Raw genomic sequence first — 144,179 nt, 5'->3', positions numbered from 1 at the left:
GTGTCTCAGCCTGACTCTGAGTATGGCTCTTACTGCGGTGCCACTCTGATGTTACTGAGGAGGATGTGGGCGGTACCACTGCACTACTGGGGACAGGGCTAGAAATGCCTCCCTCTTCTTCACCTTCCACCGCAATAATATCGCTCCCTGATTCTTCCTGACCAAGTTCAATGGGTTGAGTTTTTCTACTTTCTTTTAACTGAAGTAGGTGATTCTCCCAGACGATAGTGTGGTGTATTCTGAGATGACTTGCTTGTCCTCCGGTACCATAGTTTGTACCAAGCTTACCAAGCCGAACACCTTGACGACAAATTGAGCATATAGCAACGTTCTCCTCCTTGGTGCTAACAGAAAAGAAGTCCTAAACTGGGGAGGAGAACTTTCTGGCACTGCTGGATGTGCCACTTTCAATACCAGATGAACTGGAGACTGTGCTTGAAATGTGACCCTGTGCACTTAGACTGTGACTTTTACTACCACTACCTACTGAGATGGTTGAGCTGGATGTAGGCCCCTGCCGGCCCTTGGAAAATATGGCAGCTGGAGGTAGTGGTGGTGTAACCTGTGTTGGTGATATCCGTGCTACATCCCACTCAGTAGCAGCCTTTCTGGATAGGGTGAGAATGTTGGTCTCCAATCCCTTTGGGGCGGGAGTAATGTGCGTGATGACTGGCTCTTCTTCATCAACATCATCACCCCCTCTTCTACATCTACCTCCATAACTCTAAGTTTTTCTGGGACCTTCCTTTTCAGAAGCATTGTCTTGTGGCGTATATCACTCTCAGACTGAGCTGGTGGGAGCCAAGTGGCATCACGATCATCAGAAGCGGGGCTTGAAGAAGAAGATGATGGACTAAGCCTGCTTTTCCTTGCTGGTGGTCTGGAAGACAATAGATCTTCTGAAACAGTGGTTTGACTTTGCTCCACTTTGTCTGCAGGAAGCTCGATTTCCTGAAATGCCCCTACGTCAGGAGCAACAACTACTATGGTGGGCTGTTGCGGCCGCTGCTTATCTTGTTGCGGCCGCTGCTGTTCTTGTTGCGGCCGCTGCTGTTCTTGTTGCGGCTGCTGCTGTTCTCATTGCGGCTGCTGCTGTTCTTGTTGCGGCTGCTGCTGTTCATGTTGCGGCTGCACACTTATCTCCTGAGTTTGCGCCTGCGTTGAACTTAATTGTATACTACTTTGCGGTAATGACATTTCTTCAACATTGCTGCTAGTTACTAGACTGGCTACCTCTGCGACACTAAAGCCCTTGGGCCTAGGTTGGTGGGGTTGGACCGCTGTGCTGCTCCCAGCTTGGTTCCCGGACAACGCTGCTGCAGGCGTAACTTTTTTGGTGCCAAAATAAACATTGGCCGGCACACCACCAGTCGTGGTTAATTGCACTTCCTTTTTCTGTTCCTTCTTCTCACCGGCAACTTTCTTGGTACTGGACCTGGTACGTTTCTTTGGGGCCATCTTCTTCAGATGTCTGGCAGGATGCAGATGCACAACAAGTTCTGGTCACACGTGGGCGTGATGCGCAGCAGGACTTCTGTCTGGCTGGCAGTACAACGGGTAGCCGGGTGATGCTGATGACACCTCCTCCTCTGTCTTTTGTGCACCTAAAAGCATATAAGCCAGGAGAAGAACATCAGTGAAATGTTGCATTTGTTGTTGTGGTTGTTACTTGGTACTGGACTAGTGCAAACAAAAGATATAGTCTAGTCATTTATGACTTTTTTTTTAACAAGGGCTATGTTATACTACTGTGTACAGTCACACACTACACTCTCAGGAAGGATAGGAAAGTTAATAATAACCACCAAAATAAAATTGTAATGGAAGTGGGGTGGACCCTATGTGCCATTAAATTATTTGAGCATCTCAGCATCCATGGAGCTGCTGCTGGCAAAGGGGGTGGATGGATGGAAGCAGTAAGCCAAATAGCCAATAGGAAAACCATGCAGGCCTATGGCAAAAGCAGGACACTAATAAATCCCAGTCCAAACACAAAATCAATAAGGCCACCAGCCACATGGACACTCACAAATCACAAACAAGCAGGGGGCCTGGGAACACCAGGAGCTGACAAAAGGCCTATAAAAGCCAGGTAAAGGATGCATACTAAAGCACACTGCTCTGCCTTTTTAATGCAAAAAAAATGGAAATACGAACATTCACAGGCCCCAAAAAGGTCTGCAGGGTGCATGCATTGCACACCAACACAGTGCACACCAGACACATACAACAAAAGCATGTCTTTAAGACAACCAACATCAGAAAGGCCACCCCAAAAAAACACACTTCCCCAACTCCATGCCCTAAATGATGTCTAAATTCAACAGACCACACAGAAAACACTTGATTAATAAAGCTGTGGCTACCTGCTCTGATCCTAGTGGATGAAAAAGCAGGCCTGTTGGCAGACAAGGCCAGGCAAGCTTGCAGCCCTAGGCTTCAAAATGGCCAACAGCCACATGGCCAGGCCCAACAACATCAGAAAGCCCACCCCCAAAAAACACACTTCCCCAACTCAATCCAATGCCATCCATGCCCTAAATGATGCTTGAAAATGAAATACATTCAAAAAACACCAAAGGAACAGTTGCTTCATCATGCACACACCCATGAGGTCATGCCCATGACTAGCTCGGGCCTACTACTGACTATTACTACCGACAACATTTAAAAAAAAGGAATGATGATAGTTACCAAAAATAAATTGTAGTTACAGCAACTGCAATGCCCACAATCAAACAGACACAACAACCACTTACTTGTAAAATATCCAAATAAAAAAATCCTCAAATCCAATTGCAATGATGCAGCAGACAAAAAGAGTGATCTTTCCAGCTCAAAATCCAAAGGCAGAATGAGCAGGAGACGGACAAAGCACTGGGAGGAGCCTGCTGGACAGGAACAGGAAGTTGGAGATTCTGTGTCACTTCCTCCCTCTCCCCACCTTTTTAAAAAAGGACTCCTTGCACAAAAAAGGACAGCCAAATGTCAATCTGAGGAGTTGTTTTCATCCAAAATAATCATTTGCAGAAGGTTTCATGCTGCTAGAGCTGATATTCTTCTCCAAATTGAAAATTTTACATGTTCGAGTTCTCGAGCTTCACAATACTTCCGCCGGATGTCGATGGCGTGTCCAAAATGACTTGATCGCGTTCTCTCGCTCCCTGTCGCGTTGGATATGACGTGTTCGGGGTCTCTTTCTCCTTTTCGCGTTCGATTAGACGTGCCCGCGTCCTCACTCTCTCGCTCGCGGTGGAGAATGACGTGTTCGAGATCTCAATCTTCTCATACTTGCATGATCGCGAGAAGAATGATGTGATCGCGCGACAAATGACGTGATCGCGCGACATGTGACAATAATGCGAGCGCGAACTGTTGCGAGACAGCTCAAAATGGCAGCCAACAATCCAATATCTCGTGGAGAACGCGACCAGGTCGGGAAAACTTGTCAAAGAGCGCGGGGATTCAGGTAAGGCGATCGCGCGCACGCGAGAATGTATTTTTTTACAGCACGAGCAAGATACAAATTATCGCTAAGCTGCGGATTGCTGAAATTTTGACATTTTCGCGCTTTCCGCGGAATGCGAAAATGCCAAATTATCGCAATTTCCACGAACGGAACGGAACGGAATTTTGGCCCAGGCCTAACATATATATGACGTCACGATGGCTCTTAACCAGGGCCATTGGAATTCTGCGATTTGCAGCTGCGTTTCTTTCCACATAATTATGGATATGCACCATTTGCCAGATTATCCAACATCTTCTGAATTATCTTCAGAGTTTAACAAAAAAGTAGTTTTGTAGCTCAAACGCATAAAATGTTACCAAAAAAGCTGCAACTTGTGTTGCTGAGCAGTGGAAGGACAATTGCAGAGGTTGACTGGTCACCTTTCCGTTGCCTTGTGCTATAGTTAGATGTTAAACTGGCACTAATGACTATGCCCGGACAGCATTAGGAAGTATAAAAATGACAAAATAAGGAAGTAATCACAAAATGTCTTGAATTACCTCACACAATTTGCTCTTTTGCGGCATAATTTAGTCAACGCAGCAGCACAATGTGGTCCTCCCAGGTTTCCCGCATAATTCCAGTGGCCCTGCTCATAACACGACGCACTAGCGTGCCCATTAGAGAATGCTGTTTCTAAAAATGTGCATGGAGTGGTTACTTGTAATGCAAGTATCTTTCTGTGAGTAAACAAAGTCAAGAAGAAATACCAATGTTAAATGTCGTTTACGTACGCAACAGCATGTCGAGCCAGTTATGTTGGTCACAAAATATCAAAGAAGAGGAACTTTGACGTCGAACTTATTTTTTATCAGAAAACGAGCATTATATCATTCAAAATAGAAAAACAAGCGAATTGGGACTTCAAATGTGTCAACGGAAAACTCGTATTACTAAGAATAGAAGTGTGATGTTTGGCAACAGGAAGGAAGTAATGCACGGCGGAACGAAGAAATGAGGGTGATAGATAGCTCATATGCATGCTCTGTAATTATTCACAGAATTAACCCCCGCTACTATATTAGACCCTGTCGAAACAATGAGATTAATTTATTTTCCTCAAATGTAGTTTATTTCACAAAATGACAAAGTAATATTCCTCCACAATAGCAGTTTTCACATCTCCCTTCTAATGACAGTGTCAAAGGAGACATAACTGTGTCGACTTACCCAGCTTTAAATAGCCCTGTCAGCGCAGCGCGAACATGTGTGCAACACCCTATAGTTAAGCTAGGCCATAGCATTATAAATGTGTAACTATCAGTCATGGGGCTGCTGTCCACGGAGGTGTTCCACCTTTACTTCAAATTTCACAACTGAAGTTACGTATGAAACCGGCACATTCCCCGACGACTGAAAACACGCAGAAGTCAAGCCCCTTCTCAAAAAGCCCTCTGCAGATCATACGGACCTCAAAAACTACCGACCCATCTCCCTCCTCCCCTCCGCAGCCAAAGTCACAGAGAAGACAGTGAACGTCCAACTATCAAAATTAATCGAAGAGAACACCATCCTCGACCCCTCCCAATCCGGATTCCGCAGCAACCATGACACCAAGATCACCCTACTCGCCACTACAGACGACATCTGCACCCTCCTCGACCAAGACCACACAGCGACCCTGATCCTACTCGACCTCTCTGCAGCCTTCGACACCTTCTCCCACCGCACACTCACCCCCAGACTCCACGACGCCGGCATACAGGGATCTGACCTTGATTGGCTCTGCTCCTTCCTCACTGGCAGAACCCAAAGAATCAGACTTCCACCCTTTCTCTCCGAACCCACAGAGATTAACTGCGTGGTACCCCTAGGATCATCGCTCAGCCCTACGCTCTTTAACATCTAAATAGCCCCCCTCGCCGCGTTCGCCAGACAGCATGGACTCAGCATAGTATCCTACGCCAACGACACACAACTCATCCTCTCCCTCACTAAAGACCCCATCACCACCAAACTCATCTTCCAGGAAGGAATTAAGGACATCACATCCTTGATGAGCAGCAGCTGTCTGAAGCTCACCTTGGAAAAGACAGAGGTCCTTATCCTTGGACCCTCCACCTCTGCATGGCACACCCCCTGGTGGCCCACCGCCCTCGGCAGCCTCACCACCCCCACGGACCATTACCGGAACCTCAGCATCGTACTCGACTCGTAGATCAACGCCATCGCCTCCACCTGTTTCAACACCCTCCACATCCTTCGGAAGACCTTTAAATTGTTCCTCCCTCAATTAAAAAAGACTGTCACCCACGCACTCATAACCAGCAGACTAGACTTCGGAAACACCCTCTACGCTGGAATCAACAAGTCTTTGCTCCGCAAACTCCAGACCATGCAGAAGACCGCAGCCAGACTCATCCTCGGCATCTCTCGACTCAAACACATCACCCAACACCTGCAAGACCTCCACTGGTTCCCAGTCGAGAAGAGAGTAACCTTCAAGATACGCACCCATGCCTACAAATGCCTCCCCAACACCGGCCCCCAATATCTCTATGAAAGAATCTCCTTCCACATACCCAGAAGAAACCTCCGATCAGCCCTCGCTGAAGACCGTGCAGCCTGCATGGAGAAAGCACAATAATGTCATTCAGTTATATCTTTTCAAGTTTAGAGCTAAGAGAGATCATTTAAAGTAGCTCAGAATATTCAATATGGCGTCTTAACATGAAATGATGCAACATCCAGTATACGATTCATCATTATTTATTTACAAAAAGAGCATAAATTGCATAATATTCGGCGCATGGTTGCTCCAGAGGGAACGTGCATAAAAAGGAGAGTGCTGAGAAGTGATTGTGTAGAAGCAGAAGATTAGAAAAACAATAGAGCAATTATTAAAAACCTTTTCAAAGTACACGGTTATAATTCACCGTAAAAGGTGTCCTGGTAACGTTTGAACATATCAACAAACAGTTCTAGATATTCCTTCCTCAGAACTTAATTCATATTGTAGCACGTTGGGGAATAACGTATACCAGGCTTAACAGCAAAGGGGTGTCGACGTTTCGACCCGACTTGGGGTACAGAGGTATTTTGAGACCTTGACCTTGCGGGTCTTCTTCAGGACAACAGAGGGTATTGGGGCAACCTGACGTAGTCCTTGACTTGACTTCTGTGTCTGAAATAGTGAGAAAGGGTGATAAGGATGTTGCATTGATGGTGCAATTACACACCAGTTGGCGGGGGTGTAGGCTTACCTACTATGAATCCTGGTACGACTCTACCACAGATCACGAATCACAATAATTCAGTTAACATATATGTAGTCCTGCCTGGTTAATTCCACAGGCTGTCGAGCTGAAATTAAGCAGAAATAAAAATATTGGAAGGTGCGGGTCAGCGATTAACTCGCTCTCCCTAAAGTACCGGGGGCATGAACCTAATAGGTATCAACATACCTGAAATGGTCGAATCAATCAATTATGCAGTGTCACGAGCCTTCTATTTACGGGGGAGGAAACGGAATCGATTTAGGCATCTCATTTCCAGTCGCTGGGCGCGCTGTAAGGAACCAGAGTAGGAAGTATCAGTAGTGATTCCCAGCGGTGCAACCACAATCACTGGAAAGGGTTCACACAGCTCTTACCTGCGTTCATAAGGGTCCGTGCTTCCCGTCGCGTCTCAACCGAGAGTGGCGGGAGCGCATTGGCTCTAAGTATATAGAGTTACCGGGTAACCGTTCACGTAGTGACGGTGCGTCGGTGATTGTCACGGTGGAAAGACTCACCGGAGCCGTACACTTGTAGTTCAGTCAGGGTGTACGGAACAAATCCGTAGTGGATAAGGATCGTGTAAATGAAATTATTCAATGTACGACTTCACCATAAATAATTTATGGGACCAATGTGCCGGCCGGGATTAATTAGAATTATCGTAACAAAATGTGCCTTTTTAGGAGACAGAGGTCCCAAAACGCCATGGTCCATGGGAGGAGGAGGAATACAACCTCGCGGTTTAGGGAACACTTGTGAATACATAATCTCACAATAGTATCAACAACATATCATTATTTATATGTCATTACAATTATTAATTAAGAAAAATCAACAAACAATATAAACACTTAGACTGATGATAACAATTGCATATACTTAACAAACAAACATACAAATAAAGGGGTCCATCGGATGTACATATATAGAGTTAGCTATCCAATGTTGACCAATCGTGATCATGAGCAACAGAGGGGTATCTCAATATGTCATTACAATGATTGATTGGGAAGGATAAATAATAACACGTACATATACTAATCCAACAAACATACAATTGGAAGGTCCAACGGCTGTCAATATATAGGTTAGGTTATCCATTGTTGACCAGTCGTAACCATGTTCAAAAAGGGGAGTGTACCTGAATCAAGACTAAGAGAGGGAAAACCGGAGACCAATCACAGACCCCATTAGCCATTGCTCATAATGGAGATCTGTCTATTAATCTCCTCCAGTTCGTTCAATCCTCTGTTGATTGTGTCTAAGGAGTGTATCCATCTACATTCCCTTCTGTTTAGTATCATGCTGAAGTCCCCTCCCCTGGGATTGGGCTTGATCTTTTCAATCACCCACCATTTCAAGCTGTCTGCAGTGTGACCGAAACTCGTGAAATGCTCAACCAAGGGTGCTCCCACTGTTTTGCAGCGTATGCGGCTACAATGCTGGAGGATGCGACACTTAACTTTTTGAGTCGTCTGTCCCACATACATGAAATCACATGGGCAAACAATAGCATATATAACCCCTGAGGAGTTACAGTTGCTGAAGCCCTTCAAACTGTGTACCTGTTCATTGTACGTGAATTCACTGATTTCCTTGGTCAAGGAACAGGCTTTACAGGATCCACACTTAGGGTGTCCCACAATAGCCGGCATACCCCATAAGGTGGTCTGACCAGCATCCTGAGCCACGGGTAGTAAGGATTTGACCACGTGATCTCTCACATTTTTGCCTTTCTTGAAAGCATGCAAAGGCGTTGGTGTGTTGCCCAATTCATCCGACACCAAGTGCCAATGTTTATTTATTATCTTTTTGATGTCATTACTCTTTGTGCTAAACGTTGTGACACATACCAGCCGTTCTGCCTTGGAGGTTTCCTTAGATTTAGGGATCAGAAGCAATTCCCTATGATTATGCCATGCCCTTTTCCGAGCTTTTTTAAGGAGTCTAATAGGATAGCCCCGGTCAATCAAACGTGCTAGAAGACCAGCAGATTCTTCAAAATAGTCTTCTTTTTTGGAACAATTCCTACGTAACCTCAAGAACTGCCCGAAAGGTAAGTTATCTCTGAGGTTACGAGGATGGTGGCTGGAGTAGCGTAGTAAAGTGTTTCTTTCACTACTCTTTCTATAGAGGCTTGTGTGGAGTTTGCCCTGCTCAGATTTTATAAGGATGTCAAGGAAATTGATGGTTTCTTTGTTGAATTCAATAGTGAATTGTATATCCCTCGAACATGTATTAAGCCACTGATGGAACCTTTGAAGATCTTCAACATCACCCCGCCAAATGATGAGCACGTCATCAATATAACGGCGCCATATTTCTATATTCTCCTTGTATGGGTTAAGATCACTAAAGACATATTGCTGTTCAAAATGGTTCATATAAATAATAGCCAAGTTAGGAGCAAAGCTAGCCCCCATCGCTACGCCTTTGGTTTGGTTGAAAAACTGTCCCTGAAAATTAAAATAGTTCCTGGTCATGGCAATCTCGAGAAGCTTTATGATGAATTCTGTGGGAACTGGATGGGGTGCGGGTCTGGTGTTAAGAGCCTGTTCCATACAATTTAGTGCCAGTTGTTGCTGAATGTTGGTGTACAGGGCAGTTATGTCCATCGTCACAAGCACTTGGGTGTTAAAGTCAAAGGGATAATCATCCACTAGTTGGATAGTCTGCATGGAATCCCTTAGGTAAGTGGCAGTATTCTCCGCTAAAGGTTTTAAAAAGACATTAATATATTTACACAAAGGCTCCAGAACAGAACCACAGCCAGAGACAATTGGTCTCCCCGGAGGGTCTTTCATGCGTTTGTGTATTTTGGGGAGGGTGTAGATTGTGGGTAGTCTCGGATGTTTATTGTTTAAATATTCATACTCCAATTTGTTCACAAAACCTTCTCCCAGAGCATCTTTTGTCACTTTATTTATCACTTTACCCAAATCCTGTGTCGGGTCTTTATTGAGCCTAGAGTAATTTCCTTCAACAGCTAGTTGTGAGAGGATCTCTTTCTTATAATCCTCTGTGTTTTGCAACACAATGGCACCCCCCTTGTCAGCGGGTTTGATTACAATGTTGCCATTCACCTTCAAGGATTCTAGGGCATCTCGTTCCTCTCTGGTTATGTTATATCTGACATATTGGCGTTTAGATAATACATTTTCAACGTCCCTCATCACCACTTGCTCAAAGGCCAATAATTTATGTGGTACCGCATGTGCTGGAGGATTGAACTTGGATGGTGGTCGAAGACCACTACCTGAGAAGACCGGGTTGTAAGGGGTTTTCAAGAAGAACTGTTTTAAGTGGACTTTCCGGAAGAATTGGTGCAATTCGAGCTTCAAATTAAAGTCATTGGGCATGAAGGTAGGGACAAAGGAGAGACCCTTGGAAAGAATCCCTTGTTCATTAGGAGTGAGTATATGGTCAGAGAGATTGACTATAGGATTGTCTGACTTATGAGTCACCATCTGTAATGCTGGCGGCGTGTTTGTATTTCCCCATGAGATTCTTGGAAGTGTGTCTGTTTCTTGGATTGGCCTCTCCCTTGATTCCACATTTGTCCTCTGGACCCCCTGGGTCTGCCCCAGGGGCGGCCCCGTCCTCGTTGACCCCACCATGGTTCCTCTGCTAAAAAAGGCTGTTGATTAGGATAGTTAGATCCCGTCGTAGAGGTTGCTCCACTAGGGCCTGGACGTTCTAAGTCACTGTCTGAATTGCTCCCCAGTGACGATCCCGAGAAGGTGGTATACCTTCTGAAACCACTCCTCCCTCTACTCGCGAAGGTGCCCTGCTGTTCCCTAACGTAGTAGCCTTCCTGGAGATAAGGATAGGTTACTTTTTTATCATAAAACTTGATGTCCTTTGCTACCTTATCAAGCTTAGTTAAGACGCCATATTGAATATTCTGAGCTACTTTAAATGATCTCTCTTAGCTCTAAACTTGAAAAGATATAACTGAATGACATTATTGTGTTGTGTTAACTATTGAGTTAGGACCCTTGTTTTTTGTATTGATCCTATCCCCAGGTCCCGGACTTTCGGGGCAACCCCATTTTTGTAATGTGCATGGAGAAAGGGCAGAGTGCGCATGACTGGTTTGGGTGGCCCCAGACGACCGACCAAACAGCCATGGTGCCCTCAGGAGTGGGCACACCACTCCTCTCTGCCCCCCGCACCGCTCCCCACAAACAAACCCTCCTGCTTTCTCACAGTGCGAGGAGCAAAAACATAAAATGGAAGTTATTACCATTTATGTTTCTGCTTCTTGCACTGCGAGAAAACAGTGGGGCGACACTCCACCGCCCTAGTGGAGGAGCCGCCCCTGTGACTAGTGACCCTATGCAAATCGCCAATTGTATGAGAGCCGTATGCCACGTTAACCGAATACAATTGCATAGTTTTGTAATGAAACATTGATAAAAAGCAGGCATGTAGTCACAGTTTGCAAGTGTGCACAAGGAAAGTTGACCAAATGTGAAAAAAATTGTTTTTACATTTTACATCATGCATCAAGCAAACAAAGGTGGGACAAAAAAAAGGAAGCATAACCTGAATACTCTTCACAACATTCCTAAACCTCAAAATGCAATTGGACAAATATTAGAGTGTGTTGGAGACAGGCCACAGACACACAGAGCTATAAGAGAGGAGAAATGTTTACTTACTAAAAGTGGCATGTCTAAAATAGCAATATGAAATCCAACCTTACCAGTAAAGAGGATTTATCATTGCTATTCCATGGATATAAAACATGACACAGCTACTCCTTTCTAGCCAGGAATTACAGATTAAAAGAGTGTATTAAGGAATTCCCAATGTTCCTCTATGAGAGAAGTAGGCCTCACAGTAGTGAAAAATAAATGTAGGTGTTTTTCATTACAAGGACATGCAAAACTTAGAAGTAAATGTCCTACCTTTTAGTAACATAGCACCCTGCCCTATAGGCTACCTAGGGCCTTCCTTAGGGGTGACGTATAATAAAAGGGACGGATAAGGCTTGGCAATGGGTTTTTTAATACCAAGCTGACATGGCAGTAACATTACACATTATAACAACAAAAGAGTGTGATAAAGAGGAAAACAAACACTAATCCTACTGAAAAGGAAAAAGTGCCAGCAAAACAAATCAATCATATATGAAAAATAGAACCCTCATAGAACCAACATAGTTGGTGACATGCTTCATCATAGGGTTCCACTAGGGGTGCCTAACTGCCTACTGCACATCTGGTGTGCTTCGAGGCTTTGTTAAAGCGGAGCGCAAAATTCAGACTAAAGGGATTCGAATGAATAATGAGTGCAAAAAAATGAAAAAAATGGAATTTAAAAAGTCAAGATTCGCCCACAAGCAATTTTAATGGTGACGAAACTAGAACAAATTTTAAAAACAGTGAAGGATGATTAATGCTGACTTAAATTGGTCAGATACATCCTATATTGGTCGACATGTTTCAACTTATAATCGTTTTTTACAAAGCTTTCTTCAGGACCTATAAAAAACAAAAATATTGCACCTTGGCGGTATAAGCTTGCTAAGGCTTACCCTAACCTCAGGTGCAAGAAAACCGGTCAAACTCACGGTTTCAGAAAAAGGACTTCCACAGCTTCAACAAGCCCTCAGTGTATCTGTGAAAAAAACATATATGTTGTGTCAACGTATATATTGGTCCATATATTATTCTTTCAAAATGCAGATTGAATATAAAGCTAGGCACAAACACATTCGACAAAAAGATCATTACACTAGCATAATCAATAACAGTGTTCAGCAACTCCCCATCTTTATAGAGAGCCACGAGTGAAATTGCTATGTTAATCTTTTGATTTAGATCACAGAGGTAGATAAGCTCAATTGTACCATTAGATCAATGAGCCAATATTAAATGATTTATGAAATAAGTGTAAACACGGTAGAACTTGGCACTCCTTGTAAAATCATTAGAGCAATGCTCAAAGTGACAACAATTGCCTTATAGGAAAACAAAAGATGGAACAGGGCTTACGTGTACAGAAAAACAGCATGCTCCTTGGGCAAGAAGGTGGGTGGCGGGACTACAGAACAACTGAAAGCGGGAAGATAAACGGGAAAAGCACACTTAGTTATTATCCCGCTATCTCATACTCCACAATGTACCGCTAAACACAGATCTTATCATACATATAAAAGTTGAGCGGTACTCACATCATCCAAGTCCACTGCCGGGTTATTTAACCTAAATATACCACCGAGCCCGGAGTCAGCAAAGTGTAGAACATTCGTGTTTAAATTGAAAAAACACACGCAATGGCGGGAAGTCCCGTGCAATCACTGCTTGCCGTTCCACGTAACACGTCATCGGCATCAACAGGAAGAAGGGACCAACCCGCTTGATGTTAAAAGAGAGACTAGAGCGCAAATCTCTCTTTCCAAATAGATAAAACTTTACTCATATATCTATACGAGCGCAGACAATTCACGATCAAACAGGGACACATTTGTGAAAAAAGAAGAAGAACGAAGCCACATGAAATAACACTGCAGCCATTGGATGTATGCAAATAAGCCTCAAAGTGCGTGATATAGATAAATAGGAAAAAGCAATGTAACAAATCCTATTTAAATCCCTCAGGATATTGTATTATAAATCCCATTTAAATCCATCAAGGTATTCAGAAAACCATTAACATTATCAGGATGGGATTAAACAATAAAGTTCACATGGTATGTGTCAGGCTCGATTTTAAAAGAACAACACAGAAAAATGGGGGGAGGGGGGGGAAATACCAGAACTAGTCGTTAGCATTAGTTATTACGCCTTACGACTGTACCCCAAGGAATATTATCGTTCAAACCCACTAGATGTGTTGATAAACGATAAATCCAGCGTTGTTTTTTTTCAAACAGTTGACAAGATTTCACTTGTTCAATGATAGTCCAATGTAGATCATCCACAGTGTGATTAAAACGCAAAAAATGCTCAGTGAGTTTAGTGATGCTTTTTTTACAACGGATATTACTCCGATGCTCTCCAATACGTTGTTTGACTTTCCGTGTGGTCATTCCCACGTATTTCAGATCGCAGGGACAGGTAATCAGATAGACCACATCGTTGGAGTTACAATTTGTATGGCCTTGTTGTGTCCAAATTTTGTCAGTTTCAAGTGCCAATGTCTTAGTGGGAGACGTTAGGTGGCAAACACTACATGACCCACATGGGTAGTGACCCAAAATAGGTGGTAGACCCCACGCATTAAGGACAGAGGTATCGATGGAACTCTTGAGATTCCTTGGTCTAGTGTGAACCAGTGAGTCTTTCAAACTCATAGCCTTTTTATACGAAAATAAAGGTTTTTCCCATTTGATGTTATTGCTCTTCAATATTCGCCAATGTTTTTTGATAGATTTTGAAATGGCGTTTGAGGCAACATTATAGTTGGTTACACACGTAAGTGGAATGTTCGTTACTTGTTTAGGAGAATCTTGCAAGAGAATCTCTCTAGGCTGAATTCTAGCCCTCTTGCAACTCTTAGTCAGAATTCTTTCTGGATAACCCCTCTGTCTCAATTTCTGTGTTAGTTCCTTGGACTGTGTATGAAAATCATCCACCCTGCTACAATTGCGTCGAATACGCAAAAATTGACCATAAGGTAACATTTCCCGTAGTGGTCGTGGATGGAAGCTGGAAAAAGTCAAAAGGTTATTTTTAGCAGTGGGTTTGTAGTATGTTTTCGTCAACAACAACCCATCTGCTTTGGTAACAACCACATCCAAAAATACCATCTCTTCTCTATTGAAGGTATGGGTGAACAGCAGATTTGGATCACAAGTGTTGATCCAGGACAAAAAATCAAGTAAGGCACTTTCAGGGCCCTGCCAGATGATAAAAATATCATCTATATACCTCTTCCAAAAAGAAAGAAAAGAGAAAAAGGGATTAGACGGACTCAAGATGTACTTGCATTCAAAATCATAAACATAGAGCCCCGCCACACTAGGCGCAAAAGTGCTGCCCATCGAAGTGCCCGTGGACTGGAGGTATAGTGTACCCTGATATTCAAAAAAATTCTTCGTAAGTGCCAAAGTAGCGCACTCAATGATGAATTGTTTCGATGTTTGAAACGACCAAGAAATAGAGCCCAAAGGTTCCCCAATGACCTTGATGGTATCGTCCTGGGGAATACTGGTATAGAGGCTCTCTATATACAGCGACACAAGAATGGTATTATCATTGTCTACCCTCAAATCTTTGTAAGATGCCAAAAAACTTTTTGTATCTTTTAAATAAGTCGGGGTATTTTGGATTATGGGTTTCAAAAAGAAATCGCAATAGATGGAAAGAGGCTCTAAAAGAGATCCTATACCCGACACTATTGGGCGGCCCGGAGGTGGTAACTTGTTTTTATGAGTTTTGGGCAGGGTATAAAAGTATGGAATTACACCTTTTCCCTTTGTCAGAAAATCTGGTGATATACCCCCTTATCTCAGCATGTTCGACAAGATTGCATATGGTTGCTTTCAGATGTGGTGAGGGGTCAACAGTAAGGAGTGTAGTTCTTAGAATTACTCAAAAGCCGTCTGCATTCATGATCATAATCTTTGACATTCTGGATCACAATTCCTCCCCCCTTATCTGCTGGTTTTATCACAATGGAGGGATTAGATTGTAATGATTGAAGAGCCTGAAAATCTGCAGAACTCACATTTGTGTAAGTTCCTTGATCCTGAAATGACTCAACATCATTGAAAACTGCTTGCTCAAACGCAGCTATTTCTGCTGGAATCAAATGAGGGGGGGGGGGGTGAATGTCGATTTTAAGCGTAAACCAGTATCACTAGGATGATCTACAAGGGTATCAGATTCATTTTTTTCAAAGAAGAACTTTAATTTCAATTTCCTGAAGAATTCAGAAAGTTCGCAATGCAGACAGAAACGATCCAAACGTGCAGTAGGGACAAATCCTAATCCCCTTTCGAGAACCTTACTTTCAGTCTGAGTTAAAACTACTGAGGACAGATTCGTAACTAGACTCTTTGGTTGCTGGTCCCTGCCTTGCTGCGTGTATGGTTCCCTATCCCTTCCTCCTGTTCCCAGTGGACCTGGTTGTTTCCTCTTCTCCTTCCTCGTCCACGCCAGCCCCTGTCTAAAAAAGGGGGGCGGAAAGAATTCTGTGGAAAAGGAGGCAACTGGATGTAACCAGGATTCCAACCCATCATAGGGAATTGAGGAGGTTGGAATTGGTTATGATAACCTAAACCCCCTCGATTGGGGAGGGGTTGCCAATTCGGTTGATATTGCTAAGGTCTATTCCTGCCTCTACCCCGCTGTCTAGATTTCATACTCTCATTACTTGAACCACTTGAGAAAGAGTCATTATCATCAGTCGTATCAACTTGGTCGTTACTGTTTATTGGAGGAGTGTAATCTGGGTTAGCATATGGATAAACTTTAATAAATGAGAAACGCTTTAGGTCTTTCTGAAATTTTTGAGCTTTTGACCTTGTAAGAGTATCTTTATATTCATTAATCTCTTTATTAAGCTCGTCCAGTTTTTTCTTGTAACCAGTCAAAGTTGTCTGAAAGTGCGTTTCTGTCAATTGGATTTCAACCATAAGCGCCTCAGATAATCTAAGAGCTGTTTTTAGAATTAGGACAAGCCAGTCGCGTGTACAATGCCACGCGATCTGGGCCCAGTCTCTTCTAAAAACAGGATCCTCCAGAAAAATGCGCGGTGTGTTCGTGACCAGTAAACCCTTAGGAGCCACATTGTTATGTAAGTACTCAGTTAGTATGGTCCCATGTAAGATGGTACGAATGCGACTGCGTTTTTGTTCTGTTAATTTATCCCATTCACTAGTTTGTGAAATTGTCTGCGCTATAGAGGAATCAACAAAGACAGAAGAATCAGCTAAAAGTGCATCCACCTCTGCATCTGTATATGAAAGCCCACGCACCGGCTCTGCAGTGGCAGTCCTGAGATATGTTTAAAGGACTACTTGTGTGGGTAGCACAATCAGTGCTGCAGACCCACAGGCAGAATTTGATTTTCAGTCCCTGGGTATATGGTATTCCACTGTACCAGGTACTTACAAGTAAATTAAATATGCCAGTTGTGTATACACCAATATTACTGTGTTTAGGGGAGAAGCATATGCACTTTAGAACTGGTCAGCAGTGGTAAAGTGCTCAGATTCTTAAGGCAAACAAAAAGAATCAGCAAAAAGAGGAGGTAAGCAGGCAAAAAGTTTGGCAGAAGACCACCCTAAGGCTGGCAGGTTTAAGAGCATGGTATACTATTCTGTGTGTCTGTTTGAGTATTGAAGTCAGTTGGGTCTCTTTTGTAAATCCCTGGTCTACCAGGGCACAAGAAGGAGAGCGAGAATAGGTTCTCAAACACTGGAAGTTAATTACCTGCGTTACTGTGGCTGGAGGGTGGAGACATTGCAAAGTATATAACACAATACTGAAACTTTTGTTGTCTAATCTATGAGAAGCGTTTTTGCAGAAAAATACAAGAAGTCCTATGAGATAATTTTGCAATAAGAATTACCCTTGGGTGAGTGGCTCCCAAAAATGAGATGTACAGTGTTTGTGTGTAAGAGAGATGCTTATCAATGTAAAAAAGCCTGTGGTGAGAGAGAGATATGAGATACTCACAGAAGATAGGTATAGTGAGATATGCAAAATGAGATGTGTGGCAAAACTCAGATACAAGAAGTTGGTGATGAACACCAGAAACATTGTGTTTGATTGTGAAGCTTACAAATGAATACAGTGGGTGGAAGGTCACATATGAGCAGTGAATGGGATGCACAAAGCACAAAAACGTTGTTATGTGGGAGGCTCACAAAAACAATAAAATGCTCAAAACTAGCAAATTTGCCTCATGCTAGGATTCTTCGAACCAAAATATTGAGCATTTATTTCAAACAATGGTTGAAGGTGTGGAGGCCTTACTCAAAACTATATTGATTTATTTACAAGTGACATTTTGAGTTGTGTATTAACAGTGAGGTAATCTTCAGAGAATAGTTATTGCTCCCAAGAAAAAATGTCAGATGGGCAGGATAACTTGGTGATGCTCCAGAAGATATAGCAGGGGTGCCCGGCACCCATGACTCTGCTTCTGAGCATGCCCAGGAGGAGTCTGATGTACTAGAGAACTCTAATCCCCCAGGGAATAGTTCTAGTGACACAGAGGGAGGCCCTACAGGTAGCACCCCTTTTATTCCTCCTGGGAGGATACATAGGGTTCAGGGGAGGTTCAGGTCCTCCTCAGTTAGTTCAACCTCCTCTGCCACTTCAATAGGGACCTCCATCTATAGCAAGATGGAGGATTCTTTAGAAAGGGAATACCACCTGCTCGAACTTGAGTGAGCCACATTCAGAATCAAGAAGGTACAGTTGGCCCTAGATAAGGAATCCCTAGAAGCCCAGAGGGCTAGGAAGAATTTCAGATTAGAATCCCATGGGGGCAGCACTAGTGAACCTACAGTCAGGGTACACTCCTTTGACACTAGGAACTAGAGCAGGTTTTTCCCTCCTTACCAGGAGTGTGATTACATCCATTGGCAAATTACTGCTTTAGAGAGGGACTGTAAAATTCAGAAGGTTTCTCAGGGGTAGTGGGCAGCAATCCTGCATCTCTCCTTTGCTAACAAAGGTAGAGACAAACTCTTGAGTATAAAGGAAGAAGATGCAGACAATTATACAGTCTTGAGGAGTGCCCTCATAGATGGGTTTGGGATAAAGAGTGAGCAATACATGGTTAAGTTTCGGGACACACAGAAGGCAAACACTGAAGACTGGGTAGATTTTAGAGATAGCACTATTAAGGATCTGGAAGTCTGGTTTCATGGAAGTAATGTGCATGATTATGAAGGACTGTACAATTTACTTGTGGGGGAGCACATCCTTAATAACTGTCAAAATCAGCAACTGTACCACTACCTGGTGGACTCGGATCTGACCTCTCCACAAGAACTAGGAAAGAAGGCAGACAAGTTGGTCTGCACCAGAGTGAAACAAAAGTCTCATGGTGGTGGTGACCAGAAAAAGCAAGATTCTTCTAAGGCCTGAGAGAAAGGTAGGGAGAAATCTAAAGAAAAGAAAGAGTCTTCCGAATCTTCCTCTGGGGGTGGGTCCCAATCCTCTTCCTTCTCAAACAAGAAACCTTGGTGCTATTTGTGTAAGGAAAACGTCCATAGGACAAAGGATGCTAGTTTCGCTAAATCTAGCACCAATACTGTTACTACTACTCCTAAACCTCTGAGTGTCCTCAGAAATAGCACTGGTAGTAGTAGTTGCCCCAAGAGCTTAGCTGGGCTATCCTTGGGTACTGAAGTGTTATTCTGGCCTAATCAGGACACCCATTCAGGCTGTTTTAGTCTGTGATGGTGGCCCTTAGCTTGCCACCTTTATTGTAAGTCCCACTAAATTGGTTAAATACCTACAACAGCCTGTCATCAATGGTCACAAAGCTTTAGCTTATAGGGACCCAGGCGCAGTGTCACTATGGTGACAGAAACTTGTGTGTCCTGAGCAGATTCTACTTGGTCAGATTTACCAAGTGACCAATGCTAGCAATGTCAGGATAGATCATTCCATGGCAGTTGTCAATCTCAGCTGGGGAAGAGTAAAAGCCCAAAGAGAGTTGTGGTATAGACTATCGACTACCTGTAGACTGTCTACTGGGCACTGATTTGGAAACTTCAGCCTGGTCTGGAGTGGAGTTCAGGACTTGTGCAGAAATTATGGGAATTTCAGCCAGTGTCTTTGCTTTCACTAGGGCTCAGGGCAAGAAGGTAGGTCCTGAGGGAGCCATGGATCCTGAGAAAACGGACCAGCCAGCTCCCAAGAGAAAGAGCAGGAAGGGTAAATAATTATTCCCCTCTCAGACTCCCAGTGAGAATCAGCCTCCTGAAGAAGATAATCTCAGTACCTGTGAAGGAACTGTCCCAGAGGAGCTTGGGCCTGACTAGGCAGAGCTACTGGGGACAGGGGGACCTTCCACGGAAGACTTGAGTTTGGAGCAGAAGGCCTGCTCAGTCAGCAACAGGCTGCTGAGGAAGCAGGGAATGTCAGTGGGTCCCACAGGACCTATTGTGAAGATGGGCTCCTGTTGTCTGAAAGTAGAGACCCCAAGCCTGGTGCCACCAGGAGGTTGGTCATACCTCTGAAGTTCAGGGGTTTCCTATTGACCCTGGCACACAACATTCCCCTTGCAGGACATCTTAAGCAAAGCAAGACTTGGGACAGGCTTTTCCCTCACTTTCATTGGCCCGGCATGTCTGAAGACACCAAGGAGTTTTGTCGCTTCTGTGTCATCTGCCAAGCCAGTGGTAAGTCAGGTGGCACTACAAATGCCCCCTTAATACGTTACCAGTGAAAGGTCCCACAAGACCGTCAAAAGTGTGATAATTGAACTCCCAAGAAAAGCTGAGGCTAAAATGGAATGCATTTGCAGCACTTACCTGGTGGCACACACCTCTTGGCATTCTTCCTGGGACGGCAACGCTGTTGGTCTCCTCCGCCGCCATCACTACCGCTGGCCGCTGTGGGGGGAGACTACAGCTCCCAGAGTCCTCGGCAGGCACTTCCTGGTCCCGCCTACCAGCGCGCCCGGAGGCGCTTAAAGCAGAGAGGCTCCCTCCGCGTCACGGGACGCGTGCGGGCGGCGCCGGGCTAAGCCCGGGCAAAGGGCGGGCCCTCTGAGGCCCTCAGAGGACAGAAGAGACAGGACTGGGCTATGGACTTTGTACGTATGTAATGCGGAACTTGTGCAGTTATTATACGGTGTTTTGTAACGTGGTTAACTGTAGGGGCTACCTGAAGTTAGCTGCTTGGTATAGTCCCCGGTAAACGTGCTCTGACCTAAGGATTACTGTTAGGGTTGTTAATATGGCCAAGGTCAAGACGAATAAACCCTTCATGGGGGCTGGTTCAATGGATAACTATCTTGTGCAAAAGGTGACCCAAATTAATAATACCCGTAGAGCTTCCTTAGGGCGAGGCAATGACTCTGACGTATGTGCAGAGCTATCGTCTCCTTTGGTGTTTCCAGCTCCTATAGATGAACAGGATGGGGGTAGTGGGGCTGTTGTAACTAATGCAGCACAAATACATGCAGATCAGATTGTAGATGACTTAGAATTAGTATCTGAACCAATAGAGGAAGAGTCATCACTCTTATCGCCCCACCATAGACCAGTGAGACTGTGTAGGAAGGTACAAGCTAAGCGTGGTGGCAAGAACTGCAAGATTAAAACAGGGAGGGGTCATAGAGTCTCTAATAGCGGGGTACTGCAAAAGGATCTAGAAGAGGGTAGTGGCATGGGTGGAACCAGCTCTAACATCGCCCCAGAACCACTAACCCTCCTACTTCACTCCCAGGAGGGAAAAATAGAGGCAAAAATTGCTGAGTTGATGCAACCTTTGCTAGCCAAATTAGATATAATGGCTTTGGAAGTGGAAAGATTAGGTGGGCTGCTAAAATCGCACCTGGTCGGAGCATCAGGTAAATCAGACGTAGTAAATAATAATTTAACTGTGGAGGATCTGGGAACAAATAAAGGAAATTTACCAAATATTTTATCAAATAATAGGCAGATTAATAGGCAGAATACATTGGCTGTTGCTGAATCTGTCCTATCAGATCCTAAGATATTAATTATGCAGAATACCACTGATTCTGGAACTTTTGAGGGAAAACTGCCTTACAGCCATGTAAAGAACAGTCGTCATGTAAATCTTCCACCTGAATGTGCACCTTATGTGGCTGTACTCACAAATGTTCCACCCATTCAGCCTCAAGCATATCAGGTGTCTGAAGAAAATCATGATTCATTAAAGAATAGGACGGTCTTTTGGCTTAATAAGAACTGTGGGTTTCCCGTTAAATTTGCCGATCAAATATTAACAACAAGAAGGGTGAGTTGGATCGGACCATTTAGTAAGGCAACAAATGGTGACTGTATTATCATGATTTTTAGGCATCCTCAACATGCTGCCACAGTTTTACTTAGAGCCGCTGCATTGGCCAACATACCTAATAGTATTTGTATACGCCCACTGGGGTTTTTTTACTCCCACTTGATTAGAAATCCACCAACCCCTGGCCCTCTTAGATCACGTATACTCTCACAGTCACTACCTCCCAATGGAGAATATGTACACAATGTGGGATTACAGAGAGGTAATTGCTTTAATATTGTAACTCACAACAGATTTGATGCCCTTTCGGGTTTAGAGTTGTGTGACTGACATGAGGCATCCGTTGGGCAGGCAACTCGGGGCTTAGAGGATCAGGAACGTATGGAAAGTATCTCGGCTGTCAGAAACTCTAATAATATAATTTCTTGGAATATTGCGGGTCTAGGTACCAAAATGGGGGACTGCAACTGGATTGAGTACATTAAGAAGTACCAAGTTATCTGTTTACAGGAAACTTGGTCAATCGATTGTAATTACTTCCTGGAAGGGTATAAGGCCTATTATGTCCCGGCAGTAGCAACTACTAGGGGCAGACCTAAAGGGGGCATGGTTGTGTTTATCTCTATAGTACTATGTTGTAAGGTACGGAGAATCATAACAAACCACACTGGCATTATTGGGTTAGTTTTAATTGGAGATAACTGTATGGCCGGCCTGGTCAATTTTTATAATGCCACTAACTGTAGCACTAACTCTGGTCAGATAGTAACACTGAATACTTTTATTAGTAACTCCATGAAGGACTGTATTCATAACCTCATGGTGGTCGGGGATTTTAATGTCCATCCCTGTGGAGACCCTCTTTTTAAAATGATTACGGAACTTAATTGCCCGTACTGTGAGAATTTCCATTTTGAGCACTCAATTGAGGGGGAACACCTCAATGATATGCTTAATGAGTTAGAATTAACTCCTATGATGGCGTTGATGGCCCCGAATAAGTGCTTTGATACCCCAACATTTAAGGGGAATGGTAGGGCAACTTTTATAGATTTTATCCTGTTAACACCTGTAATGCAGTCTTTTGTGGGATTCTTCTCTATTGAAGTCAGTGAATTTAGTGACCATAATCCACTCACTGCTCTTATGAGGAGTCCACTGATAGTTAAAGAAAGAGTTGAATCCCTTATTGGTAGGGTGAATACCACAGATGGCAGACGTCGACTGAGATGGTCCATGGTAACCCCAGATCGGCTGTACAACGAAATTAAAACCACTTGTGCTGACGAAATTACGTTATGCACACAAGAGGGTGCATTCCCAAACATTGTCCTAAATGCTTTCTACCGTCTAGCGGTGAAGGTATCTCAGCTACTATCAGTACCTATCAAAAAATCGGATTCCAAAAAAGGTCCTAGGTGGTTTAATCAGGATTGTTCAAAAGCCGCCAGACATTTAAGAGTAGCATTGGCGTCTAAACCTAGGATAAAAGCTGATGTTCAGCAGTGTAGAAATTTTACAAGATGTCCCTATTTGAACAAAATGAATTGCTTATATGCAGGGTATTGAGACACAGTTATTCAGGTATATGCAAAACACTATATATCATATAAAAGCACTTCAGAAAAGCTCTATGTGAGACAAAATTATTAAAAATATCATTTATTTTCGTCCATGTGTTAAAAAATAGGCAAATGCCTATGGCTCCCTAAAACGGGTTACAATCTATAATCCTATTTAAAAAACAGATAAATCAATGCATATTAAAACAGAAAAGTTTAAAAGTCGACGCAGCGTTTCGGTGATTGTGTACAATATTTCACCTTCTTCAGGACTTAACAAACTGTTTATTTCATCTAGGACAGAAAAGAAAATTATCCAATTTTAACATTTATAAATGAAAAAGTGCAGATTAACAAAATAAAATGACAGTGTTGCTTAATTGTCCCACAGTAACCTCTGTCCTATAGCATTTGACAAAAACTACCAGGTTGATCATTTAAGGTAGGATTGTTAATGTCTGTTACTAATGACACTAGATTTTCTATCTCACAAGTTTCTTGTAAATTGTAATAAAAACAAAAACAAAACTGCATACCTTGTATTAAATTTAAGGCTGTATGAAGTAGTGGAGGATGACCTTCCAGTTGTAAATTTCTGCCAGGTTATATAATTTTCCTGTTTTATAGATAAAAATCACTTTTAGATGGGGCTAACCCTATGGGTCATATGGCCTTATTAATTATGGACAAAGGTTCGCATACCTGATTAGTATATCAAATGATCTTGTTGTTTGTACCACGAGAAGCCACCAAATCTGAATATTGTTTCTTTTCTATTCCAGGACTGCTATAATAGTCATCGATTCTTGTGGTCTCTATTGGGGGTTGAGTAAACACCTTTATTAGTTCAACCAATCTCTGATAGTATGTTCCTAAATTTGGACTCGTACTAAAACCTCTCACCTTAATTCCGAGAGCAAATCAGATTGGATAATTTCTGATTTGTCAGTTCTTAGGGGCAGTTCCTTTGCGTTAGGTGGAAGAAAATTCAATTTATCTTCAGTCTCATAGACCGCCTAAATGTATAAAATGAGTGTCAGATATTTGCTGGAATAACGTAAATTCAACACTATTTTGATCATTATAAAGAAATAATCAGTATATTTAGCTTTAAACACGTCGTTACTGGCGGTAGTTGATGGTATCAATTGCCTAAATGTCTTGTTATTAAAAAATTGCAGTCACAACTATTTTTTTGTATCTTTTGTGTACTTGCATTGCCAAGTTAAATTAATTATCCACGAAGCTCTATTTGTATGGAACAAACAGCAACAACTAAGTTGGAACAATTATTTGACTATTCGTATGAGTTAAAAAAGGGAAACAATGCTGGCTATCCTTGAACGCTTTCTGTGTGCTGAATCCTATGGGCAAACTACAGTATTAGGGGGTTTATTACTGCTCACCTCGTCGCATTAGTTCGGCCTCCCTGCTCTCGTGGTACGTCCAGATCCGGGTTTCCGAATTGATTTCAATTCCACTTTATTTTAAACGCGTTAAACCGGATGCGTTCCTAACGTCATTTCCGGGCAGATCAGCTGTTGATGCTCAGTCTGTGTGTCTATCTTTCTTTTCAGTGACTACGGCGGCCATTTTGTAGTGGGCAAAGTTCAATGCTAATGTTCGTATGCAATTAGATAGCTCGGCATGAACGATTAAGTTCTAAAGTTTTCTATGTTACAAATTAATTAAGACTTTGTTGTATTCGTAATGTCTTATTTAGATTTTATGTATAGGGGTATGAGTATGATAGCGATGTACCGTGTTAAAATGTAACAGCAGTATATGCCTCATGGTCGCAGCACCTTTTTATCAGTCTAAAGTACACAAATTAACTAGTTGGACAAGGTTACATTTTATTTATTTATTCATGTGCTCGAGTCTGCAATAGTGTTAAATAATGATGGAAAACGAGCGGCCATATTGGAGTGCCCTAATTAAAGTACACCTAATGCTATATTCTAGTTTGTCAAAACAATATTTTCTCCCAATTCCAGGGAGGTGGGGAACATCCCTCTGATTAAGCTTAAACCTAAATGGCTAAAAGGTTAGAAATGTCTTCAGCTCATCAAGGAACACCTTATTCATATGTTCTTTGGCTACAGATAGATACAGAGGAAATGGGAACATAGGGAAGGGAAGAAATATTTCACAGTAATCTCTCCCAATCCTCCCTATTATTAAGTCCATTTTTGTGCGTATCAAACCGTGACATAAAATATTGTTCGCGTTTTTTTCTTTTTAGGGCTACATCGCCCCCTCGAGTGTCACAGAGCACAGTTTCAATGCCACACCATTGCAGATCTTCTATTGAATGGTTGGCCTCCAACCAGTGTTCCACTAGTGGAGCTGTCAATCTTTTAGTTCTGATTGCAGACTTATGTTCAGTAATCCTTGTTCTAATTTCACGGGATGTTTCACCAATGTATGCCTTCTTGCAAGGACAAAATATCATATAGATAATATTACGGGTTCTGCCGTTTATCAAGCTTTTCATGTGGTGCTTATAACCGTTATGGGTTATGCAGCTACCACTCTTGATGTTGCCACAACTCTTGCATGAGTTGCATGGGAAAGTACCAACAGGGAATGGACTGTTGTTGATGGTACTTTGTTTGGATATTCTGTTCTCTCTGTACGTATGTACTAATTTATTCCGAATAGTACAGTTTCTTCGGAAGGAGAACATGGGTTTAGTGACATTGGTATCATTTCTGTCTCTGAGTAGCGGCCAATTCCTATTGATAATATTTTTAACTTTGTTACTGATGCTGCTGAAGTTCGTTACGAAAATTAAAGGTAGATTCTGAGAATCCATATTTTTGTTCTCTTTTTCTATGAATAACGAATCTCGATTAAAATATTTTGCTCTTTTATAAGCTTTACGTATTAGACTTCTGGGATATCCTCTATCTTTCAATTTTTGCGATAGTACATCTGAATGTCTGTTAAAATCATTGATATCAGTGCAATTACGGCGTATTCTTAAAAATTGGCCGAATGGGATATTATCCCTTTGACACATGGGATGGTTGCTTTGATAGTGTAACATGGTGTTACGATCTGTTGGTTTAGTAAAAAGCTCAACTTTTAGTTTGCCATCCAGATGTTTTATTGTAGTGTCTAAAAAGTTGCACTGTGTCTTATCAATATTTGATGTGAAGTTTAAATTGTCATCTCCTAGGTTTAACCAAATGATAAAATCGTTTAAAGACTCGATTGCACCGCTCCATATAAAGAAAACATCGTCAATGTACCGTGACCAATAGGAGATGTTTTCATAGAACGGTGCCGCTGAGTTAAAAATGTGTTTCTCTTCGAAATTGGCTACATATAAACAGGCCAGACTGGGAGCACAGGTGGCCCCCATGCTGGTACCTTTAATCTGTTTATATAGTTCTGTACCAAATAGGAAAATATTATTTTTCAAGATGACTTCCACACAGTCAATGATAAACGATGAATGTGTTGATAGATCACCGTTTCTCTCTTGTAACAAACCCTCAAGCATTTGTACTGTGTCATTTTGGGGTATGTTTGTATAGAGGGCTTCTATGTCAAGCGTTACCAACCATTGCTTATCTGGGTGGTATGCAATACCTTCAATTTTATTAATGATAGAAGTTGTGTCCTTAATGTAGGCCCTCTGTTTCACTACTAATGGCTGAAGGAATTTGTCTACATATTTACTGAGAGGTTCCGTTAGGGAGTCAATGCTAGATACAATTGGTCTCATGGGGGGGTTTTTTTGGTCCTTATGAATTTTGGGTAAACCATACAATGCAGGTATTTTAGGGTTAGGATTTCTGAGGAAATTGTATTCTTCGGAGCAGATGACCTCATCTTCTTTAGCGAAGTCTAAGAGTCTGCCTATTTTTTCCATTAGTGCCTTCCATTCTGTTTTGTTGGATTTCTCATAGTGAAGTGGGTTGTTAAGCATATTAAGCATCTTATTATTATAATCTATAGTATCCATTACTACAATGCTCCCACCTTTATCACCAGGTTTTATGGTTAAGTCCTGGCGGTGTTCCAAATTTGTTAAGGCTATACGTTCATTTTTGTTGAGATTGTTTTGCCACCATGTCTTTTTTGTAAGCAGAGCTTCAATATTATTCTCTACAGCTTTCTCGAATAGATCCACTTTTTTATTTACCTGATTAAGGGACGGGGTCCAATGGGACTTAGATTTGAGACCTGATTTGTTGTCTACAGCAGTTCGATTGTCCTCCTTATCTTTAAAAAATTCATTTAATCTAATCTTTCTAAAAAAGTTTTGTAGATCTCTTTCTAAAGCATACTTATCTACAGGTGTACAGATGGCATAGCCTAATCCTTTTTCTAATAAAGAAATCTCGTGTTCACTAAGGGTTGCACTAGACAGGTTAATAATAGGGGCTTTTTTAAGACTTTCTAATCCCAATGTACCTGACTCCTGGTTCTCATGTAGGGACGTCTCTGTTGGGGATTGTGTGGATATGTACTCCCCCGACCTCGTCCCTGCCCTCGTCCTCGATTCGGACCCGCATTCTGATGTCGTTGGTCCAAAAAAGACAGCGAATCTCTACTTGTGCTAGGTGCGATGTCCCCATTTCTTTTTGAGTTGTCTAATTGCTCCCCTTCAGAGTCAGAGCTGGTATACGAGGTATCAAAAAAGGTTACTCTTTTCCTAGGGAAGTTTCTCTTCGGTTGTTGCCAGTTTGGTCTGTTATATGAGTCTTCCCTCGGTCGTTCGTAATAATCTTTTTGTAGATAAGGGTAAACATATTCTAAGTTGTATTTAAGAACATCCTTCCTTAATTTATTCGCTTTTTTGTTAAGTAAATAGTCTCTATAGCTTGACACATCATTTTCGATTTCCTCTAATTTCTTTTTGGCTTCTTCTAGTGAGTTATCTTCTTTTAATTTGTTCTCCATAGCTTCAATTTCACCCTTTTCAATAATCAATATCTCGTGTGCTGTCTCTATAATCAACAGCATCCAGTCTCGACTGCAGCGATTGGCTATAAATGTCCAGTTCTCTATGAATTTAGCATGTTTAATAAAAATACCGGGTTCGTTTTTCACTTGTAGACCTCTAGGTATAATTCCTTTCCTACAATATTCAATGAGGAAATCTGCATGCAGTTCCGTTCTAATGGTCTTTTTCTTATTATTCCACAGGTCCCTCCATTTATCCTCATTGCCATTGTTTGTGCTTATTGTCGAGAATTCTTTTGAGGTACCATTAATGATTTTGTTAAATTGCTCTTCTGAAAAGCCATATGTTCTTAGAGCATCCATAATTTATTTGTAGTTGGGCTAGATTTGCCTTGTGTCAGTATTGACAAATTAAAAACGAAGACTCATATAACAGACCAAACTGGCAACAACCGAAGAGAAACTTCCCTAGGAAAAGAGTAACCTTTTTTGATACCTCGTATACCAGCTCTGACTCTGAAGGGGAGCAATTAGACAACTCAAAAAGAAATGGGGACATCGCACCTAGCACAAGTAGAGATTCGCTGTCTTTTTTGGACCAACGACATCAGAATGCGGGTCCGAATCGAGGACGAGGGCAGGGACGAGGTCGGGGGAGTACATATCCACACAATCCCCAACAGAGACGTCCCTACATGAGAACCAGGAGTCAGGTACATTGGGATTAGAAAGTCTTAAAAAAGCCCCTATTATTAACCTGTCTAGTGCAACCCTTAGTGAACACGAGATTTCTTTATTAGAAAAAGGATTAGGCTATGCCATCTGTACACCTGTAGATAAGTATGCTTTAGAAAGAGATCTACAAAACTTTTTTAGAAAGATTAGATTAAATGAATTTTTTAAAGATAAGGAGGACAATCGAACTGCTGTAGACAACAAATCAGGTCTCAAATCTAAGTCCCATTGGACCCCGTCCCTTAATCAGGTAAATAAAAAAGTGGATCTATTCGAGAAAGCTGTAGAGAATAATATTGAAGCTCTGCTTACAAAAAAGACATGGTGGCAAAACAATCTCAACAAAAATGAACGTATAGCCTTAACAAATTTGGAACACCGCCAGGACTTAACCATAAAACCTGGTGATAAAGGTGGGAGCATTGTAGTAATGGATACTATAGATTATAATAATAAGATGCTTAATATGCTTAACAACCCACTTCACTATGAGAAATCCAACAAAACAGAATGGAAGGCACTAATGGAAAAAATAGGCAGACTCTTAGACTTCGCTAAAGAAGATGAGGTCATCTGCTCCGAAGAATACAATTTCCTCAGAAATCCTAACCCTAAAATACCTGCATTGTATGGTTTACCCAAAATTCATAAGGACCAAAAAAACCCCCCCATGAGACCAATTGTATCTAGCATTGACTCCCTAACGGAACCTCTCAGTAAATATGTAGACAAATTCCTTCAGCCATTAGTAGTGAAACAGAGGGCCTACATTAAGGACACAACTTCTATCATTAATAAAATTGAAGGTATTGCATACCACCCAGATAAGCAATGGTTGGTAACGCTTGACATAGAAGCCCTCTATACAAACATACCCCAAAATGACACAGTACAAATGCTTGAGGGTTTGTTACAAGAGAGAAACGGTGATCTATCAACACATTCATCGTTTATCATTGACTGTGTGGAAGTCATCTTGAAAAATAATATTTTCCTATTTGGTACAGAACTATATAAACAGATTAAAGGTACCAGCATGGGGGCCACCTGTGCTCCCAGTCTGGCCTGTTTATATGTAGCCAATTTCGAAGAGAAACACATTTTTAACTCAGCGGCACCGTTCTATGAAAACATCTCCTATTGGTCACGGTACATTGACGATGTTTTCTTTATATGGAGCGGTGCAATCGAGTCTTTAAACGATTTTATCATTTGGTTAAACCTAGGAGATGACAATTTAAACTTCACATCAAATATTGATAAGACACAGTGCAACTTTTTAGACATTACAATAAAACATCTGGATGGCAAACTAAAAGTTGAGCTTTTTACTAAACCAACAGATCGTAACACCATGTTACACTATCAAAGCAACCATCCCATGTGTCAAAGGGATAATATCCCATTCGGCCAATTTTTAAGAATACGCCGTAATTGCACTGATATCAATGATTTTAACAGACATTCGGATGTACTATCGCAAAAATTGAAAGATAGAGGATATCCCAGAAGTCTAATACGTAAAGCTTATAAAAGAGCAAAATATTTTAATCGAGATTCGTTATTCATAGAAAAAGAGAACAAAAATATGGATTCTCAGAATCTACCTTTAATTTTCGTAACGAACTTCAGCAGCATCAGTAACAAAGTTAAAAATATTATCAATAGGAATTGGCCGCTACTCAGAGACAGAAATGATACCAATGTCACTAAACCCATGTTCTCCTTCCGAAGAAACTGTACTATTCGGAATAAATTAGTACATACGTACAGAGAGAACAGAATATCCAAACAAAGTACCATCAACAACAGTCCATTCCCTGTTGGTACTTTCCCATGCAACTCATGCAAGAGTTGTGGCAACATCAAGAGTGGTAGCTGCATAACCCATAACGGTTATAAGCACCACATGAAAAGCTTGATAAACTGCAGAACCCGTAATATTATCTATATGATATTTTGTCCTTGCAAGAAGGCATACATTGGTGAAACATCCCGTGAAATTAGAATAAGGATTACTGAACATAAGTCTGCAATCAGAACTAAAAGATTGACAGCTCCACTAGTGGAACACTGGTTGGAGGCCAACCATTCAATAGAAGATCTGCAATGGTGTGGCATTGAAACTGTGCTCTGTGACACTCGAGGGGGCGATGTAGCCCTAAAAAGAAAAAAACGCGAACAATATTTTATGTCACGGTTTGATACGCACAAAAATGGACTTAATAATAGGGAGGATTGGGAGAGATTACTGTGAAATATTTCTTCCCTTCCCTATGTTCCCATTTCCTCTGTATCTATCTGTAGCCAAAGAACATATGAATAAGGTGTTCCTTGATGAGCTGAAGACATTTCTAACCTTTTAGCCATTTAGGTTTAAGCTTAATCAGAGGGATGTTCCCCACCTCCCTGGAATTGGGAGAAAATATTGTTTTGACAAACTAGAATATAGCATTAGGTGTACTTTAATTAGGGCACTCCAATATGGCCGCTCGTTTTCCATCATTATTTAACACTATCGCAGACTCGAGCACATGAATAAATAAATAAAATGTAACCTTGTCCAACTAGTTAATTTGTGTACTTTAGACTGATAAAAAGGTGCTGCGACCATGAGGCATATACTGCTGTTACATTTTAACACGGTACATCGCTATCATACTCATACCCCTATACATAAAATCTAAATAAGACATTACGAATACAACAAAGTCTTAATTAATTTGTAACATAGAAAACTTTAGAACTTAATCGTTCATGCCGAGCTATCTAATTGCATACGAACATTAGCATTGAACTTTGCCCACTACAAAATGGCCGCCGTAGTCACTGAAAAGAAAGATAGACACACAGACTGAGCATCAACAGCTGATCTGCCCGGAAATGACGTTAGGAACGCATCCGGTTTAACGCGTTTAAAATAAAGTGGAATTGAAATCAATTCGGAAACCCGGATCTGGACGTACCACGAGAGCAGGGAGGCCGAACTAATGCGACGAGGTGAGCAGTAATAAACCCCCTAATACTGTAGTTTGCCCATAGGATTCAGCGCACAGAAAGCGTTCAAGGATAGCCAGCATTGTTTCCCTTTTTTAACTCATACGAATAGTCAAATAATTGTTCCAACTTAGTTGTTGCTGTTTGTTCCATACAAATAGAGCTTCGTGGATAATTAATTTAACTTGGCAATGCAAGTACACAAAAGATACAAAAAAATAGTTGTGACTGCAATTTTTTAATAACAAGACATTTAGGCAATTGATACCATCAACTACCGCCAGTAACGACGTGTTTAAAGCTAAATATACTGATTATTTCTTTATAATGATCAAAATAGTGTTGAATTTACGTTATTCCAGCAAATATCTGACACTCATTTTATACATTTAGGCGGTCTATGAGACTGAAGATAAATTGAATTTTCTTCCACCTAACGCAAAGGAACTGCCCCTAAGAACTGACAAATCAGAAATTATCCAATCTGATTTGCTCTCGGAATTAAGGTGAGAGGTTTTAGTACGAGTCCAAATTTAGGAACATACTATCAGAGATTGGTTGAACTAATAAAGGTGTTTACTCAACCCCCAATAGAGACCACAAGAATCGATGACTATTATAGCAGTCCTGGAATAGAAAAGAAACAATATTCAGATTTGGTGGCTTCTCGTGGTACAAACAACAAGATCATTTGATATACTAATCAGGTATGCGAACCTTTGTCCATAATTAATAAGGCCATATGACCCATAGGGTTAGCCCCATCTAAAAGTGATTTTTATCTATAAAACAGGAAAATTATATAACCTGGCAGAAATTTACAACTGGAAGGTCATCCTCCACTACTTCATACAGCCTTAAATTTAATACAAGGTATGCAGTTTTGTTTTTGCTTTTATTACAATTTACAAGAAACTTGTGAGATAGAAAATCTAGTGTCATTAGTAACAGACATTAACAATCCTACCTTAAATGATCAACCTGGTAGTTTTTGTCAAATGCTATAGGACAGAGGTTACTGTGGGACAATTAAGCAACACTGTCATTTTATTTTGTTAATCTGCACTTTTTCATTTATAAATGTTAAAATTGGATAATTTTCTTTTCTGTCCTAGATGAAATAAACAGTTTGTTAAGTCCTGAAGAAGGTGAAATATTGTACACAATCACCGAAACGCTGCGTCGACTTTTAAACTTTTCTGTTTTAATATGCATTGATTTATCTGTTTTTTAAATAGGATTATAGATTGTAACCCGTTTTAGGGAGCCATAGGCATTTGCCTATTTTTTAACACATGGACGAAAATAAATGATATTTTTAATAATTTTGTCTCACATAGAGCTTTTCTGAAGTGCTTTTATATGATATATAGTGTTTTGCATATACCTGAATAACTGTGTCTCAATACCCTGCCTATAAGCAATTCATTTTGTTCAAATAGGGACATCTTGTAAAATTCCTCACCATTTAACCCCCGTCCCGCTGTGTTTACACACTGGGGTAGCTCCCCTCCTCAATTTCTTCTCAGCAGTGTAGAAAGACTTACAAAAATATTATCACAAGACATAAGGAATCTCTCAGGGAAGAGGCGTGGTTAGAGATCTTAGATCCTGCCACCCTTCGAAGTAGCACAGCATTCTGGGCCTTGATGAGGAAACCATTCTTGGCACAGGACCCGGGAGATGGTACTGAAAGCTATATATCTAAGGAGGAGTGGGAAGTGCACTTTAAGAAGTTGTACCGCTGCACAGGGGACATGGATACGACTTCTGTCTGTAGCAATACTGGTGCACAGATTGTTTTTAACAGAGGTGAAGTATTGGAGGGCATACAGGGTATCACAGGCGGAAAAGCTCCCGGTCCGGATGGGATTCCCCCTGATTTATTTAAATCTGATCCTAGTTTTTGGGCACCCATTCTAGAGTCTGTTTTTAATGCTGCTGCAAAAGAAGGATGCCCACGATCATGGGGTGTTTCTACAATTGTCCCGGTTTTTAAAAAGGGTGACAAGGGTAGCCCACACTGCTATCGACCGATTTCTTTAATAGATTCTATGGTCAAGATTGTAGGAAGAATTGTACTGCAAAGATTGTTAGATTGGGTGGAGGAAAAGAACATTATGTCTCCCTCGCAGTACGGTTTCTGTAAAGGCCGATCGACAATCACTCAATGCCTTAACCTCTTCCTGATCTTAAGCAAATATACCATAATACAGAAAGGTACCATTCATCTTGCCTTTATGGACTTGTCCTCCACGTTTGACTGTGTCAACCGGGGAAAGCTGTGGCAGTCCATGAGGTCGAAAGGGGTTGATAGCGGTTTGGTTGATTTTTTGGTTGCCCTACACTGCAACACCAGTGCCAATGTGAGATACTCCCTGGATCTGAGTGTATCAAATGATTTTAGTATTGGAAAGGGTGTCCGGCAGGGTTGTATTCTGGCCCCCTTTCTTTTTAACTTTTACATTAACGACCTAGATGGTGTGTTACAGGATGTTTGTTCTGACTGCCCAAGAGTTGGCAGGCGTGGAATTCCAATACTTCTTTATGCAGATGATGCAGTACTTATATCTAGAACAGAGAGGGGACTTCAATCACTGTTAACAGCATTTAATTCATTTATGAGAGATAGAGACCTCTTGGTAAATAATACTAAATCTTTTGTACTACAAATTGGTCAGCAACCAAAAAAACCCTTCCTTTTTATGATTGGTGAAGAAATAATCCCCCTAACTAAAACATTTTCTTACTTAGGAGTTCTCTTTGATACAAAATTAAACTGGGAACCTCATCTTGTAAGGAAAAAAGGAGAAATGGTGAGGGTTAACGCATCTATTTTTAATTTTGCGACTAAACTGGGGAAAAAGCCTATTTGTGCTATGTTGAAATTGTACAATGCTAAGTCTGTGGCAACTGCATCCTATGGTAGCGAAATTTGGAGGTATGCCAATGGTGAGCAATTACAGATTGCTGAAAATCGATTTATGAAGCGTCTTTTGTGTGTCCCCACTGGTACGGCTAACCTCGTTGTACACGAGGAGCTGGGGTCTCAATATCTATGTGATTTGCTTTCCTTACGCCCTGTGATGTTTTGGCTTAAAATTTGACTAAATGAGAACATACCCCTAACACATTTAATTATTAAGGATTTCTTGTCGCTGGACAAAGCATTGAGCTCTCCTTGGCTAAGATATCTAAAATTAAATTTCGACAAACTCGGTCGTCCTGAACTTTTTACCAACCCACATCTAATCACAAGGGGAGATCTGGAGCCCATTAAACAAGCATTTTTGCTGGACAGGAGGATTGTGAGAGAAGAAGTGGAGCTTCAGAAACCAAGTGTGAGAAAGTATGTTATGCTAAAGACTACTGCGGCCATCAAGCCATATTTGGAAGGGTCTTTGTCCTCACATGAGAAATTTTTACTGACCAGATTTAGGTTTAACTAGTTCCATCACCTGCTCATTCGACCTAAGTGTGACATTTTTAATAAATTGGCAGCGCCTTGCGGCTGCGACGGAAAGTCTCCGCAGGATATGCTGCATTTTATCTTTTTATGTAAATTTTATGAATTTCCACGCAAACAATTTTTAGTGAATCTTTTTAAAAAACTTGGTTTTAAACAAATCAGGCCAGCACTTTTGTACTTGCAGCTTTTGCACAGCGACAGTATCCTCCAAATCAAGGAGTTTTTAAAATTATGTATTAGACTGAGAAACTGACTGGACCAGTGAAACTATGTCCCACTTCTGTGCGTATATTTTCAAAGTACTCTCTTCTTGCACTTGCATCTGATGAAATGGTTGGTGCTTCTGTGATAATGTATTGTATATTTTATGTGTCTTTTATGGTTAGCAAATAACTGAAATAAAGTTTTTGATGATGATGATGAATGTCTTACTACCTTGCCTTCTCTTTGCCTACATAGAGGTTCCTCAAAAGGGGGCCTGCTACAGCTCATTTGAACTTTTGTTTCGATATGCAGTTATGGGTCGATTGTGTCTAGTTAAGGAGGGCTGAGAGCAACTTCTAAGCCTTCCTAAACAGGACATAGTAAACTATATACTGAGCCTGGGTACTTGCTTGGCTGAGTAAATGAAGAAGGCCGGCAAAAATCTTGAGGCCTGCCAGGAGCTGTACTGGCAGTTTACCAGCCAGGACAGAAAGTGTGGGTGTTGGAACCTGTGGCCGCAACAGTTCTCCAAGACAAGTAGAGTGACACCCACACTATATTGGAAAAGAAAGGTGAGGTCACTTACTTAGTTCACCTAGGTACTCTAAGAAGTCCCGTGGGGTACTTTATGTGCAGCACCTAAAACCTTTTGTCGACAGGGCTGACATGGGTTTGCTCATGGCCACTGATGAGTGACAGCTGGAAGAGAGTGACCCTCTCCTTGATCTCCTCTCTCAGGACCCTGTTGATTGATCACTTGAAGGAGCAGTCTTGGCAGACAGCCTCTCTGATCAACAGCAAGTTGATTGCAGACAAGTTTTCAATCAGTTTCCTTTTCTTTGACACCAAGTCAAGCCTCCTGGTATACCCATAAAGTGCACACAGGTGACTGCCTGCCTGTGAAGAGCAACATTTACAGACAGCCAGACCATGTCAGAGATTGCATCAGGACAGAGGTCCAAAAAATGCAGTAGTTGGGGGTCATTGAGCCTTCAGATGATAGTCCATGGGCCAGTTCTGTAGTCATTGTACCAAAACCTCACACCCAGAATGGTAAGAGAGATGAGGTTTTGTGTTGACTTTTGAGGCCGCAATGCAGTTACTAGGACTGATGCCCATCCAATTCCAAGGGCAGATGAACCGATTGATACGTTGGCCTCTGCCAAATGTCTCAGTACATTGGACCTGACTGCTGTTTATTGGCAAATCAGATTCTATGAGGATGCCAAACCAAAAACACAATTTTCAACCCCAAGTGGGCCTTTTGGTTTATAAAATATAACTGAAACATTTCAGAGGCTGATGAATAAAGTCTTAACAGGCCTGGAAGCATATAGTGCACCATATCTAGATGATATAGCTGTCTTTAACTCCACCTGGGAGGATCACCTTGTCCACCTCAGAAATGTACTTGAGGCCCTGCAGAAGACAGGCCTTCCTATGAAGTCCACAAAGTGCCAGCTAGGGCAGATTAAGATTGTGTACTTGGGCCACCTTGCATGTGGAGGCCAAGTTCAACCATTGTAGAGCAAAATTCAGATCATCAGGGACTGGATTGCTCCCATTACCCAGACTCAGGTCAGAGCTTTTTGGGGCCTGACTGGGTACTACTAGAGGTTTGTTAAGTGCTACGGATCCATAGTGGCATCCCTTAATGATCTAAACTCCAAAAGGCTGCCTAAGAATGTTCAGTGGACAGTTAGCTGTTAGAAGGCATTTGATGACCTGAAGCAAGCCATGTTGTCTGCTCCAATTCTGCAAAGTCCTGAATACTCCAAGCCATTCATTGCCCAGACATATGCTTCTCAGATAGGTGCAGTATTATCACAGCTTAATGCAGAGGGCCATGATCAACCAGTAGCTTTTATAGGCAGAAGGTTGACACCCAGGGAGAAGCATTGGTCAGCTATTGAGAGGGAGGCCTTTGCGGTGGTCTGGACCTCGAAGAGGTTGAGGCAATATTGGCTGCAGCATGTATTGTGCCACCCATGGGAGTCCACTTAAAATCTGACTACAGGCCTGCCATTGCAGCCTGTGTGAGATGATGCTTTCACCTCTCACGACAGATAAAAGTTTCCTTATATCTGAGGTCACTGCTCTTAAAACCTATAAGTCACCCCTGTGGTAGGCAGTGTGCTTGGTTACAAGTGTGAGGGTCCCCCTGCATGAGCAGGAGACTCCTACAAACCCAAGAGTCGATTCTCGAGGCTTTGTAAGTTTGCTCAGCCATTTTAAGGTATATAGTGGACATCAGTCATTACGAGATGTCTAACTATATAATGGCTGCACCGAACCTGGTCATGTTTGTTATCAAACATGTTGGAATGCTACACAAACACGGATTTTAGTGCTGGAAGTATGATCCCATGCACTGGGAGGCTCCTTGGAGCACCCCCCTGCACTCCTGGTAACAGCCTTTCAGGGTCTGCCAGCAAGCTAGTGGTTTTCCGACCAAAGACACGATTCTGCCCTCCTGTTGCTGAGCTCAGCTCAAGAAGGGGAAGGTAGATCAATGGGTTTCCTATCACAGGGAGGTTGGACCTCCTCGCAGACAGGACTTAGTGTATTGGGCTGGGGTCGGGCCCTTTCCCGGGCCACCAGATTGCTTTGAAGGGCCCATTTGGGGTCCTCCTTGCATACTCCAGTTTGAGCCTGTTTAGGAACCCTTGGTTCCCGCTCTGGCACGAAACTGGACAAAGGACTGGGGAGTATTCTCCCCTCTGTCCTGTCCTCCACTTTGAGGGATCCCATAGTCGTTCCAACCCTTTCCCTAGGATACTTAAGAACACCTCTATGGGTGGGTCCTCAGATTCATCATGGAACAAGACTCACCTTTGAAACCAAAACACTCTTCGACTGTCTGAACACTTGGACTTTGTTGTACTTTGACTGGAACCGAGACTGCATCAAGGAAGTCTTCTGCTGCTACTGGTCTCGCTGTTCTTCAAGTCCTCTGCGTCGTCTGTGTCTGTGCTTCATCCAGGTTCTTCAGAAGTCCTGTGGGCATCAAGAACATCTGAAGAAATCTTCCTTGGAGTGAAGGAGTCACTCCCCTGCAAATGCAGGCACCGCAACAAAGCTAACCGGTTTGCTGCTCCTGTCATCCTACGGACTTTCCAAGGCCCAGCAACACAAGTGGTGGTTCTGCGGCTCCCTAGAGGCCTGAGCTGACTTTGCAATTTTGAGGACAGTATCTCTAGTCGGAGCTGCTGGGACCAAACCCCTGTGCAAGGTGTCGACTAGCCGTAGGCAAGGGTTGTTGTCTCTGCACTCCAGTGATCTTCGGGCTACAGGAAGCTCCAGCTTTCTGCACCTTATACTCGAAGATCAGCATACTCACTGCATCCTCTACACCTCCATCTTTGGTAAGCTCCCAGAGGTCCTCTTGTGATTCCTGTGCCTTCAGCCTGTGGGTCCTCTTGAGGGTCTTCCTTTGCTTAAGTGGGCTCCCCTGTATGCTCGTGACTTGCGCTGACTCTCCTGCAATTGGTGAGTCCCTTACACTTTGCAGGTCCCAACGGTTCCAACTTTTTGCTTTCCATGCCAGTTCCAGCTACAAAGGCTTGTTGGTGCTCCACCGGACACTGACCAGCTGGATGTGGGACAGTTCGTGCACGGCTCCTGGTCTTTCTCGGAGTTGTCTGGTCCTTACAGCTGCAGCGACAAGGTCACCATCTTCACCCTCAAACCTTCCGGCATCGGTTGGCATTATCCTTCCGTGCCTCCTGGTCACTTCGAGTGGCAAAGACTCTGTCCCCTTTACTTACAGGTTCTCCTCTTCACAAATCCAGTCTTGGATTCTACCAGACTCCTTTAAAGGCTTCTCCAGAGGCCTCTTCTTCGAAGTCTTCTATTGTTGCCTACGGCAGGTTCCAAAGTCACTCCACCCCCATGCATCCGGCTTCCCTTGTGCAGGTAGCCTGGTTCCTTGGACATCCACGGTAGGGGTTGCTCTCCAACCTCCTGTCTTACAAAGGGTTTCTGCAGGGTCCTTTGGGAAGGGTGCTTCTTCTTTAATACTGCAACGCGACTTCTCCATTGACTTCCATTGGCTGTGTTTCCACTCTGCACATATCCTCCGTGGAATTCCTGGGTACTTACCTTGGGTGGTTCCATGTGTCCCCAGCTCCTCTGAGTCTTTTGGTCCAAGTCCTGTTCTCCTTTGTAGTTCACATTCCCCTTTCTTAGTATATGGTTTGATCTGCCCCTAGAGACCAGTGTATATTTGTGCCACTTACTTGATTATTTTGAATTATTTTGAAGTATTCTTGTGTGTATTGTTGATATCTACGGGTAAGAGATATGCCAATGTGTTAGTGATTGTGTTACATAATAAATAGACTTATTTTTATAAACACTGTGTGTTTCTTTTTCACTTAATCTACACTCTCGATTAAATGTGGTAAAACAAGCTGCTTTACACTACAAGATGAGCCTGAAGACTGCTCTCCACAGCTCCCAATTTGAGAGCTTTCTATGGTTATCCCAGACCACTAAAATCACCATAAGGGTTGCCTGGTTAGTGCACGGTGCATCACTCCTGAGAGTGTGCACCATACACTAAGTCAGCCTTCTACAACCACCAACACCAGGTCTCCATTATACTTCTCCCACCAGGGTACAAGTCCTAAAAAAAGTGGGGCCCTAACCAGGTTAGGCAGTATGTAAGTGACATCACATCGTATGACTTCACAACCTATGACCTCACAGGAAGTGATATCGTGAAAAATGACACAGAATTCTAAGGGTAGAAGGTGTGGCATAACAGCTAGAGTGGTAGACCTCAAAGCTAGTGAACCGGGTTTGAATCTCAGCAGTGACACTTAATATCCTGTGATTCTGGGCAAATCACTTCACCTCCCCCATGCCTACCAAAAATTAACATGTCTGTCTGTAGCGTAACCGGTGCCCATGTAAAGTGCTCTGAAACCTTTAGGTCGAGTTTGCACTATATAAAACTCTTTAAAAAAAAAAGACCTTGCATATGTTAAGCAGGTTTATCATGAGTACATTTGAGCACATTACAATATTTACCAAATTAGATTTTGTGTCCCAGTTGTGCAAAAAAGTGATGAAAACCCGCAGCAAGGCCTAGGCCTCTACTTATACATTTACTTATTAAAACTCTGCCAAAAAGAAATTGGCAATAAGGAGAAACATGACACTATATATGTTTTACTTAATTGGTTTCACAGTCTGCATTTTAAAATATCTTATGGGGTTAAGGCACCTGCTGCATAGATCTTTATGTACCCAGTAAATCTCAGGAAGTAATAATAATGGTAAGATAACTCTGGAGGTTAATGCACGTGCTGGAGACACAGGTGGTTTGTCTAGTCCGAGTATTGAATTAAAGGAGCATAGAGGGTTAAAATGTCTCCCCAAAGCACATCATGTGACACACAGATGACAGTTTTTTATTTTATGTAGATGGATACGTGGATTATTGCTTTTAACATAGAGATCCTTTAGCACCTTGCAGTTCATAAATTGTAATCCTTCTCATATAGCACAGCGAATTATGAAGGAAAGGACATGTGACTCCTACACCTTCTAACCCTCACAATCCTATGTAACACATCCTGTAAATTTATACACACACATATGGTTTATTGTCAGTGTATAATGTGAATGTGTAATGTAAAGCACTCGGACACCCTGGATTGGGTTGAATAGGGCTACAAAAGAAATAAGAAAAAGCTAGGAGTAGTTAAATTGTTATTTGTGTAAATATCAGGATAGACCCACACATCTGACACACCGTAACCTAACGTATGTGCTTAGACTATGTCTGATGCTAATTTGAGGTTCAACTGCTAAAAATAAACATTTCAACAAAACATTAGCCTTTGAGTGACTGAATTGCACAATGTGAAACAGTCAAATAAGGTAGGGGCAGGCTGAGGAGGGGCAGGATGCAGACAGGAAACAACAAACTACCTCAAGACTCTCTCTTTGTCCTGGCAGTACAGAATGCAGGCAGCCGTAGCGGTGAGTAGGAGGTGAGAAATAATTTCTGGAGGTTTGCAGCATAACAAAAGTGGAGGTCTCAGGTCAAGTGCAGAGCCATTAGCACATCAAAGCACTAGTGTTTTGACATGCCAATGGCCCTATGACTGACAGAAGAGAGAGGGGAAATTATTTTGTCCCCTCACCCCCCCCCCCCAACCTTGTCCCCCTTGTCTCCCTACTACAAAATCTGGGGGGGATTTATCCCCCGCTTCCCCCACACTTCCTAATCCATGTTTAGGCCACTCCTATTCTATGGGAGGTATGCAGGAGTGGAAAATGTGTGCATGACATTGATGATTGGAAGCTAGTGCTCTTGATAAGGTTGTTACTTTGTACTAGAATGCGAGGGAATCTGCAAATGTTAAACCCAGGATAGTTGTATTTGTCTAACATTGTGGCTGGTGCCATGGAGCTGGGCTGCTGACAAAGAGATGGCTTTGCTTGTCAGTGTACCAAGGTCAAAGGTCTGCAAACCCACTGAAAGTGGTCTTGGACCTTGTCAGACATGCCCCAGCACTTGCATACCGTCTGTCAGGCCAACAAAGTGCTCAAGAAGTCCATCAAAGGTATACAAGTTTGCAAGTGTCCATAAACCCCAATGAAGGGTATTTGAACCTTTCTTTAAAAATATTAAAGACAGGACCTTGCCATGGGACAGGCCCTGCCCTGCCCTGCAGCCAGCCACTGCTTCACATCTCCTTCGATGTCAAGACAAATCGATCTGGCAGTTCAGATCCAACAGGAGCGATGGTAGTTAATACAGTTCAATAAAATTTGTCAAATTCACAGCTCAATCTCACACTACTATTGTGGAGATTTGTAGTAGGACAGGGGAAGTAGTAATGAGAAAAGAGAGAGAAAAAGAGACACTGATATTCTCACTCACCTGGTTGCACAGCTGGGCTTAGGTTGCCCTGCAGGAGCATAGATGTGTAAAAGTGAAGATAGCATGTCTATAGGTTGTATATTGGAGTTTTAACTTTATATTTTTTCTCTGATATACCTGTGGACACGTTCTCTGTTTCCACTTCTAAGAAACTGGGTTGCTGGTTGAGGGGCTAAGACCCTACTCAAGCAGAAACCACAATCCTTGTCTAGGTGAATTCACAAGCAACCCTACATTGACCTGTGCTCAACGCCCTGGTAGTTTGCAGAGCGCAGTCAAACTTAACTTATAACAATGCATAAAGTATTTGTGCAACACTTCAAACAGTAACACAGTGAAAACATCACCAAAGTATCCCACACCAGTTTAGAAAAATAGAATAATTCTAAATAAATAAAACAAGACCAAAACAACAAAATTCCAATCAGTAAAACGGGAGATATGACATTTTTTAGATTTCAGTGAAAATAGCGCCAAAAAGCACAAAGCGACAACTGTGGAGGACTGGTGGTGCCGGATCGGGACAAAGTCACAAGTTCAGGCCAACTGCAATGAAGCGCAGGCCGGCTACAGGGACTCAGTTAGGCCTGCGGAACGAAGGACCTTAGGTCCTGGTTGTGGAGCGTTGCGAGATTCTGCACTGAGACTGTGTCGTGCAGCTGAGGTGACGCATCTGTTCCAAAGAGTGGTGAATCTGAAAAGTTAGGTCCTGTGTTGTCATTGAGAATCCAGTTGGTAGGGCTTGTGATGCGAAGTCTTGTGTTGGAGTCAAGACAATGCTTTGGTTCCAAGGAGCTTTGAGACTGCGATGCGAGAACCTGCAGCGGCGTTGAGGTTGTCATTAATGAGAGATGTGAAGGCCTGCGTCAGGCAAGCTATGCACAGGTTGTGGTTCCAATGCAGCTACGGTGTCGATATAGAGTACTTTACGATGGGAAAACCCTCACAGCAGAGGTAATGTGTCGGTTCTGCTCAGGGTTGCTCCATTGAGCAGGGGAGATGTGTTGGTTCTGCTGGGTTCACAGAGGATGGCAGTGCACCTTAGGTCCACTTCCAAGGACCCAGGACTGGAGTGGCACCACTTGGCAGGGTAGCCTCACAGATAGCAGTATGCAGGTGCTGAGTTCGAGTTTGTTGGGGCCTTCTCTCCCTGAGGCTCAAGTCAGGAGACCAGCCAACTAGCCCTTAATGTCACTTTAGAGTCCTGAGTTCAGCAGTTGAAGGCTCGCTTCGACTCACTCAAGCAAGAGGGCAGCAGGCAGCAGGTCAGCACAGCAGGGCAGCAGTTCTTAAGAGCAGCAGTCCAGCAGAGTAGCAGTCTTTCAGCAGCACAGTAGCCTTTCTTCTGGCTGAGCATCCACAGGTCCAGAAGTGTACTGAAGAGTTGGTGTCTGAGGTCCAATATTTATACGCATTCTGCCTTTGAAGTGAGAGAAGCTACTAGAGGTAGGACTTTGAAGTACACAAGTGCCTTGCCTTCCGTGCCCTGGCTCCAGCCTAACTACAGAGGGTATGTAGCCCTTTATGTGGAGGTAGGACACAGGCTATTTAAGAGTAAGTGGGGCTGTGTCCAGCTCCTCCTTCCCGTCCTGCCAGTGATGGCCCATCCAGACACATCTAATCTCTGTATTGTGAGTGGCTGTCTAGAAGGAATACAGAAAGCCAAACTGTCAGCCACACCCAGTCATAGGAGAGGTAAGCCTTGCAGTAGTGAACAATGAATTTAAGCATTTTTCATTACCAAGACATGTAAAACTAAAAATTACATGTCCAACTTATTAAATACACTGCACCCTGCCCTCTGGGCTGTCCAGGGCCTACTTTAGGAGAGCCATGTGTATTAAAATGGAAGCTTTGGGCCTAGCAAAGGGTTCAATTTTCCAGGTCAACATGGTCTTTTGAAACTGCACACACAGGCTGCAATTGAAGACCTGAGACATGTTTAAAGGACTACGTAAGCGGGTGACACAATCAGTGCTGTGTTCCCATTACCAGCATTTAATTTACAGGCCCTGGGCACATGTAGTCCCACATTACAAGGGACATACAAGTAAATTAAATATGCCAATTTGGGTATGAGCCAATTCTACCATCTTTTAAGGAGAGAGCACAAGCACTTTAGTACTGGTTATCAGTGGTAAAGTGTACAGAGTCCTAAGACCAACAAAAACAAATTCAGCAAAATGGAGGAGTGAAGGCAAAAAGTCTAGGGATGACCCCATAGAAAGGGCCAAGCCCAACACCATTCTCTATTATTAACTGAACCTTGATGTCAGACACAATTTGGGGGCCAATAAAGGGCTACTGGGCCTCAGTTGGAGGTGCTGGAGTGATTTTCCTCTGATATCATGGGGTCCATCCGATTAAGGCTTTGCATACAAGGCCAAGCACCACCCCTTTATCACCTGACTCTCAGTGGTAATGATGGCAAGCAATCAGAGGCTTCTCAGAGAGGAAGTGCAAGGGTGATTCTAGTTCAGGACTCAACAATCACCAAGCAGTACAATATTTTGAAAGTCCAAACCAATACGCTATTCACTAAATGGTATTCTCCCACGAGGGCACTGTGTTCCTCCTACCACAATCATCTGTTTATCCCCAGATTCGGAAAGCCAGATCTGGAGGAAGATTTTTCTGGGTTCTGGCCCGCGGTCTCTCAAACAATCTTCCACCCTCCCTTTGGACCATTTCCAGTGAAGGCCTGTTCAAGGCACAGATAAAAAAAAGTCCTGTTTTGCAAGCTGAAACCTTCCTTTCTAACCTGATCCATGCAAGCGCCAGGACGCTACTTCTGAAGCAGCAATTGTGCTTTAAGTATCTCTTCATTCATTCCTTCATTGCTTGTATTTGGTAAACAGAAAGTACTTTCATACACACAGAAAACGTAACACTACACATTACAGGATGCAGATATAAGCAGTGATGTGATACTGAACCCTGGGATGGTAATTCCCCCACTTTTCCCCCACTGTGGAGAGGTGTGGTTCACTGGTTAGAGGCGGCAGACCCGTAAGCAGAGAATCGGCCAGGGACCAGGGTTCAATTCCCGACGCGGCAGGGTCGTGGACCAGGGTCAAAACGTACTCGATAATTTTCGCCTCGGTACCTACTCTAGCCAGGAACACACTCGGCAACTCTGGGCATTAAGCTTGCCTCATCTCTACAACGGCCCCCCACAGACGCCGGGGATGCCTGGTTTCACCTTGGAGATACCCAGAAAGGGACCATCTCACAGGGATAGCCAGGACGGGTTCCCCAGCGGTCTACAGCGCCGGGACGCCCCGTTGCTGGGGCAGCTGTGCGCTTTACAAGTCTACAACATTTACATTTACATTTTCCACCTTTCTATACTCTCTCTCTTATTATCAGGCTTGAACCTGTTTGTGGATGGGTGTGGGCATCAGGAGCATGTGCATTGCTACCCCCTCTCTACAGTTCATTCACTTGGTTACTCTTTTTTTCAGTTTTGAAACCTTCTTTATTAAAAGAAACAGAAACTAAGTAAGCAAAGTAAACAAAGTATAACCACGGATAACCTCTATGTCAAATGGCAAAAGTCCAACCACACAACCAAAAGACAACCTGGTAGGAAGGTGAAACCACTGGAAACAATGTGCAACTAGAGATGAGGAGGAAGGGACCAGAGCAGGTGATGAGCAAGGTGGACAGGGGCAGTAGGAAGATAAGTACAGCCTGCAGAAACTGCAACACCCAAAGGTGACATGGAAAGAAGAGAGGATACCAAACGTGTACCGCAGAGTCCCTTACATGACCAGGGGCGCAGGAGGAAAGAGAGAGAGAGAGAAGGGAAGGGGTAGTCCCCAGCGGAGAGGGCGAGAGGAGTGAACAAAAAAAGGAAGGAGGCCAGGGAGCTTTAGCCCTTAGCAAGGACGGGTAGGGACAGGAACAACTATCACTGTGAAAAGAGGGACCGCCGGATGGACGAGGCAGTCTCCTCCCAGGACAAGCTTAGTTCTAGGGTGTTGGCGAATGATTGGAAACAGGGCAGTGTAGGTAGCCTTTTTAGAGTGAATCGGGGTATAAAAGGAGGCAAACATTAGAACCTGGACATAGAGGGAAATTTTAATATGTACAAAATGTCCATCTAGGTCACACCGGCTCTGCAGAAGTTTGTCCGGTACATTTTTGGCCAGCAAGAGGGCAAAATTGCCCTTACGAAATATCTTGGAAGAGGGAGTCTCTCCCTCCCCTGGGGTATCTGTTTGCTATTGAGGGGTACTCACTGTCATGATTGGTACCGACTCTACTGGGGTATCTGCTTGCTATTGAGGGGTACTCACTCTCCTGTGGTATCTGTTTGCTATTGAGTGGTACTCACTCTACTGAGGGGTACCGACTCTCCTGGGGTATCTGTTTGTTATTGAGGGGTACTCACTCTCCTGGGTTATCTGTTTGCTATTGAGGGGTACTCACTCTCCTGGGGTATCTGTTTGCTATTGCGGGGTACTCACTCTCCTGAGGGGTACTGACTCTCCTGGGGTATCTGTTTGCTATTGAGGGGTACTTACTCTCTTGGGATATCTGTTTGCTATTGAGGGGTACTCACTCTCCTGAGGGGTACTCACTCTCCTGGGGAATCTGTTTGCTATTGAGGGGTAATCACTCTCCTAAGGTATCTGTTTTTTGTTGAGGGGTACAAATGCAAAAACAACAGTTGATGGACAGAATGCAGAACAATGTCATTCATTCACCCCAGTATAGAGATCTGGGCCTAAATCCATAATTTTTTTGCTCACCATGCCATTCCAGTTTGAACCCAGCCATATACAAATCAGTCTTGACCCTGTGCCTCAAGGGAACCGTCCAGCCCGAACTGCCAAGCCAGGTCCTCCCTTGAATGGAAACAAGCCTCCTAGGACCGGTTTCGGGGTGTCACCCCTCTTCAGCCAGGATAGGTTGATTCCAGTGGCATGGAGAGAACGGGACCCACGTCTGGGCATACCCGTCCCACTCGGGGTGACAAATGCAAAAAACAACAGTTGATGGAGAGAATGCAGAACAATGTCATACATTCGCCCCAGTACAGAGATCTGGGCCTAAATCCATTGTTTTTTGCTCACCATGCCATTCCAGTTTGAACCCAGCCATATGCAAATCAGTCTTGACCCTGTGCTTCATGGGAATAGTCCAGCCCAACAGCAAAGCCAGGTCCTCCCTGGACTGGAAACAAGGACAGGAAACAAGCATCCTAGGTTCGCACTCTCCTGGGGTGTCTGTTGTTTGTTGAGGGGTACTCACTCTCCTGAGCGGTACTCACTCTCCTGGGGTATCTGTTTGCTATTCTGGAGTATCTGTTTTCTACTGAGAGGTACTCACTCTCCTGAGGGGTATCTGTTTTGTATTGAGGGGTACTTACTCTCCTGGGGTATCCGTTTTGTATTGAGGGGTACTCACTCTCCTGGGGTATCTGTTTGCTATTGAGGGGTACTCACTCACTCTCCTGGGTTATCTGTTTGCTATTGAGAAATTCTGCTGCTCTACCATTACGTGTATAAAACTCACGCTGAGAAGTGGTGGAACTCCCATTTTCAAATGGGATAAATGTATCTGATGGTACCTGCCTATGCACACCCACTCTCTTCCTCTTCTCCCTTACTCCTGTCATCACACTCCGTGCCCATGAGCCCACACATCTCCTAACCTCTTGGTTTTCACCGCTCCGGTTAAATCTTATGCGAGGCCTGCCATGCTCAGGCCTCTTCCGTACAAGCCTAGGTATAACCTCTGACCTTTGTGCATTCAGGCAAACTAGCTTATAGTCAGACCACTAGAATTAAGCGATTCTGAAGAATTTCTCGCATAATTATAAATTATGGCATTTGTCACATAATCTTCTGCTGAAATGGCAGGTTTTGGCAAAAAAAAATTACTTATAGCTTGAACGGAGCAAAAGTTACTTAAAACATTGACACACGTGTTGCAGTGCAGCGGCATGTAACACGTAAGTTCTTGATTCCTGTATTTCGGTGTTAAACCGATGCTAGTGAGGTGAAAGCTTTGCCCAGACAGTGCTAACATATGTATAGACGACAATTGTGCCACATAGTTTATATTTTCTTGCAGCATCATTTAGTTGGTCCTCAACTGCCGCATAATTCCAGCAGTGACCCTGCTTACATTGATATGTTGACACATAGCATAATACATATCTGTAGCACAGTGGTTCTTCTCTAGACAGTGGATAACTGTAAAACATTATACTTAATTAACCAACCGGTATTTAAAGCATCAACCCCATTATAGGGCATAATGATTCCGGTTAAGCATGGCCCCTGGGCGCAGCCGTGTCATGGGTGCTGCATATACACTTGTAAAGTGCTTGGTAGTTGTAAGAGAAGCTGCTGAGATCAGATAGCATTGACAGTACGCAGATGTTTCCTGTTGTTGAGACTGGGCTGCTTTCTTCTGAATATTGGGCAACTTCACCGGAACGGAAGTCTGTTCAGGCTGCCTCGTTTCTATGTTTTGTGAAATGCCACCTTCCGCAAGACTAAAATCTTTATGGGCTTAATCGTTCAAGATAATATAGAACAAAATATGGTTGGAAGTTAGTGAAAAGTTTGATGCCTGATGCCCTCTCTTCAAAAATTAACAAAAGGAGTCGACAGCACCAGCCAGTGGCATCTGCCTGCTATTACTTTTCATACATTGACAACAGAGAAAGTTAAAACTCATCAAACCAACCAACACTCTGGGCCTGATTATGAGTCTGGCAGTCCGAGGAACACCAGACTTGTGGTGGCGGTCCAGCCACCTCCACACTGGCGGTCTGACCGTCCCATTACGAGTTGGGCAGTCGGACCGCCTCCAGGGAACCGCCATTCCCTTGAGGTGGTGTGGCGGTCAGGAGGCCACAATCTGCTTGGCGGAACTGCCGTGGTCCCGCCAAGCATATTATGAGTTTCCTCTTCTCCAGGGTTTACATGGTGGTTCCTCCGAAGAACAGGTGCCCCCCTGTGTGCATGCACAAAAGTTCCTGCACAGCATGGACTTTTCAGTCCATGATGGACAGGAACCTTGTGAGGCGTCCCCATTGTGGTGCCTTAGCTTTTCAAAGGGGCACCGCCCTGGGAACGCCACACTGCCTGCCTGCTCGCCAGACTACAAATAACTTGTTATCTGGTAGGCGGCGGGGAGTCTCAGCGGTTTGGGGGCATGCCGGTGTAGTACCACCTGCCCCCGCACTGCCGAGATTTGTAATCTGGCCCTGTGTGCATGAGCAGCGGTGGAGCAATGGAGGAACCGGTGGAGAAGAGCAATTAGTGGTGGTTCATTGGGTAGCGAGGTAGGAGTGGTAACAATAGAGGGATAAATAGTGAAATAAAAGGCAGACACAATGAGAAGGCAACAGACAAGATAGGGGAGTGGGACAAATGTATAAAGTGCAGAGTTGGAGCTTTTAGTGGAGGAAATCGCACAAGGGAGAGAAAGGAAGAAAACTCATACACCTTCATGGAGTGCTGAAATAAAGAAAAAAACAATTCTGAATGCAAGCAGTGAAGGATACACGTCATCCAGTCAAAAGAATGGTAAAGGAGCTATGCTCCGAGGGAGTGGCAAAACACAAAGGAAAGTCATAGGTGAATAAGCAAGCAAATGAGATTGACAAGAAAACCAACCAGTGGTTAAGCAATGGGCAGACCGAATCCCATTGTCTCTCTGACTTTCTTCTTGTTTTTATTTCTTTCCCTCTTTCACCTTGCTATCTAATTTCCATTGTTCTGTTTCTTTACCATTGTTTGTCTGTCTCACTCTTTCCTGATTCTTTTCTTTTTCCTCCAATTGACCTTTCTTTCTACGACATCCCATTTCCTTTCTCCTTTTCTCTTTCTTTTTATTTTTTACTCTATTTAATTCTTTCTCTATTCTTCTTTCATTACTTCTTGCTCACTTTTTCTTCTTCCATTCTCGACTTTTCATTCTATATTCTTGTATTCGTTTTTTTCATTTGTTTTCCATTGTGAGAAGGTGGCCTGGTATATCCTGTCCACTAATTAAAGTGGGCACCCTGAACCAGTCCACACAACCCTTATGATGTATGAGGTCAAAGATAACCTTTAGAAAGCTATTCTAGTAGTAGCTGTGGAGAGCAGCCTTCAGGCTTAATCTTAAAGGAATGTAAAGCAGCTTGTTTTACAAGAATATCACCTTCTAAATGACTAAATGAAAGGAGAACCACACAGTAGTTATGTAAAAATACGTATTTATTTATATAACACTCTCTACAAGACTAGGGCACAAAGTACACAATACTGAATCAATAGAACATTCGTAAATAGCAAATTACACAGCGGGTTCCAGGGGGAGACCGAACCATATACTAAAAAAATGGAATAACAATAACGACTTCACTAGACACAGTGCCTAGAGCACGTATATTCGCTGGGAGCCCAAGGAACCACCCAGAGGAGTGACACAGGGAGCCCACGGAGGACGGGTGCAGTGAGGAAACACGACTGTGTGCTCCGTACAACTATGTGGGAAAGTCGCGGTTGTAAAGGTACAGTTTAAGGACCCTTATATGAGGACTTTGAGCAAACCCTTTGGAACATAGGAGGTTCTAAGGCCAACCCAACAGTGAATACTGAGGTACCCGTGTTACTGATCCCAGAGGAGCAGGGTGCATAGGGGTCAACTGGTGTTGGAAACCTTCGTCGTTTTCAATGGAGAGCTGCAGAGAAATACTAATACCTGAAGGGGGAAGAGTCTCCGGTGGTATCCAAGCCTGGATTCTAGGTGAGAAGAACCTGAAAGTAGAGGGGACAGAGTCTCGGTCACTTCAGGTGATCAGGGGCTCAGTAGTCTAATGCCCACCGATGTTGAGTGCTTCAGGTGCGATGAAGGGTTGCTTGACTCTGCAGCCGCGGGGACCAGGAGATGTCGAGGGCAACCAGGATCCAAAGGTGAGCTGTCCCACGGACGATGTCGAGTGCTGAGGGGTCGATGTCTGGCTGGAGCACCAACAAGCCTTGGCAAATGCAACCCACGGGGTGAGAGTAAACAGGTTACGGTGTGGACAGCAAGGTCCATAGGACTCTCCAAGCAATGGAGAGTCAGGGCACATCTGGAGCAACCAGGTAAGTCCAAGAACAAACAAGGTGACCCTCGCCAGGACCCACAGGCCAACGGACCAGGGATCGCGAGGAGACCTCAAGCTAGTTTGGAAATCACCAGTCCACAGGACACTCGGTGAGTGGAGGCCGGATATCTTCAGTGCAAATACTGCTCAGGTAAGGACTACACGGAGTCCAATGCACAAGCTCGGGAATCATCAACAAGCATATGCAATTGCAAAAGTAAGCGGTGCACAGGGGTTTGGGTTGCATGGTCCCCACCAGGGATACTGGTCTCAGAATCACTGAGAGGGCAGATCGACCTCAGGGACCTTCGGGAACCCACCTCCTGTGTTGCAGAAATCTTCGGAGTCTTCAGGAGCTCGGGAGAAGCAAACGGTTCAAATGCGTTTAGGTGCCTGCTTTTGCAGGGTAGTAACACCTTTACTCCAAGGGAGATTCTTCAGTTGTCCAGTGTCGTGCAGGCAGTTGAAGTACTTGGTTTCTTCTTAGCAGAATCTTGTCCAGGTAAAATCTAAAGTCCTGTAGTCAGGGAACCCACTTTATACCCACGGGAAGGGGTTGGAAAGATTCTGTGGACCCTCCTGGGGGGGGGGGCAGGACAGAGGGGTGGCTACACCCATGTCCTTTGTCCAGTTTCATGCCAGAGCAGGAGCCAATGGTTCCCAGAACTGGTTTGAGCTGGACTGTGCACAGGGACACCAAATGTGCCCCCAGTGCAGACTTTCTGGCACTCTCAGAGTGCACCCACCCAGCCCCAATACACTAAACCCTGTCTGGGAGGTGGTCACACCTCCCTTTGACAGGATGCCTATTGTCATGCCTTCCTCTGCTCGAGCTTGGCTCAGCAGCAGGAGAACAAAATCATGTCTGTGGCTGGCAGCGTCCATTTTGTGCTGCCCAGGTCGAGAAAGCTGGTAGTGGGTAGACCGGTGACCCACATATGTCCCTCTGGAAGGGTGGAATCATACCTCCCACACCAGTTACCGATGTGGAGGTATGATTCCAAGGTGTTTGACACCAAACACGACATGTTTCTAAGCAGCCGTTTTAAAGTTAGCCTTTACCGCGAGGTTATAATGCACTTAAACATATATGTCTGGCTGCATCACAGACAGCCCCGGAGAATGGTCTGCAAAGGCTGCAGAGGGGCTCTGCTCATGCAGGGGCACTCTCTCACGTAAAACCCAGCAACCTGCCTTCAGGATTGATAAGGCCTGCCATAGTGGTGTACCATATACTAGGGACTGATAAGGGTACCCCAGTATCCAATCTGGAGTGTACCTAAAGAACATACATAGAAATTTAAGGGAGAAAGCAGATGGACTGGAGTCCTGGATAGCAGGATCCCAGTCAGACTAGTCAAAAACAAGCAAAATGCCAGGAAAAAAGTGGGGGTAACCATCCAGTCAGATCCTACCTTCCTACATAACCCCCCCAAACGAAAGGAGATAAGACTATCCTTGTCCGGTTGAGACTTTATTGACTAAGTGGCCATATAAGGAAGATTCTGCAGTAGCATGAACACCCCCTGTCTTATGGTCCACTAAGGAGTCTCTACCCCTAAGGGTATTGGTTTTTCTCCAAAATTTGGGAGTACTACCTGTAGGGTGTTTTTGCAAAGAAAAAGGCTGGTGGGGTGCCTGAGTGGAGAAGTGAGGCCCTAAATAAGTCGGTCTCAGCTTCCTCAGAGCACTGGTTGCCACTGAGGCCTTTCTTTCCATGACTGAGTTATATCTGGCCCTAGGAGTCAACCTTCGGCTGCCTACAGCTGGGGGTTGAGTCCCTTTGGTTGGAACAGTAGAGGGACAGGGTAGGTTTGGAACCATCAGGTCTCAGGTTTGCCTTTGCCCAACAGAGTCCATCTGGGGGAGGTCACTACCCAAGGGTAAGAGGGATCCCTCAGTGTGTTGAGGAATTTTCACCTGGCTAGTGCTACTAGACTGGGTGTTCCTAATCTGTTGATGAGGGGGTTCCTATGGGCAGTGGGCCTTTAGGGGTCCACTGACCTCCCTGACCTCTGCAGCCCTAGGCTTATGGAGGTAGGGTAGAGAGGGACAGGATACCTGCTCCAGACTGGGTACCACCTTGAAAGGGTCCCCTGCCATCACGGGTGTTGCCAGGACAGGCCTGACCACCTCTGGGGCAGTTCCTCCCCAAGGGGTAGGATCAATACCCTGAGGAAGCTGACCCTTACCTATATAGTTTGGGGGAAGAAGACTTTTCTTCAATCCCTTTACTCTCTGGTGGAGTAGAGTGGGCCCTTCTTTCAGGCTCCACTCCTCCAAAATGTCCCTGGGTGGACTGAGTCCCTAAGGGTCCCACCAACTTTCTCAGGGAGGCCTAACATTCTTAAATGGGCCTGGAGTACTACTTCAGCCCAGGCTGAAGTTTCTAAATCATTGCCCAAGAGGCAATCTACAGGTAAATTTGGGGACACTGCCACTCTTTTAGGGCCAGTGACCCCTCCCCAGCTGAGATTGATTATAGACATGGGACGATTTGTCTTGATACCATCAATGTTGGTCACCTGATATTTAAACTCGGGTAAAAGCTGGTGAGGAGGTATTAGGTTCCCTGTCACCATGGTGACACTAGCCCCTGTGTCCCTAAAGGCCACAGCTTTATGACCATTGATCAGTGGCTCCTGTCTGTACTTGCCCAAAGAATTAAGACTGACAGTAAAAGTGGCAAATCCCATGCCACAATCACTGACTGAGGAGGCCTGTCAGGGGGACTTTACTAAGCCAGGGTCCACCCCAGTTCCCCATGAGAACCCACCTAACTTTCTGGGGGCACTACTATCAACTGGGGGATTACTACTTGCAGTACCAGGAGGAGTGGTAGTAGTGCTTTGAGGAACATTCTCCTTATGGCTGACCCTTGGACAATTGGGATCATTTTTCCAGTGGCCTTGCTTTTTACAAACAAAGCAAAAAGGTTTCTTTTCAGGGGAGGAAGGAGTTTGGGACCCTCCCACAGAAGAGGACTTTTGGGGCCCAGGAGTGGATTTATCTTTTGACAAAGAGGAGATTGCTCTTGGTGTTGTGAAGGACGGAAGGTATTATGACCTGTGAAAACCTTGCAGGAGAAGAAATATTAAAAAATAATAATGATAAAAGAATTGTTGTAGTAGTGTAGGGTGATAATTAGTGATTAATTATTTGAGGGGTGATTGTAGACACGTTTTAATTTGCTAAAAGTATTAATTAAGGTGTGATTCAGTTAACATTACTTGGCCACACCAGGCTGCATTGACAATCATTCATGTAAATTTGCAGAAAGGTGAATTTTTATTTTAGATGCATGAGTGTTCCATTCGCATGTGTCTTTCTCTATTTCAGAAAAGCAACACAAAATATGGCTTAGGCTTGTCCTAATACAATTTCATAACATATGCTTTTCCCCTCCAGAGGAAAGGATGCTCCTTTCTGTTATAAATTTCAAAGTTACTCAGTCATGTTCCACTGTAGATGCTTGAACAAGTTATTGTGTTCCTGAGTGTCCTAATGCATGAAATCATCTCCTCCATTTTATATGCCAATAGCTTTAATCAATAGGATGCTTCAGGAAGTAGGCGTTATGAAGGGGTTGTACCAACTAGAAGACTGATTGAAATGAAGGAAACATTTGTAATCCAACCTCTCTATGTCATGTCATGCTAGGAATTGTGTGTGCCTTCCTTCCCTAAAATATTATAAAATACATATTTTGGAGGTGAGACAGTGATATTTTGGGCTTTACTATAGAGATCTGTAAATCTATTTAGATACTTATGATTATCCTAATTATTTATATTAATTAAGCAATTACTTTTTTCTTTCTGTACTGGTACTATCTTAGCATAAATCAACAAGATTGCTAACTATAGAATTTTGTCATGTGCAGGTTTTATTAATAGCTGAGGACTGAGCCAATGAAAGACTCCCATAGTCCCATTCCCACTTAATGATCCTCCTAATTTCCTAAGTAAAGTGTCAACAAGTGTTTTGAAGCATATACCTGTCACTTAGTAAAACTATACATACCATCACCATCAGCAAACCCCTACAAAAACATGAGTTTACAATTTCTTTTGAGTGGCCTTTAAGAAATTGAAAGAAAGCATGCCTTCACTTATCCTTCTGAATAAAGAGGATTAAAAAGAAACTTGGTCAGAGAGTAACCACAACCAGTCTCAGTACACATGTTCCCCATATGAGAGAGAGCAAGGACTGACTCAAATGAAAGAGTGCACCGGCAAAGAGTCAGCCAGTCGGGGGAAAAAATACAAGAGGTGACAGAAGCAGAGATGAAGAGAAGTGAGGACAGCAGTCAGTAGAGTGGGACCAAGTGACAGGCAGAGAGTTGGTAGGAGAACAGAGATGAATTGTCATTCAGAGAAAGGAGAAAAAGTCACTAACCTAGTACACAGTGGACTACTCAGATGTGATGGTGTCCTTCTTACTAATAGGCATGGATGAAGCCAGTACAAGAGAAAGGGAAACAGAAAACAGCCGAAAAACAAGAGCTGGAGAAATAGAAATGAAAAGGCAAAAGAAATAGATACGCACAGGTAAAAAGAGTAAGGCGATAAAAACAGGCAATCACTGACACCAAAAGAAAGGTGAAAGCAAGAAACAGGAAGGAAAGGTGAATGGGTAAATTAACAGCATCTAGAAACAACAGAAATTTAGAAATATTGTATCACAGCATAAAGTGAGCAAACACAAATCCATACCTGGAAGTGAGATTAAACAAATACTGTCAATAAGGTAGAGAAAATATCACACTTGGTCTTGTTATACAAGATTTATTTAGGGAGTGAATAAAAGGAGAACACCTCTTACTTGCTAACTACAGTCATGTATGAAAAAAGATAGCTAACATAAAAGAAGAAATTAAAGATGCAATGGGAGGAATAAATGGACTGCAGGTAGGAGGGGTGGTGACAGATGAAGGAAAGCATGAAATATACCACACTGAAGAAGGCTCAAATAACAAATACTAATTATTTGTGCCGAAGGAAAGAAAATATAAAAAAAGACCAGCAACTGTATCAAAGAACTCAAACATGAATTAATAAATGTGATAGAAAAAGTAAATAAGGAATTATTTCCTGTGATAACATTACTAGAGTTGACCTACAACAGAAGTAGTTGAAATTTCCATGGCAAATGTAAGACTAGAAACACTGATGAAATAAATCATTTACATTAAGGCGATACATGTATGAGTACAGCAGCAATGAATAAAGACATAAATGCCTACTTGTGTAATGAAGAGTATAGTGATTAACACTAGACTCGGTGAAGTGGCAACAGGGCTTAAAAACGTGGAAGAGACGACAGACACATACCAAGAATGTAATGTAATGTAATGTAAAAGTGCATTTGTAAAGCGCGAACTGTCACTCCGCGAGGAGCCTCCTGGCACTGAGGGGACGAGGTAGGAGAAACCGGAATTAAAAGAAAGAGGGAGAAGAGTTAGATTAATGCAAAGCAAAGGTCATCTGGGCATTTGTAGATCCAGGTTTTTAATGCTTTCCTGAAGAGCGTTTCCGATTCTAGCGTACGTAGGCCGATAGGGAGTGCGTTCCATGCCTTAGAACCAAGGTAGGCGACCGTTTTCCCTCCTTTGGTGGTGAGTTTAAAGTGGGGTGGCTTTAGCAACTTAGCCAAGGAAGATCTAAGGGTCCTGGTGGTGATGTAGGGTGAGAAGCGAGCTGTAAGGTACCTAGGGCCTGCCCGGCGAGTGGCTTTATGGGTGATCAGAAGCATTTTGAAGAGGATTCTTTTATGGATGGGGAGCCAATGTAAGGTGTTTAGTGCCGAGGATGCCGAGGATGTACATGGGAGCCCAAGGACCAGGCGGGCTGCCGCGTTTTGTGCGATTTGCAATCTTTTTATTGTGGCTTTGTTAGCACCAGCCAACAGGCTGTTGCAATAGTCCAAACGTGAGAGGACAAGAGCAACCGTTACAGATTTCTTGGCAGCCAGAGGGATCAGATCAAAGAATTTCTTCAAGGATCTCATTATGCTAAAGCAGGTGCCAGCCGTTACCAGTGCATGAGGAAGGAAAGATAAGGAAGAATCAAACTTGACCCCCAAGTTTCTGGCCACCTTAACCGTATCCGGTGGAGGTGGGGTGCCTTTCGGCCACCAACTGTCAGGGATGAAAGTTACATTCGTGCCAATGGGTAGGATTTCAGTTTTGTCAGTGTTGCATTGTAAGTGATTATTCTTCATCCACTGTATGACTTGAGAGAGACACGTTTGGAGATTGCTTTCGGCTTCATTATTATTTTTGTCCAGGGAGACGATCATTTGGGTGTCGTCAGCGTATGAGGTGACTTCAATTCCAAAGGATTTTATAAGGAAGATGAGGGGGGCCATATAAACGTTAAACAACAGAGGGCTCAAGGAGGAGCCCTGAGGGACACCTGTAGTTATGGTCTTCTCTGTGGAAAGGAAGGGGCCTAGCGCAACGGTTTGTCTGCGATTGGTGAGGAAAGATCTAATCCATGCCAGGACGGTACCCGTAATACCGCGGCGTTCGAGTCTAGTCAGAAGGATTTCATGAGAGATGGTATCGAACGCGGCGGAAAGGTCCAGGAGGATCAGAACGGCTTTCTTACCCGAGTAAGCAAGGGTTTTTAACACCTCTGTGATCTCTAGGAGGGCCGACTCCGTTGAGTGTCTAGGACGAAATCCGGATTGCTGAGAGTGGAGGATATTGTTCGATTCAATAAAGTTTGAAAGCTCTTTAAGTACGAACCTCTCCGTTATTTTGCCCAGCACCGGGAGCAACGAGATCGGGCGTAAGTTAGAGAGGACTGATGCATCTACGTTTTCTTTCTTTTTAAGGGGTTTAACCAGGGCGAGTTTCCAGTCCTCTGGGACAATGCCTGTGTTTAACGAGGAATTAACTATTTGGTTAACCACTGGGTTGACGGTGTCAATGAGTTTATGTAGAATCCTGGGGGGGCAGGCATCCAAAGGAGATCCTGAATTACAGGTCATTATGGCCTTGAGTGTGGAGTCCAGTGAAACTGGTGAAAAGGAAGAGAGATTTGCGAGGGTTCGAGATGGAGTGGAGATTTCCGTCTTGATGCTAGGAGGGGTAAGGGAATTTTTTTTTTGTATTTTCTTCTCTTCAAAATAATTAGAGATATTTTTACACAAAGATTGTGAGGGGGAAGGTCTTTCTTTAGTCCCTTGGGATTCATAAAGGAGTTGACTATTTTAAAAATAGATTTTTGGTCAAGTTTAGACTCTAGTATAGCTTTAGAGTAGTATGATGTTTTGGTGGTTTTAATATAAGCATGGTAGAGTCTTCTACAGGCTTTGTAGGCTCGCCTATCCTCGATAGTGTAGGACTTTCTCCATTTACGTTCTAAATGTTTGCACTGGTATTGTTCTTTAGCTAGCTCAGGGGTAAACCATGGCGGTCTCTGAGCTTTGGATTTCCTTTTCTCTTTTCTGTTCTGAAACTCCAGGGGCGCCAGATCATTGCAAATGTTGGAGATCCAGGTATGAAAGTGGCCCGAATCTTGGTTCGGGTTACCTGTGAGGGTAGGAGTGCAAGATTGAGCATGAGACCGAAGCTTGGGGTTGTTTATAAGTTTGGACCAATTACGGCAGGGTTTGGAATTGGGGGAGCGGTCCGGGCTGTCTGTGGACAGGTAATCTAAGATCAGTGGAATCATGTAATGATCTGTCCAAATAAATGGGATGGGAGGGGACACCGTAGGAGTGGAAAAATTGGAGCAGATTCCGTCTAGAGTGTGGCCAGCCTGGTGAGTGGGGTGCTGCACAAGTTGTTTTAGAGTGAGGAGCTCAGTTATTTGAAGAAAGTTGTCCGTCCCGGGGGATCCTTTGGATTACAAGTGGAGGTTAAAATCCCCTAGCATAGTAAAATTGGCGTATTTGAGAAGTGGCTGGCTTAGGGCGTCGCCTAGCGAGTCCGTAAAAGTAGTGCTATATCCAGGTGGCCGGTAAATGAGGACTCCTGAAAAGGACAGTGAGGCATCCAGAGAAATACGGAAGCCTAGGCTTTCAGCGCCTTTGAGAGAGGCTATGTCTACAGTGGCGCAGGGAAGGGAGTCACGGATGATGATGGCCAATCCCCCTCCTCTCCCTTCTGACCTGTCCTTCCTGTGGATGGTGTAATTAGGGGGGAGTGCAATGGCTATATCCGGGTTGGTACAGTCTTTCAGCCAGGATTCTGTGATAAACAGGAAATCCAGTTGCATGTCCAGTATTAAGTCTCTGATATCTTGGCAGTGTTTACTGAGAGACCTTGCGTTAATAAGTCCTCCTTGCAATTTAAGTTTACGAGTAGAGAAAGGGGGGCTAGTCTTATTGGGCACTGTAGGGGCGCTGTCAAGAAACTCATGTCTACACTTGTAGCATGCGAAGGAACCCCATAATATGTCCGGGGCAACTTGGTGGAAGCACTTCCTCCTAATGCTGAGAGCCCTTAAGGCTGCGGAACTGTAAGTTAGTGCAGACGCTGTATGGGCAGGAATTCCTGCCTTGGGCACGTCCTTGGCGTGGACGGGCGCAGACGGGCATGCCTTTGGCGCGCCTTTGGCGCGCCGCCGGCACGCCCGCTGTGCGCGTCCGCTGCGCGTTCATTTTAGCATGGAATTTATCCCCGGTGGCCGGAAGTGAAGGGGGGAGGGGGGAGGAGTTACCGCCCGAGGTCCACCCTCCGTTCAAACGGCACTTGCCGCGACGGACCAGGGTGCAGGGCAACATCCAAAACAACACAAGGTAAGATTGTTTCCCCACCGCCCTCCACAGAGTTATAATCACACTTTTCTAAAAGATTCTGGCGAATTAAAAAGCAGTTTGGTTTAATAGCAAGTGCAAATGTGCAAATTCGATGAAGGTGCAAGCAGCGCAGCTAGCAGCACTCCACCGCGTCCGCTGCGCGCTCGTGTTAGCATGGAATTTATCCCCGGTGGCCGGAAGTGAAGGGGGAGGGGGGGAGGGGGGGAGGAGTTACCGCCCGAGGTCCACCCTCCGTTCAAACGGCACTTGCCGCGACGGACCAGGGTGCAGGGCAACGTCCAAAACAACACAAGGTAAGATTGTTTCCCCACCGCCCTCCACAGAGTTATAATCACACTTTTCTAAAAGATTCTGGCGAATTAAAAAGCAGTTTGGTTTAAAAGCAAGTGCAAATGTGCAAATTCGATGAGGTGCAAGCAGCGCAGCTAGCAGCACTCCACCGCGTCCACTGCACGCTCGTTTTAGCATGGAATTTATCCCCGGTGGCCGGAAGTGAAGGGGGGAGGGGGGAGGAGTTACCGCCCGAGGTCCACCCTCCGTTCAAACGGCACTTGCCGCGACGGACCAGGGTGCAGGGCAACGTCCAAAACAACACAAGGTAAGATTGTTTCCCCACCGCCCTCCACAGAGTTATAATCACACTTTTCTAAAAGATTCTGGCGAATTAAAAAGCAGTTTGGTTTAAAAGCAAGTGCAAATGTGCAAATTCGATGAAGGTGCGAGCAGCGCAGCTAGCAGCACTCCACCGCGCACTCCATAGCATTAAACATTTTGATCATTCATTAGAGAAAAATATGGGCTTATAAAACCAAAGTCTAAAAGACAACATTAGGTTTTTTGGAATTGATGAGACACATAAAAGAAAAATATAATCAGATTATTGAGATAATGTTTATTGAAAACTATGAACATGTACCTTTATCAATAGTTGAAAATTCAAAAAGAGAAATGGAAGGACAGAAAAGTTCAAACACAGAAACTCTAAAACTAATAATTCTTGAGGCAAAAAACTTGTGAAATATAAATGGCAAATAAATAAGAAATATAGTACATAGTAAACTAGCAAATTGTCAAGGAATATCACAAAACTATGGAAGCAAAAAGATATGTTTCATAGGGCTAGTTCCAGAAAGCAAATGATAAAAACGTTGTTCTTCAAACCCACTCTTGATACTGAGAAAGTGAGATATTCAATACACACTACTAGAACTATAAGCAATAATTATAATTAAGACAATAAGGCAATATCCAAAACAAAGGTGTTTAGTAGTTCAGTGGACTTAGTTGCTGATTTAAAGTTTGGCAGACAAGTTACTCCATCACAAACGTGACGGATATTACATCTGCCGAATTACAAGTGCCATTGGATATAATGCACTTGAAATACGACAGACGGGATATCCGACAGGTTTGTGACAAAGTAATCTGTCTCCTGAATTTTAAATCAGACCCTTAGTCTGTTTTCAGGAAGGAATAAAAAGGCTAGTCATGGAGGTATCACTTCTAAATTATCACAAGAGTCGTACCACAGCCATTGGCCCTCTACCATCACAATCACCATTAGCTTAAGGCTGTGTAGGTCGTGGATTAAAACGCCCATCGCATGGTTGACTTCCACAGGTGGTGGCAGGTTTAGAATGTCCAATATGCAAGGTCATCACCGAAGGCTTGGTCCTGGGTGGAGTGGGTGTCTCTTCTGTAGTCAGACTCTGGGCAGGTGCTCTGCCAGATCTACCTGTTAAGAAATAGAGAACGTTATTATTGGTGGAAATGATATACCTACATCCAAATCGTTTTGTGACACAGTAAGTAAAAACCTAGGAAAAACAAAATAGGTAGAGATTACTATTGTGATATAGTTCAGTGGTATTAAACTTGTTAACAAGACATTTGTAGATGCTAAATACATGTATTTGAATTAAGCAGCTCATTAGATGTCCTGGTGATGTTGCATTTTGAAATAAGGAATAAACATGACATCTGCCAAACATTCAAGCCAGCATAGTGGAGAGGTAACATCTGTATTTGACCATTCGAAGGCCTAACTGTGTGCAAAACAGGCGATCATACAACTTGGTTGTTTATTTAGCATTAGTAATCAAGAGAGCAATTCAGAGTCAATGGGTTGCCTGCCACATCTAATCAGCGGAGTTAACTTTGTGCCTTACAAATATTTGAGCCACACACTTGGTAGGGTATCACTCATTCCATCAATTGTTTCAGTTGAGAAGACAAGGACAACATAAAGCTAAGTAGGCAGAAATTAGTAGAGCATTCTATGTATATTGCTCACTCCATTAGAAATGAACATCAGATGTAATATGTCAGACAAGTGAGAATGGGCAAAATCACAATTTCATCTTGTTTTGAGTTACAGGAACAGGGCCTCAAGGTAGTTGTAGTAATTTCTATCTCTATTTGCCAACACTTGCAAAATGTTTAGTGTAATACATCTTGCCAAAATGCAGTTGTGATGGACAATACATTCACATATTAATACATGTCATGGGTCCTGAATGACATTTTCATAGTAATTCACTTACAGACACCATTACGTGTGGCATGTATTGAAGATTGAGATAAGTGATCTTATATGCAACAATACACATTAACACAGACAAACCAACATCTCTAATACTTTGAGGATTGCATGTTAGGAAACTAGGTACACAACACAATGGCAAAAGCTGAGTTGAGAGCAAACAGGACATTGAAGTATTATGAGAGTTAGCGAGGTGTAACTGCCCAGAACCCACTTCCCCATGTATTTATCTCAAGCCTTCAGAATGTAGGATTGTCAAGACCTTCTACTTCCACGGAAACATTTGTATTTGGGTGGGTGCTTGAAGGACCACCACCAGTCCTCTGGGCCTCCAGGTGTTGCTTGGAGGACAGTGAATGCACCTTCCCCCCTAGGTCGTTCCACCTCTTCCCATTTTCCTCCTGTTAGCGCAGGGGGGTACCTACAGCATTCACTCTGTCTTATATTCTGGATCACATTTTCCTTTTCTTACTGAGAGTTGTATGTTGGACTTGGGCTCCAAACAATTGTGACTCCACTCTTAGGATTTCTCCTCCATGGCTGACAATTCTGCCTCTGAAAAATTTGGATTTTTTTGTTTTGTCATTTCCCCAAATTAAAGTCAGATAAAATACAAACAAAAATACATTAAGGGATGTAAATAAAATGTGCTGCAAAAGTGTGTGTAGAGTATTAAAAGGGCTGGAGAAATAAGGTCTGCCTCATCTCACCAAAATGTTGGCTGTAAAAGTCTAAATAGCAATGCTTCAGTGGAGTGGCAAAGGATCAAGGTAGGAAATGAGGTGTGTTTTATAGTGTGCTTTGCAGGTGTAGCCACTTGGCCGATCTACATCAGGTGTGTTGTATTTGTATCCATCCAATGGACACTGTTATGGTGCTTTGCTTAGGGTGTACCGCAACAGACCACGGCTGTCAGGGAACCTCCACATGGGGACCGCCAGTATAACTGTGTTTCTGTAATCAGCTTGGCCGGAACCCGTGGCCCTGACGGCGATGAAGTATGAATCCTCAGCACTGCAGTCCTCGATGTCGCAGGTGGGCCACACTCTTTCAAAGGGGTTGGTTGTTCTGGCTGCATGCATCATGATGGTGCGGGCGGAAGACCGCCGACTCTATTGTGTTCTTGGGACCGCCGCCGCAATGTTATGGCGGTAAGACCGCCAAACTTGTAATCTGGTCCTTACTCTGAAGAGGTATCAAGGTCACAAGGATCAATAACTCATATAAGTAATACAATTAAAGGAGTATGCAGTCTCTATTTTTAAATAAGCTTCAAGGCTTTCAAAAATAATTCTTTTTATTATTATAAAGATTTATTCTTGGTATATCCAACTTGCATACTGAGCTCTTTTCTTGGGTCTCATCTTTCATTTAGTTATTGCCTTAAATCGGTTCTTTATCCGCGCTTCCATTTTAAAATACCACTATCCTTACTCAGCATGTTGCAATATGGCAGCCATCTGTTGGCTATTGTGGCAAATCTGAAAAGCAATGAGGATCACATGGACTTTATGGAAATGTAATATAAACATATGTGAATCATAATTATTGAAACATTAAAAACAAATTTGGAGAAGTTGGAATAAACATTTAGGAAGGTCCGAACGAAATTGGATTACAGTGGATCCTTTCCCAATTTATGAACGCTAATCTATTATAAGGCTGCACAGTGCTATGTATTTATTTTATTTATTTATTTATGCTGTTTTGGACGCAGGGATTAGTGGCAGGAATTTTTCTCCAAAAACCGCAACATTTTGGTAAATGTTTAATTTTCTTGCTGTTTCTCGTTTGCTACCAGGCCAATATTTCTTGCACTGTATTATGTCATTTACAGTTAGTAAAGAACAGTGGTCTAAAGGACTTCAGAAGCATTATAAGTATGTACTCTCTCACTAAAGGTCTTCAGCAAGATGATGGTTTTTTGACGAATGTGGAATAACAGATAGGGCTTTAACTATGAGTTTTGTCAACATATCTGTACCTATTGCAGGTGCACAGTGTTGTGCTTTCTTTGTAGGCTGACTGAATCAAAATAATATTCCCATAACACTTTCAACCATTCTATTTCATAACCAAATCTCATTAAATATGTAAGATGTATTTGTTTAGCACATAATGGTGTCTGAGAAGAAGGTTCTTAACAAACCCTTGTCCCAGTTCTACACTAAGCACATATCTGTTAATCTAAAAATATGTGCATATTTTCTATAAAAGAGCTGTATTTGTAACATACGAAAGATTTGAAGACCCCAAAGCATTTTTAATGGGTTCACTGATAGAATAACGACTATAAAAATATAGATGAAATAAATATCAAAGTAAAAGTATAGAATACAAAAATATCGACTCCCTATATTTAAACAGGTAAATACAAAAATATCGAAAAAAATATCTGTCATAAATATAGTTGTACCAAATATACATATATATATATATATATATATATATATATATATATATACTTACTTTAAAATAATGAATAATTTATTTTACTATTTTAAAATTATATAAAATTTACATATATATATATTCACAGAAAAACCATAGGTTTCAGGCACGTTATAGTTAGGAATTAGCATTTAAAAAACCTCAGAAATTCACTGAAAAAACCATAGGTTTCAGGGGTGTTATAGTTAGCTGGACTTTTCACTTGTACAAAACCATTGAAATTCCCCCGTTATAGTTAGTTCAGCTAACTATAACTCGCGCGCCCGCAATGCACTGCTGATGACGTCACATATTACATCACTCATGACATGGTCAGTGACATCACTCATGACATCACTGATGACATCTCAAATGACATCACTGATGACATCATCCAGTGAATGTGTGTTTTTCTGAAAATTAAATATGTTTTATATATGTATATCTCAAGGTCGATGGAAGAATAAATGGGTATATAAGTGTCTAAATGGATGATTTGTTTTTGAAAAATTGAGTGTGTAACTGACTGATTAAGTGTATCATAGTGAATACATGGCTTAGTGAGTAATGTTTAAATGTGTAAATATCTGTATCAGTCTCTCACTTTGTGTATAAGTGGCTGCATGGGTTGGTGAGTAGCTACATGAGTGTCTATATAGGTTATTAGTTGGTTTTTTGAGCATCAGTATGAGTGTCTGAGTGTCTGCATGGTTCGGTGGGGGGTATTACGTAGTGCATAGGTGCATGAATGAGTGACTCACTCTTTGTATGTGTTGAAGACAGCATGTGTGCAGGACTGTATGGGTGGATGAGTGTGTGTATGGGTGTGTTAGTGAGTGAATGACTGTCTCAATAGTGTCTTTATGAGTAACTACATATGTTTTAAACTAGTATATGTGACTATTGGTGTATATAAGTGAGTATATGTGAGAGTGAGAGATTGAAAGAGTTCCTGTATGAATAAGTATGTGTTTCTATAAGTGATTGTTTAAAAGACTAAGTATGTGTAAGTTTCCGTAGAAGTAAGTGTGGTGGTGTGTGTATAACTGTATATGCAAGTAAATGTATGTTTGATTCTTTATTAGCATGAGTGACTATGTGTGTGAGTAACTCTATGGATGAGTGGCATTGTGTAACAGGATGTATAGGTGTATGAGTACATATGATGAGTGAGTACATGTATGACTCACTGTATAGGACTGTTGGTGAATGAGTGGATGTGTATGTGGATCTTAGAATTACTGAAGAGGTTGTTGTAACTGGTATTGGTATGTCCATTGTTTTGAAATGCTTAGTCTCTATTTTTGAATGTGTGTATCAAAGGTTATATTAGGGTGAGAGGAGGTCTGCCACTCTATCACAAGGATGATGTCATCAGTGATGTCATCAGTGATGTCATCATTGATGTCATTTGAAATGTCATCAGTGATGTCATGAGTGATGTCACTGACCATGTCATGAGTGATGTAATATGTGACGTCATCAGCAGTGCATTGCGGGCGCGTGAGTTATAGTTAGCTGAACTAACTATAACGGGGGAATTTCAATGGTTTTGTACAAGTGAAAAGTCCAGCTAACTATAACACCCCTGAAACCTATGTTTTTTTCAGTGAATTTCTCAGGTTTTTTAAATGCTAATTCCTAACTATAACGTGCCTGAAACCTATGTTTTTTTCTGTGAATTTCAAAGGTTTTTTAAATGCTAATTTCTAACTATGCCTACAGAGATAGGACATGTGAAGAAAGAAGAAAAAATGCACAAAAAGAAAAAAAAGAAGTGCAGAAAGAAGAAACAGAAGTCCTCAAAGACGAAGAAAAGTGCAGGAAGAAGGATAATGTGCAGAAAGAACAAAAAGAAGAGCAGAAAGAAGCCTTGTTGCAAAATCATCCTGTACCCTCAACTTTTTCAGACGGATACTGGTGGTAACTGAGTCTGACTAACCAGTCCTAGAGCCAGTGCTATGTTAAAAGACACTTAGAATACAGTGAAAACACCTACATACACTAGGGAACATTATGTGTTGGGGTCCCCCTGTGATTAGCATGACCTCCTCTGTAAGCCCCTAGTATATAATAGGGCAGGGGATTAAAACTACCTCTTAAAACAGGCCACTGGCCGTTTTTGCACACGTTAACTCAGGCCCTGTCCCCTCCCTTCACCACTGTGTAAACACGCCCTGTGTCCATTTTTAGTTGGGAGATTAAGTTCATTTGAATCCTGAGGGTCCCTAGGGTCCAACTAGCCCACTAGGTACCTCCAGTAAGTGCCACAGAGCTGCGTTGCAGAGAGGTGTAAAAAGTGGCACGCCCTGGACCACCTCTCTGCAATGCAGCTCAGTGGCGCTTACTGGAAGCACTTGGTGAGCTAGTTAGCCCCCAGGGGCCCTCAGTATTGAAGGAAAATTATATCCCCAATTTAAAACGTGCCATAGTGCGTGTTTGCACACGTCACCTCAGGCCCCGTCCCCTCCCTTCACCACTGTGTAAACGCGCCCTGTGGCTGTTCTAAATTGAGAGATTAAGTCCCCTTGAATCCTAAGGGTCCCTAGGGTCAAACTAGACCACTAGGTACCTCCAGTAAGCGCCACAGAGCTGCGTTGCAGAGAGGTGTAAAAAGGGGCTTGGCCTCAGAACACCTGTCTGCAGCGCAGCTTCCCTGGCGCATACTGGAGATGCCTGTTGGGCTAGTTGGCCCTCAGGGACCCTCAGTATTGAAGAGGAATTAATTACCCAACTTACAACTCGCCAGGGGGCGCGTTTGCAGAGTGCTGCAAGGAGGGGGCGTGGCCTTCGGCACGATGCCAGTCTTTTATTTATTTTAATTTTTTAAGAAGGGGGGTTGTGTGGTTCCCCTTCTTATTCTAATTTATTGGCCCTGATGACCCCATCCCCCAGGGCCTGTCTCCTAATTATATTTTTTTGACCCCAATCCCCAGGGCCGGCCACTGTTTTTTATTATTTTAAAAAAATATATAATTATAGACATACCTAGGACATGCTGAACAAACCGTACGTACCTATCACCATGACGATTTGCGTGATATTCATTAAAAGGCGACTATGCATACAATGAATCCATGTGGAATGTATTTACACCACTAGTGAAGCTCTGACATGTCTGATGCCCTACCGTGCCTAATCCCGGTAGACACCCTTGTCGTTTATTTATACAAACATGGGTAGCTATTGACGGGCACATTTAATACACATGCACACCAAGCCATTCAAAGAGGATTCGAAAAAAAATCGACCAAAACTATGCAAGAAACCCCCCTCACGGTTAATAAAACACACATCCACTGCCGGATGTGTAATACTTTTTATTTTACTCTCTGGAAAGGTGACGAACATCACTTGAGAGTCACAGCGCGCTCCTGGCAGAGCCCAATGCTGTGTTACACCCACCATTGCCTGCTGAGTGCCACACACCTCTGTGTTGTATTCCACTAGCTAGTGCATATGCTATGACACTCTCTAGCCCATGTGCACTGTAACACCACCCCGTGAATATGTCATGCCACACTTGTCTTCGCACGGGTTATATTGCCCCATCTAACGTGCCTTCCTCGATGCCTATGTTATAACGCACAGTGCTATGCCATACATATTACAATCTGGGATCCATATCTTTGTCACAGTGCATATGCAACGTTACACTCCCCAGCACATATTTTAAATTACAACTTTAGAGACTAGTTAGGTTACACAACACTGCCCTGTGCATATTACACTCCAAGGCGCATATCGCATAGCACACGCTAGTGCCTGTGCTATCTCACGCTCTCCAATGAATCTGTCATTGCGCACAATGTATTGCATATTATATTTCACGCCCGGTTCATCTTATATCACATTTTTTGGTGCATAGTTTATACCATACACTATATCTAGTTTTCATTTTCAATCGTACTTTCAGGACTATGTTCTATATAACACTGTGTTCACCTACCCTTTTCACGGGCATTACATTTTGCGATAGGGGGTGGAGGGTCAGGGGGTGTTTCTGCCAAGTGAGCCCGGAGTCACAGTCACAAACGTCCTCTTCTTCCTGAATAAAAGTGAGATTATGCTGCATACTTGTTCATATTTTAAGTAGTTCACACAGACACATGTTTTAAAAACAATAAAGTTCCTAATACTCGCCTTCTCTGAACAGTTAGCTTGCTGCCCCATCCCCCTCGTCCCTATCCTCTGTTGTGTGAATCCATGGACTAGCCTCCTCCCTCCTGCCATGCATGGTCTGATGTGCTGCCACTGCCCTCAATTTAGTATGATGTACCAGTCCACTCCTCCTGCCCTCCATTGCCCAATTATATGCCCCATCATTGACCTCCTGCTTAAACTCTGTGCTTAGCTTGCTGCCCCTATTCTCCTTCCCCCTGCCCTCCGATGTCTTTGTGCATGCCCCTGCTCCATCCTTTTTGCCCACCATGTTCCATGGACCTGCCACTCCTATCTACTCTGAGTGTTCTGTTGAGCTGCCACTCCCCTCCCACCTGCCTAGCATTGTCAGATGACTGTAACCTGTCCCTGCCACCTCCACCCTGCCTGTCCACATGCCATGCCCCTATCCTCTTCCTCCTGTCCTACATGGTCCATTGTACTGCCACACCCTTCTGCCCTCCCTGGTCTGTTGTGCTGCAACTGCTCCTCCTGTCTGCGCCGTGCGGTCTGTTGTGAGGCTCCTTCCCCTGAACTTTCTTGTCTGTGCACAGGTCCTGACCCTCCCTTCTATCCTCCATCGTCCTTTGTGCATGCCCCTGCACCCTCCTTCTTGCCCATCATAGCCATTGTGCTGCCACTAACCCTCCCACTTGCCATGCATGGTCTTCTGTGCAGCCATGGCCCCTCCCACCTTCCCTGTGTGGTCAGTTAGCTGCCCCTGAACCCCTCCCACCTTCCTTCCATGGTCTGTGTGTATGCCATCACAGTCTCATTGTTGCTCTTCATGGTGTGTCTTGCTTCTAGTGCCCATCCTGCCTGACCTCCATGGCTATCTTGCTGCTCCTACCCTGCCCCCTTGCCCCCAGCCCTCTGTTTACATGTGCAGACCCCTACTCCCTCCCTCCTGGCTTGTCTGTTCCATTGTAATGCCCCTGATCCGTCCCTCCTGCCCTTTATGGTCTGTTATGCTGCAGCTTTCTCTCCTGTCTGTCCATTATGGTCAGCTAGCTACCATTGCCTCTTGCCCCTCTGTTCTCTGTTGTCCATGTGCATGGTCCTGTCCCCTCCCTCTTGCTTTCTATGGATTGTAGTGCTGCACTCCCGTCCCGCATGCCCTGTGTGGTGTATTGTGCTGCTGCAAACCCTGATGCCTGCCCTGCAGGGTCAGTTTGGTGCACCTCTCCATGTCCCCCCTGTCCTCTGTTATCCAAGTCCATGTCCCTACCCCATTTCCTTCCATGATCCAATGTACCATACTTGCGAACATTTTGAACTTGGTAAGAGGGAGATTTTGAAAAAAAACTGGGGTATTGATTTTCCCCTTTGAGTTAAATTGAAAAAGAGAAATTTTTGGGCCCTATATTTAGCCCAGAAACCGTCTCCTGCACTTGCTGAGCAGGGAGAGGCCACGTCCCCGTAGAGGGGCTACCCCCACCTCTTGGGATCTAGTGGAACTGTACTATCTATGCTATGTATTGTTTGCCCTTGTCCCCCTACCACCCCCTCTCCCTCTTCCTATTTCACACGACGATGCGTAGGATGGGTGCTATGGCATGTTTAGTTGATGTGACTGCTTTTCTTTTTTCATTATCAATCCTCTTCCCGATTATTGCTTGATTTATCCTAATACATATGCTTGGTATGTTTATATAGGATTTGCTGTAGACGGCTGTGTATGGTTGGACTGTGTCTATGCTTTGTTTTTGTTGGTTGTAAAAAAAAATTTCTTTTTTTCTAAAAATAAAATGATAAAAAAAAAAAAGGAGACAAATCAAATAAAGCCCATTTGAGCTTAAAAACATTGGACGTTTCCTGGCTGAATCGGGTCTGTTGGCATGTATGGTTGTACTACCATTGCCTCTTCCTTCTGCCCACAATGGTCTATTACATTGCCACAGCCTCTCTTGCATGTCCTGTATTGTTGGTTTGTTGCCCCTGCCCCCCTTTCCACTGCCCTCCATAGTCTGTTGTGCTGCCACGGCCCTTCCTGCCTCCTCAGTGTGGTTAAATTGTTGCCTTTGCACCCTCCTACCTGCCTTCAATTTTCAGAGTCCATGCCCCTGGCCTCTGCCTCTCAACAGTATCCTAATGAACAACTAGATTGCTAACATTCTATATTTATTACAAAAGTGTGGAACGCCTGACGTCATCTTGATGTAATCAAAACTGTAATACCTAGAGCATTTCCTTTAGAAATTACATATATGAGAGGGTCTTATTGGCATCAAAATTATGGTTAGTGCTCTAAAACACTAAAATAAGGACATATTTTCTGAGTTTTCAAATAGCGACAAAGCACTTGTTCTTGTGTGATGTAACCAATGATCATGTAAAGCACTCCAATACCTGACAAGTCTGCACTATATAACAATGCAAAAACACAAAATAATAAGTGTTTTGCACACTTCTGTCATTGGGCTATATTTGGGCTACATCTGGGTGATTTTGGGCTACATTTGGGCTCTTTTGTCTCCGGTGGCCATCTTGGGAGATTTATTTGTTATGTAGTTTCCTAATTTCCTCATGTACTGCAGTCTCCTCAGTAGGAAATACTTTCAGTTTTTTACTTTGATTCCATCAAGAAGGCATTCAGATGTGTCACACATTTGCCATAAATTCAGAATGTTAGCACTCTTTTTGCTCATTAGATCACTGTAGTAAAGCTACTGCTCACCAGGGGAAACTGCTGCTGGTATTGAAAGTGCATGTTTCAGTCTGCATGTCAGAATTTTTTTATGAAATAGAAGAGGATTTGAGAAGTCACTCAAAATGTGCCCTAATTTTTCTTTCTGCAGCACTAATCATACTTTTTATGGAAAAATGAACCCCCTCATTTTGTTCCTTTTTAAATTAAATGTTTTAAGAGTTACCACTTTAATCCAAGCAAGATGGCTTCAGGTGTGCCATACGTTTATCATAAGTAGGACTGTTAGCGCTCTAGTTGTTCTTTGGAACACTCACGGTGCGCGCATATAGATATTTATGTACTTTTAACTGCAATTTTATCAGGAACTACTGAACAGATTGACACCATATATGCAAAAGGCACATGCCTGACCTGAGGACTACCTCTTTGCCAAATTTCAAGTAATTCTGTTCAGCCGTTCGGGCTGTACCTTCGACTAAAGGTCCTATGGGAAAATGCATGGGGAAAACGCGTTTTGGGACACCCCTTTTTTCTCAGCCCCCGCTTGACGAATCACTCCGAGACTTTCAGGGTAGGAGCTGAGCGGAGCGCCCCATTAGTTTTCAAAATTTCACGAAGATAAGTCAACTGGCACCAAAGTTATTCAAAATAGAATTTTCATATTTCCTATGGGAACTCGGTCCTAACTATAACTATCTACTGGCGACCGCCAGTAGATAATATATATATATATATATATATATATATATATATATATATATATATATATATATATATATATATATATATATATATATATATATTCACTGAAAAAAACATAGGTTTCAGGCCTGATATAGTTAGGAATTAGCATTTAAAAAACCTTAGAAATTCACTGAAAAAACAATAGGTTTTAGGGGTGTTATAGTTCGCTGGACATTTCACTCGCACAAAACCATTGAAATTCCTCCGATATAGTTAGTTGTACTAACTACATCTCGCGTGCCCGCAATCCACTGCTGATGATGTCACATATTACATCATTCATGACATGGTCAGTTACATCACTGATGACATCACAAATGACATCACTGATGACATCACTGTTTTTTCAGTGAATTTCAAAGGTTTTTTAAATGCTAATTCCTAACTATATCAGGCCTGAAACCTATGGATTTTTCAGTGAATTTCAAAGGTTTTGTAAATGACAATTTTTAATGTATTAATTATACTGATTTTTCTTATACTGATTTACTACATTTGTTAAGCTATTTATTTTTAGATTTTTTTTAATTACATTATACATTACAATACAAAATATACTTTCTCAGAATGAATTACTTTAGTTTAAATACTTTGCAAATAGGCAATAGATTTTTAAGTACAGTAGTTACAGTTGTTGCAATGGGCAACACAATTTCAAACCCAATGCAACATTGAGCTCAATGTGAACTTCTAGTCAAATGCAATTAGTTACTTTATGTATTACTTTTCTAACCACAGGACTGGATCCTAGATTCAGTCCTTGGACATCTCCTGTAAACAGTTGAGTAAAAGTGTTTTGGTTACAGTAGTGATTTTTAAGGAATATCATTGTATTTTAAAAGTTGACACTTTTTTCACATAGAATAACCAATGTTATCCTATGGCAAAAAATTCACTTAGCAGCTAAGTAGTGTTATCGTTACTTTTTCTTACTCAGTGGTTGATCCTGGATCCAGCACTGGTGAATCTCCTTTAAACCGTTGAAAGAATGTGTTTAAGTCATACAGACGATTTTTTAGGAATATTTTTAGTTTGTGAAAATGGACACTTGAAAACTTTTCTGCTGAAAACCACACAATGGATTCCTATGGAAGGAAATACAAGTTACTGGTAAGTATGCTTAGAATTACTTTTCAGGGTCAGTGCTGGGCTAAAAGATGCAGCCCTGGGTTCTCTCCTGATAACAGGTGAGTAAATTGGAATTCGTAGTTCGGCTGATTTTAGAGGAATATTTGTACGTTTCAAAAATGGACACAGAAACTTTTCTGGTGAAAACCACACAATGGATTCCTATTGAAGGAAATACAAGTTACTGGTAAGTACGCTTAGAATTACTTTTCAGGGTCAGTGCTGGGCTAAAAGATGCAGCACTGGGTTCTCTCCTGATAACAGGTGAGTAAATTGGAATTCGTAGTTCGGCTGATTTTAGAGGAATATTTGTACAATGGTGAAGGAAGGGGGCGGGGCCTGATGTGACGTGTGCAAACATGCCCTGTGGCGCGTTTTAAGTTGAGGAATTAATTCCTCTTCAATCCTGCAGTTCCCTGGGAGCCAACTAGCCCACCAGGTACCTCCAGTATGCGCCAGGGAGCTGCGTTGCAGAGAGGTGTAATGAGGCCATGCCCCTTTTTACAACACTCTGCAACGCAGCTCCGTGGGGCTTACTGGAGGTACCTGGTGGGCTAGTTGGCCCCTAGGGGACCTTTGGATTGCAGAGGAATTAATTCCCCAATTTAAAACGCACCACAGGGCGTGTTTGCACACATATCACCTCAGGCCCCGCCCCCTACCTTCACCAAGGTGCAAACGCGCCCCGTGGCGTGTTTTAAGTTGGGAGATTAAGTCCCCTTGAATCCTGAGGTCCCCTGGCGGGCAACTATCCCACCGGGGACCTCCAGTATGCGCCAGTGAATTTCAAAGGTTTTGTAAATGACAATTTTTAAATGACATTAGACATTTCACTTGTCTAAAACCAGAGGAATTTGACTGTTATAGTTAGTAGCGCTAACAATAACTTGTGCCCCCGCAATGCGCTCACTCATGACATGGTCAGTGTAATCACTGATGACATCACTAATGACATCTCAAATGACATCACTGAAAAAGTTCAAGAATGTCATATCTATATATGCCAAGTTATATTGAAGAATGATTGGTTTTCTGAGAACCTGTATGGGTGCCTGCGTGGGTGGGGGGGTGGGACTCCCTGCATGGATGTGTGAGTGGGTGATTCACTGGGTGTATGCTTTTATGAGTGCCTGTGTTAGGGACTGTATGGGTGAGTGAGTGTACGTATAGCTGTGTTGGTGAGTGAATGGATGTCTTAGTGGTATATGTGTAAGTAACTACATATGTGACAGGCAGTATTTGTGAGTGTTGGAATATATGAGTGAGTGTATGTGACAGTGAGTGATTGTGACAGACAGTGACTGCATGGATAAGTGTGTGCTTATGTCAGTAATTGTTGAAGACAGTACGTATCTGTATGAATAAGTGATGTGGTGTGTGTATAACTGTATGGGTGAGCAAATGGCAGTGTAATTAATTCTTTGGGTGACTGACTAGGTTTTTGAGTAACTCTTTGGGTGAGTGGCAGTTTGTGAGTGTCTATATGGGTGCATGAGTGGATATATCAGTGGCTGTATTGATGAATGAATGCGTGTAGGAGTGACTGTATGGGTTAGTAGGTGGATATGTGTGTAGACATATGAATCACTAAGCGGGTATTTACTAACTGCTGCTGTATGGGCTAGTGGGTGGATGTGTGTGTAGACGTATGAATCACTAAGCGGGTATTTACTAACTGCTATTGGTCTGCCTATGATTTCTATATTGGTAGTCTGTATTTTAGAGTGGGTGTATGAAAAGTTTTATTAGGGTGTGAGGAGGTGCAGCAGATGATCACGTGGATGATGTTATCAGTGATGTAATTTGAGATGTCGTCAGTGATTTCCCTGACCATGTCATGAGTGATGTAATATATGACTTCATCAGCAGTGCATTGCGGGGGCGCAAGTTATAGTTAGCTCTACTAACAATAAGGGCTGAATTTCTCTGGTTTTATACGAGTGAAATGTCTAACTAACTATAACGTCCCTGAAACCTATTTTTTTTGTCTGTGAATTTCTAAGGTTTTTTAAATGTTAATTTCTAACTATAACGTCCCTGAAACCTATGTTTTTTTCAGTGAATTGCTAAGGTTTTTTAAATGCTAATTTCTAACTATAACGTCCCTGAAACCTATAGTTTTTCAGTGAATTTCTAAGGTTTTTTAAATGCTAATTTCTAACAATAACTTCCCTGAAACCTATGGTTTTTTCAGTGAATTTCTTACTTTAACCCCTTCGGTGCTCATGACGGAACGGTTCCGTCATGAGCCACGGTTGAGCTGTGCTCATGACGGAACCGTTCCGTCATGACCACGCCCGCGCAAGATTCCGTCAGCACAGCGGCGGAATCTGCGCAGCATCGAAGGGGTTAACATAGCAGTCGTGTTTGCAGAGTGGTGGAGAAAGGTGAGCGTGGCCCCCTAACACCTCTTAGCAATCCCGCTGTGTGGAATTTACTGGATGTTAAAGGAGGGGTAGTTAGCCCCCTCCTATTACCTCCAGTAAGTCCCATACAGCAGGATTGCTAACTTCTCATACCAGGCCACGCCCCTTTTCTCCACCACTCTACAGACGCACCTCCTGGCACATTCTGGGCTGGGGGATTAAGTCCAGTTGAATCCTGAGGGTCCCTGGGGGCCAACTAGCCCAAAAGGTAATTCCAATAAGCACCACAGAGCTGGTTTGCAGAGAGGTGGTCTGAGGCCATGTCCCTTTTTATTCCACTCTGCAAACGCACCTCCTGGTGCACTGCTGCTTGGGGGATGAAGTTCACTTGTGTCCTGAGGTCCTCAGGACACAAGAGGACCTCATCACCTGACCAGCAGTGCTCCAAGAGGCATGTTTGCAGAGTGATGTAAAAAGGGACATGATCTCTGACCACCTCTCTGCAATCCAGCTCTGTGGCGCTTACTGGAGGTACATGGTGGGCTAGATGGCACACAAGGACCCTCAGTATTCAAGGGGAATTAATTCCCCAACTTACAACGTACCAGGGGGCGCATTTGCAAAGTGGTGCAGGAAGGGAGCGGGGCCTCCGTTGAGATGCCGGCCTTTTAAAATTTTTTTTAGAAGGGGGCTGTGTGGCCCCCCTTCTTTCAGTACCTTTGGGGCCCTGGAGACCCCATCCCCCAGGGCCTGACCCCATTGAAAAAAAACAAAAAACGGGAAGGGGGCCGCGTGGCCTCCTCTCAAGGCCAAATTTGGCCAGGGGACACCATCCCCCGGGGCATGGCCTCCTCTTTAAAATGTACTTATTGGGATGGGGGGCCACATGGCCCCCCTTCCCTCGGCCACTATATGCCCCGGGGACCCCATCCCTCAGGCTGACCTGCTGTTTTTTTTGTTTTTAATTAAATGGGAGGGGGGCCAAGTGGCCCTCCTCCCGGGCCACTTCTAGCCCCAGGGACCCCATCCCTCAGGGCCAGCCCTTGCATTGAGTACCATGGGGGAGCCCCAATGCCCCCACAGTCCCAGCCAGCTCCCTGCCTCCTGCGGGAGCCAGCATTGCTTTTTGGCAAGGGGAGCTGTTGACATGCAGCTCCCCTTGCCCAAAAGCAATTCTGCTTTGCTTTTTGGAAGTGAGAGCAGGTTTCCTGTTCTCGCCTCTAAAAAGCAAAGCAGGAGTTTGCTATGACAGGGCGGAAGCCGTGCTCCTGCCCTGTCATAGCAAATGGCAGTGTCCCGGGGTGGGCACCCCAGGACATTGCAGGAGCTAGTCCTGGGGGGTGGCAGTCCCCAGGGCCATCAAGGCCTCATGGAGGGGGTCCCGCATCCCCCCTCCCATGATTTGTAAAGCCCTGGGGAGGTGGTGGTCCCCGGGCTGGAGGTCCGTATTGGACCCTTGAATTTAAATAAAGAGTGCCCTGGGGAGGTGGTGGTCCCCGGGGCAGTGTGGGGGGGTTGAGCCCCTCCACACACATTATTTATTTCAGCCCCAGCAGGTGGCAGTCCCCGGGGCTTGGGGGGCCCGCAAGGCCCCCCACCATATTTATATTAAGCCCTGGGGAAGTGGCAGTCCCTGGGGTTTGGGGTGGCCGCGAGGCCCCCCCCACCCTATTATAATAATGCCTTGAGGAGGTGGCAGTCCCAGGGACTGCGGGGGCTGCCTGCCCCCGTGCAAATTTTTAAAGCCCCGGGGAGGTGGCGGTCCCCCGCTACAGAAATGAAATTACCCCCGGGACTGGCCCAACTGGGGACTTTAAAAAAAGAAGCACGGGAGCCCACGCCTTAGTTTTTTTAAGTTTTTGGACTAATTTGCGCACCCGGCTTGTCCCCGCCCGAATTTTTTAAAAAAAAATGCTTTTTTTTAGCCTGGCGGTCCCTGTGGGACCCCTGAGCAGGCCCTTGGGGGGGGGGTGTCAGGATGTTTTTACCATGCCCCCTTTTCTTGTTTTAATGTATCTCTCACCTTTTTCCTTTTCACTCAGTCCCAGGCACAAGACTGCTGTCAACACTTCCTGGTTTGAAGTGTTGGCAGTCAATCAGAGGCAAGCTCGTGCTCGGGAGGGCTCAGCAAATCAGATCTCACAATTCTCAAATATCGATATCTGTAAATCTTTGAATATCTCAAAACTACTGAACGGATTAGCACCATTTAAAAAAGTGTGCTTTCTGGACGGACCAAGAGCTATCTCTCTGCCAATTTTGGTGTAATTCTGCTCAGCAGTTCAGGCTGTAGCAGTGTCTAAAGTTTCCTATAGGAATTAACATGGAGAAAACACATTTTGGGACCCCCCTTTTTTTCCGGCCCTCCCTTGACGAATCACCCCGAAGCTTCAAAGACAGGAGCTGACCTGAGTGAACAATTCGTTTTGAAAATGTTGTGAAGATTCATCAAACGGCGCCAAAGTTATTGGCAAATTAACCAAAAAGATGCTGGGACGCTGTAACTTGCATTGCAGTGCTGGTGCCTGCAATGGTAGCAGCGACCATCAATTATAGAAGAAAAGAACCATTCCAGCAATCCAGAATGATGAATATGGCACACCAAGTGAATAGCACAAATATTTATTGTGCAAAATATCTGTGCTGTTCACTTGGTGTGCCACATTTATCATTCTTGCTCCAATGGCTCCTTTCTTCTCTAATTGATGGTCGCTGCTACCATTGCAGGCACAAGCACTGCAATGCAAGTTACGACGTCCCAGCAGCTTTTTGGTTACTGAAACATTAAACTATTAAAAAATATTTAAACTTAAATTTCCCACTACATTCAGTGCATCAGTAGGGAAAATGTGTTGGATAGCGGAGGGGTAAAATTTACTATTCCCACTCCAGTGAGTGCAACAGTAGGGAAAGTGTTGGAGAGCGGATGGTTAAAAGTTACTATTCCCACTCCAGTCAGTTCAAAATTAAAATCAAACAAAACATTAACAACAACAAATATTTAAAAAACACAATAAATAAACAAATAAATAAATATGTTAACAATTAAAATACAGATATATTTAATATTAATAATAAAACATATAAACATATTATAATGTTAAATACATATGACAAATACCTACAAATATTATATTAAATAAACTAAAAAATAATTTTCAAACAAGTAAATATTTTTAATTAGAAAATATTTAGAAATAAAAACATTAATTATTACATAAATCCAGTTTCTTTATTTCCCAACCTATAACACCACACAATTCACAACCCACATCTAAATTTGAAAAACAATGTACTTCTATATTCAACATAATTAATTACCAATTAAAGAAACATTTTTAATCAAAAAACAAATTAAAACTCCTAAAAATTAATTCCCTTCCCACTTTACCTCTATAATCCCCACAACCCACAGCTAAAATTAAGCTGTAAAAAAATATCATTAAACAATTAAAACATATTTTTAATTAAAAATTAATAGTATTTAACAACTAATTGTAAAGGATGTAAAATTAATTTGCTTCCCACCCTTTACCCCTAAAAAATGAAACCCACAAACATATAAATAAACAATTACATTAATTAAATATAAAGTAATTAATTAATTAATATTAATGTTCAAGTAGTTATTAATTCATTAATTTCTTCCCACCCTTTACCCCTATAAACCCCACAACCCACACTCAATTACACAATTTCCATGTTTAATTTTCAATTAATTAATATTAATTGACAGCTAATTATTAATTAATTGAACATAAATTACTTCCCATACTTTACCCCTATAAACCCCACAACCCACACCTAAAATTAATCACACAAGTTGCATATTTAATTTTCAATTATTAAGTAATATTGATCAAAAACGTATTTATAATAACAAATACATTTCTTCCCATCCTTTACCCCTATAAACCTTACAATATGCACCTACAAAAATAACACAATTACCATAATAAATTACCAATTCATTAATTAATTAACTAATATTAATTAACAACCAATTAATAATTTATTAATATTAAAATTACTTCCCACAATTAACTCTATGAAATCCCAATTAAATAAATATTAATAAAAAACAGATATATTCATTAATTTATTACAAATAAATTACTTCCTTCCCTATTCCCCTATAAACCCACAAACCGCTACGGAACTAAAATATTCAAAATGTAATTAAAATAAAATTGATAACTACTAAAAATGTAACACATATATTAAAAAACAAATACAATTCTTATACAAAAACACATGACATACATTTAAAATATATACTGAAATACATAACACTAATATTTTTGCAAATTATATTATTATTTTTTCATTTTTTTTTGTCCTCATTCGTCATCAGATAAATTTGAGCTTGTTCAATTTACTCCTGTGGCCCCCCTTCCAGCGGGCACAAACTGGAGAGCTCCATATCTCTATGGGTATACTTTACACAAGGCTTCTCTACAGATTGGCTCTGTATCTCTTGGGGCGCCCCACAGAAGCCAGAGAGAATTAGTAAGTTGGTGTAAAGGCTTAATCATTGGACCAGTATGGACTATTTATAATATATTGACTTAAATTGTCCAGCCATCTTTTGCATGGGCTCAAAAATCTATCTTATTTTTGTTACCTTTATCTGATCTGGCTCTATCCATCTTTATTGTATATCTAATAGAAGTCACCCAATCGAGTTAGAGGATTATCTTTAACCCATTTTTTTACAAATTTTTCTTTGTGCAATTAAAATCAGATATAAACATAAATGATATTATTGACTTCTATATATTTAAATTCGATATTACTTACCTTCAAATATGTATCCTTGACAATTATATTAGTGCACTCGATATTTCCACTCCACGATATTTCCAACTCGATATTCATGTATTTATAATTTTTTGGCCTCGATATTCTGTCTCATTACCCACTTGTATATAGTGCAGTTTAACAAGCACTGTCTTAGGTTATTCACAATGACAGAGGTAACCAGGAGAAGCAGTTTGCCCTTTGCTCCTCCTTGAAGTTGAGCCTTCCACCCGGGGCTTGAGTGATTATTAATGAAGTTATAGGAACAAAAAGCAGTTAAGGCTCTAAGAACCAGTTTTACTTTTTTGGTTTTGCCTAGACAGTGCATGCACTGTCTCTGAAAGACATGTTGTTTATATAGAGTGTGCTTTCAGCCCACCCATGGCTAACCATTTGTTAGCTCCAACATCGCTCTCATGTCCTTTGTCCCCATTTGTCTTGGAATGCCTGCATCATATCCTCCTATTGTGTTTGGGCCTCCAACGGAGTATGGACAAAGTACTTGTATCCTTCCACTGCTTCCTATTTTGGAGCTTCTTTTTCAGGGGGTCAAGCACATCCTATGAGTGCTTGTGTTTTCATTCTGTTTAGCTTCTATTCCCTCTCACCCAACCCCCGTCCCAGTTGCTTCTTATCTCTCCCACCGACTCTCCAACAATATAAGCAAATCAGCCATCTATGACAGTGAATAGCTCTGTCGTGGCACAGAATACGTATATCCTTGTACTGGAAAAGTGGGACTGTGACTCTGCGTGCCTTCTTAATAAAGGACACTGCAACATTATTTCTTGTCCCCAAAGTATCATTTACCAGGTACAACATTGTTTCTGCTGCTTTCTTTTACTTTTTCCAAAATACAGCACTCACCAGTGCAGTGCCTCTGTGAAATGGCTCTCAATGCCTCACTACTCTGCACCACTTTTCTCCACGCCACTGCACCCTACGCCACTCTACTCTATGTCACTGCACTCTAAACCACTCTCCTCTACACAGCACCATTGGACTCTATGCCACTCCACGCACCTTTAGTCTATGCCACTCCACCCTACGCTACTGCGCTATAAGCAACTGCATTCTATGCCAATTGACTCTGCACCACACCTCTTTACACCACTCCACTCTATACCACTACACTCAACTCTTCATCCCCATACTTGACGCCACTCCAATCTACTCCACTGCACTCTAATCATCACAACTCCATGCCATTGCACTCCACTCTACTCAAAGCCACTGCACTTCATGCAACTGCATTCTATGCTAATCTACTCTATTCTGCACAACAGCACTCTATGCCACTTCACTCTATGCCACTGCACTCTACTCTGCACCACTCCACTCCACACCAGTTAACTCTACACCATTGCACCCTACTCTACTGCACTCTGCACCACTGCACTCTATGCCACTGCACTCCACATCACTTCACGCCTCTCTATTCCTTTCTGTCCCACTCCACTCTAAGGCCCTCCACTCTATGCAATTCATTCTCTATTCTGCACCACTCTACTGTACACCACTGCACTCTCTGCATCTGCACTCCTTGGCCATTGCACTCTATGCCACTCTACCCTGCACCACTGCACTCTACACCACTGAACACTACGTCACTCTACTCTATGCTACTGCACTCCACGCTACTTCACTCTATGACACTCTAGTCTATACCACTGCACTCTACGCCACTATACTCTACTCTACACCAACCTATTCTATGCCACTGCACTCTACGCCACTATACTGTACTCTACACCAACCTATTCTATGCCACTGGACTCTATGCCACCATATTCTGCATCACCCTAAGCACTTCACTGTGAGGCACTACAATCTATGCCACTCTATTCCACCCTGCACCACTCCACTCTATGGCACGGCACTCTACACCAGTCTACTCTGCCCCCCTTCATGCTTTCCCACTATACTCTATGCCACTGAACTCTACACCAATACACTATGCAACTATACTTTACATCATTCTCCTCTACCCTGCACTGCTCTACTCCATACCTCTTTATCCCCACACTCTACACCACTCCAACTATGCTACTGCACTCTTCTCATCACAAGTCCTTGCCATTGCACTCCATGGCACTCCACTCTCCTCTAAGCCACTGCACTCTATGCCACTTCACTCTATGTCACTTCACTCTACCCCACTGCATCACCACTCCACTCCACACCAGTTCACTCTATGCCACTGCACTCTACTCCACTGCATTCTGCACCATTGTACTCTGCTCTTCTCCACTTCACTCTGTACTACTGCATTCTACACCACTCCATGCCTCTTTATTCCACTCTCCCTCACTTCACTCTACAACACTGCCTCTAGGCCACTTCAATTGACACCACTGCACTCTACGCCACTCATACTCTACTCTGCACCACTATACTGTATGCCACTTCATCTGCACTGCAAGGCCATTGCACTCTATGCCACTGTACTCTGCAACACTGCACTCTACACCACTGAACTCTATGTCACTCTACTGCACTACATTGATTGACACTGCACTCCATGCTACTGCACTCTATGACAATCTACTCTACATCACTACACTCTACACCACTATACCCTATGCCACTGCACTCTATGCCAGTCTGTTCTGCACCATCATACAGCACTTCACTTTCCGGCCCTGCACTCAACACCACTCTATTCCACTCTGCACCACTCCACTGTATGGCACTGCACTCCACACTACTCTACTCCACGCTGTTACACTCTACGTCGCTGCACTCCTCACAAATGCACTACACAACTACACTCTACATCACTCTACTCTATACCACTGCACTCTATGCCACTGCACTGTATTCCACTCTACTATGCACCACTCCCCTCTACACCACTGCACTCGAACCCACTCTACTCTACACCCCTCTATGTCACTGCACTCTAAGCAACTGTACTCTTGGCCGCTCTACACCGCTGCATCCTACACAACTATACACTAATCTGTACAACTCCAGAATATGCCACTACTTTCTCTATGCCACTCTACACCACTATATTTTACACTACTGCACACTCAAAGCCACTCTACACCACTGCACTCTATTGTATTGTATTGTAATTGTATTTATATAGCGCTTACTACCCCTAATGAGGCATCAAAGCACTTTTTGGGCGAGTAGCACGCTACTCCGGAACCTATACAGGATTTGTGGTAAATTAGTATAGTGAAATATGAAAGTAATGAATGGTGGATATGTTAGGCAGTTATTTGGATTGAAAAGGACAACAGAGGGATAGAAGAGGGAAAAAGGTTTGTATTTATATAGCGTTTTAGACGCATGATGGGGTGTTGAAGCATTTTTTTCGGCAAGTAGCACGCTAATCTGGAACCTATTAAGGATTAGTGGTGAATTGTTATAGTGAAATATGAAAGCAATTTGAGTGGTGGGTATGCTAGTCAGTTCTTTGGATTGAGAAGGATAGCAAAGGGATAGAAGACGGAAAAAGGTTTGCATTTATAAAGCACTTGCTTCCCCTGATAAGGTGTTGAAGTGCTTTTTTCGCAAGTAGCACACTACCCAGGAACCCATATAGGATTAGTGGTGAATTAGCATGGTGAAATATGAAATTACTTTGAGAGGTGGACATGGTAGTCTGTTATGTGGATTTAAAAGGATAGTGGAGGGATAGAAGAGGGAAGGATTTAGACTTTGTTTTGTTTGTTTGTTTGTTTTGGAGGTCATAGCAGTAGGAGGAGGCTTGAGGTGAGCAAAAGGGATGTGGAGGGGTAAGAGTCTGCGGGAAGGGTTTAGAAAGGCTTTTCGGGGATCAGAATAGTAAAAGAGGTATGAGATGATACAAGGAGGGGTAGAGTAGGGAAGAGTCTAGAAAGGGTTATTTTGGGGATCATAGTACTGGTATGGGGTTTAGGATGAATGAGAGAGTCGAGGTAGAGTATATATTGATAGAGGTATGGGGTGAGAAATAGGGTAGTGCATTGGAGTGAGTAGTAGAAAGAGGTTTGAGATGAGTCAGAGAGTTGAGGTAGAGGATATATTAAGAGAGGTATAGTGTGAGAAATAGGGTTGTGCATTGGATATGCTAAATTAGAAAAAAGTAATAAATGTATAGATCCATAAGTACATGGAAGTTATATAGATGCATAAAGGAAGGAAGTGTATGTGGATTAAAGATGCATTAAATAAACTCAGCTTTCAAGTGTTGTTGTACTTAAAATGTATTTAATTTATTTGTATAAATATATTTTTGTTGTTCTTGTAATTCAGTAATGAAGCAATTGTAGACAAATAGTTATGATAAAATAATTACTTATTTATGCAGTCACTTATATACATGTTAAAAACATCGATTAATGTAACTATCAGTAATATGTACATTTGTTTAGCAGAACTAATGAATTTCATTTAAAAAAAATAATTATTCTACATCTTTATACAAAGCAATACACGTATATAGGTACTATCCCACTGTACTTTGTGCCACTCAACACCACTGCGCTCAACGCCACTTCAAAGTACTCTGCACCAATCCACTCTATGCCACTGTGCTTCACACACCACCACGCTACTTCACTGCACTCTATGCCAGTGTACTTTAGGCCACTGCAATCTGCACTGCTATACTCTGCACCATTACACTTTACACCACTCCACTCTATACCACTCTATTGTACTCTGCACCACTGCACTCTATGCCACTCCACTCTACACACCTCCACTTGATGCCACTCCACTCTACGCCAGTTTACTCTACTCTGCACCAATCCACGCCACTGCCCTCTACATTACTCCACTCTACTCTGCACAACTATACTCTAGGCCACTACATTCTATGCCACTCCACTCCACTGTGCACTATTGCCCTCTACGCCACTGCACTTTACGCCATTGCACTCCACTCCAATATCTCCACACCACTCCACTCTACTCAAATGCTCCACTCTGTACTACTGACCTCTACACCATGCACTCTATGTCTCTGGACTTGCCACTCTACTTTGCACAACTACACTCTATGCCACTCCACTGTATGCCACTGCATTCTATGTTGTTCCACTTCACTCTATGGCACTGAACTCTATGCCATTCTTCTCTACTCTCCAGGACTATGCTCTAAACCACTTTACTCTATGCAACTGCACTACATGGCCACTTCACTTTACATCATTCTACTCTACTCTTTACCACTCTACAACAGCCACTCTACTCTGTTTTGCACCACTTTGCTCTACACTACTCTACTCTGTGCCACTCTACACCACTGCACTCTGTGCCACTCTACTCTGCACCACTGCACTCTATGCCACTAAACTCTACGTTACTCTACTCTACTCTGCACTACGCAACTCTATGCCACTGCACTATACTTTGCACCACTTCACTCTACGTCACTCTTTTCTACTCTCCAGAACTATACTCTATGTCACGACACTCTATGCAACTGCAGTCCACAGCCACTTCACTCTATGCCACTCTACTCTGCACTGCTCTACTCTATGCCACTCTATTCTACTCTGCACCAGTCAACTCTACACCACTGCACTTTATGACAGTCTACTCTACTCTGCACCACTCCATTCTATGCAACTGCACTCTATACTACTGCACTCTATGCCACTCTATTCTACACTACTGCACTCTTCTCCATTCTACTGTACCCTGCATCCTTCTGCTCTATGCCACTCTACTCTACACCACTGCATTCTACCCCGATGCAATCTGAGCAACTCTACTGTGAAGGACTGGGTTATTCTTAAGACCCAGCGGTGCCAGGGGACAACACCTGAAACCTTCGTGGGTTACCTGTTCTGGCGTACCAAACACAGAGACACGGGACACTTCCAGCGACGTCAGAGATCAGCGTTTATTTACTGCAGGGATACAGAGGTCACAAGAAGTACACAACGTGTAGGTTCTCGGAGACTGCTTCAAATTCGTAGAAGTGGGTCGCTCCTTTTATACACGTTTTTGCCATAGCACAGTATGGCGAACAAAGGTTACAACTCAGTTCCCACAATAAACTTCAAAAGGGTCGCGTTCATGTTTCAGGAGGCCGGAACATAATTACAACAATCTTGCCGGTTCCCAACTGTAAAAACATATTCCCTCCGCAATAAACACATTTCCTCCCAACCATAAACACATTAAGGAAGGACGAAAAACAGAATGCAAGGAAAGGATGAGGATGCACAACAGGTTAGAAAGGAGTGTTAGGGGCAATAAAGGAAACTCGATAGAGGGTTCAAAGACCTCGTGTCTAATGTATGCGTGACTGAAACAATAGACCGGAGCGGCAAGATGGGCCTTGAGCGGGGCCATCTGCCTCACTCGTGTCTTTCCCCTCATCGTAAAAGTCACCTCAAAGAAACACGTGTCCTTCGTACTAGCTTGAAAGTCCCAGGGTCACGAAGCGGACAAAAAGCCCGTTCGCTGGCTACCTGAGGGCAAGAAACAAAATGGACGCTGTATCTAAAATGGAACCCGAGGGTTCGGATGAACGAACCCAAAAATGAGACGAACCATACGTGGCTGTGTTGCGAAACTTCGTACACCCACTATACTCGTCATTTGCGGTTCATAGATACCAAACTCGTCCATATTCGTCACCACTCAAAAGTGCCGTCCCGTCTCATACGGAACCTCAGACGCTCCTTTTGCCCTCATGTAGGCAAGCACTAGTCAAGATCGGAATCTATATCGATATTCATCAGATCGTTCAGATGCTGCTGGAGCATCATTCTATTCATCAACGTCTCCTTGGTAACAGATGGCCGCCTTATACACGTCGCAGCACATAGGCCACATAAGGCTGGACCACACTGTACACAAAGACAACACGTGAACAGAAACGCTACAACAGCCCCTACAATCATCAGAATCCTCCAACCCCAGGTTGACATCAGGCCCCAAAACCATCCTAGGAGCGTCCAATTACCTTCGTCCACGTGTATGGACTCGGAAATCTTGTGCAACTTCGAGATGGCTTGATAAACGGTTGGAGCATTGTCAGGAATGAAAATGCAACAACTCGAATGGATAATTTTACACACACCCCCTCTATCTGCAAGAACAACGTCTAGAACCATACGGTTCTGCAACGTCATGAGTCTATCCGCCTGTAGTTCCGCTGTTAGATTACCAAGGGCATTTGCAGTAATATTAGCAGTCGATTCTACCACACGGGTCAACTGTCTTAGGTTCCTACTATTAACCATAGGTCCCCAAAACGGCAAGAAACCCTTAAAGAAGTCTCCTGCTTCTTGACCAGCGGTATCCTCTTTGCTAATGACGCCTCTCACGACTCTAGTTTTGTGGTAGTCTGAAGCAACTGTGAAGGTCGGAGGTAAAAGATTCGCAATATAACAGGTACCCGAGAAATCGCGGGGTAACCATGTATATGCGCGTTCATAACACACAAAATAGGTGCCCTTGGCAGTCAGAAAAACAGGGGAGGAGAGCATCGGTAGGACATATGTTTCAGTGCAAGCACTGTTCCCAAGTTGTGCTCTCGGATTTCGACCCAAACCTTGCAAACAGAAATTACCAAGGTGCGGTACAATCCATATCGGGGACGAGCTCTTAAGCTGTCTATTTCCCACTGACGTACTATATTCAGCCTCACTCAGATCCTTATAGGCCTGCACTTCTTCATCTGGAATGAGTGATGCATCGAAAACATCTCTGTCCAGATCTGCTATGGCTATCGCCAAAGGCTTGTGGTACGGCCCAGGACCGGAATTGACAGATCTTGGCTCTCGACTGGGGTAGGAGTCTAGTGCACTGCGAAACATAGTTTGGAATGCTCGAGCTGAACCCTGGGAGCTGTATGGAAGGACCAAATACGGAATACCCCTATCCATCGTGTGTGGCATTAACCCACATACCCAACAATTGGTAGTATTCACCACCAACTGATGCTGATGTAGGAGTAGAACAAAGGAATTATTCATGAATTCCGCACGTCTAACCTGCTCGTGTTGAGGCAAAGGATGAAAGGAATGTGGGGAGACAGTGGTGAGGGAACTTGAGTCAGGAGAAAAGGTAGGTGAAACAGAAAGCAAGAATTGCGATACCCCAAAATACACTCCACCCACCAATAACATAGATACAGTTAGGAACAATAGAAACACTTGAAACAGAAAACATTTTGTTCGTACGACCCTCCATAACTCTGATCTCTGTGCCAACACCCTTTCTTCTTCCACCAGCTTAGAGAATGCCATCCTCTACAAACCGTCCGTGACGTACTTGACGCACTTCGTTCTGAGTAGCGATTATCAATCCCCAGGAGTTCCCAGGAATCGACAAAAGTAACCAACCTAGCGTCAGAAACCTGCTAAACAGAAAGAAGTACCCGCACGGCCCTACGGTAACCCGGATGGAGAGGTTTCCTCGAAACGTTTAAATTTATTACAAGTCTCTTAGCAGTGGAAAGCACAAAAACTCAGAAAGAAAGGATGTAATTGTCCATAATATTCGTAACGTCAAAAACCACTATACTGTCAATTTTTATTAGTCCTTGAAGTCCTTGAACGAAGAAAGTATCGACTTCTTCCAGGTCGAGTTTGCTCTACAAACAATTGTTCAGCTGGCACAACAGTGTTCAATGAAGCAGATGACGAGTCGGACCTTGGGTTCTCTGCTACTGGTGACTCCACTTGTGGATCTGGCAATGACGAATCCTCCTCCACAAGTTGAGCGTCGCTGAATGGCACAAAACGCGAAGGAGTCTCAGTTTCTTCGGCCGAAATTCCAGTTCTCACCCAACCGTCGGTTGGTAAGGGGATCGGTACCTTCTTTGTGTGACTGGCATGGACCCAATTCTTCCTGCCCTCCAGTCAAACCGCTGTCCTCGTCGTCAACAAGACTAGGTGGGGTCCAACAAATCTTGGCTCCAAATTACGCTTCCGACCGAAGTTTCGGGTGACAACCCAGTCACCTGGCCGGAGCTGATGTCCAGGACCCTCTGCCTGCGCTGGTAGAGCTTCAAAGACCTGTTGATGAATTAATCGTAGTTTAGTGGTCAAATCATACAAGTAATCGATCAACATTGGATATTCAAGACTATCAAAAGCCCTAGGCCTCGGGACTCCCCAAATATTCGCAGGGCGACCGAACACAATCTCATATGGGCTGAGCCCTACTCGAGAGTGTACAGTTGCTCTGGTCGACAGGAGAGCCAGAGGCAAGGCATCAGGCCATGACAGACCAGTCGTAGCTTGAATCTTAGCGAGTTTCAGCTTCAGGGTACCATTGTACCCTTCAACCAAACCCGCTGCCTGAGGGTGGTTGGCACTGTGGAACTTCTGCCTAATTCCAAGGCCCTTACACACACTCTGCATTACACTTCCCACAAACTCACTTCCATTATCCGACCACACAATCCGTGGCATTCCGTACCTAGGAAAGTACTCCTTTAGCAGGATTTTTGCTGTGGACAGGGCAGTATTATCCTTAAGAGGATAGGCCTCAATCCATCTGGAGAACGCGCAAACCACAACCAAAACATACTTCAGGTTATTGCATCTCTCCATATGGATGAAGTCCAGCTGGATAACCTCAAAGGGACAGGCAGGAGGAGCGAAATGACCAGGTGGAGTCGGGGTGCCTTTCCCGGGATTGTGCATCAAACACACCATACAATTTTTAACCACTCTTTCGGCACACTTAGCTATACCATCATTCTTCCATACAGGAGACAAGAACTTGCATATTCCTTTCGCACTAATATGTGACAACCCATGAGCCATCGTCACAACAGCTAATACATATGCATCTGGTAACATCCATCTCTGACATTCCGTCAGGTCAACCCAACATCCATGCATATCCAATTTCCCTGTACTTTCTTTCCACTTGGTCTTTTCAGCTTCAGTAGCTCCATTCTGAATTTCTTTCACACTTTCGACAGTATTTTCACACATACCAGTCTCCGCCGGCCATCTCACTGAACTCGTAACATACATTCGAGTCGCAAGGTTCTTAGCCGTTTCTTTAGCAATCTCATCCGCAAATGCATTACCACGACCAACATCATCCGTCACTTTCCGGTGCGCACTACATTTCACGATCGCTACTTGTTTAGGCAATGTAAGTGCATCCAAAAGATCATTCACGAGCTGCCCGTGTTGAATCTTCGTACCATGCGATGTCATAAATCCTCTTTCTCTCCACAATCTTCCAAAGTTGTGCGCAACACCAAATGCATACTGACTATCGGTAAACACATTCACACGCTTTCCTTTCGACAGAACACACGCTCTTGTCAATGCAATTAATTCTGCAGCTTGTGCTGAATTCTGGTTCAATCTCGCAGTTTCCACAACCGTGTTCAATGTCACCACAGCATACGCAGTCGTCACATCGCCATTCGGCAATTTAAAGCAAGAGCCATCCACATACAAGGTACCATCGGGATCCGACAAGGGAGTGTTTTTCAGGTCCACACGACCTTTTGTTTCTTCCTCAGTCCGTAAATAACAATCATGGGGCAGCACATTATCTGATTCCATATTAATCGGCAACAATGTCGCCGGATTCAGTACATTACAACGCTTAATCTGTATATGACTTGCCAAAAGGGTCAGCTCGTACCCAGACAACCGTGCACTCGTCAGATGTTGAGTCTTTGTCCGATTCAAAAGCGTATCAACTGCATGCGGAACCATTACTATGAGCATATTGTCCATGACCAAACCTGCGGACTGCCGAATAGACGCCGCAGCTGCCGCCGTCGCCCTCAAGCAACTTGGCAATGCTCTAGCCACCGGGTCTAAGGTCGAGGAAAAATATGCACACGGACGCTGCTTATCACCAAATTGTTGCGTTAGAACACTCAACGCACAACCGTCCCTCTCATGGACGTATAATGTGAAAGGCTTACTGTAATCAGGAGTACCTAACACAGGAGCCGAACACAGCGCATCACGTAGTTCAGAAAAACTTTTCTGACATTCCTCCGTCCAAGGCAAAGGAGTCGAAACGTCCTTGCACGTGAGGGCTACCAATGGTTTCGCTAACAGTGAAAAGTTCGGGATCCACTGTCTGCAGTACGATGTGATACCTAAAAAGGCACGCACATCTCTCTGAGTTGCTGGCACAGTCATTCGAGCAATTGCTGCAATTCTTTCAGGGGTCAACCTCCTTCCCGCCTTTGACAATAAGTGACCGAGGTAGGTAACTTCTTGACAACAATATTGTAGTTTGGAAGGTGACACTTTATGATGTAAGTCGCAAAGGTGCTGTAACAAAGACACTGTAGCAGATTTACAAAGCTGTTCAGTGTCAGCAGCAATCAACAGATCATCAACGTACTGAATCAAGGCTGCACCAGCCGGTAACACGAAAGCATCAAGCTGACTTTTAAGAGCTTGACTGTAGATTGATGGACTCTCACAGTAGCCCTGTGGAGCGCGTTTGAATCTGAAGCTACGACCACCTAATGAGAAACCGAACAAGTCTCTGCTTTCCACAGCAATCGGAATGCTGAAGAACGCATTCTTCAGATCGATGACCGAGAACCATGATGCAGTTGCTGGAATCAGAGTCAGTAAAGCTGTAATGTCTGGCACCACAGGAAACTGCGGAACAACAACTTTATTCACCTCCCGTAAGTCGATAACTAGACGATACACGGGAGGCTTGGAGGGATCCGTTCGTTTCAGAATAGGCAACACGGGACTATTGCACACATTACCCCGTGTCTCCTCAATAACATCTTTGCCGATCAGATCGTAAATGATCGCTAATAATGCCCTTTCACCATCAAGGGAAATACGATACTGAGGTATACGTGGCAAACGCGCACCCACTTTTAGTTGGACAACATAAGGTGGTATATCCAACAGGCCCACGTCATTGGGACCTGTCGCCCACAAGGAATCTGGAAGAGAACTCAATTCCGGGGGGAGCTTGTCGATCGATAAATACATAGGGGAAATCACGCTCTTACCCAACGTAAGCTCCACACCCGTAGGAGAACAGTACAAAGTCGCATGTAACCTTTTCAACAAATCTAAAACCAAAAGATTCTCACCACAACCAGTAGTCAAAATCAAAGGAGCTTCCAGCTCATGAGACCCAATTGTAAGGGGCAAAGGGCTAGAGACCGGATTGCTAACGGGGGCGCCAGAGAATCCAACGGAAACATTCGTTAAGCCAGACAAAGGCGCGCCAGGGAGTTTCGAATGCATGATGGAACTTTTCGCTGCACCAGTGTCCAACAGAAAAGGCTCAACAACGACCAAAGTGGCTACTGCAACGTATGGCCCTCTCTGATCAACCGGAACTGATACTTCTCCCTTCCTTTGTCTATGGCTGTCCTAGTAGATACCATCCGCATCAACATCACACTCAACATAACAATCATCCACATGATACTGTGTAGACCGACCGGACGATGGTTCGCGTCGATCGAAACAATTTTGCGAATCCGAAGACGTCGCAAAGCGTTCGGTCTGATTCTGGGTAACTCCGCGACCTCTACCACGAGAAGCCTGTTGAGGACCACTACGTCCTCCCCGAGCCGACACACCATTGGCCCTATCACGGAGAACCGGACAATCGAACTTCAAATGGCCTTCCCCACGACAATATGCGCACTGATTATATCCCAGCACAAAGCGAGGCGCCGGCGAAGCATTGCGCGACTGTGGTCTAGAGAACTGTGGTTGCGATCTGTTTGGCTGGTGCGTATCACTGAAAGTCGAACGCGGTGGATAAGCTTGCTGCAACAAGACCTTAGTTTTGAGATCCTTCGTTTTCTTTTCTGCCCGCTCACTTTCCTCTTTTCCTCTATTCTCGTAATATTGGGCCGTGGCCAATATTTGGGCAGTGGTAGAGACAGCCCACGCACTCTCAGAATTCTTCAACTTGTTGCTCAGGTCGGGCAACAAATTCGATACAAATTTATCGACGAACAACTGCTGACCACCCTCGGAACCCATGTCCTGACCACTATGATCAACGAACGCTTCTTCGAATCTTGTAAAGAAATCAGACACACTTTCATCCCTCTTTTGCCTGCATGCTGATAATTTGTCCCAATTGACGCGCATCGCTGGCATAAGCGTCTTCATGAGGGTAATTATCCTCTGGGGCAAAGCCACAATAATCTGTTCAGGTTTAGCCCCACCGACCTGCCGGGCATCTGCCGCTGTAAGGGCAGCCCAGTCACCGCCTAACTCGGCTACATGATTCTCATGACGGATTTTCGCCCAAACCGGCTGAGGCACCACATTACCGAACAACATATCAATATCGGCCAGGTTCATAACAGTAGCATCCACCAATTGGGACAGCTCCTTATAACACCCTGCAGGATTCTTACGGGGATCAGGTAGGGATTGTTTCACTTGCAAAATTCCGATCGCTTCCAAGGGAGGTGTATCCACACTCTCTGGAAATGGGCAGGGACAGGTGGGTTAGCAGCAGCATCACCTGGCATCCATACCGGGGGAACTTCCCGCATAGGATATTGACCAGGTTGTGCCATCCATTCCGCGGTCGCGTCCTTAAACAGTGCGCGTGGTTGCACCGTACATCGAAAGGATAACAAGCGTTCCAGAGCCTCTCGAACTTTATCACCTACAATGACACCCGTGGAAAACCGAAGCTGTAGCTCGGAAACCTCAGGCGGTATATCGTCAGCTATATCATCGTCCCACTCCTCTTTTAATGACTTACACAATTCTTCGAACACAAATCGTTGCGTGGGCACATTGAACTGAGAAAACGTTTCGAACACTACACGTGGGGTGTATTTAACAGGGTGGCAAATCCATCTGCGCGCCGTTTTCACCAACGATTCACGTTCCCTATCATCAGGAAGCTGACTGCGTCTTTGAGCAACATCCGAAAGAGTCGAGCCAAGTATCGGCCCAAAGAACGGAGAATAAAGAGAAGCAACAGCAGTCAAAAGGCGACTATGAACAGAAGGAGAGGAGGAAGAGGACGCAGGTGTAGCAGCCATAGGGGCGGAAACGGTAGAGGTAGACGCAGCAGCAGGAGTCGCGGGAACAACAGACTGAGGAGGGACTTGGAAAGGCGCAATAGGGAGAGAAGCCGGAACAAGAGGATATACGATCTGTGGCCCAAGGGGATTCGGGAGTACGGGAGGAACGGCGGGCTGACCAGCAGCCGCCAAAACAGCGGGTTGAGGAAGAGGGGGATGAACGGGACCCATAACATCAGGAGCATAAGGAGGTGGCGATTTCATCAGATAAGACAAGAGCGAATCTTCCACCGATTCTTCTCCTGTCTGATCGATCGTAGAAGGTAGCGCCGGATAACATTTGTCCACCGCCATATGGTGAAGCCGAGCACTAACTTCTTGCTCCTTCTCATTTTTGTCTAACTGATACTGTTCTGCATTGCGCATCACCGTAATGACACCTTCTCGTTTATTTTTCTTGTTCTGTTTGATTTCTTTCTGCTTGGCCTCTTTCCGCCATAACCGGAAGGAATCAAACATGGCCGGCCTAGCTTTCTTTTTAAATAATTTAGCTTCCAAGTTATCTAAAATGGCAGTCTCGAAACTACCATGAGGTGGCCAACTAAGGACGCCATCCTTTTTAGTATAACGAACCCAATATTCATTATATACGATAGGACCCACGCCATGGCGACTATAGAGCTCGTAAAGCGGAGTTCCAGCCGGAGGTATCGGGCATGAATCCTCCAGCCGGGAATACATGCTGCAACATTTGAGAAACCCAAACAAAGTACTACGGCCAGGCATCGTGCACACTAACCGAGTATACAAACTTCAAGGGCTATCGAATTACGATGTCCTTGCAAAAATGCAAGACCCTCGGTTTTTGGCAATTGCAATCGTCAAATAAAACCCAACAACTAAGAACCACGAATGCTATGGAACCATGCAAACAACAAAGCAACACTGGGAGCGACCCACAAATACTTAACTGAGAGAACAATGGCGTCACCAGGAAGGCCCGTTGATCGTCTCGCCGTACAAAGGACTACGCCAGGCGCCAAAACAGGTCGACAGTCAGGGCATCGGTCCGTCGCAGCCGTCAGGAGGCGGGGATCTTCGCGGAAAAGACGTCGGGCCACTTATTTCGACAACTGGATCGATGAAGCGGGGTGCACCTTCCCTCGGAGATTTCACATGAAGTTCCTCACGATCGTCGGGCTTTGGACCGGTACCGTTGATGTCGCCCCACGTTGGGCGCCAACTGAAGGACTGGGTTATTCTTAAGACCCAGCGGTGCCAGGGGACAACACCTGAAACCTTCGTGGGTTACCTGTTCTGGCGTACCAAACACAGAGACACGGGACACTTCCAGCGACGTCAGAGATCAGCGTTTATTTACTGCAGGGATACAGAGGTCACAAGAAGTACACAACGTGTAGGTTCTCGGAGACTGCTTCAAATTCGTAGAAGTGGGTCGCTCCTTTTATACACGTTTTTGCCATAGCACAGTATGACGAACAAAGGTTACAACTCAGTTCCCACAATAAACTTCAAAAGGGTCGCGTTCATGTTTCAGGAGGCCGGAACATAATTACAACAATCTTGCCGGTTCCCAACTGTAAAAACATATTCCCTCCGCAATAAACACATTTCCTCCCAACCATAAACACATTAAGGAAGGACGAAAAACAGAATGCAAGGAAAGGATGAGGATGCACAACAGGTTAGAAAGGAGTGTTAGGGGCAATAAAGGAAACTCGATAGAGGGTTCAAAGACCTCGTGTCTAATGTATGCGTGACTGAAACAATAGACCGGAGCGGCAAGATGGGCCTTGAGCGGGGCCATCTGCCTCACTCGTGTCTTTCCCCTCATCGTAAAAGTCACCTCAAAGAAACACGTGTCCTTCGTACTAGCTTGAAAGTCCCAGGGTCACGCAGCGGACAAAAAGCCCGTTCGCTGGCTACCTGAGGGCAAGAAACAAAATGGACGCTGTATCTAAAATGGAACCCGAGGGTTCGGATGAACGAACCCAAAAATGAGACGAACCATACGTGGCTGTGTTGCGAAACTTCGTACACCCACTATACTCGTCATTTGCGGTTCATAGATACCAAACTCGTCCATATTCGTCACCACTCAAAAGTGCCGTCCCGTCTCATACGGAACCTCAACTGTGCAACACTCTACTCTACACCACCGCACTCTAATTCACTCTACTCTGCACCACTCTACACTACGTCACTGAATTCTATGCCACTGCATTCTTCCCCACTTAACCCCACCGCACTCCATGTCACTATACTCCACTCTGCACTACTCCAGTCTATGCCACTGCCCTCTCTATGCCACTCCATGCTATGCCACTGAACCTTACCCCACTCTACTCTGCACCCCTCCATTCTATGCCACTTCACTCTGTGCCATTGCATTCTACTTCAATGTCTCTACATCATTCTACTCTACTACTCCACTCCATGCTACTGCACTCTGTGTCACATCGCTCTATGCCTCTCAACTTTCTACTCTGCCCTGCACCACTCCACTGTACACCACTGCACTCTATGCACTCTACTCTACACTACTGCACGCAACACCACTCTACTCTATGCCTCTGCATCTATATAGCACCACTTCACTCCATACCATTGCACTACATATCACTCTTTCCCACTCTGTTCCACTTTACACTATGCCACTGCACTCTAGGCCACTGCACTCTATGGCTACTGCACTCTATGGCACTCTACTTTACACTCCACCACTCTACTCTACATCACATCACTCTATTCCACTCTACTCTGTATCTTTCTACCCTGCACCACTGTACTCGACACCACTGCACTCAATACCACTGCACTCTACGCCACTGGACTCTATGCTACTGTACTCTATGCCACTTAACTCTGCGCTACTCCACTCTACTCTGCACTACTCCATTCTATGCCTTTGCACTCTATGCCACTCGACTCTATATTAATCTACTCTACAGCACTGAAATCTACATCACTACTCTCTATGCCACTCTACTCTACTCTGCACCACTCTACCAATGCACTCTAGTATGCCCCAATGCAGTCTATGCCACTGCATTGTATGCCAGCGTACTTTATGCCCGCTCCACCTCTTTTCAATAATCTGCATCATTCTACCCTACCCCACTGCACTCTGCACCACTCTGCTCTACTCTGCTCCACTTTCCTCTATGCTACTGCACTCTACTCCACTGCACTCACTGCTATTCTACTCTACTCTGCACTCCTGCACTCTACTCTCTCCATTCTACACCTCTTGCCTCTTTACTCTACTCTGCACCACTCCACTCTACAACACTTCACTCAAATTCAGTGAACTCTGGGCCACTCCATTCAACGTAGTGTCACTGCACTCTACGCCATTGATCTCTACGCCACTCTTCGCCAATCTGCACCAGTCTACTCTATGCCTGTGCTACCTATGCAACTGCACTCTATGGCCACTGTCGTCTATGCCACTCTATTCTACTCTGCACCAATCTACTCTATGCCACTGCACTCCACTCCGCTCTACTCTGCACCACTTTACTCTACACCACTGTACTCTATGCCACTGCACTTTACACCAGTCTATTCTGCACTGTACACCACTGAACTCTACACCACTGTACTCCACTCTATGCCACTCCGTTTTATGCCACTCTACCCTGCACCACTGCACTTTATGCCACTCTACTTTGCGCCACTCTGCTCTATGCCCCTGTATGCGATATCACTACTCTCTATGCCACTCTACCCTATGGCACTCTACTCTATAGAACTGTACTCTATGGCACTGCACTCTATGCGACTCTAATTTGCACTCTATGTCACTGAACTCTATGCCACTGTACTCTAATCTGCACCACGCCATTCTTTGTCACTGAACTTTACACCACTGCACTGTACACCACTGCATTCCACGTCACTCTACTCTGCTCTGCACCACTCTACTCTATGCAAGTGCATTCTACGTTACTATTCTCTATGGTACTCTACGCCACTGCACTCTACGTCACTGTACTCTATGCCACTGTACTCTACTGTGCACCACTGCACTCTATGCCACTGCACTCTACACCACTGTACTCTACTTCACTGCACTCTATGCCACTCTTCAATATTCTGCACCACTCCACTCTACACGACTCCACCCTACTCCATTGCACTCTGCACTACTTTAATATATGCTATTGCACTCTACTCCACTGCATTCACCACCATTCTACTCTACGCTGCACCCCCTGCACTCTACACCACTCAAATCTACGCCTCTCATCTCTTTACTCTACTCTACACCACTTCACTTAAAGCCATTGCACTCCATGTATTACACTCTACACCACTCTTTTCCAATCTGCATCACTCTACACCACTGCCCGCTCGCTGTCTGCAATCGGCGGGCGGGGCAGATTCAAGTGTAAATAAAGAGGACGACCCATTACAAGATGCGCTTTGCATTCAGTCACGGATTCGCCTAGCCTCTCCCACACTCCTTATTTGTTTCTGCACTTACCTGTTCTTGTCTCGTCCGACAGTCAGGTCTTGCGGGACGTCTCCAATGGTTTACTGCTTCTTCTTGGGGATCTTCCTCTTCTGAGGTCAGTGATGTTCGGCTTCCAGGTTTTTTTACCATCCTGGCGTTCCCTCACTAGCTGATGCATTCTGATCAGCTCTATGCTCCTGGGAGTTTCGTTAACCTCTCGTTCTATACTCCTACAAAGAGAGAAGGAAGAATTAAATGTTCAAAGAATCCTCGTTTACTGGCATACGGTAGGATTGTGATATATTGTATGCTCAATGAATATTAATACTTATCTGATTTCTCGGATTCCACAGAGAGTGGAGCATAGTTTATTCTTTATTTTCCCTTCATTTTCATGCGCAGACTATACGACAAAATAGCTATAGGCTAGTTTCTTGATTATTTAAGGAGATACTTGTACTCATCTGACCCAGCACCTTTTTTTGTCGTTTTTTTTAATTTACATCCTGTTTAGGAAAATATGTTTGTTTTTTTCATAGTAGCATCAGGATAAATAATTTTGAGTCTAATTAGAATACATCGTGGCATGTGTTACGGTTAGTATTTTTCACCTAATTTGCTATGTTCCGATTAAATTTCCTGAGCCCTAATGCTTAATATCTTTCTATTCATAGGCACAATATTTCAAACTTGTTTCCTGCATTTTCCCGCATTTCTATATCTTCATTTGAATTGGAAGAGGGATGTTCATCAGGTATATTAATCCTAAACCTATTCCATGTCATTGTTCAACACTTCCCCTAGACATATGCATGTAAGTTACTTACTGTATGTTATTTTCACATAGGAAGTGTATGCAATCAACCCAAACAGACAGTGTGCAAGATGCGCCATTGTGATCTACTCCTTCTCCCTTTCCTTGTTTTATTTTTCCCTCTTCCCCACATTCACATAATTGGCTTTGACTCAGTGGCGTAACGAAACTTGAGGGGGCCCCCCTGCAAAGAATATGGAGGGGGGCCCCCACGCTCCGGATTCAGTCAGGAGTTCTCAGGTCAGGGGCCTGCTGCGCATGCACCAGTGGCGGCTGGTGAATTCTAAAAGTGGTGGATCGAAAAGCTGAGAACCAAGTTGAAGAAGCAAGTGAGTACAGCAAGCACACCAAAGTGAAAGAGGTGTGTTCAGGGTTGGCTTTCCCAAGTGGGCCCTTTAACCACTCAAATTTCAGCTTTAAATAAATTCAGTCATTTGTCTCCAAAATATCAGCTTGTCAGTTTATGAAAGCAGACACGTTTTGCTATCAAATACCAGCTTTGCCTTCTTGAAAAATAATTTAAATTCCATAAATCAAGAAGTTATCTTTTTTGTGAAAAAGTTCAATTATTGTCATGAACCACTAAAACACATGATAGATTCCGCCTTGTTTGTTTGTTTGTTTGAAAAGTTTTATATAGCGCTGGCTAGACCCGGAGGTATCAGAGCGCTTTACATGAAGTAGGACAATGTTTCAGAACATTGTTACATTGTTACATCAGTTGTTGGAGTTACAAAAGTTACATGAATTACAAAAGCATAGCATAACATTAGAAAAAAAAACGGTAAGGGGGAATGTACTTCAGGTGACACAGGAAAGTCAGGCTGGAAAAGGGGAGGCAGACAAAGAATCACGGAGGGAGGAGGTGGGGGAGGGAAAAGAAATACAACGTGGAGACGAGGAAAACAATGTCCGATGTCCGGCTGGGTAGGTGGCGGCCAAGGGGTGAACCAGAGCCAAACTCCTCTATAGCTGCATAGGACAGCTCCTCCGGGCATCACCCAAAGTTGCTCGGGCACCGCGGTGCGTACAGAAAGTTTTGGATTCCGCCTTGAATATCTATGTGTCATAGTTGCATGTCATATGCGCCAATCTTATGCCAAGAATTACCGCCATTATGCCGAAGCAAGCATGAGGACTGTGCACCACGCAATCAGACAGGAATTACCACTATTATGCCGGCGCCCGCATTTTACCCGGTTTGGGCTCCATTATACCATGGGTGAGCACATTGGACCGATATGTGCCACCATTATGGCAGGGCCAACATTATGTCATGTTATTTTATTTATTAAGTACACAATCATGGAACATTGCTGGTGCTGAAATGGGGTAGCTCTGTAGAATCTCACTAGTGGCTGTGACAAGCTCCCCTCTTTACCTAGTGATAGTTTTTTCTACACAAAGGCATGTCGCAGGCACAATGGAAAAGAGAGAGAAAGATATGAACGGCTTCCTTGTTTGTCTCTAACAGTCCACCCGCTCTCGTCACAGCCCTTCCCACAGTACACAAGGATACCCATATGTCCCCTGTACCCTTCTACAGCTCAAATGCATATCAACCATCCTGGAATGGTTACTTATTTAGGGAAGTATGGGGAGAAATTTTAGAGAATAAAAATAGCTTGACCTTTATGCGTGATGCGGGGTATGAAATTGACTATGGGGCACTTGAGTACAGTTCTCTGCAGGACAGCTGAGGGTCACGACTTCAGAGCCCACTGTGTTTACTCCCTGCCCTGTGTTAATTCAAGTCTAGGTTGTGCAACCTTATTTACGCCCTGTAGTATGTCATTGTTTCTTATTCACCACTGTCCACCTACTGTATTTACACCCTGTAGTATTTCATTGTCTCTCATACACCACTGTCCACCTACTGTATTTACACCCACTAGTATTTCATTGTCTCTCATACACCACTGTCCACCTACTGTATTTACACCCAGTATTTCATTGTCTTATTCACCACTGTCCACCTACTGTATTTACAACCAGTATTTCATTGTCTCTTATTCACCGCTGTCCACCTACTGTATTTACACCCTGTATTTCATTGTCTCTCATACACCACTGTACACCCACTGTATTTACACCCTTTAGTATTTCATTGTCTCTTATTCACCGCTGTCTACCTACTGTATTTACACCCTGTAATTCATTGTCTCTCATACACCGCTGTCCACCCACTGTATTTACACCCTGTAGTATTTCATTGGTTCTCATTCACCACTGTCCACCCACTGTATTTACACCCTGTAGTATTTCATTGTCTCTTATTCACCACTGTCCACCTACTGTATTTACACCCTGTATTTCATTCTCTCATACACTGCTGTCCACCCACTGTATTTACACCCTGTAGTATTTCATTGTCTCTTATTCACCACTGTCCACCTACTGTATCTACACCCTGTAGTATTTCATTGTCTCTCATTCACCACTGTCCACCTACTGTATTTACACCCTTTAGTATTTCATTGTCTCTTATTCACCACTGTCCACCTACTGTGTTTACACCCTGTAGTATTTCATTGTCTCTCATTCACCACTGTCCTTCTTCTGTATTTACACCCAGTATTTCATTGTCTTATGCACCACTGTCCACCTACTGTATTTACACCCAGTATTTCATTGTCTCTTATTCACCACTGTCCACCTACTGTATTTACACCCTGTATTTCATTGTTTCTCATACACCACTGTCCACCCACTGTATTTACACCCTGTAGTATTTCATTGTCTCTCATACACCGCTGTCCACCCACTGTATTTACACCCTTTAGTATTTCATTGTCTCTTATTCACCACTGTCCACCTACTGTATTTACACCCTGTAGTATTTCATTGTCTCTCATTCACCACTGTCCACCTACTGTATTTACACCCTGTAGTATGTCATTGGTTCTCATACACCGCTGTCCACCCACTGTATTTACATCCTGTAGTATTTCATTGTCTCTCATACACCGCTGTCCACCCACTGTATTTACACCCTTTAGTATTTCATTGTCTCTTATTCACCACTGTCCACCTACTGTATTTACACCCTGTAGTATTTCATTGTCTCTTATTCACCACTGTCCACCTACTGTATTTACACCCTTTAGTATTTCATTGTCTCTCATACACCGCTGTCCACCCACTGTATTTACATCCTGTAGTATTTCATTGTCTCTCATACACCGCTGTCCACCCACTGTATTTACACCCTTTAGTATTTCATTGTCTCTTATTCACCACTGTCCACCTTCTGTATTTACACCCAGTATTTCATTGTCTTATGCACCACTGTCCACCTACTGTATTTACACCCAGTATTTCATTGTCTCTTATTCACCGCTGTCCACCTACTGTATTTGCACCCTGTAATTCATTGTCTCTCATACACCGCTGTCGCACCCACTGTATTTACACCCTGTATTTCATTGTCTCTCATACACCACTGTCCACCCACTGTATTTACACCCTGTAGTAGTTCATTGTCTCTCATTCACCACTGTCCACCTACTGTATTTACACCCTGTAGTATTTCATTGTCTCTTATTCACCACTGTCCACCTACTGTATTTACACCCTTTAGTATTTCATTGTCTCTCATACACCGCTGTCCACCCACTGTATTTACATCCTGTAGTATTGCATTGTCTCTTATTCACCACTGTCCACCTATTGTATTTACACCCTGTAGTATTTCATTGTCTCTCATTCACCACTGTCCACCCACTGTATTTACACCCTGTAGTATTTCATTGTCTCTTATTCACCACTGTCCACCTACTGTATTTACACCCTGTATTTCATTCTCTCATACACCGCTGTCCACCCACTGTATTTACACCCTGTAGTATTTCATTGTCTCTTATTCACCACTGTCCACCTACTGTATTTACACCCTGTAGTATTTCATTGTCTCTCATTCACCACTGTCCACCTACTGTATTTACACCCTTTAGTATTTCATTGTCTCTTATTCACCACTGTCCACCTACTGTATTTACACCCTGTAGTATTTCATTGTCTCTCATTCACCACTGTCCTTCTTCTGTATTTACACCCAGTATTTCATTGTCTTATGCACCACTGTCCACCTACTGTATTTACACCCAGTATTTCATTGTCTCTTATTCACCACTGTCCACCTACTGTATTTACACCCTGTATTTCATTGTTTCTCATACACCACTGTCCACCCACTGTATTTACACCCTGTAGTATTTCATTGTCTCTCATACACCGCTGTCCACCCACTGTATTTACACCCTTTAGTATTTCATTGTCTCTTATTCACCACTGTCCACCTACTGTATTTACACCCTGTAGTATTTCATTGTCTCTCATTCACCACTGTCCACCTACTGTATTTACACCCTGTAGTATGTCATTGGTTCTCATACACCGCTGTCCACCCACTGTATTTACATCCTGTAGTATTTCATTGTCTCTCATACACCGCTGTCCACCCACTGTATTTACACCCTTTAGTATTTCATTGTCTCTTATTCACCACTGTCCACCTACTGTATTTACACCCTGTAGTATTTCATTGTCTCTTATTCACCACTGTCCACCTACTGTATTTACACCCTTTAGTATTTCATTGTCTCTCATACACCGCTGTCCACCCACTGTATTTACATCCTGTAGTATTTCATTGTCTCTCATACACCGCTGTCCACCCACTGTATTTACACCCTTTAGTATTTCATTGTCTCTTATTCACCACTGTCCACCTTCTGTATTTACACCCAGTATTTCATTGTCTTATGCACCACTGTCCACCTACTGTATTTACACCCAGTATTTCATTGTCTCTTATTCACCGCTGTCCACCTACTGTATTTGCACCCTGTAATTCATTGTCTCTCATACACCGCTGTCGCACCCACTGTATTTACACCCTGTATTTCATTGTCTCTCATACACCACTGTCCACCCACTGTATTTACACCCTGTAGTAGTTCATTGTCTCTCATTCACCACTGTCCACCTACTGTATTTACACCCTGTAGTATTTCATTGTCTCTTATTCACCACTGTCCACCTACTGTATTTACACCCTTTAGTATTTCATTGTCTCTCATACACCGCTGTCCACCCACTGTATTTACATCCTGTAGTATTGCATTGTCTCTTATTCACCACTGTCCACCTATTGTATTTACACCCTGTAGTATTTCATTGTCTCTCATTCACCACTGTCCACCCACTGTATTTACACCCTGTAGTATTTCATTGTCTCTTATTCACCACTGTCCACCTACTGTATTTACACCCTGTAGTATTTCATTGTCTCTCATTCACCACTGTCCACCCACTGTATTTACACCCTGTAGTATTTCATTGTCTCTCATTCACCACTGTCCACCTACTGTATTTACACCCTGTAGTATTTCATTGTCTCTTATTCACCACTGTCCACCTACTGTATTTACACCCTTTAGTATTTCATTGTCTCTCATTCACCAGTGTCCACCTACTGTATTTACACCCTGTAGTATTTCATTGTCTCTCATTCACCACTGTCCACCCACTGTATTTACACCCTGTAGTATTTCATTGTCTCTCATTCACCACTGTCCAGCTACTGTATTTACACCCTGTAGTATTTCATTGTCTCTTATTCACCACTGTCCACCTACTGTATTTACACCCTTTAGTATTTCATTGTCTCTCATACACCGCTGTCCACCCACTATATTTACACCCTGTAGTATTTCAATATCTCTTATTCACCGCTGTCCACCTACTGTCTTTACACCCTGACATTCATTGTCTCTCATACACCGCTGTCCACCCACTGTATTTGCATCCTGTAGTATTGCATTGTCTCTTATTCACCGCTGTCCACCTACTGTATTTACACCCTGACATTCATTGTCTCTCATACACCGCTGTCCACCCACTGTATTTACACCCTGTAGTATTTCATTGTCTCTTATTCACCGCTGTCCACCTACTGTATTTACACCCTGACATTCATTGTCTCTCATACACCGCTGTCCACCCACTGTATTTACATCCTGTAGTATTGCATTGTCTCTTATTCACCACTGTCCACCTATTGTATTTACACCCTGTAGTATTTCATTGTCTCTCATTCACCACTGTCCACCCACTGTATTTACACCCTGTAGTATTTCATTGTCTCTTATTCACCACTGTCCACCTACTGTATTTACACCCTGTAGTATTTCATTGTCTCTTATTCACCACTGTCCACCTATTGTATTTACACCCTGTAGTATTTCATTGTCTCTCATTCACCACTGTCCACCCACTGTATTTACACCCTGTAGTATTTCATTGTCTCTTATTCACCACTGTCCACCTACTGTATTTACACCCTGTAGTATTTCATTGTCTCTCATTCACCACTGTCCACCCACTGTATTTACACCCTGTAGTATTTCATTGTCTCTCATTCACCACTGTCCACCTACTGTATTTACACCCTGTAGTATTTCATTGTCTCTTATTCACCACTGTCCACCTACTGTATTTACACCCTTTAGTATTTCATTGTCTCTCATACACCGCTGTCCACCCACTGTATTTACACCCTGTAGTATTTCATTGTCTCTTATTCACCGCTGTCCACCTACTGTATTTACACCCTGACATTCATTGTCTCTCATACACCGCTGTCGCACCCACTGTATTTACACCATGTATTTCATTGTCTCTCATACACCACTGTCCACCCACTGTATTTACACCCTGTAGTATTTCATTGTCTCTCATGCACCGCTGTCCACCCACTGTATTTACACCCTTTAGTATTTCATTGTCTCTTACTCACCACTGTCCACCTACTGTATTTACACCCTGTAGTATTTCATTGTCCCTCATTCACCACTGTCCACCTTCTGTATTTACACCCAGTATTTCATTGTCTTATGCACCACTGTCCACCTACTGTATTTACACCCAGTATTTCATTGTCTCTTATTCACCACTGTCCACCTACTGTATTTACACCCTGTAGTATTTCATTGTCTCTCATTCACCACTGTCCTTCTTCTGTATTTACACCCAGTATTTCATTGTCTTATGCACCACTGTCCACCTACTGTATTTACACCCAGTATTTCATTGTCTCTTATTCACCACTGTCCACCTACTGTATTTACACCCTGTATTTCATTGTTTCTCATACACCACTGTCCACCCACTGTATTTACACCCTGTAGTATTTCATTGTCTCTCATACACCGCTGTCCACCCACTGTATTTACACCCTTTAGTATTTCATTGTCTCTTATTCACCACTGTCCACCTACTGTATTTACACCCTGTAGTATTTCATTGTCTCTCATTCACCACTGTCCACCTACTGTATTTACACCCTGTAGTATGTCATTGGTTCTCATACACCGCTGTCCACCCACTGTCTTTACATCCTGTAGTATTTCATTGTCTCTCATACACCGCTGTCCACCCACTGTATTTACACCCTTTAGTATTTCATTGTCTCTTATTCACCACTGTCCACCTACTGTATTTACACCCTGTAGTATTTCATTGTCTCTTATTCACCACTGTCCACCTACTGTATTTACACCCTTTAGTATTTCATTGTCTCTCATACACCGCTGTCCACCCACTGTATTTACATCCTGTAGTATTTCATTGTCTCTCATACACCGCTGTCCACCCACTGTATTTACACCCTTTAGTATTTCATTGTCTCTTATTCACCACTGTCCACCTTCTGTATTTACACCCAGTATTTCATTGTCTTATGCACCACTGTCCACCTACTGTATTTACACCCAGTATTTCATTGTCTCTTATTCACCGCTGTCCACCTACTGTATTTGCACCCTGTAATTCATTGTCTCTCATACACCGCTGTCGCACCCACTGTATTTACACCCTGTATTTCATTGTCTCTCATACACCACTGTCCACCCACTGTATTTACACCCTGTAGTAGTTCATTGTCTCTCATTCACCACTGTCCACCTACTGTATTTACACCCTGTAGTATTTCATTGTCTCTTATTCACCACTGTCCACCTACTGTATTTACACCCTTTAGTATTTCATTGTCTCTCATACACCGCTGTCCACCCACTGTATTTACATCCTGTAGTATTGCATTGTCTCTTATTCACCACTGTCCACCTATTGTATTTACACCCTGTAGTATTTCATTGTCTCTCATTCACCACTGTCCACCCACTGTATTTACACCCTGTAGTATTTCATTGTCTCTTATTCACCACTGTCCACCTACTGTATTTACACCCTGTAGTATTTCATTGTCTCTCATTCACCACTGTCCACCCACTGTATTTACACCCTGTAGTATTTCATTGTCTCTCATTCACCACTGTCCACCTACTGTATTTACACCCTGTAGTATTTCATTGTCTCTTATTCACCACTGTCCACCTACTGTATTTACACCCTTTAGTATTTCATTGTCTCTCATTCACCAGTGTCCACCTACTGTATTTACACCCTGTAGTATTTCATTGTCTCTCATTCACCACTGTCCACCCACTGTATTTACACCCTGTAGTATTTCATTGTCTCTCATTCACCACTGTCCAGCTACTGTATTTACACCCTGTAGTATTTCATTGTCTCTTATTCACCACTGTCCACCTACTGTATTTACACCCTTTAGTATTTCATTGTCTCTCATACACCGCTGTCCACCCACTATATTTACACCCTGTAGTATTTCAATATCTCTTATTCACCGCTGTCCACCTACTGTCTTTACACCCTGACATTCATTGTCTCTCATACACCGCTGTCCACCCACTGTATTTGCATCCTGTAGTATTGCATTGTCTCTTATTCACCGCTGTCCACCTACTGTATTTACACCCTGACATTCATTGTCTCTCATACACCGCTGTCCACCCACTGTATTTACACCCTGTAGTATTTCATTGTCTCTTATTCACCGCTGTCCACCTACTGTATTTACACCCTGACATTCATTGTCTCTCATACACCGCTGTCCACCCACTGTATTTACATCCTGTAGTATTGCATTGTCTCTTATTCACCACTGTCCACCTATTGTATTTACACCCTGTAGTATTTCATTGTCTCTCATTCACCACTGTCCACCCACTGTATTTACACCCTGTAGTATTTCATTGTCTCTTATTCACCACTGTCCACCTACTGTATTTACACCCTGTAGTATTTCATTGTCTCTTATTCACCACTGTCCACCTATTGTATTTACACCCTGTAGTATTTCATTGTCTCTCATTCACCACTGTCCACCCACTGTATTTACACCCTGTAGTATTTCATTGTCTCTTATTCACCACTGTCCACCTACTGTATTTACACCCTGTAGTATTTCATTGTCTCTCATTCACCACTGTCCACCCACTGTATTTACACCCTGTAGTATTTCATTGTCTCTCATTCACCACTGTCCACCTACTGTATTTACACCCTGTAGTATTTCATTGTCTCTTATTCACCACTGTCCACCTACTGTATTTACACCCTTTAGTATTTCATTGTCTCTCATACACCGCTGTCCACCCACTGTATTTACACCCTGTAGTATTTCATTGTCTCTTATTCACCGCTGTCCACCTACTGTATTTACACCCTGACATTCATTGTCTCTCATACACCGCTGTCGCACCCACTGTATTTACACCATGTATTTCATTGTCTCTCATACACCACTGTCCACCCACTGTATTTACACCCTGTAGTATTTCATTGTCTCTCATACACCGCTGTCCACCCACTGTATTTACACCCTTTAGTATTTCATTGTCTCTTACTCACCACTGTCCACCTACTGTATTTACACCCTGTAGTATTTCATTGTCCCTCATTCACCACTGTCCACCTTCTGTATTTACACCCAGTATTTCATTGTCTTATGCACCACTGTCCACCTACTGTATTTACACCCAGTATTTCATTGTCTCTTATTCACCGCTGTTCACCTACTGTATTTACACCCTGTAATTCATTGTCTCTCATACACCGCTGTCGCACCCACTGTATTTACACCCTGTATTTCATTGTCTCTCATACACCGCTGTCCACCCACTGGATTTACACCCCGTAGTATTTCATTAGTTCTCATTCACCACTGTCCACCTACTGTATTTACACCCTGTAGTAGTTCATTGTCTCTCATTCGCCACTGTCCACCTACTGTATTTACACCCAGTATTTCATTGTCTCTTATTCACCGCTGTTCACCTACTGTATTTACACCCTGTAATTCATTGTCTCTCATACACTGCTGTCGCACCCACTGTATTTACACCCTGTATTTCATTGTCTCTCATACACCGCTGTCCACCCACTGTATTTACACCCTGTAATATTTCATTGTATCTCATACACCACTGTCCACTTACAGTATTTACACCCTTTCGCATTTCATTGTCTCTCATACACCACTGTCCACCTACTGTATTTACGCCCTGTAGTATTTCATTGTCTCTTATTCACCACTGTCCACCTACAGTATTTACACCCTGTATTTCATTGTCGCTCATACATTTCTATCCACCCACTGTATTTACACCCTGTAGTATTTTATTGTCTGTTATACACAACTGTCCACCTGCTGTAATTACACCCTGTAGTATTTCACTGTCTCTCATACACCACTGTCCACCCACTGTATTTACACCCTGTAGTATTTCATTGTCTCTCATTCACCACTCTCCACCCACTGTATTTACACCCTGTAGTATTTCATTGTACCACTGTCCACCCACCGTATTTACACCCTTTAGTATTTCATTGTCTCTCATACACCACTGTCCACCTGCAGTATTTACACCCTGTATTTCATTGTCTCTCATACACCACTGTCCACCCACTGTATTTACACCCTGAAGTATTTCATTGTCTCTCATACACCGCTGTCCACCCACTGTATTTACACCCTTTCGTATTTCAATGATTTCTACATGTCTTTCTTCTCTCAGCATCCATTAGCCATCTTGGAACAATAAATTCATAATAAACTACAGCAAAATAAACATACAATGCTACAGCCAATAGTCCTGCAACCAACGTCAGACCTATTGGCTTTGCCAACGGTTATTAGATATGACATCTTACATGGATTCTCCCATTCCGACCCACAATGTCCGTCCATTCTTATGTGTGTCCTACTCTCTCCCATATGACTCTGATGATAGTTTGCTACACTCCAGTCCCATTCATTTCCCTGAATATATCTCTATTATTTTTAGCATTTCGTTGCTGTTCTGGGCTCATTCTATGCTTCATTAGACTTTAAGTACCAATTTATAACCTGCTCTTTATTGGATTCTTCAATAAAAAATATTACCAATGTGAATAACAAGAAATAGAATTCATAGCAAAATAAACATAAAATAAAAAGTGCACAGCATGGACAGAAACTGAATACCTAAAATGTATTTAAAAAAAAGAAAATGAAGGTTCTGTGCTGTGGAACCTGGGAATGACTTTCCCCAACTCTATAGTACTCTGGAGGCCCCTAAAATGTGAGTTTTTCAGTTAAGCTGGAGTCAGTGGCGTAGCACGAGCCTCACGCGCCCTCATTTAAGGAGGTGAAAATTGCTCTCTGGCTCCTGGTTGGGTAGTGAAAGAAAGCTATAGTCAGTGTGCCCCTCCCATTCCTAGGACCCGATGCCACTGCACATGCTGAACCATTGGTATGTACGCCCATGGCCAGAGTCTAAAAGTAAATAAAGGGCTGATGATAAAGCGAGTTAATAATACTAGGCAGGTGCCTAGGGTGCCAGCACCAGACAGTGCCAAATTGACACCAAAAGCATCAAATATTACAAATTAATTCTAAGGAGGGAGCAAAAAACATAAAAATAGAATTTTGCTGAAGGCTCCAGATAGTTTTGCACTTGGTCTCAAATGTCGCTCAAAAATGTGCAACAACCACAGACATGTTCTCCCTTCCTTTGCAGCTGGGAAGACCACTGATACAAATGGAATGTGGCATAACAGCCAGAGATGCTGGCATTGGAACTGGAGGATCATGCTCGAGTCTCGGCGTTGGTTCAACATCCTGTGATTTTGGGCAAATCACTTAATAACCCCGTGCTTAAAAAATAAGTGTGGCCTTGTGTAATGTAACTGGTGCTCGTGTAAAGCGCACCAATACCTTGGGGGTGAGTTACGCTATATTGAACTATTTAAAACAGTATTCTCTGTCATTTTCTACACATTTTCAAACATTCTTGAGCCATTTTTTTTTTTATCTCTTCTGTGGAGATCTGGGAACGTTTCCATGTTCACTATCAGCATCGGGGACACTGCAGGCCACTGAGGAAACACTCTGTGCCATCCAGGGAGACTGCTAAGCCAATTGCATTTCCAATGCTTGCTTACCTTCCAATGTGTCCCAGCAGAGTCCTGTCCCTGGAGCTGCAAACCTTCTCCTCCAACACTCTGGTGCCTCGTCCCTTCTCAGAGGCTGTGCCTTGTGGGGAATGCTCTCTCTGGGGCCCCCACCCCCATCCCTTTTCCGGCCGGGCTCTGACTGAAGAGAAACAATGTAACTTGTTACTTTGTTTCTCTTCAGTCCTGCCCTGGGTCAGCGCGAGGAGCTCTGAGCAGGCTGCAGACTGCACCTGCTTTCTAGAGCAAGCATTTCTCTCCCAGCTCTTTACCGAAGAGCTGAGGGGGCCCCCTTCACCTAACCGAAGACTGGGGGCCCCCCCGCACCGCGGGGGCTACGGGGGTGTTTGTTACGCCCCTGCTTTGACTGTGTTGGGCTGTTCTTGGTGGGTGAGAGAAGTTGGGAGCCAGCATCAGCCTTCCATCTCGTCTCCACGGAAAAATCAGGTGAGTCTCACACTAGACTACTGACCTCTATGCCACTTTACTCCATTCTGAGCAACTGCACTCTACGCCACTCTACTCTACGACATTCGACACCACTGCACTCCATGCCACTCTACTCTACACCACTCTACTTTACGACCCTGAAATCTATGCCACTGCACTGTATGCCATCTACTCTGCACAACCGTGCACCATTGCACTTTACACCACCCTATTCTACTCTGCACCACTCTACTATTTGCCACTGTACTCCATGATTCTGAACTCTACGCCCCTACATTATGTCACTGAAATCTACACCACTCTACTCTGTATCCCTCTACTCTGCAGCACTGTACTCCATGCCACTCTACATAACTCTGCAGCACTGCATTCTACACAACTGCATTCTATGTCACTCTACTCTGCACCCCTCCACTTTACAACACTGTGCTCTATGCCACTGCACTCCAAGAGCTCCATTCTAATCCACTCTACTCCATCACACTACACCACTGCACATTATTCCATTGCACCCTGCGCCACTATACTCTACTGCATTCCACTCTATGCCACTGCACTCTATTCCACTCTAATCTACTCTGCACCACTCTAGTCCCCACCACTCTACATTACTGTACGCTACGCCACTCTACTCTGCATCACTTTACTCTATGCCACTGTACTATATGGCACTGTACTTAACTTAATCTAGACTAGTCTATTCTATACCACTGCACTCTACCCCACTCACCACTATGCCACAGCACTATACTCTGCAATGCTCTATTCTTTGCCACCCTACTCTAAGCCACTGCACTATATCGCAATCGCAATCTCTGCCACTGTATTCTATTCCACTGCATTCTACATTATAAAACTCTACTCTGCGCTACTGCACTCTATGCCACTGAACTCTGCACCACTGCACTATACGCTACTGTACTCTACACCACTGCACTCTACTCCACTGCAAGCCACTCTACACAACCCCACTATATATCACTCTATGCCACTCCACTCCATTTTATGTCACTCTAGGCATTTCACTGCACACAGTGCCACTCTATGCCACTTTACCCATCTCCACTCCACCCAGTGCCACTCTACTCTTTGCCACTCTACTCTATGCTGCTCCAAGCCACTCTGCTTCACTCAATGACACCCTACTCTATGCCACACTTCTCCCCTCAATGCAGCTCTACTCCACGCCCATGCACTCTACACCACTTTATGCCATGCCACTGCACTCTACTCTGCTCCACTCCACTCACGCCACTCCATGCTATGCCTCTCCACTCTACCCCACTCCACTCCACTCTACCCCACTCTACTCTACGCCACTCCACTCTATGACAGTGCACTCTACACCACTTATACAGTTTTCTCACTTGATACACTATCCAAGCATACTATTCTCCTTTCCATTCCACATCATGGAATCAATGTTATCCTGTAACTATTATACTTACTATGATACATCAACCTAGTGGTGCAAGACTTTCCCAAAAAGCAAGACATATTCAGCAACATACTAACCACCTGCAGAAGAATCTGCACTCATTTCAGCCATTCTTTCAAAGCCCGGAAGAAGCTGTGGATTATTCAGTGTAATAAAAGAGCACCAGTTAAAGCCCTGATACAGGATGTGCCAACACGTTGGAACTCCACCTTTTACATCCTGCAACGTCTGTTTGAGCAGTACAAACATATCAATGACTATGCCATTCAAAGAGGAGGGGATGCTGTTGGGAAAGCTATGACCATGAATGCAGACAAATGCTGCTGGTGCGGTCATCACAGTGTCTCTTGACCAGTCCCTTGCCTCAAAATGTGGAGGGATTAATGCAATGGGCCAAACACAGGACCCTGAAACTGCCTCTGTCTCATTTGGCCTGGACTATGTTACTGCCATTGTCTGTGGACAAAAATCTAATTCTAAGACCTCTGGTTCACAGCCATTCATACACCTTGCTGTTACATTCCTCCAAGATGTTTATATCTGTATGTGATTTCTCCTTCATGAAAATTGCCTCTGTTGCATGCCACTGAACGCTCTTAAAACTTTCTTCAGTGCCAAGACCTGATGATATATTTTACATTATCCTTGCAAAAGATATACAGTGTGCAATGATGCACATGTAATCAGTCGCCTAACAACTGGCCAACATATCTGCCATCAAGGGAACAGTGTGAACAACACTTTGATTCAAAGCTTGTCCAACCAACTGCAGCACATTGTGATGCAGCACCAGAACAGCCACTCTGGTAAAATAAGTCCTACTTGGTACCTTCCATTTGGGAAGATGGCTGCCACAAATTCTAAGAATCCTACTCCTTCCACAAAAGAAAAAGGGAGGAAGTCCAGCGCTAACATTTTTGCCAGCTTCCCATTGTACAAATGTGTGATTGGGTTTTTTAGCTCGTAGGGCCCCTCCTGCCCAAACATCTCCGTAAGAGTAGCCTGGATTTTCTTCTTTTCTTGAGGCACTGGCACAGGCGCCTTTTGAGAAGTAGATGCTAGTGGTAGAGTCAATGCACGTCATGGTGGTGTGGCAGTCACTGTATGCTATGATTTTTTCATCTCCCTCTGAGTCTTCTTGTGCCATTGTGAAGTCACTGAGGAGGGTGAATCTGATGCCACACTACTGGGGACAGGGCTGCTTTGCACGAAGATGTCACCCTCTTCTTCCTCGTCATCACCTTTCACCTTGATTGGACTTGTAGCTGATGTTCCTCGGCTCTCCCCACCACCACAATCACGTTTAGCAATTTTTTTAAAGGTGCCCCTCTCACTTGATTGTGTGGTGTCTTCTCATATGGGTCGTCAGGCCTCTATAATGAAATGTGTACCGGGCTTACCTAGAAGAACATTTTTGTGGCAAATGGTGCATACTGCAATGTGCTCCCCCTCTTTGCTAGCTGTAACAAATTCCCAAACTGTGGATGAATACTTTTTTATTGGCCCACTGCCAATGCCTGCAAAAGAACTGGAGGTAGAGGGGCATGTCGTCAATTGCATCTCTGCTTCTCCTAAGGCAGGGGTTAGTGCAGGTCTCAGCTGGGGATTTGTGAATATGGGAGCTGGTGGCGGTGCTACCTGTGCCACATCCCTCGGAGCTGGTTGAATAGCAATGTCAGATTCCTCTGTGTCACTTTACACCATGACTACCTCATCATCTTCATCCTTCTCTTCATCCCCTTCCATAAGTGTAAGTCTTTCTGGAACTTTTCTTTTCCCTTGCCTCTCCTGTTGTCGCCTAGTCTCTGTCGGGGTCCACTCCATGTTCATATCATCATCATCAGAAGTGGTGCATGGAGATTATGGTGCAGTAGCACCCTTCCTTTTCCTTGCTGGAGATCTGGGAGCCAATGATTCTAAAAGAGGAGGTTCAACTTCTTGCTCAGAAGGAAGCTTAACCTCTTGATCTGCTCCAACATCAGACAAATTTACTATTGCTGGCTGCGTTAAGGTCCACTTTGCTGTGTTTCCTGAAATGATTGTGTACTACTTTGCGAAAGGGACAAATCCAATTCAACATCACTGCTCGTTGCCATCTACATGATTGCACTGGCTGTCTCACTGACAGACATGGTCCTGGGATTAGGTGGGGGGAGGATGCTGTTGATGCAGCAGTGCTGCTCTTAGTTTGCTCGTCGGAGGCCGGTGCGGCAGGCACAACTTTCCTAAAAAGGTTTGTGGTCGGCACGCCAGTGGATGAAATCTACTTCTTCTGCTCCCCATTAGCCAATTTCTTGGTAGCACCTTTCTTTGGGGCCATCTTAGTGTTAAAAAGACTTTATGTAATCTATTATATACAGCAAGAAAAATACAAACTAAACTCATAATGAATCACTAATGAACATACTGCAAACAAATCCTAGGGATTTATAATTTTACGAGGAATGATGGGAAAGAGGGAGGGGGGAAGGGGAAAACAGAAAAGGATAACCGGAAACATCACATTTTGGGGCCGATTCCGATGGCCAGTCGGACAGCTGTCTGTAGCCTTACCCTGCGACCGACACGTACCCAGAGCCGGTCCGTCCTGTATAGGAAGTACGATGCACATAACTGCCAAAAACGCTACCGACACGTAGGCTGTGAATCAAGACCCATTCTTCGTCCGAGCCGTAACTCCCAAAGAGGAACCGTGTCGCCCGGAAGCACTATCCATAGCAATTTCCACATGACAAGTACGATGCGTACTTCCTACACGCTGGATGGGTCGTCACGTACGCCACGTCACAGCATCCTGAAAACAAGCATATCAGCTACGATTCGCGCCACAAATCAATACCCGGCTACGAGACGGAACAGCTTGCAGCGGGTACGAGACGGAGCAACAAGCAGTGTGTATGACACAAACACATCATGAATCCCATCGCGCAGGTCATACGAGTACTCTGCATCTATGACCGGATCAGGGACCGACGCCGACGGCGCAGACGGTAAGTCAGACACCTACCACATAAACAAATGACACGTACCCGCAAAATGGCACACACACACATGGGATACATATCCTGGCCACTCACAACAGCCCACCATAGGGGTTGCATGGCCAGCACCACTAACACCCCCACCCATAGGGGGCCTGATGCCCATCACCCCTGCCACCCCCACTCACAGGGGACCTGTTTCCCATCACCCCTGCCACCCCTACTCACAGGGCTTATGTTGCCCATCACCCCTGCCACCCCCACTCACAGGGGACCTGCTGGCCATCACCCCTGCCATCCCCACTCACAGGGCTTATGTTGCCCATCACCCCTGCCACCCCCACTCACAGGGGATCTGTTGCCCATCACCCCTGCCACCCCCACTCACAGGGCTTATGTTGCCCATCACCCCTGCCACCCCCACTCACAGGGGACCTGTTGCCCATCACCCCTGCCACCCCCACACACAGGGGACCTGTTGGCCATTACCCCTGCCACCCCCAGCCATAGGATGGGTGATGCGCAACACATCCAGCATATGCAAACATCAGGTATGTCCGCAAAATACATCCCCCACGACATCATGACAACAGTGTGTAGTCTGTGACAAATGCCCACAACAGTGAATATGGCTACAAGCATACAATGTAAGTAACAGCACATGTGTGACCAACACATGAGTGTGACATACACAAGGCACCATAGCACTGTGGCAATGTAAAAAGAACACCCCCTCACTGTGTAGAACAGAAGTCAAGTGGGGGCTCACAAAATGCAGCAGATGTGGAGCATTGTGCTGATGGGGACCAAACCTCACTCAACACAGTGACCTAAAGGTAAGTGTCATCATGGTCAAAGCTGCAAATAACAAACAGCATGTATGATCCCTGCTCCCAACACATCAAACACTTCTGGGGGAAAATAGTGGTTGTGTCCCATTCACACAGAGATGTGTTGAGGCAAACAGTGCTGTGAAAACATAACACACTCTCGGCCATGTGCAGACAAGCACCACACATGGGGGCTGACAATGCACACAGTGTACAATGACACAACAGCAGAAGTGACCATCACCAAGCATGCACACATCTCGAAAATAGACACACCAACCAAAACAACATGTGTAGACTGTAGGTGTCAGCTCACTAACTTACATTCCATGCCAGCAATGGCACACAACAATCAGGATGAATGTGCACAATGATGTGAAATGACTCACAAGGACAGCATGCAAAATCACAGAAACAGCATCCAGACAAAGGCCCACAACAGCAATACCAATGCACTGGTGCAGATGCACAAACACAAACAGGCAAACTCACACTGCACATCAGACACAGCATGTGTGTCACAGTATCCACAGGCAACTACACAACACATGAGAGGGGCTGAGCCACAGTGACACAGATGTGGACACAGTGCCATACAAAAGTAAACCATCATTGGGACACCCTCAGTGGGCAATCAGGCGTTGGGAGATGAGAGGGAGCACAACAGACACATGTGACACTAGCTGGAATGAAAACCAACTAACACAGCAAGAGACTGACACACAACAGCACAATCCCCAGGGACAAGACATTGGGGTGACACAAGCATGCATGACACCTCCACTGTGATGACAAAGGCAGATGTCGTACAAACTGGGAAACCCAGACATGTGTCCTGTGCCACAAACGTACATCACACATACACAAACACAAATCACTCAGCATGGCCCCTCATCCATGGACAAACGGGAGCTAGGGGACCACCCATGCAAACATTCACATCAGTCCACCCTCAACACCACACACCTGAACTGCAACAATATGTATCTGTGAAGCCCACATGGACAGGTGACATTGCACATGCCCACATGACAAACACAGGAATGTTGGCAGGAACTAAGGTGCACACACTCATCACACAAGGACTGTTTACAACCCTGGGGAATGACAGACACACTGCACAGTATGCGGTACATGGCCATGACCTCAAAGCTCATGTGACCTTCACAATCCCTGCCACTGTCCCAGGACTATGCAGATGCCAAGGAGGAACACAAGGCACCCATGCTGACACCTGCCAGCATCGCTTTCGTGAACCCGACAAGTGGGAGCAGTCACACACACATACAAATGTCTCAATCACTGAAAACTACCACCTAGGGACAACTACATGATATTGCGAACAAACAAGTGCCTTGAGGAACCCTGACTGTGTCCCATCTGTGTCTCAATACATCATCAACACTCAGAACTGACAAATCACAATGATGATATACCAATTAACAGTAGTGAGTCATGCACCCACTCATCTGGTAGCCCATTGGAAAAGTAGTGGGATGAACGCAGTACCACTCAGCAAGCATAAACAACAGGAACATATCAAGGGAACACTGTCTGTGTATGAAAAGAGATGTGGACACACACACATTCACATACAACACACACCATGGGCCCAGGCCATGTCACTGGACAACACACTATCTTGAGGGGACACAACTCCTGTGGGAGCCCAGCTGTGCCAAACATATTCACCGCAAGTCCCACTCATGTCTGCAGAATACTTGGTCAGTCAGCCATCAGTTACCGCACAATGAAGGCTCTGGTCACAACAGGCTGGGTACGGGAGTCACCTCTAAGTCAGCTGCACATACCACAAACATATGTCTAGCAAGTTGCACCGAGGACCCAGTTTCTCCTATTACAATGATGCCCACACCTGTAGGGCCAGTAGTGATGAGCACGAAGTATGTGGAAGTGACAATTTGGACAATGGGAAGCACATCATATGTGCAGGGGTGCAAGCCATAGATGTGACCATGGCAATTAAATGCTCATAGAGAGATGTACACAAATGGTTGATCCAGACACACCCAGGTAGCTGCAAAGGATGACATGGATACCCACCAGAATAGGATACATATCTCATGGACCATAGGGAGTACCTCACATCAACACATCACTATGCAACATTGTAAACCAAGCATTACAGGTGCAAGGGCATCTAAAACAACCTCAACATGATGTACAGCTAAATCAAGTTCACAGGGACAAAGTAAAAAGCTTTATTCAGCATATGAAAAGTGAAACGTCTGTTCCAACAAAAGGCCAATGGCCAGTCCATGTGCAAAGGGCAAGGAGTGAACTAGAGTCACAAATTCAGTATATGAAATTCGAAATGTATGTGCAACCAAAAGGCCATTGGCCAGTCCATGTCAAATTGCCAAGGAGTGAACAAGAGTGACAACTGTCACACCTTGCTTGCCTGCACTGCTACGGACCGGGGTCATTCCCTCGGAGGGGCATACATGGGGGCAGGCCAGGCACCGCAGGGACAGGATCAGGGCGCAGCAGAAGGAGGCAGTGAAGAGGTGGGGGATGCAGGCGAGACACTTGCAACTGCAGTGGAGATGAATGAATTGGTGGGTGCTGTCACAACTGTGAGGCACAAGTCAGATGGGGTGGGTGCCGGCACAACTCCAGTGGGCAGGTCAGATGGAGTGGATTGGCTAACCACTGCAGTGCCCAAGTCAGACGGGGTGGGCGTGGACTCCAAAGCAGTGCCTACATCCATGGGAGCAGAATGGGGGACAGGTGAGGTCTGCAGGGCAGGGGGTGGTGACACGGGTGCCACATCAGTGGCAGCAACTGTCTGATCAGGTGTGGAGGAGCAAGTGCTAAGGGGGGATGGCCTTAGCATTTTGGGGATGGTGTATCTGTGTGTGGGGGAACCCAGGGGAAGGGAGTGGCGGGGGAACCTCTGGAGTGGTAGCCTGGGGGATGGAGGACGGAGACTTTGCCTTGGAGCTGCGTGCTGGCGGGGGGGTCTTGCTCTTCTTGCACCGGGGGGACTTGCGGGTGGGCGTCTCGGTCTGAGTGCGCCTGGGGGAGGGTGTCCGGGTGTGAGGGGAACTCCCTTCTGTGTGTGGGGACTTCCTCTTCCCCTTGTAATCAGGATCTGCTGGGTCAGTGGGGAAGAGGACAAGGTCACAGAGGAAGAGCTTCTGGGGGGATGGGGCTGCAGGTGAGGCAAGGGAAGGGGGCTGGGAGGGTGAGGTCTCGGAGGCCTGTGGAGTGGTTGTGGGTGACTGTGTGTGTGTCAGCAAACCAGCCCCTGTGAGTGTGGAATCAGTCCCCTGTGCTTGCTTGTGTGCACGTCTAGCCCTTGGTTTGGGGGTTTCTGTGCTTTGGACAGGTAGTGTGCTAGGAATCGTGGGTGCTGCAGGGGTAGGAGGGGTTTGGGACTGCTGGAGGAGGGACACTGCTGCCGTCAGGGAGGAGGCCACGGACTGGTTGGTCCTCTGTAGGACAGACATGCCCGAGGAAATGCCCTCCATGAATGACACCAGTTGTGTCAACAGACCTGTGTGTGCATGGAGGAGCTTCAGCATTGACGTCTGCCCCACATGCATCTGTCTAAGTAAGTCCACAGACTCCTCGCTCAGGGCAGCAGGGGACACAGGGGCAGGGGGTGCGGTGCCTGGCACAAAGGAGACATGCTCACGAACACGGGAGCCCACAGGGACCTCTGGGATGGGAGCCGATGGGAGGGGGGGGTGGTGGTGGTGTTGGTGGTGGCGGTGGTGGAGACAGCCTCACTGGCTGGGGTTTGGTGGCTGCTGACACCCGCCTCCACAGGGGAGTCATCCTCAGAGCTGCTGTGGCCTTCAGCTGGGGGGATGGTGCTGACAACTCCTCTGTGTGGCTGAAATCGCCCTCCGTGCCACTGGGCCCACCTGACTCCTCTCCTTCTGTCCCTGTAAGGCTCTGTGGCTACTCCTGTTCCGTGGAGCTGTCCCCTCCTGTGGCCGTGGATGTATCTGGATAGGAATAGGAAGTAACAGAACAACATCAGTCACCTGCACCGACTGCACACACCACAGTGAGTACATCACGTCACAGGGCAAGCCCAGGCATCATCAGTTGAACACAGCTCAAAGTGCCAACACTGTTTAGAATAAGACAATTGTCATTTCCAACATCAACCATGGCACACATATCCCTCCTTGACTTGCACACATATGTCTGTTGCATGTTGGATGCTAATACCCCAATGTGCCAACATGCACCACCCACACATTAGTTGTACATGCAAGTGAACATGTAGGAGTATGTCACTAGACCCACAGCACATCTCTTGCGACTGACTCAGTACAGGTGTCCGGATGAAGGGATGGGCAGAGACTCATTTCACATGCTTGGGATGCATGCCAGCAACACACACTATGATGTACTCATGTCCTGATGGGCAAGACCACAATGGGGTGCATGGTGCTCACTTGAACACAACGCAGGCTCACTCATAGCAAGTTCAATGCCATGGCACTGGGATGCCCTGTAAGTCAGTCAACACTGTCTCCTGTCACAGGGGCAGGGCATCCAGACAACAACAACATGCACTGACTCACAATCCTAGCTCAGGGGCAAATCTGATTCTGCAGATGACCGGCGCACTTGCCCATCCCATGCAAACAACATATCCAGCACCCAGAAGACCCCACAGCATGAAAATCAGACATATGAGTCTCAGCAAACACGAATCCATGTACATTAACACATTACAGTCTGCCATGCATATAACCCAGCTGCATGAGGGACAGAGTTGCATACACCATTGTGCGCTGTCAGATGCTCACACACCTATATGTCACACAGGTCTTGTCTCCCAAAGTCACATTGCAGATGTCATGCTGACCATCGGCATCATGGACACCCCAGTTGTACGTAGCAACAAGCCACACCCTAGTAACACAGAGGCAAATACCTGAGGGCACATGTCACAAAGCACAACCTGCAATTTCACACACAGGAGTGGGATTACAGAGTGTTTCTGAATGCCCTTGAGGGGGCAGGACTAAGTGAAACAGTGTTTTGCCCCGGACAGTAGTCAGGTGGCTAAGCAATTGTGGCATACTTGCCATACCTACTCCTGATGCCCAAAAATTGGAGTACCCTGCTACATGATTTTGTTTTGAATACCCCAGAAACATGTTGCGAGTCAGACCAGCAATTGGTACACATCTCAAGGGCACACACAGTTCACATGTCAGATCTCAGGCATTGTGTAAACAATTGACCCACCCATGACACACACAACAGAGTCATGGGAACTGATGCTGACTGGTACCTGATACATAGCTGACTGCAGAGACACAGTGCCCTAGTGACACAATCAAAAGACTTTAGGGGCCACAATTGTGGAACAGATGAGGAGGGTGCATCACACAGATGAGAGACCTGACAAAAGACTGCTATTTGCATGTCAGACATTGTACACAGATCAGGCATTGACTTACCCCCTTCCTGCTGCTGTCTGGCCTTCAGCTGCCTATCCAGGTCCGGGAAGACCACCGCCAGTATCCGGAGCATGTGGGGAGTCAGGGTCCGGTGTCTGCCCCTCCTGCGTGGAGGTGACAGCTTCAGCTGGACTCTAGCTATCCTCCGGGTCCAGTCCCGAAGGTCCTGCCTCCACTTCTGGTAGTTGCGGATGCGGCGCTTGTAGACCCCCACAGAACGAACAGCCCGGGCGATAGTCAGCCAGATCTCCTGCTTCTGGTGGGCATCAACCTGTGAGGAGGACAAAGTGAAAAGTACATTAATACACATGCCCCAGATTTGTGCAGCACAGAATTAGATATACATGTCATCATCACAAAGGGAAAATAATTACACAGGAAGTGCAACCCTGGGGAATGAAAACTCACATACATGTCTGACATGTTAACAGTGCTTGGATAGTTTAAGCTGGCAAAAATGCACTTTAGCAGCAGGAAAAATATTCAGTACATGTCCCTACACACTTTGGGGGATGAAAGTAGTCAGTGATAATGCTTGCCACTGCTGTACACACTGCTACTACTGCTAGTCAGACAACATGCTTAATTAGGAAGGCAGTGGACAGCACACTCACCTGCTCCCCTGGTGTCCCATAGAGCTTTCTGTACTCTGGAAGGAGCCCGTCCAGCAGGGCCTGGTTCTCCTCCTCAGTGAAGACTGGGGTCCTCTCCAGTGTACGTGCCATAGCAGGAGCCAGAGGATGCAGAGACAGCAGCAGTGGTAGCAGGGATGTGGTCCAGTAGCATGTAGTGCAGGCACGTGAGCTCCCTGGGGTCCAGCCAGCCTTATATCTGTGCTGCAGAGGCAGACTCTGTGCCATGTGTCCAAAGTGATAGGTCCAACACGGTTGCATTCTATGAATCTGGCCAATCCATTTAAAAGTACGACTCGTACACGCCTTCCGCATCGTTCAAATCTTCACCTTCATGGAACACTTGAAATTGCAACAATGTTGTAGGCATCCAACTGAATTTCCAATGCACAACTCGTACAACTTTTGAATCCGCATCCGTCTCCATGACAGTCCTGAGCCAATGGGTGCACCCGGCTCGTTCAACTGATTGTACAACGTGTATTTTGAATGTACACATGTCCCCATCTCCATACGATTCAATGGCCAAGGCGTACGCACGTCTCGGACATGACCCGTGCAATGCGTACGCATTGTCACCCGCGTCGGCCCGCATTGCATTCAATGACAAGGGGTACGCACTGCTCGGACATGACCCGTGCAATGCGTACGCATTGTCACCCGAATCGGCCCGCATTGCATTCAATGACAAGGCGTACGCACGGCTCGGACATGACCCGTGCAAAGCGTACGCATTGTCACCCACGTTTTCCCGCATTGCATTCAATGACAAGGCATACGCACGGCTTGGACATGACCCGTGCAATGCGTACGCATTGTCACCCGCGTCGGACCACATTAGTGTGACTATTAGACGGGTGCAACACACATATACTCGCCATGGACACCTGCACACACCTGCCACACTATAGCATTGGCCACACAGTGTCCCATGGCATGTGAGGCTGCATTCCCTGGGTGTTTGAGGGGGCATAGCTGTTTTTTTGTCTGCCACTTTGTGCAGCCACTCCTTGGCTGTTATCTTGCACATGGGGGGAGAGTCCTTTGTGTGTTGTGCACATTAGCACTGTGATGTGCAATTGAACAGTAATTGGCATGAGTGAAGGCCACAGTGTCAGGTTGGATATGTTTGGGGCATGTCACATACACCCTGAGTCCTGGGGATGATGGCATGTACATCACAGTGAGACCTGTAGCCCCAATACTGATGTGCACCCACAGTCTGTGTGCACGTTGTGTCTCAGATGTGTCTGATCACGTTACCAATGGGTGACAGTCTCCACATCCATGTGGTATATGCATCAACCTTGATGGGGTGTGTGTCTAAGAGACGTACATGTAGGGCCGGCATGGACAACAGTGGCCACTACCTGTGGGACTTACGCTTGCCTTGTGGTGTGTACGTGCTACGCCATGTCCATTGCTGTGTTGATGTGGCAATACAGGGAGCCTGGGTTTCTACATGGCAAAGATCTGTGATGCCTGGGGAACATGAGTCCTCATTAGTCACTGGGGTGGGTTTTTTTAACGTTGCAGCAGCACATAGGTTGGGTGACACAGCCAGATGATTAGCCCATTGCACTACATGGGACTCATGTGGACATGTGAAATTGAGATGTGAGGTGGTGGTCTTGTAGGTGACATATGTGTCCATGACCAACAGCACACACCTCAGTACATTGTGTAATGTCATGAACTAGCATGTGAGAGTGATCATGGTCATGGCCACATGGGGGGATGTACTGACAATCTTCCTTTGTGCATCTCTGTATTGCAGGGCACCAGCTGTGCATCGTTCGTTCCCAGACCTTGCAACCATGCAGGAACGCGACAGCATCAGACAGTACCGCTTCACCAGGCCACTGATTGAGGAGTTGGCGGAGCAGTTGGCGCCACATCTGCTACCTGACCGGACATACCCTACAGCACTGACCCCAGAGGTGAAGGTGATGGCAGCCCTGCACTTCTTTGCTACTGGTACCTTCTAGTACACTGTGGCTACTGCTGGTGGTATGTCGCAAACGATGTTTAGTCGGGTGCTATGCGATGTGTTGGAGGGGATGTTGCAACTCCTTGACCTGTATATCAAGTTCCCGAGCCAAGATGAACTCCCTGAAATTAAGGATGCCTTTTATACACTGGGGAGGATGCCAAACGTCATTGGATCCATTGACGGGACACATGTTGCCCTGATACCACCACAGGCACATGAGCAGGTATACCGTAACAGGAAGCACTACCATTCGCTCAATGCTCTGGTGGTCTGTCTTGCTGACATGTTCATCACACTGGTGTGTGCACGGTTCCCTGGTTCGGCGCACGATGCCTACATAATGAGGAGTAGTCACATTGCAACGCTGATGTCACAGATGCCAGCTCAGCGTACCTGGCTTGTCGGTGTGTGCTGATTGTTTCTCATTGTGTGCGTTTGTCAGTGTTGTATTCCATACTCCTATCAAACTCATCTACTTGTTCATTTTTTTGTGTGTAGGTGACTCCGGATACCCCAACATGCCATGGTTGCTGACACCCCTCAGGAACCCTGTGACACCAGCCGAGCTGCGCTACAATGAGGCACATGGTCGGAGCAGGAGGGTGATTGAGCGGACATTCGGCCTCCTGAAAAGCCATTTTTGCTGCCTGGACAAGACCGGAGGGGCCCTCCCATATGAGCGTGCAAAGGTGTGCAAAATAATACTGGTCTGCTGCATGCTACACAACATGGTGGTGCGGAAGGAGGTGCCTCTCATCCTGGATGAGGATGACGACGACCAATGTCCGGCACCTGTGGAGGATCCCGGCCTGGGCCAGGATGCCAGTGATGATGAAGATGATGGTGACGTCCGCTCCCAGCTCATCAACAACTTCTTCACCTGAAAGTGAGTTTCCGGGGTTGTTATGTGAATGTATGGAGGTAGCCAGGAATGTGTTGAGCCAGCTCTGTTGCTGTCTGAGTGTGTCTGTGGGCCACTTGACTGGATAAGTACTGTGATGTGTCCATTCAGGTGGTGTGTACTCCACAATAGGGTAGTACTGCTAACTAGTGTTTGTGTAGGTGTTTTGCAACATGTTTTGTGCATGTGTATTACATTTCTCTCCTGTTCGTCTGTGCTTTTGACTGTATCTTGTCTGTCCTTCCCAGGGGCCTGTTGTGTGGTCAACACTGACCCCCAACACCCAGAAGCCAACACCAGTGTGGACGTTGACTATTCCCATCAACTGATGTACCACACATCCCTGGACTTCCATTCTCCAAAACATTGTGAGCGTGTGTCCACTGTTACGTAGAATTACCGTGCAACTATTGTGGAATAAACGTGTTGCTGATGTGTAATGAACCTGTGTTACGCTTTGTTATGTGCATTGTTTGTCTTCCCACATCTGAGTGATATCTGCTTACCTCACCTGTGGACTTGTTACCATTGACTGTGCTTGGTGTTGTGTCTGTGCATGCCAATGTGTTTCAGGTCAACATCATTGTGTGTGATGAGTCACATGGCCATGGTGAGTATGTTTTGTGTTGCCATAGTGGTGTGTCTCCCTCACATGTGTCACATCCCCATGACTGACCTTACGTTGGTCACATTGTTGCATTATTTGGCATGCACTGTGTTGTGTAGCAGATCGACTTCGCCCTGAACATGACAATTTTGAATCACAACAGAGGCAAGTATGGTGTACTGGTGAGTTTATTTACAAACATGTCCAGTGTAAAGTCCACAGTCATCTGATACATTGGCCCAACATGAACCCTCCATGTCATATGGGCGAGTTGTGTGTGATTGGACAAGGTGAACGGGTTGCGCACAAAGAACATTGTCCAGAACAGGTTTAGAGGCCCTGGGGGATGTGCTGGGACATCTGCCTCTCACATGTCCTTCTTCGGACGACCCCTCTTCTTCCGGGGGGGGGGGGGATCCTCATGTGCAGGCCTCTGCGGTGCAGGGGACTCTCCGCCAGAGTCCTCCTCCCTCCTTGTGGTGCTGGCAGATGGTGTTGCGACAGATGTTGTAGGCACACAGGGGGGTGGGGACAGGTTGGTGTTGATCTGGCGGAGGCATTGTAGTATGTCCCGATGCACCGCAGTAAGGGCATCCCACTTTGCCTCCATGCGGGCATGGTGGGCAACCTGCTCCTGTTTTATGTCCTTGAGGATCCCCACTACCTGGCCAAATCCTCCAGTGCTATCCTGGTACGCATCTTTGATGCGTGCCAGTTGGGGGTCATCATGCAGTCCAGACCCCTCTGCAAGGCATGCCCTCTGCCTCCCACCCCTCCCAGCACCCCTCTCCACACGGGCAGGACCAGCGGCGATACGCACAGGTGACCCTGGGACCCCTTGGGTGGTGTTGCTGGTGGTGTTGGCTGTAGCTTCCGGGGGGTCCTGTGTCCCTGTGCTGTGGGTGTTGATTGTCCTTGGTCTATCCGTGTTGGCGGGGGTGCCCTGTCGGTGTCCAGATGGTGGAGGCGTGGGTACAGGGGGGGGCAGATGTTGCTGCTGCTGGTGCTGCATGATGGCTCACACCGGACGGGCCAGGTTGGTCATCGTCATCCGAAGAGGACAGTGAGAGAGTCAGACCAGAGAGCTCAGTGTTTAACAGAGTCTGGGACTGGGTATCCTTGTCATTTGCCACTAGGTGCCCAGCAAGACCTGTGTTTGGAAGAGACACACAATGTGATTTATGTTTCTACATGCATCGTTGGTTCACAAACATGACATTTTCTACTTTTCTAACAGATGCCTGCCTGTACACTGCTTTTTCCCAGCTTGTCACAGACAGAGATTGATCTTGTTGTTGGCCATTTGCCAGCATGGCCTTGTGCTCCCCACAACAGAGCCCAGTGTCAGACATCTTGTCGGTCCCTTCCCACTCCCTGTGAGGCGAGTATGTTTCAGGTTAATATTGCTGGGCCATGTGGGTGGGAGTAGGTTGTCTGTGACTGCGAGTCCCATCATACTCTTGGCTACACCCCCCTTCCCAGCATGCCCATGCTTTCTCCCTCTTGACTCTGCTTCCCTGTGAGGGGGTGTGACAGCAATGGCAAGATGGCTGACTGTGAAATCCTGGTGTTTGTTTGGCTACAAGTCCCAAGTGAGCCCCTGTGCTACATACAGCAGCACGCAGCACGGGGTATCTTTTGCTGATATTTCAATGAGGTGTGTGTCAATGCATTGTACCCGGTGAATTGAGTGGAGTTTGTGTGTGGGGGGGTGTCTCTCCATGCTGATTAGTATGGTTAGGGCTGTCAGTCCTCCTTCCCATCATGACACGTGCTTCCATTGTAGGGGGTGCAAGTTGTCTTTCAGGATGTCAGTCAGTGGTGTCCTGCTTCTGATTTGCGCACATGACCTAGCAGGGCCTTGTGCTCCCCACAGCAGGACCCAGTGTCAGCCATCTTGTCAGTCATTTTCCACTTCCTGTGATGTGGGCATGTTTCAGAGAGGTCTTGATGGGCCAATCAGGAGGGGGAGAATTATCTGTGACTACAGGTCCCATCATGCTTTTGTCTACACTCACTTCACCTGCATCCCCACTATTCCTTCTGACAGTCAGCTGCACTGTGAGGTGGTGTGTTTGTGGTGGCAAACTGTCTGGCTGGATGTATTTGGCTTAGTGCCAATGGCTTGCTCTATTTGTTTGTAGGCTGGTGCATGTCATGACACAGTCCCCAGTCACTATGAGATGGCAGGTATTGTGTTTGTGTGACTGGCATACACATCTTGGGTTGATTATCTATTGGTTAGTGTAGGTTTGCTTGGGGTGCATGGTTTCGCTGTCCCCTTGCCACACAATCTTGGGTTTGTTGTTTGTGTACTCACCAGTCTCTGGGATGTCTGTTAGGCCATGGACGCTCTCTGGTGGTAGGATGTCCCGCACCTTCTCCTCCCAGGTCCTGAAGTAGACTGGTTTGGCAGGAGGGCCACCGCCGGTGCGCTGACTCAAGGCGTGATTTTTCTCGATGAGTTTCTTGACCCTCCTGCACACGTCATACCACCTGTTCTGGATATCGTCCTTTGTGTGCAACGTTGGTGCTTGTGCATTCACCTTGTCCACAACCCTCTCCCACATCTTGGTTTTCTGTGAGATGGGGGTCCTTTGAACCAATGTACCAAACAAATGTGGCTCTACTCTGATGATCTCGTCTACCAGCACTTCTAACTCACTATCTGTGAACTTTGGATTCTTCTTTGGAGGCATGGTGATGGGTGGTGGTGGTGAGGGATGCGTGTGTGAGGGTGCAAGTGATGTTGGTTTGGTGTTGGTTTTGCTGTGTGTATGTGTGTGCTTTTGTATGAGGTGCTGATGGTGTGTGAGTTGTGTGATGGGTGAGTTGTGAGTGTGTCTGTGGTTGCTGTGTACTGGTGTTTGCTGCTGGCTGTGTCTCCTGTTTGCAAGGGATGATGGGTGTGATTGTAGTCCTTTATATAGTTGAAGTTCTGGGCGTGTCTTTGTCCAATTAATTTGTGTTCGGTATTTATTGGCTTAGTCATTGCTTGTTTGGTCCTTTTTTGGTGGTTTTTCCTTTGTGTTTTGTAGGCATGTAGGAGACGTTCATGTGACGGAAACGGACGCTGCTGTTGTCTCGTGCGGGCTTCTCCGCCTCGTTCACGCTGCCTGTCTTCTGTGTTTGGTAGGCGTTGTTCGCGGCGGTCTCTATTGCTTGTGTGCCGGGTTGTCTGTGTGTGTCGGTCGTGTGACTTGGTCTCCGTGAGAGTCAGTCTGGTTTTAGACGCATTGCATCGTACTGCGCTAATCGTACATCGCGGGTACGGGTCGGTCGGGTTGATTCCGGGTTCGTGTCGGTCGGTGAAAATCACGTCGGTTTTCCGGCCGGATCACTATTTTCCCTCCGGCTCGGTCGTACGGCTTGTATTCCGTACGTGTCGGATGTAATTCACTCGTGTTGCATCGTACTGCACGGGTCGTACGCCGCTGGTCCGTGCCGGTCGGTATTCGGTCCGGGTCCGTGACGGTCGGTTCGTATTGCGGCCGGAATCGGAATCGACTCCTTTATATCGCAAATATAATGGCAAAGAATAACATACTTTGTATCAGAAATATAGCCTCTCAAATTGAACAATAACTATATGAATAGAACAATAGCATTTCATTCTAATAAAAAAAGGACAGAGAGACAAAATACGCAAGGAGGATTAAAGTTTTCCCATAATATAGGTATAGTGCTTGAAATAGCAGTTCAAACTGATTTGAAATATAGGCAGAGGTAACCATAACAATTGTGCATTATGAGAAGGTGAACATTGCATAGTGTACATGGTATCTAACTTATGAGTAAGGCTCCCAGTTTTCCGTTTTTACTGATTTTTTTCAGATACATGCAGACGGGTACAATATGTCTTCTGTCTCTATTTATTTTTAAAAGTAGAAAAATACAGAACATTGTGCTTCTTCTGAGTGACTCTCCAAGCTGTCCTTCATGAATTCCAGGCCAACAGCTGAGCAGATAGAAACATGTTAAATTAAAAAACAGGATGAGATTTCCTTAAATACTGGCATTAGTTAACATATATTTGTATATAAAGCCATATTTTTGTGTGAGTGTGTTTTATTTGGCAGCTTAATTTGTTAAAACTCGATAGGCATCAAAGTATCAATGCATGTTTATCAGTTAAATAAATGTGGAAATATACCATTTTATGACTCAAAATAAGTATGGATAAATACCAATTAAATTGGCCTAAAAATAAATATTGATAAATACAGAAGGAAATGTTAAAAGAAAATACCATAAAAACAGGAGCTCTAATTATGATGTGCACCGACCGAATCCTACCATACCTTAAATGATAACCTAGCAAATGTTTTCCGATTAAAACGATTGTGCTGAAGAGCAATTACTAATAAAATGTCTAATAATGTATCCTGCGGGAACGATGAAATAATAGAATTAGTCAATGTTCCTAAAAAAAGATAAAGAATATTAAAAGTGTGACCTAAAAAATATTTTTGATTTTAGCCCATGCCTTGTGCTAGAAAGCAAGAGTATTAGGACAATTCAACAAAATATGTAAAATGTGCTACTGGAAAATGAAAAGACTAACATTTAGCAGAACTATCCGAGGAGAACAGGGACCATTGTAAAGGGCTAAAGTAAAGCCGGTGATAAATAAAAAATAGAGACTGTGTAACACTTGCAGACCTAAAAATTGTATGTATACGCGCCCACACCTTATTCCAGAAAGGGAATCTTTTCAAAAACTCCAAAATTCTTTTCCCATAAAAGCTCAGATTTGGACTTTGTTCGAGATGGATCTGGAAGAGAAAGACACTTATATTTAGCTGATACTTTAGGTCCTGTTGCCAGAAAGTCAGTAATACCAGAATTGAAAAGGAACTAAGTTCGAGGAATTCTGTAAGGAGAAATAAACTTCAATAACCACATTCATCAAGGATAAAAAACGATTATAGAAAGATTTAGAGCAGTGATACATACAACGGAATTGACTAAAAGAGATAGGAGAATCATTGTAAAAAAGGTGAGATACCCACATCAGACCCTTGTCCTTCCAAGTACACCAAAAAGCAGGTCTATTATTAATCTGAATAAAATTTTCAGAAACAAAGACTTATTTAAAATAAGTGGGAAGAATGTAGATTTAATCAATATGCCGTGCTCTTTAAAAGAGGACAGTGAAGAAACAACTTGGTAGAAGAGAAAGATAACACTTCCTTAAAAGTAAAAGGAAGAAGAGAAGCTTATTCAATATCTAGCTATGATGGACAGAACGGCGAGGTCAAATCATGAGTCCAAAGTGCTGCTTGATGTAAGGCAGAAGCTCTGTCATAATAATAAAAATGTGGATAATTGACCCCTCCCGCACGTTCCGACTGTTGTAAAGTAGCTAAAGTTATTCTTGGCTTTTTATTCTTCAATAGAAAGTTAAGTAGGAAATAATTATTTTTTTTAACAGGATTTGGGACTATGCACTGCCAACATAGAAAGATGATATGACAATAAAAGGGTAATCGTCATTTTAATAGAATCTAAATAACCCCACCAAGATCAAAATAAATGGTTCCAAGAGGAAAGAATACTATTGACTTTGGTATTAAGCTCTTTAAAATTTATTTTAACAGTATCTGAAATAGAGTTTGTAAACCAAACACCCAAATATTTGATTCTAGGGAATGTAGACCATTGATATCCAGTAATGGGCTAAGAATGACTGAGAGTGTATTTATTAAGAGGGAGAATTTTCATTGTGTCCTTATTAAATTTCTATCCTGAAACGTTTGAAAAAAAGACATTTCATGTAAAAGAGGAGGGAAAGAACTATCAGGAGAAGAAATAAATAGAAGAATATCATCTGCATAAGCAGTAAATTTTAGATAATGATCACCATAAGGTAAACCAGAAATAGAAGAATTAAGACAATCCGAGAGAGAACGGGCTCAAGAGTTAAACAAATAGAATTGGAGAAATTGGGCAGCTTTGGGAGCATGATATAAAAGGGAAGTTAGAGCAATACAATTAGGGCCGAATCCATGCCATTTTAATGAATGGAACAAATGCTCTCTCAGCATCTGTCGTAATAGCTGCAAGGGAGCCTTACTTAAAACATTAAGAAACAAACTAGCATTATCTGATATAAGTCTTCCTTTAATGAATCTGGATTGTTCTTTCTCTATAAGGTGAGAAAGAAAGGATTCCAAACGAAGAGCTGAGAGTTTAACAAAAATGTTATAATCAACGTTTAACAAGGAGATAGGGCTATAATTTTTACATTCATAAGGATCCTTACCATCCTTGTGAATAAGATAAATTGTGGCTTCCTGAAAGGTACCAGAAGTGTAAGAGGATAAAATAAAATGATTCAACATTCAAAATAAATAAGGAAGAAGAATATTAGAAAAGTGAAGGTAAAACTCTACCTTGAAGCCATCCGACCCTGGTGTTTTCCCAAACTTCAGCAATCTTAGAGCTGCAGCTATTTCTTTAAACGTAAGGTAATTCTCTAAAGAGTTCAAATTCATATTTAGGGGCATAGAAGGCGCGGTATGTTCTAAGTAATCTACAATTAGAGAGGGATGAAAAGTTGATTCCAGCCAATAAATATGCCAATAAAAATGATTTAGTAGTAAAAAATAAAAAAAATGAGAAGTTGATTCCAGGACATACAGAGATGTATAAAATTCAACAAATTCTTCTACAATAGCCTGATGTTTAGTAGTGGACTGTCCCGAAGACGGTGATATTGAATCAATAATATGTCTCTCCCTTCTTCCCTTAGGATAATTTGCCAATAATTTACAAGATTTACTCCTCCCCATAATAATACTAATGGGGTCATCTTGAAGCTGTCAGTTGGCAGTGGCACCTAGCTTCACAGCAAGCTGAAGAGATGACCGTGTCAGTCACACATCACATCATGCACAGGCCTTCTGTCTGGAAGTACCGTGGGTGGAGTCTCTTCTCGTGTGCACCTAAAGCCAAACAAGCAAAACAACATCAGTGAAATGTGTCTTTGTTGCAGTTCAAGATGTAGTGCAAACAAACAAACAATATCATTTAGTGTTGTGATTTAGCAATAATACAGTCTAACTATCCATTTGTAAAACCACACCAACAGACTTTCATTGCGTGCAGTACACTCTGAAAGGATCAGAAAGAGCAACAACAACAACATACAGATGTAACGTTTTGCTTTATGTGCATCACGTTGGGATGTGGCATTCAGGGAGATGCAGGTGACAATGGAACAATCCTTAGACAATTAATGCTGCTGTGCAGTGCACTTATTTCAGTCATGGGATTGATGCCAGATGTTAGGAAAATGGGAAAAAAATGTTTAGATTAAAATAAAAATGTAAATGTAAAAAAATGAAATCAGAAAAATTAAAGAATTTTTGAAGATTTTTTTTAAACGTTTACATTTTTTTAAAATTAAAATAAAAAATAAAACAAAAGAATGGAAGTTAAAAAAATCAATTGTTTTAGTATATGTAATTAAAAAAGTAAAATAAAAAATTCAAGAAATTTTTATTAAAAAAAAACTAGAAAAATGTAAAATTAAAATAACTACAATTAAGATAAGTGAAAATAGCCACAGGCATTTAAATGTATTAAACTGCTATCATTGTCAACCATCCATGCAAGCCTATGGAAATTGGCCACACTGACTGGATGCACAAAATGGCTGCCAGCCAGTGTAACGTGGTCATCAACAACAACTAACACTGAGCAAGGAGGCATGGTCACAATTGCAGGGAAGATATGCAGGCCTATGGCAAAAGCACACTGGCTGGCTACACAAAAATGGCCACCAGACACATGGTCCGAACAATAACAACCAGCAAGAAGGATTGGCTACAAACAAAGAAAACATGCAGGCCTATGGGGAAAGAACATTGGTTAGCAACACAAAATGGCCACCAGCCACAACGTCAGAACACAACAACCAACAAGAGGGCATGGCCACAAAGAAGACATGCAGGCCTATAGAGAAAGCACACTGCTGGTTACACAAAATAGCTGCCAGCCACATGGTCAGAACAACAACAACAACCAGCAAATAGGCATGGTCACAAACAGAGAAGAAGTGCAGGCCTATGGAGAAGCACACTGGCTGGTTACACAAAATGGCTGCCATCCACGTGGTCAGAACAACAACAACCAGCAAGAAGGCATGGCCACAAACAAAGAAGACATGCAGGCCTATGGGGAAAGCACATTGGCTGGCAAAACAAAATGGCTGCCAGCGACATGATCAGAACAAGAACAACCAGCAAGGAGGCATGGTCACAAACAGAGAAGACATGCAGGCCTATAGAGAAGCACACTGGCTGGCTACACAAAATGGCCACCAGCCACATGGTCACAACAAAAAACATCAAGAAGACATGGCCACAAACATGGAAGACATGCAGCACCCATGGCAAAAGCACACTGGTTGACTACACAAAATGGCCATCAGCCCCATGGTCACAACAACAAGCAGGAGGCCTGGAAATCAAAGAACACATGCAGGCCTAGGGTGGACACTGACTATACAAAATGGCCCCTCATCACATGGAAAAATGAACAACAAAGGCAAATGGTGGCCTAGGGCAAACACACATACACGCACTGACCAGGCAAAAGAGGCATGGTAACACAGAAAACACAGCATTAATTTAGCAATACCAAAAATGAAAATGAACAGGGCTAAAAATGTTTACAACAACACACATCCTCCAATGACATTACACCACTATACACTGTTTACAGGACAGAAAAAGTGAAATATGACTAAAAAACACATTTTGTATTTTAATTCAATGTCATCCACGGCCTAAATGATGTTTCACTCAACAGACACCACAGAAACAGTTGTTTCATGCACCCATGAATAGTACACGCCCTACTGACTTAAAGGCTCATTGGCAGACTAGGCCACAAAGTGAATTAAATCAATATTGCAATTTTTTTATTTTTTTTAAAGGGAAGGAAATGTTGTAAACAGTGGAACATTTTTCTTTCACAAAAGAAGTAAAATTAAATGTAAAAAAATAAATAGGCCCCTACTAAAAGTGCAGGTAACCCACCACAATACATTTAAAAAAATGAATAAAAGTACAAAAAAATCCAGGTGCATTCCCCCAGTCAAAAACAACACCCTTATACACCAGTTATTCAACTTACTTATGATATCTCAAAAACAAAGTCCTTAAATCCAATAGTATATATGCAGCAGACAAGGAGAGTGATCCCTCCAGCTCCAATCCCAATGAAACTGACCAGGAGAGGGAAAAGGCACTGGGAGGAGCCTGCTGTACAGAAACAAGAAGTTGAAGTCTCTGGGGCACTTACATCTGGCTTCTCGCACAAAAAAACAACTCCAACTGAGAAAACAATCCACTCCAAATGGCTCTCAGCAAAGCGCTATGACGCGTTCAACGCTGGCCACATCAGAGGACTTTTTTCTTTACTTTAAGCTATATTGCACAGCAACCCACGCTGCTGTGCGACATGTTAAAAATTTGATAAATCCAATCGTCTCATATAGGCAAAATCTGATGGATTTGCCAATGCTTGTTTATAGGCCACTCCTGGTGCCTCTGGCACTTTCCCCATCTCCCTGAAGTTAAATGCAGTGGGCACAGGGAGGCTTCAAGACAGGGATAAAGAGAGGGAGGGGTGGAGTTAGAAAACAAACGACCAGAGAGAGAGAACAGGAAAAGAAGACAGATGAGAGACAGAATGGATGGATGGAAAGAGAGATAGTGTGGGGATTTGATGGGCTGGTTTGAGCATTTTTGCAAGAACTGATTTTGATTCTTCAATCCAGACCTGGCTTCAACAGTAAGAAAAAGGGAGGAAGGGGGGTAGAGAAAAAGTGTTCAGTGAGGAAGAGAGAGAGAGAGAGGAGAGAAGGAGAGAGAGAGCACACAGATAGATGAAAGAGAGAGATTGCACAAAGAGACAAATGGACAGGGGATGTTTGAGCATTTGTTTCGAGGGCTGCTTTCAGTTCCTCAGACCAGCCCTGCTTTGACGTTTCCAATCTTGTTTATTTTTAATACTAGTCTAGTGCGATGTTTTGTACTGGGATTTTCCACTGTTCTAAAAATTTAGGACCTCCTTTCCTCTCAAAGAAAGAGGTTTTTCACTTCCTGGGTTTTGTCTGATATTGGTGGTCATGGCCATTGGGTGATAAACGTAACGTCAAATCCAACTTCAGATCAAACAGACAATTACGTTGTTGCTTTTAAGAAGACCAGCCCATGGCATACACTGTATCCCTCTCCAATCTGGGAACTGTTTGCAACACCCATGATTTTTGTAAATTATGTTCATGCTCAACATAACAAAACGAGAACCAACAGTTGGTTTTAAGTTTATTAACTACAACTTCCCACATTACCAAAAAAGGAAAACTTCACTGTATTCTTCTCATGCTTGAAAAATAACTTGTGGCTGATACTGCTCATTTCCCGGTAGTGTCCGGAAATGCTTCAGTGTTAAATTAACTTTGTGAATGTATGTGTTACATTCAGTTGCACAGTGGTGGCTGGTGAGCTTTGAATGTGAAGCGGCGTAAACATGTCTTTGATTTTGACTGAGTGAGAGAGAAGAGCGAGCTAAATTTAGATGGGTTCGGGGGTTCCCGAACCAGGCCACTTTTGGAAAAAACAAACCAAAATGGAGCATTTTCTATAACAATGTTCTCATACTTTGACTAAAAAAATCTAGAAGTGTTGAAGAGGTTAATAATAAAATATGTCAAGACTATTATGGGCTGTCAGGCACAAATCACGTGGAAGTTGAGATTTAGCCTTTGTCATAACCTGTTGAGAATGTAATGGTAAAAGAATTGATTTTTACCATAACACACCGGATTTGGGGTATTAGACCAGTCATAGTGCTTAGAAGTAATGACAATATAACATAAGCTTTATATGTACTATGGAATAGATCAGGAAATGTCTCCATTAAAGCTATGAAAGAGCAACCATAGAAGTAAGAGACCTGTGGAACCAAGGCGCCAAAATTAGAAATAGTGTCCCAAACTCAGCATGAATTCTCGCTCAAATTTTAGCTTCAAATATATTTCAGAAATGCATTCCTTGTAGTCAGAACTTTCACCATTAAATATTCCGTTCCCCAAATATGTGTGCTCATTTTTATTAAAAAATAATGTTGTCCTTAATTAGAAGATTTTCATTGTTAGTAAATAAATGTTATCCCCAACCAACTTGTGATTTTCACCACGTTCTCACATATTTTTGCCACATAAGGCCAAGATGTTCCATTCTTTCATTCTCACAACCAGATAAGCACCACAGACACCCCATTACAGGTCAGAATAAAAATGGAATATGTTACCCAACACATAGAGCCACTTTTGGACAATAATGATAGTAAAGCCACTATAGCAATTGAAACAAGTCATCTGTGAAAACAGTAGGAAATACTGATTTATCTTGTGTCAATGTAAAATAAATAGACACAATTAAGGGGGCTAAACTACACTTTTTATTCTAACCAACTTACAGTGTCATTCTCCTTGAGTAAAAAAACAGACCCTTATCATGGAATTCTTTAAAAAATGATAACAGTAGAATTATACATTTGACTGGTATATGCAATATACAGAAGCAATAACTCGGAGTGGTATCTATTAGCCCTGACTTTTAAGGTACAGTGACTATAACACCTTGTCTCTCCCTACCTAGTAAAACATTTCAGGCCCGATTCACAAAAGCAATCTGAGAAAAAGGTCTAACTTTACACCTTTGGTATTCACATAGGTCATTTACGAGTCATATCTTTATGTCCGCAGTGGGACCGGAATTTTCACACCCGGGCCATACTCTCCGCACCCAGGCCATACTCTCTGGCTCGGGAAGCACTCCCCAGCTAGGGCCGGATGAAGTGTAATCAATGGGCCGGAATGCAATTTTTTCAAAAAGGACATTAGGAAGCGTGATAAATGGTAGAGGAGGTTATGAAAATCGTTGTCAATGTTGACACTACATTCAACACTGAGGGGAGTGCAAATTGTGGACTGCATGTACCATGATGCAAAGGAGCAAACTTTTCTGGGATATAAAGTAGTGTCCGGCAACACCCTTTTCCCTGCCCAAAATGATTTCCATGACCTCCTCTACCATTTATCACACATTTCTAATATTCCTTTTTGTAACAATTGCATTCCGGTCCATTGATTACACTTCATTCGGCCGGAGAGTACAGACTGGGTGCGTACAGACTGGGTGCGGAGAGTATGGCCCGGGTGCAGGAAATGGCCCGACTGCGGACGTAAAGATACAACCCGGAAATGACCTCTGTGAATACCAAAAGTCGTAAAGTTAGACTTTTGTCTCAGATTGTCTTTGTCAATCGGGCTCTTCATCTTCTTTGGAGTATTAAGAACATTTAAAGAATTGACACATTTAGTCAGTTCTAAGACTGCCATCTAGTGGTGTGTCATATATCTGGGAGGTCTGCTAGTAAGGAGCACATTTTAAAGCACATAAAATCTTCAAATAAAAGTCTCTTGGTGAAGCAGTAGCTGTAAGAAAACAATTTCTATGCCTCACTCAGCACTCAATATTTTCAGCATTTTGGAAATGGTCTGCATGCTTTTCATTATATTTCTACAGCCAGAGCAAGTTTAACATCTCTGTTAAACTGGGCATTTGAATGTATAGTCTTAAGTGAGAACACATTTGATGGCAGCAACTTCTATTTCTACTAACATGTGATGTATATGATAAATAGACATGTTGGCTTTATACATTCACAGACAGATATGGCAAGTCTGAACCAATACATGAAACCTACAACACAGAGGGTCAGTATCAATGTACCATTGGCAGCAGTCACCAACCATTACAGCAAACTTAGTTGACAGGAAAATGTCAGTTGCACATAGATGTTTCCTGAGCTAATGATATTGTGTCTGTCTGGTGCACTCAGACGCCTGCTAACGTAGCAAAACCTTTGTTTACCAATATATTCCCAGCAGGGCTAAGAATGAACTCCCTCCGTACACCTCTTCCAGCTCGCTCCTGCCTCTCCATGGACATCTTATATGCACTGAGGAGGTGACACCATAAACCAGTCCTCTGCACTCCACCTCCTCTTCTTCCAATTCCCTTTGCTCAAGGACAACAACAACTGTGGGCTGGTTTAAAGAGTAAAACTAAAAGAGGCAAAATGAATTCAGTTTGAATAGTAAACACCAGATAAACAGCACTCAGAACACTATCAGGCCCAAATAGACATGCATTTGAAAAGCCAATGTGATGGAACCGATCAAAAAAGAAACATTAATTTAAATCTCTAGATCAAAGATCAGGGCCAATACTTATCAATATTTCACACAACGCAGCAAGCCACTTCTGTGCGCTGCGTGAAATGGAGAGGGCAGGAATGCCCTATATTTAACTTTATATGGCACATTGCTGTTCTCTGCCTGCGCTGTCGAATAAACTGCTGCCTAGAGCCAATGCAGGCACCCTTGCACCATTGCGCAAGGGTTCCTGCGTTGTAGGCCCAATTGTTTTTTGTGCAGGAAGGGGCACCTTCCTGCCCAAAAATATCCTCACAGGCACTTTCCTCTTTCTAAGTGTGCTGCAGAATGCACTACACATGGAAGGAAAGAGGAAACAACGAGGAGAAATAAATATATTTCTCCTTGTTGCATCTCTGATGGGGTGGTGTACATGACTGACACATTCCCTGGTCTACCAGTGTTGGTAAATGTGTGTCAGAATGCATGGGTGGATGCATGGGACACCCACGTTCCACCTATGGCATGCCTTCCGGCCACAGAATAACGCAAGGCAGCCGTTTGCACCGGCCTGCGTTACTCTAGATGTATCAAGCCATGCAGGGCCGAGCAAGGTGGCCTAGCATGGTTTGATACATGGTGGAGAAGTGTGGCTCAATGATTAGAGCGGCAGACCCTGTTACAGAGACCTAGCCCGGGACCAGGGTTCAATTCCCCGCCTCGGCGGGTCTTGGGCTCAAAAATTCCACGGACCCGATAATTCTCGCCTCGGTGCCATTCCAATCATGGAGTCCCACTCTGCAACTCTGGGCAATAGCTTGCTTAATCTCCACAACGGCCCCCACAACGCTAAGGATGCCTGGCCTCCCCCTTGGGGGTGCCCAGGAGTGGACGCCTCACAGGGAAAGCCAGGATGGGTTCCACAGCGGTATTCGTACAAGCGCCTTGAGACCCTTGCGGGTGAGTAGTGCGCTATACAATTTACATACATCTCATTTAGGGTTTGCCTCGTCCTTGTGTCCCCTTGCGTGGCACAAGGGCGACACAAAACCTCGATTAATATGGGCTTTGAAATTTTGCTGCACTTGCATGTAACAGCACTAAAGTCTAGTGCAGTAGGAGAACCCCACAACAGTATTTTTCGACATTAATCTAATTCGCTCGAGCCGGACCCATAGTCCAGCAGGGTGTCCAGGTGATTAAAGTTCAGGTTCCAAAAGTTACCTTTTTCTCATGCTGGGGAAGTAATGGAACAACCATGAAGCAATGAAATGGCTAGTATCAGCCGGCTAAATATCTGACCGAGTTTACAATTGGCTGTTATGAATGTGACAATTCAAAGAGGAGCACTTGACTTTCATCCTTTCATGGTCGATAAACTGCTTAACTTTAGATGGGGCGAGAACAGTTGTTTTAGGCACTAGGACATGGCAAAAAAACAGCAGCGGGTGATAGAGAAAATAAAATATTGTCCTTGATGCATTACAACGTTTTTAGGCTCAATGTCGTTTTGAGTAGGCCGTAAAGAATTCGAAATGCTTTCTCTGTAGAATTTCCACCCGGCCGTGTCTGCTTTATAAAGAATTCATCAAGAGGCAATGAAAGCTATTTTTATTGTCTGACATGCTACATTGTGCGCATCGTTGCAGAAGCTTCCTTTGCTGCTACGGCTTTATCTTGAAAGTAATAATAATAAATGCGGTGGCTTTGGTGCTCTCACTCCTACAGACGTTCCTTCACATACACATCATGCACACTGGTGCCCTCAAGCATACACACAAACACAGCGCACACTCATCATACTCACATACGAGGTGGAAGATGCTAAAAAATAAAGGCTACCCGAAGATATTCTCAGCACGCACTTTTCACTGCACCCTAAGGGCCCACAATTATCGACTTCCAGATTCATTCTGGCGCCAGAGCCAGTTAACAAGCTTTTACCTAATCAGGAGCCAGTATAAGACTTGGTTCTGTCCCGTTTTAATTTATCCATGCTTCTGATTCAGTGGCGGCTGGCATCTTTGGTGAGGATGGCGGGCGCGCACAGGTGCGAAAATAATATATGAAAAAATACACTTACTTGAAGACGAACACGACGCCCTCTGCACTGGACGTCTTCTTTCTTCGACTGCAGCCCGGCTACCAGGAAACTCCCTTGACCATTCCTGGCACTGCTCTCATGCAGCATGAGTGCAGCGCCCTGATTGGAGGGTGCGTCTCACTCAGTACTCCACAGCATTTGGAGGCCAGGACTTGCTCTAATAGAGATGTTTAAAGTGCACATGGTTGGCTGGCCATAGAAAGATGACCGGCCAAAAATACATGCGCACTTTAAACAGTGAAAAATAGCCCACCCTCCTTCCTGCTGATGTCACTCAGCAGGCCCTGCCCCGTCCTGACGCTCTCTTCAGGATGGCGGATGAAATAAAATGATAATGAATTGCCATATTATTTTTCATATCTGGAGCTAATTTAAGTGGGCCAAATCTCCTCTGCTCCAACGGAGGAGCTACCCTTTTTTGATTGGGCATAAGGGCGTCTGACTGACAAGCCCAGCCTAAACTCCATTAGCTGACAAGGTTAGTGCAGCATGGCATCGAATGTATTTAGAAGTGTGAGTTTGGCAGTACAGCACCGCATGACACTTGCATATTGTGCAATACAATCAGGGGAGCTCTCTTCCTTTCAACTGTGACATTGCAGTTTCATAAGTAAACAAAAAATTGTTTAGATCATTTGCTTTCACTAAAAGCTGTAACACTTCAAGGAAATAGTTTGCAGCCTGAGGCAGGATATTTTGGTAGTTCACCGCAGCAGGGCCCCGTATGGATGAGAGGCCAACGTATTTGCATATATTGTTATTTTTGTTAAATTATGATTGTGCATGTTGCTGTAAAATCCAGTGAATGCTCATTTCTTAATGTAAAGCACTCAAATGCGTTGTAGCT

The 144,179-nt window shown here is 44.1% G+C and overlaps 1 long non-coding RNA gene across 1 annotated transcript; it reads right to left on the bottom strand.

The window, feature by feature from the left end:
- Positions 1–61,304: 61,304 nt before the first annotated feature.
- LOC146772948 (uncharacterized) lies at positions 61,305–143,432 on the bottom strand. Its single transcript, XR_014972375.1, has 3 exons — positions 143,312–143,432; positions 99,560–99,759; positions 61,305–62,030 (listed from the first exon to the last, which is right to left on the bottom strand). It is a non-coding gene; the product is annotated as an uncharacterized LOC146772948 (long non-coding RNA).
- Positions 143,433–144,179: the final 747 nt, after the last annotated feature.

Source organism: Triturus cristatus, chromosome 12 (assembly GCF_964204655.1).
Source record: "Triturus cristatus chromosome 12, aTriCri1.1, whole genome shotgun sequence".
Lineage (NCBI taxonomy): Eukaryota > Metazoa > Chordata > Amphibia > Caudata > Salamandridae > Triturus > Triturus cristatus.
The sequence above is the reverse complement of the archived record's forward strand: the minus strand, read 5'-3'. Positions and strand labels throughout refer to the sequence as shown.